Raw genomic sequence first — 127,701 nt, 5'->3', positions numbered from 1 at the left:
CTCTGCTCCCTCGACTGATTGCCAAGGTCAAGCAGGAGAGAGCATCTGTGATTTTGATAGTGCCTGCGTGGCCACGCAGGACCTAGTATGCAGATCTGGTGGACATGTCATCCTTTCCACCATGGAATCTGCCTCTGAGACAGGACCTTCTACTTTAGGGTCCTTTCAACCATCCAAATCTAATTTCTCTGAGACTGACTGCCTGGAGATTAAACGCTTGATTTTATCAAAGCGTGGCTTCTCCGAGTCAGTCATTGATACCTTAATACAGGCACGAAAGCCTGTCAACAGGAAAATTTACCATAAAATATGGCGTACATATCTTTATTGGTGTGAATCCAAGGGTTAGGATTCCTAGGATATTATCTTTTCTCCAAGATGGTTTGGAAAAAGGATTGTCAGCTAGTTCCTTAAAAGGACAGATTTCTGCTCTGTCTATTCTTTTGCACAAGCGTCTGGCAGATGTTCCAGATGTTCAGGCATTTTTTCAGGCTTTTGTTAGAATCAAGCCCGGGTTTAAACCTGTTACTCCCCCATGGAGCTTAAATTTGGTTCTTAAGGTTTTTCAAGGAGTTCCGTTTGAACCTCTTCATTCCATAGATATTAAACTTTTATCTTGGAAAGTTCTGTTTTTGGTAGCTATTTCCTCGGCTCGTAGAGTCTCCGAGTTATCTGCTTTACAATGTGTCCTAATCCTTCTTCAAAGAAGGAACGTCTATTACACAATCTGGACGTGGTTCGTGCTTTAAAGTTTTACTTACAAGCTACTAAAGATTTTCGTCAAACATCTGCTTTGTTTGTTGTCTACTCTGGACAGAGGAGAGGTCAAAAGGCTTCGGCAACCTCTCTTTCTTTTTGACTAAGAAGCATAATCCGCTTAGCCTATGAGACTGCTGGCCAGCAGCCTCCTGAAAGGATTACAGCTCATTCTACTAGAGCTGTGGCTTCCACTTGGGCCTTTAAAAATGAGGCTTCTGTTGAACAGATTTGCAAGGCGGCGACTTGGTCTTCGCTTCATACTTTTTCAAAATTCTACAAATTTGATACTTTTGCTTCTTCGGAGGCTATTTTTGGGAGAAAGGTTTTACAGGCAGTGGTAGCTGCCTTGTCCCTCCCTTCATCCGTGTACTTTAGCTTTGGTATTGGTATCCCACAAGTAATGGATGATCCGTGGACTGGATACACCTTACAAGAGAAAACACAATTTATGCTTACCTGATAAATTTATTTCTCTTGTGGTGTATCCAGTCCACGGCCTGCCCTGTCATTTTAAGGCAGGTAATTTTTTCATTTAAACTACAGTCACCACTGCACCCTATGGTTTCTCCTTTCTCTGCGTGTTTTCGGTCGAATGACTGGATATAGCAGTTAGGGGAGGAGCTATATAACAGCTCTGCTGTGGGTGTCCTCTTGCAACTTCCTGTTGGGAATGAGAATATCCCACAAGTAGTGGATGATCTGTGGACTGGATACACCACAAGAGAAATAAATTTATCAGGTAAGCATAAATTGTGTTTTTAAAACGATCACCTACAATTTACAGAACTTAAAAATCCATTTTTTTATTACTCACAAATTAACTGTTTTAAAATAATTACCTACAATTTACAGAACTTAAACATTTTTATACAAAAATAAACATTAAAAAAATCACAATTGTTTTATTACAAATTATTATTATTATTATTATTAACTGTCTCTAAACAATTACTTACAATTTACCTAATTACCATACACTGCTGGCAGAAGGAATATCCTACCAGACACATCAAAGTGTTTAAGATTGGTGGCTACATTTATCCACCAAACAGCAAGCGCTACTCAGGTGCTGAACCAAACAATGGGCTGGCTCCTAAGCTTACATTCCTACTTTTTTAAATAAAGCTACCAAGAGAATGAAGAAAAAATGATAATAGGAGTACATTAGAAAGTTGTTTAAAAGTGCTTCTTTTATGTTAATCATGAAAGAAAAAAACTGGGTTTCATATCCCTTTAAACATTTTTATACAAAAATAAACATGAAAATATGCAAATCATACAAAAGCCCTTTGGCATCAATTGCTACTAAAATGAATATGGACATAAAAACTTTAATGATTTATTGATAGACAACACTCTCTAAAATCAGTACTTTCTGTTTTCAGTTTAGTTTAGTTGAACTAAAGCTAGGATGTGAGGAGTCCCTAAGCCTTCTAGGGCATTTTAACCAAACGGCAAGTGAGAAGAAGTACCCAAATGGAAATATTCAACTGTAAGAGTATGGAAAAAATATATTTGTTTTTTTTTTCTAATCCAAATTTCTGACACTGCAAATAATACACAGCCATTCACTTTGCTGATATCTAGTGGACAGCGATTTTGTTTTTATATACAGTATACGTAAATAACGGCAGTCATGATAACTGATAAGCAACTGATAAGACGTGATGCGCTGTTTTGCTTTCAGCCTCGTGCAAACAATTAATGTATTATCAAGTGCTAAATGTTGTAGCTAGAATGTTTAAGCATACAATTTTAAAGCACCCAATACTTTCAGTGGGAAGCAGTAGTATAGTGCTTATTGTGTTTGCACTACAAGTCATAGATATTGAAAAAGGGAGTGCTAAAGTCCAATAATTAAAAAAAATGAAGTCTTAATTTCAAGTGCAACAATGAAACAGTCTTACTTGATGTTGATTGTAGAAATAATGGCGCAATACCGATGGTATATTAAAATACTGTGCAACTTGATGATCGTTTGTTCATGCTGTAGAACGAGGCTAGCTTGAAGATGCTGCTCTTTTAACCCCTTAAGGACCAGCGACGTACCCTGTATGTCGCTGGCCTTTTTTTGGGACTTGATTTTTTTATAGCGTGGTCTTTCCACCAGCATTGAGACTGCTCTATTCCACAAAGCCTGCTGGAGGGAGGGCATTAATAGCGTGTTCTTGCTAGACTTGTGCTATTATGTCCTGAAAGACCCTTTAACAACCAGTGACATACAGGGTACATTGTGGTCATTAAGGGGTTAAAAAGGCTGTTTGTCCTACAGCCAAAAGGAAGTGTGTCACAATTCTAGAGCGCAAGATTAAAGAGCCCAAAATAGTGTGATATCAAAACCACAAAGTTTAATATACACTACTGTGCAAAAGTCTTAGGCCACCATTAGATTTGTTGTTTTAGCTAAGTTTTAATGACCATCCATATTTAGTTTTCAGTCTCTTTATTAAGATACAAACAGGAAATATGAACACAATATATATATATATATATATATATATATATATATATATATATATATATATATATATATATATATATATATATAAAACACAATTTTCTGAACAAAATGGCTTCATCAGGCAAAAGTCAGTATTTAGTGTGACCTCCCTTGGCACTAAGCTCATCTTAACCTCTTTTGGGGAGACTGTCCTGAGGTAATCTTCTGGTATATTACACTAGGCTTCTATCACCACTTCCCACAGTTCTTCTTTACATTTAAGTTGTCTTTTATTTCTTTCTCTGTCCAGGTGATCCCATACTGTATCTATAATATTCAGGTCTCGACTCTGAAGGCCACTCCATGACTGTCAGTGTTTTATCAGCTGTTTTTCTCTCCAAATATAATTTCACTGCATTAGCAGTGTGCTTGGGATCATTATCATGCTGAAAAATAAAACCATTACCAATCAGGCACTTTCCAGAAGGAACGGCACAATGAATTAGCACCTATCTGTACTCTTCAGCATTCATGATCCCATCAATTTTGACAATATCGTCAACACCACTGGCAGAAATGCAGCCCCAAACCAGGACAGAACCTCCATGTTTCCCTGAAGGCCGCAAGCACTCATTCTTCCATCTTTATCCAACTCTTCTTCTCACATATTGTTGACGACTGGACTCACAAAATTCAAACTCATCACCCCATAATACTCTTTTCTACTGATCTTCATTCTAATCTTTGTGAGCTTTAGCATATATTAGCTTTTTCACCCTGTTCCCCTTCGAAAAAAAAGTGGTTTCTTGGCTTCTACCCTTCCATAAAGATCATTCCTAATTAAGCGTATTCAGACTGTAGAAAGATCAACTTGGCGTCCCGATGAACCTGCCAGATGCTGAGCCAGGTCCTTGCTGGACTTCTTCTGGTCTCTCAAGGAAGACATTTTGAGAAACTTCTCATCAGATTTTGAACATTTTCTTGGCCTTCCAATCCTTTTTTTTGTCCTTGACCTCTCCTGATTCGTCAAATTTCTTTATAACAACTTGAATACTACATCTTGAATATTCAGTTTTTTTGCTGATTTCCCTTTGAGAGTGGCCTTGCTGAAAAAAGTATGATTTTGTTTGTCAAATTAAGTGATATTTGGCACTTTGAATGGAATTATGTGATTGAAAGTTGGTCTTATTAGCAAGTTTCCAATGAATTAAACTCATACCACGTGTATATAATGCTCAAGCATGTCTTGCACAAATCTGGTGTAATAGACCTTTTTCACAGCAGTCATTTTGACATGAAATAGTAGGACAAATACATGTGTTAGCAATGACAATAATTAGGGTTACATTCCATTTAGGTTTATGAAAGCAAGGTTCCTACTATTGCTCAAGTGTAAGGGGAGGTGACACTAAATACTTGCAACTTTAGCATATAGAAGCATTCTGATTTTTTTCTATTTTTTAATACTGCATACAAATATAATATATTTTATTTTCTGGTTGCATTCTAATAAAGAGACTGATAAATAAAAATAATTATATATGGTAATTTATACAATTGCTAAAACAACTAATCTAATGGTGGCTTAAGACTTTTGCACAAAAGTTTGAGTTGTCAAACTACAAGTACTAAGTTAAATGTATAGAAAGGTTGAAATATGCATGGGTGCATTTTAGTTTTAAATGCAGGGGCGTAACTAACGTTGATGCGAAGGTCGCCATTGCGACCGGGCCCAGCAGGTCTCCCAAACAGGGGGGGCCCAACAAGACAGGTGGTTGTTTTTTTTTTTTTAATTTTTTTTATTATTATTTTTTTAGGGGGCACTGCCGCACTAGGGCAGCAAGCCATAGCAGCACATGTCAGTGATGCCACAATTGTCAGTTTATTTAATGACTGTCTAGTCTGGACGGCCGGGATGGGTGCTGTCACTGCGCAAACTTTCAATTTTGGCGCGCACTAATCTCTTCTCCCTCCTGACTGTCTGGCTGCACGCACGTGTAGGGAGTGTGTGACAGAAAATAATAGGGGAGACAGAATCGGATCAGCAGTGGGACAGAGGGGCCGGAAATAACTAGAATTTGTGTGAGAAGAGAAGGGGACCCACAGAAAGAGACTGCGGGACTGGGAGGAACTTAGCCTGACCATAGGCACTGGCAGTAAGTAGCTGAGGCATAAAACAAAATAATAAGTAAAGTGATGTCCTACATGAGACTGCCAGGGGCAATTAGTGACAGGGCACATGGGGGACAGGATACTCCATATTACAGCAGCCAGAGACAGTCATAGCACAACTGGATTAGAGGTAATAAGCAGCACCGGAGACTACGTATGCACTTAAAAACTTCACTTTATTCAGGCAATTGGATCCTTTAACAAAGCAATAGATGTGTGACAATCTGTGCCAAAAGAGTTGCACCCCATGAACCGTTGCTTACGCGTTTCAGCCCTTGTGGCCGTAATCGTAGCTGTGGTTCACAATCACCTGTACCTACTTATACACCTGTGCTTATACGTGATTGGATAAAAACAAACCTAAGGTGCAACCCTTTAAATGGCTGCATATACATTTTAGCCACATTGACTGTTAGAATTCTGTGCAATTGCTTTCTTTGATAAATATTTAAACAATGACCACACATGAAATAAGCTAACAACAAAATTAACAATGGCAATTTGGATGAATTTTTGTACATAGGAATAAACATGCACTGACTTTTATAATTTATTCACCCTTATAGTTACGCTACTGCTTACCTTAACATTCTAAAAGGCACTCTTTTACTGAACTAAGAGATGATTTATTCAAGTCAAATTGCAATTGTTGGTACAAGACTTTAATGTAATAATCTTAGTCTTGATCTCTCATAGTAATAACCCTCTTTAATCTAAAAAATTATTAGGGGGCCCACTTACGATAGTGTCTACAATCAACCTTTTTGCAATACTTATATTTTTTCCATAACTTGTACAACTACCTTTCTATCAACAAACTATATGCCACCTATTGAAGGGGTTTATTTTTACCTACAAATAAGTTGGAATATTATGATACACTGTTTTAATAACGGTTAGCCTAACCTAAATTATTATGCTTAGTTTAGATCAGGTTAATACTTACTATTCCCAATAATTGATGATGTCATATTCTGAATTTAGCCCTGTGGGAGTTCTGGTTTTTAGGCGGTGAATCCAGAAAACTTCCCTTTTGGCCAGGATACTTTCTCTGTCCCCTCCTCTCTTTTTATTCTTCACCTGCTCTATTATAGTCCATTCTAATGAGGCTGGGCTTTTGTTATGGTGGGTCTTAAAGTGTTGGACAAGGGGCGTAGTGATTTTTCCTGCTTTGATGTTTGTGATGTGCTCCCTTATCCTCTCACGTGCCTCTCTGGTAGTGAGACCTGTATATTGGACCCTGCATAGATTACATGTCAATAGGTATACTATGTATCTAATTCTACAATTAAGACATGAATAATGATTAAATTTCTCTCCAGTAATAATACTTGAAAAGCCCTCATTGTTAATTTGTAGGTGACTGCAGGCTATGCAAGATGAAAAACTGCATTTAAAAACCCCATTGTGTTTTAACCAAGAGGAGCTGGGAATCTGGATTGTAGGTAGTTGCGTTGGGGCTACCATATTGCCTATTGAGAGACCTTTCTTGAAGGCGTATCTGCACCCTTTTGTGACTATATTCATTAGTTCTTCATCCGCTTTCAACATGTGAAAGTGTTTGCGTATGATGTTGCAAATATCTTGATACTGAGAACTATAGCGCGTAACAAAGGTGACACCCTCAAAGGTTTTCTTTTGTTTATTTGTTTCATTGTGTACCAGAAGAGTCTTTCTATCACTTAATTTAACTTGGTTACTTATTCTTGCTATTTCTTTCTTATTGTAGCCCCTGTCAACTAGTCTAGTTTTTAAATCCTGAGCCTGTCTTTCATACTCCTCTTGTGTGGAGCTATTTCTTTTTAGCCTTACAAATTGTCCCTTCATCACTGAATAAAATACTCTCTTTGGGTGACTGCTCTTCGCATGTAACAGAGTATTTCTGGAAATGGGTTTCCTATACACCTGTATGGAAACTTTGTCTTGTTCTCCTGTTAGTGTTACATCCAAAAAATTAATTTTGGTATGTCCAAATTCAAAAGTGAACTTAATTCCTGCCGTATTATTATTCAAGTAATTAACAAAATCCTGAGCCTCAGATTCTTCTCCTCGCCAAATGATCAGAAGATCGTCTATGAATCTTCTGTAATATCTAATCTTCGCTTTCCAAGGGCCATCACATCCATAGATGTGGGACAGCTCAAACCAACCCATGAACAGGTTGGCGTATGAGGGCGCAAACTTCGCCCCCATAGCTGTCCCACATCTCTGGAGGTAATGCACCCCCTCAAAAGCGAAGAAATTGTGCGTTAGTAGAAATTCAGTGACTCTAAGGATATACTGACAGAACACGGGGGTATAATTCGTAAGTCTTTTTAAGAAAAAGGAGATCGCTTCTAGGCCTCTGGCATGAGGTATACTAGAATAAAGCGAGGTGACATCAATTGTCAACCATTTATTTCCTTCCTGCCAGTCTAGATTTTCCATTTCCATTAAAAGTTGTTTAGTGTCCCTAAGGTAACTCTGCAGGCTCTGTACCATGGGCTGTAGGATCGCGTCCAACCACTGTGACAAGGGCTCCAGAATGGAGCCTATGCCACTGATAATTGGACGTCCCTTCACATTGGACAGGGATTTGTGCACTTTCGGAAGAAAGTTGAATATAGGCATCACAGGAGATACTACAAAAAGAAAGCTACAGGTCTTTTCGTCTAAAATCCCTGCTTCCTTGCCATCATCAATAAGCTGGGAAAGTTCATACTTAAATTTGTCAGTAGGATCCCTAGTAAGACTAGTGTACTGGTATTGGTCTGAAAGTTGTCTTATTGCTTCTCCTAAGAAGAAATCTCGATCCATGACAACCACAGACCCTCCCTTGTCTGATGCTCTTATGACAATGTTGTGGTTCTCTTTAAGTCCCCTGAGGGCAAGAGATTCTGATTTGCTAAGGCTTTGATGTGATGTTTTATCCATAACATAAGCCAATCTCGTTAAATCGCTCTCAACTCTTTGTTGGAACTGTTCTAGCACCGCTCCTCTACTTTGAATGGGGTAGAATTTGGAATTCCCTGAGAGAGAAGGACCTGATTGTATAGTTGATGTATCAATTGAGTACTCATTTTCATTGTCCAATCTCTCTAACGATTCCAAATCACAAACCTCTTCAAAGGTCAACTGAGGGGTTGTGTCTGAGATGGCCATGTTTTTATTCCCTTGTGTAAAAAGGGTCACCTCCTCATTATTTTTAGCAAAGTGTTTTCTTAATGTCAGGTTCCTAATCAATCTATTGACGTCTACTATGGTTTGAAACAAATTGAAATTGTCAGCAGGTACAAAGCTCAAACCATAGTTTAAAACTCTTACTTCCAGATCACTTAGAGTATACGTCGATAGATTGATTATGGCATTTAAACATATTTCGTGCCCGATCTGCCCCTTCTCGGGGGTTGTGGGGTTTCTGGTTTCAGAATACCCCTGCCTCTTGTGCCTCTTCCCCCCCCCTTCTGGTGCGCTTGGGACCCTGGGAAAAACCTGTGCTACCTCTGTATTAACCTGCTCATTCACTGTCTCTGGTCTGATCTGATCTTCTGATGTGTTGCTAATAATTGGTGCTGGAGTCCCTCTATCTACATCTAACTCATCCTCCCCTGAGGTAGAACAGTCTCCTGATGATTCTGCCTCGCTTTCATTAAATGTAACTCTTTTTGATTTGTTTTTGTTACCTTTTTTACCTGATTTTTTCCCTTTAGGAAAACGCTGTTGATCATTTTCCCTTCTATAATTGGTTCTCAACTTCCTATTCCAGATATAAATTTTGTTGCTCTCGTAATCAGATAAATCCCTCATATATTTGTCATGTTTAATCTCCATAATGAGTTTTTTGGACTCAGCTAAAGAAACCTTAAGTATAGAATCAAACTTAGCAAAGGAAATATCCTTACATCTTACATTCAGTTCTATTTGTAATACATCAATATCTTTAGAAACAGAGGCTAGCATTTTGGTTTTATATTCTATTAGCATGCCCATAAGTTTTAAGGAACAGTCTGATAATACTCCATTCCACACTCTAACAAAATCCTCATCCTCTACTAGAAAGGTTGGGAATTTGTTAACCCTTAGACCCCTAGGGATCATGCCATTAGTGATGTACTTCTGTAAAGTCCATATGTCCCATTTTAATCTAATCTCTTTGTCCAGAAGGGATTCCATTAATTCAAACAGTTTGCTCAGAGTGAAGGTGGAATATTCCGAGGAAAAAACATTATCAATGTCCCTTGTTAATTGTGTGCGTTCAACAGCAGTCTGCAAAGAATAAAACTTTTCATATGGGCTAGTGTTGTCACTTTCAATGCTGTCCATATTTGCCAAGTGTGCTATGTAAACCTTGTGAACCTAGTGGTTGCTAGGGACTTGTGTAAATGTGCTCAACACTATCAGCAGGAAACCAACTGCGAAATACGAACACAAAAAGTCACTTGTGTGTTAGCACTAGATAACCACAGTCCACCTCATCAGATGCCAAAGTCAAATGGAATAGATCAATGTGTCAAACTGTTGTGGTTCAGTGATGAAATTTCAGAACAGCTTAGCATCTGGTGACTCACCCGGCTTCTTGTCGGTACCGTGTCGGCTTCAAACTAATGCGGTATTTGGGAGCGGCCCGTCCACGGGGGTACCCTCGATCAAAGGAGTGTCTCTCCACGAGTGAAGTATCCTTCTCTTCACAAGACTTTCTCCCTGCACTGGGTTGTCTCTCCCCTCCTAGGCCCGCTCCTCACTGCACCGCTCCGCACTCGGCGTCTGACGTCATCTGCTGGCTCGCGACAGCTGGCCGATTCCTTTCTGTGGGATACTCCCACTTGGCTAGTGGGTATGTGGTGATTGCGTGCACTAGGTTCCGTAGTGCCTTGGAATCTTCCGTGCTTGCTCGGTTTCAGAGTCAACTGGATTAGAGGTAATAAGCAGCACCGGAGACTACGTATGCACTTAAAAACTTCACTTTATTCAGGCAATTGGATCCTTTAACAAAGCAATAGATGTGTGACAATCTGTGCCAAAAGAGTTGCACCCCATGAACCGTTGCTTACGCGTTTCAGCCCTTGTGGCCATAATCGTAGCTGTGGTTCACAATCACCTGTACCTACTTATACACCTGTGCTTATACGTGATTGGATAAAAACAAACCTAAGGTGCAACCCTTTAAATGGCTGCATATACATTTTAGCCACATTGACTGTTAGAATTCTGTGCAATTACTTTCTTTGATAAATATTTAAACAATGACCACACATGAAATAAGCTAACAACAAAATTAACAATGGCAATTTGGATGAATTTTTGTACATAGGAATAAACATGCACTGACTTTTATAATTTATTCACCCTTATAGTTACGCTACTGCTTACCTTAACATTCTAAAAGGCACTCTTTTACTGAACTAAGAGATGATTTATTCAAGTCAAATTGCAATTGTTGGTACAAGACTTTAATGTAATAATCTTAGTCTTGATCTCTCATAGTAATAACCCTCTTTAATCTAAAAAATTATTAGGGGGCCCACTTACGATAGTGTCTACAATCAACCTTTTTGCAATACTTATATTTTTTCCATAACTTGTACAACTACCTTTCTATCAACAAACTATATGCCACCTATTGAAGGGGTTTATTTTTACCTACAAATAAGTTGGAATATTATGATACACTGTTTTAATAACGGTTAGCCTAACCTAAATTATTATGCTTAGTTTAGATCAGGTTAATACTTACTATTCCCAATAATTGATGATGTCATATTCTGAATTTAGCCCTGTGGGAGTTCTGGTTTTTAGGCGGTGAATCCAGAAAACTTCCCTTTTGGCCAGGATACTTTCTCTGTCCCCTCCTCTCTTTTTATTCTTCACCTGCTCTATTATAGTCCATTCTAATGAGGCTGGGCTTTTGTTATGGTGGGTCTTAAAGTGTTGGACAAGGGGCGTAGTGATTTTTCCTGCTTTGATGTTTGTGATGTGCTCCCTTATCCTCTCACGTGCCTCTCTGGTAGTGAGACCTGTATATTGGACCCTGCATAGATTACATGTCAATAGGTATACTATGTATCTACTTCTACAATTAAGACATGAATAATGATTAAATTTCTCTCCAGTAATAATACTTGAAAAGCCCTCATTGTTAATTTGTAGGTGACTGCAGGCTATGCAAGATGAAAAACTGCATTTAAAAACCCCATTGTGTTTTGACCAAGAGGAGCTGGGAATCTGGATTGTAGGTAGTTGCGTTGGGGCTACCATATTGCCTATTGAGAGACCTTTCTTGAAGGCGTATCTGCACCCTTTTGTGACTATATTCATTAGTTCTTCATCCGCTTTCAACATGTGAAAGTGTTTGCGTATGATGTTGCAAATATCTTGATACTGAGAACTATAGCGCGTAACAAAGGTGACACCCTCAAAGGTTTTCTTTTGTTTATTTGTTTCATTGTGTACCAGAAGAGTCTTTCTATCACTTAATTTAACTTGGTTACTTATTCTTGCTATTTCTTTCTTATTGTAGCCCCTGTCAACTAGTCTAGTTTTTAAATCCTGAGCCTGTCTTTCATACTCCTCTTGTGTGGAGCTATTTCTTTTTAGCCTTACAAATTGTCCCTTCATCACTGAATAAAATACTCTCTTTGGGTGACTGCTCTTCGCATGTAACAGAGTATTTCTGGAAATGGGTTTCCTATACACCTGTATGGAAACTTTGTCTTGTTCTCCTGTTAGTGTTACATCCAAAAAATTAATTTTGGTATGTCCAAATTCAAAAGTGAACTTAATTCCTGCCGTATTATTATTCAAGTAATTAACAAAATCCTGAGCCTCAGATTCTTCTCCTCGCCAAATGATCAGAAGATCGTCTATGAATCTTCTGTAATATCTAATCTTCGCTTTCCAAGGGCCATCACATCCATAGATGTGGGACAGCTCAAACCAACCCATGAACAGGTTGGCGTATGAGGGCGCAAACTTCGCCCCCATAGCTGTCCCACATCTCTGGAGGTAATGCACCCCCTCAAAAGCGAAGAAATTGTGCGTTAGTAGAAATTCAGTGACTCTAAGGATATACTGACAGAACACGGGGGTATAATTCGTAAGTCTTTTTAAGAAAAAGGAGATCGCTTCTAGGCCTCTAGCATGAGGTATACTAGAATAAAGCGAGGTGACATCAATTGTCAACCATTTATTTCCTTCCTGCCAGTCTAGATTTTCCATTTCCATTAAAAGTTGTTTAGTGTCCCTAAGGTAACTCTGCAGGCTCTGTACCATGGGCTGTAGGATCGCGTCCAACCACTGTGACAAGGGCTCCAGAATGGAGCCTATGCCACTGATAATTGGACGTCCCTTCACATTGGACAGGGATTTGTGCACTTTCGGAAGAAAGTTGAATATAGGCATCACAGGAGATACTACAAAAAGAAAGCTACAGGTCTTTTCGTCTAAAATCCCTGCTTCCTTGCCATCATCAATAAGCTGGGAAAGTTCATACTTAAATTTGTCAGTAGGATCCCTAGTAAGACTAGTGTACTGGTATTGGTCTGAAAGTTGTCTTATTGCTTCTCCTAAGAAGAAATCTCGATCCATGACAACCACAGACCCTCCCTTGTCTGATGCTCTTATGACAATGTTGTGGTTCTCTTTAAGTCCCCTGAGGGCAAGAGATTCTGATTTGCTAAGGTTTTGATGTGATGTTTTATCCATAACATAAGCCAATCTCGTTAAATCGCTCTCAACTCTTTGTTGGAACTGTTCTAGCACCGCTCCTCTACTTTGAATGGGGTAGAATTTGGAATTCCCTGAGAGAGAAGGACCTGATTGTAAACCTTTGAGGGTGTCACCTTTGTTACGCGCTATAGTTCTCAGTATCAAGATATTTGCAACATCATACGCAAACACTTTCACATGTTGAAAGCGGATGAAGAACTAATGAATATAGTCACAAAAGGGTGCAGATACGCCTTCAAGAAAGGTCTCTCAATAGGCAATATGGTAGCCCCAACACAACTACCTACAATCCAGATTCCCAGCTCCTCTTGGTTAAAACACAATGGGGTTTTTAAATGCAGTTTTTCATCTTGCATAGCCTGCAGTCACCTACAAATTAACAATGAGGGCTTTTCAAGTATTATTACTGGAGAGAAATTTAATCATTATTCATGTCTTAATTGTAGAAGTAGATACATAGTATACCTATTGACATGTAATCTATGCAGGGTCCAATATACAGGTCTCACTACCAGAGAGGCACGTGAGAGGATAAGGGAGCACATCACAAACATCAAAGCAGGAAAAATCACTACGCCCCTTGTCCAACACTTTAAGACCCACCATAACAAAAGCCCAGCCTCATTAGAATGGACTATAATAGAGCAGGTGAAGAATAAAAAGAGAGGAGGGGACAGAGAAAGTATCCTGGCCAAAAGGGAAGTTTTCTGGATTCACCGCCTAAAAACCAGAACTCCCACAGGGCTAAATTCAGAATATGACATCATCAATTATTGGGAATAGTAAGTATTAACCTGATCTAAACTAAGCATAATAATTTAGGTTAGGCTAACCCTTATTAAAACAGTGTATCATAATATTCCAACTTATTTGTAGGTAAAAATAAACCCCTTCAATAGGTGGCATATAGTTTGTTGATAGAAAGGTAGTTGTACAAGTTATGGAAAAAATATAAGTATTGCAAAAAGGTTGATTGTAGACACTATCGTAAGTGGGCCCCCTAATAAATTTTTAGATTAAAGAGGGTTATTACTATGAGAGATCAAGACTAAGATTATTACATTAAAGTCTTGTACCAACAATTGCAATTTGACTTGAATAAATCATCTCTTAGTTCAGTAAAAGAGTGCCTTTTAGAATGTTAAGGTAAGCAGTAGCGTAACTATAAGGGTGAATAAATTATAAAAGTCAGTGCATGTTTATTCCTATGTACAAAAATTCATCCAAATTGCCATTGTTAATTTTGTTGTTAGCTTATTTCATGTGTGGTCATTGTTTAAATATTTATCAAAGAAAGCAATTGCACAGAATTCAGTCAATGTGGCTAAAATGTATATGCAGCCATTTAAAGGGTTGCACCTTAGGTTTGTTTTTATCCAATCACGTATAAGCACAGGTGTATAAGTAGGTACAGGTGATTGTGAACCACAGCTACGATTACGGCCACAAGGGCTGAAACGCGTAAGCAACGGTTCATGGGGTGCAACTCTTTTGGCACAGATTGTCACACATCTATTGCTTTGTTAAAGGATCCAATTGCCTGAATAAAGTGAAGTTTTTAAGTGCATACGTAGTCTCCGGTGCTGCTTATTACCTCTAATCCAGTTGACTCTGAAACCGAGCAAGCACGGAAGATTCCAAGGCACTACGGAACCTAGTGCACGCAATCACCACATACCCACTAGCCAAGTGGGAGTATCCCACAGAAAGGGATCGGCCAGCTGTCGCGAGCCAGCAGATGACGTCAGACGCCGAGTGCGGAGCGGTGCAGTGAGGAGCGGGCCTAGGAGGGGAGACACAACCCAGTGCAGGGAGAAAGTCTTGTGAAGAGAAGGATACTTCACTCGTGGAGAGACACTCCTTTGATCGAGGGTACCCCCGTGGACGGGCCGCTCCCAAATACCGCATTAGTTTGAAGCCGACACGGTACCGACAAGAAGCCGGGTGAGTCACCAGATGCTAAGCTGTTCTGAAATTTCATCACTGAACCACAACAGTTTGACACATTGATCTATTCCATTTGACTTTGGCATCTGATGAGGTGGACTGTGGTTATCTAGTGCTAACACACAAGTGACTTTTTGTTTACAGTCATAGCACAGCCTAGGGAGTGAAAGCAGGAGACTCAGTAATCTTGGGAAGGACGGAAGGTTGGTACAAGGAGATAGTCCAGAGGCCGGTGAGTGGGAGGTAACTAGGTAAACAAACAGGTTGGCAGTCAGCACATAGACAAGAGCCAGACCTGCAAGTAATCCACGAAGTTCCCAGCCCCCCACCCACCCATCACAGCAACACTTTGATCCTGGTTAGTTCGAGTAACTTGATTCCTCATCCCCCACCCACTATCACTTTTTATCCATTTTGGCCACTGCCTGCCATCCTCTGCGTGAATGTGGTACGGACCTAAAATGATGCCAGTGTGAGTACAACTTATTTTGTGTGTGACTGTGTATATATATCTCATTGTTTTACTGCTCTAGAATAATCAATATTCGCTGTTTAGAATGTATTATATGTCAAATATATGATTAGCTAAAACCAGCAGCAGTTATTTTTTTCTTAGTGTGCACCGTTGTAATGTGTGTGGGTATATATATACTTTTTTGTGTGCAATATTGAAGTGGAAAATTATGGTTTTCCATTTTTTAAATCTCATAAGGTTCTCAGTCTGAAGCAGGGGGTAGGATCTGTAGTTTATAAAGTACTTCTTATCCTGTCATGCTGTAGTGAATTAGCAGCCTGTGAAGTGTCAGGTTTGCTTCTTTTTATTTTGCTGGCTGCTGCACAGAAAGTAAACAGTGTCCTTGCAGGTATTGTTTAGGGACTTGGATCTATTTTGTTACCTCAGATGTCCTGCAGTATGTGATCTAAATACTATTGTTAGAAATGATAAACATTTTACATTGATTTTCACACATTGTATTAAACTTAAATATACAACTGTTTAGAAACATAGGCTTTAAGGAAATATTAGCAGTTTAAAGGGACAGGCCCCTGAGGGTGGGGGCTTAGCTTAAAAAAAAAAATGTATTATTGTTTTTAAGCTGGGCACTGATATCATGTGAGTATGACATGATGCCTCACTAGTGTCTCTGACTACAGGAGTTAGTGTTTCTGTTTTACACATTGGTGTTTATGTGTGTGTATGTGTGTATGTGTGTATGTATGTGACTGTGTGTATGTATGTATGTGTGTGTGTGTATGTATGTGACTGTGTGTGTATGTATGTGACTGTGTGTGTATTTATGCATGTATGTGTGTATGTATGTGACTGTGTGTGTATTTATGCATGTATGTGTGTATGTATGTGACTGTGTGTGTATTTATGCATGTATGTGTATATGTATGTGACTGTGTGTGTATGTATGTGTGTGTGTGTGTATGTATGTGACTGTGTGTGTATTTATGCATGTATGTGACTGTGTGTGTATGTATGTATGTGACTGTGTGTGTATGTATGTGACTGTGTGTGTATTTATGCATGTATGTGTGTATGTATGTGACTGTGTGTGTATTTATGCATGTATGTGTATATGTATGTGACTGTGTGTGTATTTATGCATGTATGTGTATGTATGTATGTGACTGTGTGTATTTATGCATGTGTGTGTGTGTTTGTGTGTATGTATGTATGTGACTCTGTATTTATATATGTGTGTGTGTGTGTGTGTGACTGTGTGTGTATTTATGCATGTATGTCACTCTGTATGTATGTATGTGACTGTGTATTTATGCATGTATGTGACTCTGTGTATTTATGTATGTATGTGACTGTGTATGTATTTATGCATGTATGTGACTGTGTGTATTTATGCATGTGTGTGTGTGTGTGTGTGTGTTTGTGTGTATGTATGTATGTGACTCTGTGTATTTATATATGTGTGTGTGTGTGTGACTGTGTGTGTATTTATGCATGTATGTCACTCTGTATGTATGTATGTGACTGTGTATTTATGCATGTATGTGACTCTGTGTATTTATGTATGTATGTGACTGTGTATGTATTTATGCATGTATGTGTGTATGTATGTATGTGACTGTGTATGTATTTATGCATGTATGTGTGTGTATGTTTGTGGAACCAGCAAATTACAGACCTTGTTACTACAGCATGGGGGGGGCGAGCGGTAAACAGTGTCAGTCTATACAGTACCACTATATACAGTACGGGGGGCTGGACCATGTCACTGACTACGGTGGTCACTTTATAAAGTACTGGGGCGGGTAGGGTCAGGCCAGCCATCTCATCGGCAGATTACAGACTGTGTCACTAACTCACTATATACAGTACTGGTGGGTTAAACAGTGTCACTATATACAGTAATAGGGGGTCAGACCATCTCACAGACTGTGGGCACAGGGTACCTACTTTTGCAGACGTAATCTGTTTCACTTTTTTTTTTCCTGTGATAAAAAAAAGTATCAAATTCACCTTTTTTTTTTGGGGGGGGGGGGTAGGGGGGCCCTTCTTAGATTCTTGCACCTGGGCCCTGAGGTTTCTAGTTACGCCTCTGTTTAAATGGAAGCATTTTTGTAATATACTGTTTTTCAGTGGCATACGTACATATGCAGTGAGGGCCCTCAACCAGTATTGAAACACCACACCATCTTAGAAAGGCAGCAGTGGCTAGTATGGCACAAATCAAATCTTCACAGATGCAGTACACACCACTACCAGGTCTCTCAGAAGGTGTGGTGTTTGAATACTGGTGCAGAGCCCTCGTGGAATATGTATGTATGCCACTGAAAAACAGTAATGATTTTTACTAGAAGCAATGTTGCTAATGGATGTATATTGCAAAAATGCTTCTATTTGAAATTGAAATGTGTATAGGTGCATACTAATTTTGACCTTTCTATCCCTTATAAGTAAAATACTGGATACTTGTAACGATTTTAAGAACCAGGTACTTTATTACTTCCTATTGTGCTTTAAAAAACATGGAAATTGTATAGCAATAAAATCTAGTACAAATATCACTACTTGAGAGCAATTTTCGTGCTCTATCAGATTTGTACTCCAATATGAATTTTAGTCTCTGCCATCATATAAATCTATTATCTGAGTTAAATTACACACCTGGATAGTGTAGTGCACACAACAACTATTAACCATGGACTTTTAACACCAGCACAAACATACAAGCAGTACGGATTGTGATCCAGTGATGTTTATGAACAATACCCCTTGCATTGTTGCACTCAACTTGTAATCTGGTCCAAAGTGTTTAAAAGAAAAAAACAACAAATATTAAAGTGATCTAAAAGTGCAAAAAGGAAATGCTCTAATATGCTTTATTATTGCACTATTTCTTGTATATAACTGGGAGTTTAACCCCTGCAAATGTATTAGACACACAGTTAAAGTCAGCTCCAGAACAGCAATGCACTACTGTGAGCTAGCTGAACACATCTGGTAAGCCAATTGCAAGAGACAAATGTGTGTAGCCAACAATTAACAGCTAACTCCCAGTTGTGATAATTTAAGTAAATTTTAAAGTATCTCAAAATTACATGATCTATCTGAATCATGAAAATTAATTTTGACTTTCCTATCACTTTAAATTATTAGATTCCTCATGGACATAAATAGAAAATAACCATGGACATAAATGATTCAGTAGAATTTGCAGATTATACAGTACCTGGCAAAATATGAATAATCAGGGTTATTCCCCATGTGCTAAAATGTTTTAGATACAACTGAGCAGTCTTTGGATTCTTTGTTTTTTCTTAAATCTCACTCTGAATATGTGAAACTCCTGTGGGTGACTGCATATATAGCCTTTTGTATAGATGGTACCTACAGACCTGTATGATTCTTGTCCAGAATTGTAAGTATTCTAGTTACGTCATCTTAATCTGTCAAACTTTATTAACAACAAAACGTTATGAGGCATTTCTATTGCTTCCCCATGGTTTCTAACATATATATATAATATTAGGACCAGGAGTCTAAGAAGGTGTGGATTTGCAGCTGCGTAATGATATAAGGAAGGCAGTGCCGCAGGACAAGTGTCACTCAATGCAGTAGAATTGCATAATTCACAAGTGCATAATAAAAATACAATGATTTATCACCTAATCTAAATTTCAAATAATCAGTAGATTTGTTTCTGAAATATTTATTTTTTCTCCTATTTTCCGTCACCCTGTATCATGTGACAGACATCAGCCAATCACAGACTAGTATACGTATACTGGGTGAGCTTGTGCACATGCTCAGAAGGATTTTGTTCCCCAGAACATTTGTCTATAAAAAGACTGCAAAATTTGATAATGGAAGTAAATTGGAAAGTGTCTTAAAACTTCATGTTCTATTTGAATCATAAAAGTTTATTTTGGCTTGTGTCCCCTTAAACATTAGGGACCTCTGTTATCATGTAAGAAAAGTTTACAACTACAATAGTCTGGACCTAAATTTTTAACTTTTCTTGGTTAAAGGGACAGGTCACCCCAAAAAATTCTCCAATTTAAAGGGCCACTAAACCCAAAATCTTTCTTTCATGATTCAGATAGAGAATACAAATTTAAACAACATTACAATTTACTTCTATTATTTATTTTGCTTCATTTTTTAGATATGCTTAGTTGAAGAAAAAGCAATGCACATGGGTGAGCCAATCACACGAGGCTTCTATGTGCAGCAACCAATCAGCTACTGAGCATATCTAGATATGCTTTTCAGCAAAGAATATCAAGAGAATAAAACAAATTAGATAATAGAAGTAAATTAGAAAGATGTTTAAAATTGCATTCTCTTTCTAAATCATGAAAGAAAAAATTTGGGTTTCATGTCCCTTTAAATTGTTCCCAATGATCCATTTTATCTGCTGGAGTATATTAAATGGTTTACAAGTAGCTCCTTTACCCCTATTTTGGCCTTTGAAATAGCTGATTCAGCTTGTGGTTTCCCAACCTATACTGAAAGTTTTGATACTGGAGTCTCAGTTATTGAATAGCCTAAGTAAACACAGCCAGCAGAAGAAATTACACTCCCAGTGGGGGGGATAGTTAAGTAATAAAATGATAATTTTTCATTGTTCTCTCTATGTATTGAGCTTTAGTTTTCCAGACAAAACCAGTTACTTTATATTCCACAAATAAACCTAAAAATGCAATTTCTTATACATTTTATACTCTGCAGCTAGAGTGACCACGTGTCCCAGATTGCCCAGGACAGTCCCGCATTTTGTAGGTCTGTCCCGGGCACCTTCATTCCGGGACAATATAGTGTCCTGGAATAGTAACAGACAGCTGCAGAATGGATTGACTGGCGCCGACCGCAGCTGAGCCGCCTTGCACCATACAGTCGGCTAATAGTGAAGCAGCTTCCTCCCGCACTCCCACAGGGATGCACGCCAGCGTAACACTAAGTCTCAGAACAGAGTCACATGTCAGTGTGTTGTTGCTGATGAGTGATAACATGTTGTAGTCATAAATCCCCGCTGGCACCGCCCCCTATGGTTCTGCGCCCCGCCGTGGCTACTGTCCTGATCCTGAGGTCGTCAGAGAGGAGAAGCAGGAGGAGACAGTGACTGTGGCAGCAGACTAGCAGTGCAGCAGTGAGTCAGACTGTCAGAGACTAGTGTGACACTCTCAGTCAGTGACGGACTGGAGGAGCTTTAGTTTAGAATTGAGAAATAAAGTACAGTAAAGAACATAAGGACTCATACCCTGATGTTGAGACTGAGGGTCTGGGGCTGGGCAATTACATTTTTTTGTGAACTGATGTTTATTACAAAATGACATTTATAATATTAAACAAGAACCAATACATGTATATAGTCTGCTAATCTATTTATTAAACAGCTTTGGGGTTTCTTATGTTTATATATATAGTGTAAACAGATAAAAAAATGTTTCCCCTTCAAAAATTTGGCAAAAAAATAAAAGGTATCAAAATCATCTTTTTTTTTTTTGGGGGGTGGTGGTGGTGTCCCTGAATGGCAGTTTAGAAATGTGGTCACCCTATCTGCAGCTGATATAACAGGTCATTGAAAATACAGTAATAAAAAAACAATTTTACAGTGTACTCCTGACTTGACAGCTGTGTCACACTAATGGCATATTTCTGAATATCCTTACACATGTATTACACACAGTATTGATTTCTTAAAGGGTCATACGAGTGCAAAAGGGAAATGTTTTGGAGCATTATATTATACTGCATTATTGCTTACATATAATTATGTGTGTTTAACCCCTGCAATTATAGCATCCAAATTACAGCATTTCACTTTAATTTTCCCTTTCAAAAAACACTTAATATAAGTATTGCTGTTATAACCATTAAATGATTCACAAAAGCACTTCCTTATAAATGGCTTTATTCCAATTTACATTTTGAAATGCACATGAAAAACCTGTAAAAGAACATTAACCCCTTAATGACCACAATGTACCCTGTATGTCACTGGTCGTTAAGGGTTTTTTCAGGACATAATAGCACAAGTCTAGCAAGAACACACTATTAATGCCCTCCCTCCAGAAGGCTTTGTGGAATAGAGCAGTCTCAACGCTGGTGGCAAGACCGCGCTATAAAATAATCAAGTCCCAAAAAAAGGCCAGCGACATACAGGGTACGTCGCTGGTCCTTAAGGGGTTAACATTACATAATTAACTATAGCTGTGTGTCTGATCACAGTTATTACTGTAGAACTGTACACACACATACATTACATATATATATTTCCCCACAATGCCTAGTTTGGCTTGAAATATTTCAGCAAGTTATTGGGTTGCATTGAGGAGTGTGTCCTTTTACCTTTGGCAGTCTTTGCTTTTTCATTGTTTTTTACCTGAATTTTTGACGTGTGTTTTTGTTGTTTCCACTCAGTCAGCAGTTCTTTTTGCACCTCAATGGGTAATTCTGAAAATACGCTCACATCAACACTTTTAGGAAAAGAGACTCCAGTTTCTTTGCGATCTGATTCAGTAAAATCCATGGATGAACCAACGTCGTCTGAGTTAAGTTTCTGAGCACAAGTATTGTTCGTATGAGTGATGTCAGCAATTGCGTGAGCAGAAGTTTCTGAATCCACAGTCTCTTTGTTTGTTCTGTTAATGCTTTCAAAAGAATCGGTGTGGACCAACAGATTTACATTTGAAGAATCTAAATCGCTTACAATGGGAAATTGATTTTGTTCTTTTGACACAAAATCTCCACTACCTTCCTGTTGAACTGTATTTGATTGTCCTACTTTTGCTTTAGAAAAGAAATTGAGTATTCCTTTAGAGGGCTGTGATTGGCTGCTTTGATGCGCTCTCACTATTCCTGGACTGCACATGATCTCTTTCCTTATTTCCTCTGGAAGTTGCCTAAACACATCCATATCAACATCCTCAGGTAATGGAGCAGTCTGTAGAGTTTCCGTTCTCTTGCCAAAAATGTGACACATCTTCTCTCCATCAGGGGCTATTCCAGGTTCAGTTTTTGGATTGGTTGGTGTGTTGTTTTTATCTTGTAAACAATACTCCATATCTCTTCCAGTCTCCTTGAAAAGCAAACATTAAAAATTGTATGTTAAATCATTCTCATAAGCATTGTGTTATCTAAAAGAAAATTTATTTTCACCAAGACACATTTTTTTAAGATAAAAAAGGTAATATTGTGAATAAGTCAAAATGAGAGTACAGTGATTAGGTTATACACAGAATCAGAAACAGACAGACTCTGAGGAATCACACCCTGACAATAATATATAAATAATTAAATTACTTTAATTGTGTAATGTTGGGTGGACAAGAGACAGTTTATCCTAAAAATAGGTGACTCTATTTTAAAAAAACAGAGGCATTTAAAAAAAAACCTGTACTTATAATTGTATTTATTCTTATTGGGATATGAAACCCACCTTTTTTCTTTCATGATTAAGATAGAGCATGCAATTTTAAGCAACTTTGTCATTTACTCCTATTATCAATTTTTCTTCGTTCTCTTGGTAGCTTTATTTGAAAAAGCAGGAATGTAAGCTTAGGAGCCACCTTATTTTTGGTTCAGACCCTGGCTAGCGCTTGCTGATTGGTGACTACATTTAGGAGCTGGAGTCTTAGAAAGTGTCAATATAAAAAGACTGTGAACAATTTTGATAATGGAAATAAATTGGAAAGTCTCTTAAAAACCGCCTGTTCTATCTGAATCATGTTTAATTTTAACTTGTGTTTCTTTAAGACACATACATACGTATGCTCTTTAATAAAGGAGGCAATTTGTTTAAAAATAAAATACACTAAAAAAAAACATAATTTATGTAAGTACTTACCTGATAAATTAATTTCTTTCATATTGGCAAGAGTGCATGAGCTAGTGACGTATGGGATATACAATCCTACCAGGAGGGGCAAAGTTTCCCAAACCTCAAAATGCCTATAAATACACCCCCCACCACACCCACAATTCAGTTTAACGAATAGCCAAGTAGTGGGGTCATAAAGAAAGGAGTAAAAAGCAATTTGGAAATAATTGTGCTTTATACAAAAAATCATAACCACCATAAAAAGGGTGGGTCTCATGGACTCTTGCCAATTTGAAAGAAATGAATTTATTAGGTAAGTTCTTACATAAATTATGTTTTCTTTCATGTAATTGGCAAGAGTCCATGAGCTAGTGACGTATGGGATAGTAATACCCAAGATGTGGAACTCCACAGAAGAGTCACTAGAGAGGGAGGGCTAAAAATAATAACAGCCATTTTCCGCTGAAAAAAATAATCCACAACCCAAAATATAAGTTTACTCTCATAAATGAAAAGAAAAAACTTAAACATAAGCAGAGGAATCAAACTGAAACAGCTGCCTGAAAAACTTTTATACCAAAAACTGCTTCCGAAGAAGCAAATACATCAAAATGGTAGAATTTAGTAAATGTATGCAAAGAAGACCAAGTCGCTGCTTTGCAAATCTGATCAACTGAAGCTACATTCTTAAAAGCCCACGAAGTGGAGATTGATCTAGTAGAATGAACTGTGATTCTCTGAGGCGGGGCCTGACCCGGCTCCAAATAAGCCTTATCCTTATGAAAAATCAGAAAAGGAGATTAACAAGAAAGAGCAGATAATTTGTAAGCTCTTCTAGCACAAGAGATGGCCAAAAGGAACAACACTTTCCAAGAAAGTAGTTTAATGTCCAAAGAATGCATAGGCTCAAACGGAGGAGCCTGTGAAGCCTTCAAAACCAAATTAAGACTCCAAGGAGGAGAGATTGATTTAATGACAGGCTTGATACGGACCAAAGCATGTACAAAACAGTGAATATCAGGAAGCTTAGCAATCTTTCTGTGAAATAAAACAGAAAGAGCAGAGATTTGTCCCTTCAAGGAACTTGCAGACAAACCTTTATCCAAACCATCCTGAAGAAACTGTAAAATTCTAGTAATTCTAAAAGAATGCCAGGAGAATTTATGAGAAGAACACCATGAAATATAAGTCTTCCAAACTCTTCCTAGAAACAGATTTACGAGCCTGTAACATAGTATTATTCACTGAGTCAGAGAAACCTCTATAACTAAGCACTAGGCGTTCAATTTCCATACCTTCAAATTTAATGATTTGAGATCCTGATGGAAAAACGGACCTTGAGACAGGTCTGGTCTTAAAGCAAGTGGCCAAGGTTGGCAACTGGACATCCGAACAAGATCCGCATACCAAAACCTGTGAGGCCATGCAGGAGCTACCAGCAACACAAACAATTGTTCCATGATGATCTTGGAGATCACTCTTGGAAGAAGAACTAGAAGCGGGAAGATATAAGCAGGTTGATAACACCAAGGAACTGCTAACGCATCCACCGCCTCCGCCTGAGGATTCCTGGACCTGGACAGGTACCTGGGAAGTTTCTTGTTTAGATGGGAAGCCATCAGATCTATTTCTGGAAAACCCCACATCTGAACAATCTGAGAAAACACATCTGGATGGAGCGACCACTCCCCCGTATGTGAAGTCTGACGGCTGAGATAATCCGCTTTCCAATTGTCTGCACTTGGGATATGAACAACAGAAATTAGACAGGAGCTGGATTCCGCCCAAGCAAGTATCCGAGATACTTCTTTCATAGTTTGGGGACTGTGAGTCTCACCTTGATGATTGACATATGCCACAGTTGTGATATTGCCTGTCTGAAAACAAATGAACGGTTCTCTCTTCAACAGAGGCCAAACCTGAAGAGCCCTGAAAATAGCACGGAGTTCTAACATATTGATAAGTAACCTCGCCTCTTGAGATTTCCAAACCCCTTGTGCTGTCAGAGATCCCCAGACAGCTCCCCAACCTAAAAGATTGCATATGTTGTGATCACAGTCCAGGTTGGACGAACAAAAGAAGCCCCTTGAACTATACAATGGCGATCTAACCACCAAGTCAGAGAGAGTCGAACATTGGGATATCTTTGTATAATCCCTGCACCATTGATTCAGCATACAAAGATGGAGAGGTCTCATATGAAAACGAGCAAAGGGGATCACGTCCGATGCTGTAGTAAGGAGACCTAAAACTTCCATGCACATAGCTACTGAAGGGAATGATTGAGACTGAAGCTGAAACCAATTTTAATCGTCTCTTGTCTGTTAGAGACAGAGTCATGGACACAATCTATTTGGAAACCTAAAAAGGTGACCCTTGTCTGAGGAATCAAGGAACTTTTTGGTAAATTGATCCTCCAACCATGTCTTTGAAGAAACAACACTAGTTGATTTGTATGAGATTCTGCAGAATGTAAAGACTGAGCTAGTACCAAGATATTGTCCAAATAAGGAAACACCGCAATACCCCGTTCTCTGATTACAGAGTAGGGCACCGAGAACCTTTGAAAAGATTCTTGGAGCTGTCGCTAGGCCAAATGGAAGAGCGACAACTTGGTAATGCTTGTCTAGAAAAGAGAATCTCAGAAAATTATAGTGGTCTGGATGAATCGGAATATGAAGATATGCATCCAATAAGTCTATTGTGGACATATAATGCCCTTGCTGAACAAAAAGTCAGAATAGTCATTTTTTTGTCTTTGGGACAATGAATAGATTTGAATAAAACCCCAGACCCTGTTCCTGAAACGGAACTGGTATGATTACCCCTGAAAACTCCAGAAAAGCCTAAGCATTTACTGGATTTGCTGGGATGCGTGAGAGAATTTTTTTTTCTCACAGGAGGTCTTACTCTGAATCCTATTCTGTACCCTTGAGAGACAATACTATGAATCCATTGATTTTGGACAGAATCTGCCTAAATGCTTTGGAAGAATCTTAATCTGCCCCCTACCAGCTGAGCTGGAATGAGGGCCGCACCTTCATGCAGACTTGGGGCCTGGCTTTGGTTTCTTAAACGGCTTGGATTTATTCCAACTTGAAGAAGGTTTCCAATTGAAACCAGATTCTTTGGGGGAAGGATTGGGTTTCTGTTCCTTATTTTGTTGAAAGGAACGAAAACGGTTAGAAGCTTGAGATTTACCCTTAGGTCTTTTATCCTGAGGCAAAAAAAATCCCTTCCCCCAGTGACAGTTGAAATAATCGAATCCAACTGAGAACCAAATAAATTATTACCTTGGAAAGAAAGAGATAGTAATCTAGACTTAAATACCATGTCAGCATTCCAATATTTGAGCCACAAAGCTCTTCTAGCTAAAATAGCTAAAGACATAGATTTAACATCAATTTTGATGATATCAAAAATGGCATCACAGACAAAATGATTAGCATATTGAAGCAAGTGAATAATGCTAGACAAATCAGGATCTGTTTTCCTGTTGCACTAAACTTTCCAACCAAAAAGTTGATGCAGCTGCAGCATTAGCCATAGAAATGGCAGGCCTGAGAAGATAGCCAGAATATAAATAAGCTTTCCTTAGAGAAGATTCAAGTTTCCTATCTAAAGGGTCCTTAAAGGAAGTTCTATCTTCTATAGGAATAGTAGTATGTTTGGCAAGAGTAGAAATAGCCCCATCAACACTGGGGATCTTAATAGAACAAGTAGGTAGCAGCCTAATCATAGCAGGTGATTTTAACTTAATTGCACAATATCCTTTTATATCGCCTGCATAGAGTTAAAGGAAAAACCAAAATGAGGAGCTACAAAGTTGAAATAAATACTCTAAAAAAAATTTAAATTTTTTTTAACCTTAAAAGATATATGGAGGCTCCAAAATCCAGATTTAAAAGAATACACATGCGAATCCAAAACGCATAAAACTTTTTCAAGAATCGACTATTTTTTAATAGATGAAAAATAAGTTGGTAAAGTTAGTAAGGCATCTATTTAGTCAATTATTATCTCTGATCACGCTCCAATCTCATTACAATTGCAGGTCGATCAGGTCAAAAGGTCTTGTGCTTCCTTTAGTTTCCCAAAATATTTGTTTAATAATATGAAATTTAAGAATTGGTTAAATGAAAAATGGAATGAGTATTATTTTCATAATAAGGACTCAGTATGGAATCCTGATACGTAGCTCTCAACTTACTAACCAATTGGCCAATGCATATAACACTTATCTAAGAGAACTAACAAATGAAAGGTGGAGTGCATACCTTCAGGCCAAAAAGGAGAGGGAGATTTTCTTACAAAAGAATGCTGCTGGTGAAATTTTAAAGGACAAACTCCAAATTTTATAGGTACGGGGGCAAAATGGGCAAATGTTTGTCCGGACTGGTAAAACAAACTAATGGTCCTAAAACTATCCTGGCGATAAAAGGGAGGACGAAATGATCAACCCAAACTAGTGAAATCTGTTTGGAATTTTTAAACTATTATAAGCATATCTCCCCCCCCCCCCCCCAGAAATTAATGAGGATAACAAAAGAATATTTTGGGAAACCTGTGAATTACCACATTTATCACCTATAGAACTATTAGATTTAAATAGACCAATAACGGAGGATGAAATTTTGTTGGTCATTAAACATTTAGCTTGTAATAAGGCTCCTGGCCCGGATGCACTACCGAACAAGTATTATAAAATTTTGCAGAATAATATAGTACAAAGCCTTGCTGTCCTATTTAATTACTATTATGTGGAAGGGTCAAGCCCTTCTCGTGAATTTACGAAATCCATTATCACCTTAATCCCTAAAAAAGGTAAAGACCCCGAAGCTTTGGATGCATATCGTCCTATCTCACTGCTTAACTCAGACTATAAAATACTAACGTCAATAGTTGCGACAAGGCTTCAGAAGTTGTTACCAAAGTTAATTCACCCAGATCAAACAGGATTTATTAAAGGGAGATCTTCTTTCTCTAATTTAAGGAAGTTGTTGTTAACGGTAGACTATTACAATACACAGAAGAATGACATTAAGTGCATAGATAAGGATAAGGCAATTGTTGCTATAGATGCCAAAAAAGCATTTGATGCAATTGATTGGAAGCATCTTTTTAATGTTCTAAAACGATTTGAACTGAAGGGGAATTATATGATATTTATAATGTTGTATAATAAACCCTTTTCGGCTTTGTTGGTTAACGGGACTATCTCCCTTGCTTTTTAATTTGAGCACTGAGCCACTGGAAGTGGTTTTGAGAGATAGTATCTTAGGTATAAAAGTCAGCTCCAGAGAATTAAAAATATCGCTGTATGCCGACGATCTACTGGTATTTATTAGTAACACTAGAGAAAATTTCTCGAAACTTATGAAGATTTTTGAAATGTTTGGCACCTTTTGCAGGTTACAAGGTTAATTCTCAAAAATCTGAAATTTTATGGATTCAAAAGAATGAATACTCAAGAGGAGATATCCCATTTAAGGAAGTTAAGAGCCTAAAATATTTAGACATCATACCATTTTTCTGGGGTTATATTTACATTGAAGAAAATTTGTCTGGGCTAATTGACAAAGTACAGAAAGATCTTCAGAGATGGTCGCTTTTTCCATTTTCCTTAGCAGGGAAAATAAATCTGATTAAAATTATCATACTTCCTAAACTCATATATTTTACAGAACATACCTCTGTTTCTCAAATTCACTGACTGGGGGAAAAAGAAATCTAAATGGTCCCTATTCAGATTATCCCAAGAGAAAGAAAGTGCAGGCTATAATTTTCCCTGTATCCAAAAATAGAACTGGGCCTGCTTAATAAAAATCATCCCAGATGGGCTGTTGGAGGTTGGATATTTTTGAGCAGGAACTTTTTGTTCCACTTTAGAACTTTCTTTTTTGCCGGAGCTAATGAAGAAAATGGTTACTTTTAAGAATCCTATTCTAGCTTGGCAAAAAGTTTGTAAAGTACTACAGGTTGATTTCCGGTATTCCAAATATTTACCCATCATAGGTAACCCTCTGTTCTCAGAGGTAACCAACTGTAAAGTGTTAAGAATTTGGAAATCGAAATGATTAGAATATTTTCAGCAATGTATAGACCTAACTACTCATAATGTCCGCTCATTTAATGATATTAAAGCCCAATTTAAGGTGGTTAATAAATATTTGTTTGGCTATTTGCAGGTTAGACATTTTTTAAATACAAAGAAAGATTTATCTTTTGTAAAAAATTGGGATGGCTTGCTGTCAGGGATCGCCCTCTTCCAGGCTGGTGTGCATTCCATCTCATATTGGTACAGTATAGGTTATTGTTGTCAGGCGAGGGGGAAGCTAACCTTGACTCTTTGGTGCGTAGGTGGGTGATAGATATTCCAGGGATCGAAAAGGACGCCATAAGGCAGAGCATTGCGAGGGCTTGGCGTGCTACTCCGTTGCTTTCCTGGAGAGAAGCGCAACTACAACTGATTAATCGAACATATATAACACCAAAAATCAAAGTTTCTATTGCTATAGATGTAATTTCCCTAGAGCAAATCTTGATCACTGTATTTGGAGATGTCCTAAGGTGTTCAGCTTCTGGGCAAAATCTCATAATAGGACATCAGCTGACCTTAAAAAAAGAGGATATTATTTTGCTCTATGAAAAGACACCTCCACCACTAAATTCTAAGTCTATTTTTATAAACTTTACGATACTATGTGCAAAGAATACTATCTTCTCTTCATGGAAATCAAGGAGAACACCAAGTTTTTCGCAATTTGTTAATAGTATGCACACAAAACTGGTATTGGAACAATACGATACATCTATTGATTCAGAGCATGAGATATGCAGGTTCTTTAAAAAATGGGGTAACTTCATTCAAAACTTGCCGTTTAATCTACAGAAACAGTATATACACCCATTTTGGAATTCTATCTATGTGCAGGAAGGGGGTGAATTTCTCACCCAACATGTGGAATCTTAGTCTAGGGGGGTGAGCGGGGGTGGGGGGGGGTGGAGCGAGGACTGTGGATGCTCCTTGATCTGTTTACAATAACCCCCCTTTTTTTATCCTCTTCCCTGTTTTATTTAGTTTTTTCCCTCATGTTAAACCAATCTGGCTTAGTTTTTATTTAGTGTTTAGTTTTTAGTTTTTCTTAAAAAAAAATAGGAAAATACTTGCAATAGAGGAAAAATACATTATACTGTGCTACAGAATGTCTGGTTATGTGGTCAGCGGAGCTGCTGATCTAGCTGATGACACCTTTAAATACTAAGTGGTTGATATTGTATAACTGTTTATTTCTAATGGTAGTTCACTTGTTAGAAGCTATTGTGCCATAGCTAAGTGTCTTCATTTGAACGCTTTAATTTGATGCTTTATGGATGTTTCTCTGTTTCAATGATAAATAAAGAATTAAAAAAAAAAAGCTCTGGGGATCTTTTCCCAAAACTCCAAACTAACTGCTGGCAAAGGATACAATTTTTAAACCTTGAAGAAGGGATAAAAGAAGTACCAGGCCTATTCCTTTCCTTAGAAATCATATCAGAAATAGCATCAGGAACTGGAAAAACCTCTGGAGTAACCACAGGAGGTTTATAAACAGAATTTAAATGTTTACTAGTTTTAGTATCAAGAGGACTAGTTTCCTCAATATCCAACGTAATCAACACCTCTTTTAACAAGGAACGAATATACTCCAATTTAAATAAATAAGTAGATTTGTCAGTGTCAATATCTGAGGTAGGATCTTCTGAATCAGATAGATCCTCATCCGAGAAGGATAATTCAGTATGTTATCGGTCATTTGAACTTTCATCAACTTTATGAGAAGTTTTAAAAGACCTTTTACATTTACTAGAATGCGGGATAGCAGACAAAGCCTTCTGAATCGCATCAGCAATAAAATATTTTATATTCACAGGGATATCATGTGCATTAGATTTTGAAGGAACAACAGGCATTGTACTATTACTGATGGATACATTCTCTGCATGTAAAAGCTTATCATGACAACTATTACATACCGAAGCTGGAGATATAATTGCCACAAATTTACAACAGATACACTTAGCTTTGGTAGAACTGTTATCAAGCAGAAGGGTTCCAACAGTGGTTTCTGAGACAGGATCAGATTGAGACATCTTGCAAATTTAAGAGAAAAAACAACATATAAAGCAAAATGATCAATTTCCTTATATGGCAGTTTCGGGAATGGGAAAAAAATGCAAACAACATAGCCCTCTGACATAGATAAAAGGCAAGAGGCACATAGGAATGGGGTTTTAAATAATGAAATTATTTGGCGCCAAGTATGACGCACAACGCAAAATGGTGCTAACAACATCCAGAAATTACACACTCGCGTCATTGCAGATGCAACCTTGTGCAAGTAAACTCGGCGTCAATTAGGACGCCGGAAATTACGAATTTGCGTCACTGGGCGTACCTTCACGCCAAAAAAATTCTCATGCCAAGAATGACTTAATAAGCATCACCATTTTGCACCTCGCAAGCCTAATTTTGCCAGTGAAAATCTAATGAATAAGCAGTCAATTTGAAAAAAGGCTATACCCCAGGTAAGAAAAATATTTTCCTAAATATGTTTTTTCCCAAATATGAAACTGATAGTCTGCAAAAGGAAATATACATAAACCTGACTCATGGCAAATATAAGTACAATACATATATTTAGAACTTTATATTAATACATAAAGTGCCAAACCATAGCTGAGAGTGTCTTAAGGAATGAAAACCTACTTGCCGAAAGACACCTATCCACATATAGCAGATAGCCAAACCAGTACTGAAACAGTTATCAGTAGAGGTAATGGAATATGAGAGTATATCGTCGATCTGAAAAGGGAGGTAGGAGATGAATCTCTACGACCGATAACAGAGAACCTATAAAAAAAGATTTCCTGCGAGGAAAACCATAGAATTCAATAGGTGATACTCCCTTCACATCCCTCTGACATTCACTGTACTCTGAGAGGAATCAGGCTTCAAAATGCTGAGAAGCGCATATCAACGTAGAAAATCAAGCACAAACTTACTTCACCACCTTCATAGGAGGAAAAGTTTGTAAAACTGAACTGTGGGTGTGGTGAGGGGTGTATTTATAGGCATTTTGAGGTTTTGTATATCCCATACGTCACTAGCTCATGGACTCTTGACAATTACATGAAAGAAACAGAAGATTTTAGTTTTACACTACAAGGTCTCTGTAATATGTATGTATTATAGTGTAAGTTAAAGGGATATACCATTTATAAAAAGGTGCGAACACAAAGTAATTACAATAATCACCTTGTTGGGTCAAATTAATGGATAATAAGAGACCTAATAGTGACAAAAGTTTACACTGTATTTATACTCATCCAATAAACCTATTATTAAAACTCACATTAATTATCTACATATACAATAGAATTGTTTGCTACTAATGTCCCCTTACAGTGATATGAAACCCAAATTTTTTCTTTAAGCTTAGGAACCGGCCTATTTTTGGTTCAGCGCTTGGGTAGTGCTTACTGATCAGCAAGCACTACCCAGGGTGCTGCACCAAAAATCAACCGTCTCCTAAGCTTACATTTTCAAATAAAGATACCAAGAGAATGAAGAAAATGTTATAAAAGGATTAAATTAGAAAGTTGCTTATAATTGCATGCTCTATCTGAATCATGAAAGAAAAAATGTGGGTTTCATATACCTTTAATTAGCCCATAGAATTATTAACACGTAACTTTTTAAATCCCTAATTAACGGTAAAAGGATCTTAAGTTTAGGAACTGCTAGTATTGGATTACCTGGAAGCGCTGACTTGCTTTACTTGGTAACTGTGAATTCTGGGTTAAATAAAATCCAATTGATTTTCTGACACACTGAGGACTCTTTAAGTTGGAAAAACAAACATTCAGCAGCGTGATGTGAAAAGGCAGCTTCACGTTAATCATCTTTTCAAACAGTTTCATAAGTAATTCCAGGAGTGGCTCTGTAACTTCAGCACTTCCTAGATGAGGAACAACAAAGTGACAAAACACAATTTAATAAAGTTTAGCAAGACGCAGGGCTATATACAAATCTGATACTTTTATTTCCATTTAAAGCTGATAACCTAAAGGCGCTACTAGGATAGCTGAGAAAAGTTTATGCTAAGGAATCATACAAATAAAGACTAGCTGTGCACAGAATTGTGAGCAATTCTGATTGTGTAGAAAGTGAACATAAGTAGCAGTGCTTAGGAGGGAGACAGGTGCTACACCTATTTCACAAAAGAATCTTACTGTCTCAATGCTGTAGAGTTGTATAGGTATCAAGTGCATAATAAAAAGACAATGATTTAACACATACTCTGAATTTTAAAATAAGCAGTAGATTTTTTTCTGACAAATTTATTTTTTCATCCATTTTCCGGACCCTTGTACCATGTGACAGACATCAGCCAAACACAGACTAGTACAGTATACCTATACCCTGTGAGCTTGTGCACATGCTCAGTAGGATTTTGTTCCCCAGAAAGTGTGATTATTAAAAGACTGTGCAAAAAAAAAATAAAAAAATAAAAAAAATTGTTTTTCAAATATAAACATTACAAAACCTGAAATATTTCGATGTACAGATAGTAATAAACATATTTTTTTTCAATATACAACAGTCTTAGAAAACTTAGAAATGTCTGTATATACAGATTAACAGACATAGTTATCAACATAGATTCAAGTTGCTGAACATAAAATATGTTGACAGAACCTATCACATGACATAAGCCCCACAAGTGACATAAGTTTAGTAACCAGTTTCTAGTTAGTGTCGGGCATTAGCAGTCTTATATTTCTGTTATAGTGTACATATTAGGGGAAAAGGGGCGGGAGGAGGTCAGGGGAAGGACTAGGAAGGGAGGGGAGGAAAAGAAAAAGGGGGGTGAGGAACCAGAGAGTAAGAAAGGGGGGGGGAGAAAAGGCAGCCCACTGTAATTTAGATTCCAGGAGTATAGAGGTTCATTAACAATGTAACCATGTGTCCCAGATAGACCAATACGTTTCCATTTTGTCAATTGAATTATAAAAATACTTTTCCATTGTGGCCATATATTCTACTGTTACAAGTATTTTGGATAGTCATAGAGGGTCTGTTTTTTCCAAGCCCAGGCAATGCAAAGTTTAGTGGCAAGTAAGATAAAGATAGTCTCTTTGACGTGTTGGGGATATTATTTAATGAGAATTGATCATATAGGTTCGATACAACTATCAAATGCTTTGCCTTTGAGCCGTCAGTATGTATGTTAGTAAGGTCCCAGAAAAGACCTTGTAAATTATGTGCTGGGGATGGGTGGGGGCAATCATGGAGCAGTCTCGGAGAGTGTGCCAGATTGAAATATTGTGTTTAACAATAATCTTATTGATTTGGAGAGATAATTTCCGGTGGTTAGGGAACCAAATAACATCACTCAGTTCTAGTTCTATTGGGATTGCCGCTTCCACTAAACAAAACCAACCTGGCTTGTCGGTTTTAAGGTTCAATTCAGAGATATGTGACAATCTAGCTGCTTCATAGAAGGTGAAGATGTTAGGGAGCGTTATACCACCTCTAGAGTAAGTGTATTGTATGCCACCCTGGATTTTTTATTTTGCCAGATATAGTCAGAGAATAACTTATGGATTTGATGTAAAATAGAATGTGGGATGTTAAGTGGGATGCACTGAAATAAGTATAAAGCCTTAGGTAATAATTACATTTTAATTATCGAGGCTACTCTCCCTAACCAAGAAAATTCTGTGATGAGGGTTTCAAAGTTATTATGAATAATGCAATCTGAATCTGCACTAAAGAAGATCCCTAAGTGTTTGAGTTGTTGTGTAGACCAGGTAAAGGGGTATCTAACTGCTTGGGCAAAGGCTTCCATAACTATCGCAAAAATGAGTGTAGAGAATGGGCATCCTTGACGGGTCCCATTGCGAATTGGAAATTCTGGAGAGCAAAGTCCTAAGCCTCGCACTTTTGCAAACTGAGCAGAGTATAATGTCTTAAAAGCCAAAATAAAGGGTTCCGGGAAGCCGAAGAGCAAAGAACATCCCATAGATATTACCACCTGACCCTGTTGAAGGACTTTTAGGCATCTAGGGACAGGGCCAGCATAGGGATTCCCTTCGCCTGGGCTTCAGTGAATACAGTGATTAATCTTCTCATGTTATCAGGGCCTTGACGTCCTGCCGTAAAACCTACTTAATCACATTAGATCAGAGAAGGCATAAGATGAACAATTCTATTAGCTACAAGCTTAGAATATAGTTTTATATCAAGATTAATAAGAAAGATTGGTCTGAAATTTCCACATTCAGTGGGGTCATTGCCTGGCTTGGGAATTGGTATAATAGAGGCCTCTAGAAATTCTCGGAGAATATGGCCTCCGTCTGGTATTTAATTGAAAAGGTTTCTTAAGGGCGTTGCGAGTATTTGGTTTATTTTTTTGCAAAAGGTGCCGTGAAGCCATCCGGTCCTGGGGCTTTGTTGCTTTGTACTGGTTTCAGAACTATAGCAACTTCTTATGGGGTGAAAGGCTGAATTAGGGCAGTCTTAGCTTCCTCGGGTAGGGTACTAGGCAGGTTTAGTCGGCTAAGAAAGTCAGCTATTTCTAGTTGGGATGTTTCTGCCGTTTTTTTTCACGATTTGCAATGTCGTATAGGTTTGCGTAATATGAGACAAAGAGTTTTCCTATATCAGCTGGTGTATAGGCCGTTTTCCCTCTATGGTTAGGGACGGAATTCTCGCTACTGCTGCTCTTTGTCTAAGCTTTTTTGCCAAAATAGTGTCTGCTTTGTTACTTTTAGAATACATTAACTGCCTAAATCGTAGCGTAGCCTCCTGTATTCTCTGCAATTCCTGTACTCTAATGAGGTTTTTAAGGCGGGTTATCTCTGCCAATAGAGCCTGGGTCTGATTGACTTTGTTGAGCGTATCGGCTAATCTCAGATCACAGGCTAGTTTACCAAGAGGTGCTCCCTGTTCCTCCTTCCTTCACGAACACAAGATTTTAGAGCTGCCCATCTAATTTGGAGGGATTTCGCGTCTGTTGGATTGTTTTGGAGGTAATCTATGACCATCTCCTGAATAGAGCCTGTAAACAGTGGATCTGACCACAGATATTGGGGAAATTTCCACATTGGCTTAGCCGATAATGTCATACGCCCCGGGATAGACATAGAAACTGCGTCATGGTCTGACCAAACGCACAAAGTGATTTTTGCCTCCCGTACCTCATTTAAGGTCCAAGAGTCTACAAAAAAGTTATCCAAGCAAGAATATGAAGGGTGAGTTAGATAGAAGTAAGAGTTGTCTTTCTCTACAGGATGGAAGGACCGCCACATGTCAAAGAACTAATATTGGTAAGTTAGTTCCCTAAATTTAGGGGCTGAAGTAGTGGACAATGAGTCATTCCCTCTAGGAGTTGATGTGTGTTTATCTAGGGATGGGTCCCAAATTAGATTGAAGTCACCCCCCAGAATCAGTGTGCCCTGTTTAATTGTATCTATTAAAGAGTATATAGTTCTAAGGAATTTAAGTTTGCCTTGATTTGGGACATACACATTAGCTAGGGTGAAGAGACTATTGTTAAGTTTGCAAATTAGGATGAGATATCTCCCTGCTGAATCTTGTTCTACATGGAGAGGTTGGAACAGGATGTTTTTATGGATCAAAATGGCTACTCCTCTGCTTTTCCCACTATAGGAAGAATTATATAGCGTAGGGAAGAGGGAGGATTTTAGTCTAACTGGATCTCCATTTACCTAGTGGGTCTCCTGTAAGAACACTATGTCTGTTTAGAGGTATTTAAGATAATTAAGGAGTAGACTACGCTTTGTTGGAGATTTTAATCCCGTAGTATTAAAGGGAGGTAAAGGTTATATTTGGGACATAAGCCATCGTAAAAATTGTGTTATGGAGCAGAAAAAGTGAGCAAAAGGTGAGTACTGAGCAAGAGAAGGAAGATAAAAAGTAAGGGATTAAAAGGGGGGGGGGGGGGCGGGCTAATAATGTTTCCAAAGGGTAGAGAGTCAAAAAAGTGAGTGAGTAATGTGATTAATGGGTGGGAGGCAATCCTCTCGGGAGACCATACAGAAAAAAAGGGGTAAAGATAACATTCTCAAAAGGTAGCTGGTCGGAGCTGAGGAGAGAGAAAAAAAGAGATAAGAGACGGGACCAGTCTCCATCTCAAGGTCTGTTCTCCATCCAATCTATTAAGTCATAGGAGAGCAAGGACGTCTACATATTGTGAAAATTATCCATGTATAGGTCTCCAAGTTTTATCTTTACATACATATGAGCTTAACAGAATATTGGACATAACAGAATTATAAACATTTCCTGAAAAAAATATATTCCGATCTGCCGCAGCTTGAGGCAGTGCTCCAAGACCAGTCCACAGAGGTAGAAAAATGGATCTCAAAAAACAAACTCTTCCTAAACACTGACAAAACTATCACAATGATCTTTGGAACAGTACCTAAATTGCACGCTGACAGCAGTCCACTTTTTCAAATACTTGGGTATGTTGTTAGACCCCAATCTATCTTTTGGCCTCCACATAGAAAAACTTGCATTTAAACTATCAAAAACTAGGTGCCCTGTACAGAAACAAATCCTGTCTAAGCCCTACAGTAAAGGAAAATATTGTACAGCAAATGCTGATGCCGATCATGGATTATGGGGATGTAGTATATGCACCTGCACCACGAACTCACCGTAATAAACTTAATACATTTTATAACTCGTTCTGCCGCTTTGTGCTACAATGTAACTACAGGACCCACCATTGTGACATGCTAAAAGAACTAAACTGGCTGTCGATGGAATCCATACGCACCCTTCATCTTTCCAGCCTTGTGTTTAAGAGCTTTTCTGGGAACCTCCCACCCTACCTGAGCAGAATGCTTTCCCCGGCTGTTCCCACCTCCTATAACCTCCGATCCAGTAGCAGCATACTTTCAAACCTTCCCCAAGCCTAAAATCCTTTAAGAGATCCCTCTCTACATATCTCAAAACAGAATGTACCTGTCATGGTTGATTATATATTTCCTACCTGTTCTATGTTAAATTTTGCATATATTATGTATTAATATTGTTTCTGTATTTTATTGTACCCTATTGTAACAATGCAATGTTTTAAGGACCCAGGACATACTTTAATTGAAAAGGTTTCTTAAGGGCGTTGCGAGTATTTGGTTTATTTTTTTGCAAAAGGTGCCGTGAAGCCATCCGGTCCTGGGGCTTTGTTGCTTTGTACTGGTTTCAGAACTATAGCAACTTCTTATGGGGTGAAAGGCTGAATTAGGGCAGTCTTAGCTTCCTCGGGTAGGGTACTAGGCAGGTTTAGTCGGCTAAGAAAGTCAGCTATTTCTAGTTGGGATGTTTCTGCCGTTTTTTTTCACGATTTGCAATGTCGTATAGGTTTGCGTAATATGAGACAAAGAGTTTTCCTATATCAGCTGGTGTATAGGCCGTTTGCCCTCTATGGTTAGGGACGGAATTCTCGCTACTGCTGCTCTTTGTCTAAGCTTTTTTGCCAAAATAGTGTCTGCTTTGTTACTTTTAGAATACATTAACTGCCTAAATCGTAGCGTAGCCTCCTGTATTCTCTGCAATTCCTGTACTCTAATGAGGTTTTTAAGGCGGGTTATCTCTGCCAATAGAGCCTGGGTCTGATTGACTTTGTTGAGCGTATCGGCTAATCTCAGATCACAGGCTAGTTTACCAAGAGGTGCTCCCTGTTCCTCCTTCCTTCACGAACACAAGATTTTAGAGCTGCCCATCTAATTTGGAGGGATTTCGCGTCTGTTGGATTGTTTTGGAGGTAATCTATGACCATCTCCTGAATAGAGCCTGTAAACAGTGGATCTGACCACAGATATTGGGGAAATTTCCACATTGGCTTAGCCGATAATGTCATACGCCCCGGGATAGACATAGAAACTGCGTCATGGTCTGACCAAACGCACAAAGTGATTTTTGCCTCCCGTACCTCATTTAAGGTCCAAGAGTCTACAAAAAAGTTATCCAAGCAAGAATATGAAGGGTGAGTTAGATAGAAGTAAGAGTTGTCTTTCTCTACAGGATGGAAGGACCGCCACATGTCAAAGAACTAATATTGGTAAGTTAGTTCCCTAAATTTAGGGGCTGAAGTAGAGGACAATGAGTCATTCCCTCTAGGAGTTGATGTGTGTTTATCTAGGGATGGGTCCCAAATTAGATTGAAGTCACCCCCCAGAATCAGTGTGCCCTGTTTAATTGTATCTATTAAAGAGTATATAGTTCTAAGGAATTTAAGTTTGCCTTGATTTGGGACATACACATTAGCTAGGGTGAAGAGACTATTGTTAAGTTTGCAAATTAGGATGAGATATCTCCCTGCTGAATCTTGTTCTACATGGAGAGGTTGGAACAGGATGTTTTTATGGATCAAAATGGCTACTCCTCTGCTTTTCCCACTATAGGAAGAATTATATAGCGTAGGGAAGAGGGAGGATTTTAGTCTAACTGGATCTCCATTTACCTAGTGGGTCTCCTGTAAGAACACTATGTCTGTTTAGAGGTATTTAAGATAATTAAGGAGTAGACTACGCTTTGTTGGAGATTTTAATCCCGTAGTATTAAAGGGAGGTAAAGGTTATATTTGGGACATAAGCCATCGTAAAAATTGTGTTATGGAGCAGAAAAAGTGAGCAAAAGGTGAGTACTGAGCAAGAGAAGGAAGATAAAAAGTAAGGGATTAAAAGGGGGGGGGGGGGCGGGCTAATAATGTTTCCAAAGGGTAGAGAGTCAAAAAAGTGAGTGAGTAATGTGATTAATGGGTGGGAGGCAATCCTCTCGGGAGACCATACAGAAAAAAAGGGGTAAAGATAACATTCTCAAAAGGTAGCTGGTCGGAGCTGAGGAGAGAGAAAAAAAGAGATAAGAGACGGGACCAGTCTCCATCTCAAGGTCTGTTCTCCATCCAATCTATTAAGTCATAGGAGAGCAAGGACGTCTACATATTGTGAAAATTATCCATGTATAGGTCTCCAAGTTTTATCTTTACATACATATGAGCTTAACAGAATATTGGACATAACAGAATTATAAACATTTCCTGAAAAAAATATATTCCGATCTGCCGCAGCTTGAGGCAGTGCTCCAAGACCAGTCCACAGAGGTAGAAAAATGGATCTCAAAAAACAAACTCTTCCTAAACACTGACAAAACTATCACAATGATCTTTGGAACAGTACCTAAATTGCACGCTGACAGCAGTCCACTTTTTCAAATACTTGGGTATGTTGTTAGACCCCAATCTATCTTTTGGCCTCCACATAGAAAAACTTGCATTTAAACTATCAAAAACTAGGTGCCCTGTACAGAAACAAATCCTGTCTAAGCCCTACAGTAAAGGAAAATATTGTACAGCAAATGCTGATGCCGATCATGGATTATGGGGATGTAGTATATGCACCTGCACCACGAACTCACCGTAATAAACTTAATACATTTTATAACTCGTTCTGCCGCTTTGTGCTACAATGTAACTACAGGACCCACCATTGTGACATGCTAAAAGAACTAAACTGGCTGTCGATGGAATCCATACGCACCCTTCATCTTTCCAGCCTTGTGTTTAAGAGCTTTTCTGGGAACCTCCCACCCTACCTGAGCAGAATGCTTTCCCCGGCTGTTCCCACCTCCTATAACCTCCGATCCAGTAGCAGCATACTTTCAAACCTTCCCCAAGCCTAAAATCCTTTAAGAGATCCCTCTCTACATATCTCAAAACAGAATGTACCTGTCATGGTTGATTATATATTTCCTACCTGTTCTATGTTAAATTTTGCATATATTATGTATTAATATTGTTTCTGTATTTTATTGTACCCTATTGTAACAATGCAATGTTTTAAGGACCCAGGACATACTTGAAAACGAGAGAAATCTCAAAGTATCCTTCATGGTAAAATATTTTATAAATAATATATACAGTATATAAATATATATATATATATATATATATATATATATATATATATATATATATATATATATATACACGTTGATTGGAGTAGCCGTGTTAGTCCAGAGATTTAGATATCAAAATAACAAGAGTATTGCATTGAGCAATGATACTTTTTTTTATTGGACTAACTATACATTTATAAGTTGACAAGCTTTCGGAAGAGTTCCTTCCTTTATCAACTCTAAAGCAATATTGACCAAAAAAAAAAAAAAAGTATCATTGCTCAATGCAAATAACAAATATAGTGCAACTTACCCCCTTAAATATCCTCCACAATGTACTGTGAATGTTAAACACCTGCAGCTTCTCATCTGCGCAACTGAGCATGCTCAGAGATAACTACAGTGGCTGCATTGGTACAAACAACTAAAAGCAAAGTTAAAAATGGAAACTGCCTGAAATTACAATGTAACAATATTCATATAAACAAAAATGTAACCTAAGTAGCCCTGATATGTGATGACTAACTCGTCTTCACAATATGTAACAAAACTAGCAAAAACAAAAATTGTCTACAAATAAATATTACATCTTAACTAATGAGGGGAATAAGTAAGATGTTACTTACAAAAAAACAGGCAAGTAATGAATATCAAGTGTAATTATGAAATCCAAACCCTGTAACAGGACATAATTAATTTGACCAGGGAGACAAATTAAACCTACCTACCGCAAAAATTGCTTTAACTAGGTGAGAATATGTCAAAAAGACATAAAAATTATGAGTACAATCTTAATCATCACTGTATAATCTAATAACTGACAGAGTATGACTATCAGATTAGTATCAATCTAGCTGTACTACACAATAAACTATTATGTGTAAAATATGTACAAACAGGATCATTACAAGAAACATTGCATATCAAAATGGGTATTAAGGCCCCTAGGTATTAAAGTAACCAAGTACATGTGACTCTGTCCTTAATGGCATAGCGTTTGTTGTGCTATGGGTGGACAAAATGGGTGGTTTGTACCAACCCATTACAGGTAGTGCATCCCATACACTTAAAACAACCAAATCTTGTTGGTATAACTTTGGACATTGTCAGGACGCATCAAGTAGTCCCTCAAAGATCTTGAACGTTTATAACAACCTTCGGACGGATGGTATTCTTAAAGGGTAAGCGTTCATCTGTGTTGATGATGTGCCAATTCTCCTGTAGAATACCGGGTGTTTGCCATTTGTCAGGAGAATATGTGGTCACGAACGTCATCCTTGAAGCCATGTCAGGTGTGTCTTCGCTGGTTCTCTTTATCAATGCTTCAGCTTGTGTCAATGTGGACATAGTAGATGAGGAGGAATTTCAGAGGTCTAATGTTTTCAAATTCTCTGATGATGATGCTGTTAGAATAAGGTTTGATGCAGTAGCTATTAAAGAGAAAAGAGAACAACCGGCATATCTATTTACGCATCTAGTTAAACTGAAAAAGCCTTGTATTGATTTAAAATTGCACGGAGGGTATCTTTCAGAGTACCACTGTAAACGTTTTATTTCAAGAAGGTTTCGCATTAAAAATATTCCCACAGTTGGTAGAAATAAACATCAGTTTCTGTAACAAGTGGTGCGGAATACTAAACAAGTGTTCCTTGGATTTAATACTGTTAGTCATTGAAGAGACCAAATGCCAACTTACTCTATGTGAAGTAGAAATATCCCAATTCGAACAACAGAATTTACTGATTCTAGAATCAAATAAGGGTGAGGACTGGCTGGGCAAATTGAAAACCCAGCTAGTTGAATATGAGAAGGAATTAGTAATGTTTAAAGAATGTAAGTGGGAGGCGGTCATCTCTGACTACAGGGAGAAAAGGTTATATAAGTGGTCCTTGGGGCCTGAAGAGAGAAGATACAGTAGACCTAGACGACAACAGGTATTTAAACCTAAAACCCTATTAAATGTTAACAGCTCTGATACAGGATCATCATTCGTTTTGCCAACGTAATATCTGCCACAGCAACAGTGCAGCATGTACACTATAAACTTGGTAGTACATGTGACTCTGTGCTTAACGGCATAGCATTTGTTGTGCCATGGGTGGACAAAATGGGTGGTTTGTACCAACCCATTACAGGTAGTGCAACCCATACACTTAAAACAACCATGTTTAGGCTTTCCTAACCAAATCTTGTTGGTATAACTTTGGACATTGGATGGATGGTATTCTTAAAGGTTAAGCATTCATTTGTGTTGATGATGTGCCAATTCTTCTGTAAAATACTGGGTGTTTGCCACTTGTCAGGAGAATATGTGGTCACGAACGTCATCCTTGAAGCCACGCAGTACTGAAAGTAAAAAGTTTGTACATATTTTACACGTAATAGTTTATTGTGTAGTACAGCTAGCCATAGATTCATACTCTGAGTCTGTCAAGACGAGTTATTCATCACATATATCAGGGCTACTTAGGTTACATTTTTGTTTATATGAATATTGTTACATTGTAATTTCATGCATTTTCCATTTTTAACTTTGCTTTTAGTTGTTTGTCCCAATACAGCCACCGTAGTTATCTCTGAGCATGCTCAGTTGCGCAGATGAGAAGCTGCAGGTGTTTAGCATTCACAGTACATTGTGGAGGGTATTTAAGGGGAGTTGCACTATATTTGTTATCTGTCTGAGGAAGGGGCTAACTACCCCGAAATATCACAGTTCAATTAAAGAAGATTGTGTTTTGACAGCGGAGAGTGCGGGACCTGTTTATTTCAAATATATATATATATATATATATATACATACATACACAAGCGCACCTGTTCATGGCTCTAGAAAATAAGGGTATAAGGGTGGGTTATGGGGCTATAAACTTTCTTGTAAATATTATATTATTTTGTAAAGCACTAATGTAAATATAGATTAGATGGTAAAGTTAACAACTAACAATGCCTGAAACGGATATGTCCATACCTGGCCCTCGAGACTATGGATATAGTAGATTATATACTGTAGTACATTTTAAAATGCTGTTTATAAAACAAAAGCTGATGACTTTACCTGTGCTTAAATGCTGGTTTATGTGAGATGGAATAGAACACTGTCGACTTTCCCGATTGAACCACTTATTAGTTGCAGAGAACTGGCGTATAGTTAATCGCAGGGTATGAGGGGTTCTTCCATCCTTGGATAGCCTAGATGTAGAAAGTTCATATTCTTTACGGGTATAAATCTGGAAGACTTTTGAAGGATTAAAGAATTCTAAATTATATGAAATATGGGTGAAAATTTCATCAAATTATACAACGTTGCATTAACAGAGTGATAAATCAGAGATAATATATCTTAAGTTCCATTGAATAATCCTTTTCACCACTACTGGGAGATAAACTGAAACCTCTAAATGGAGAGCTTGTCCATTGGCGCCTTATTTTCATTTGTAATTTGATGTTTCTTCCACAGGCACTTAACTAAACTATAAATAATGTGGAATATAACTTACCCTTGTAACTTACCCTTGAACGCTTATTTTTAACTTGACCTCACAATTATAGGATGTCAAAAAAGTTCTAGGTTATCTATACATTATGTGATTGGCTGCACATCTTATATTCACAGAGCAAGGTCCAAAAAGTTAATTATTCTCAACAATATTTATTATATTTGACAAAAAGATTTAGAGAAGTTAAAACCCTGCTCTCATAAAGCTGCATAGCCTGGTTAATTAGCTATGCAATGTGCTTGCAACTGACAAATTAATTAAAAAAAAATACTTTAGATTATCCCAGTAAAATACACAGTCAGCAAACCCAGTATTGTACAGTAATGAGCAGTTTAGAGAGCAGAAGAAAGAATCAGACAATTTAAAGGGACACTGAGCCCAAATTTTTTCTTTCGTGATTCAGATAGAGCATGACATTTTAAGCAACTTTCTAATTTACTCCTATTATCAAATTTTCTTAATTCTCTTGGTATCTTTATTTGAAATGCAAGAATGTAAGTTTAGATGCCGGCCCATTTTTGGTGAACAACCTGGGTTGTTCTTGCTGATTGGTGGATAAATTCATCCACCAATAAAAAAGTGCTGTCCAGAGTCTGAACCAAAAAAAAACAAACTAGATGCCTTATTTTTTAAATAAAGATAGCAAGAGAACAAAGAAAAATTGATAATAGGAGAAAGTTGCTTAAAATGGCATGCTCTATCTGAACCACAAAAGAAAAAATTTGGGTTCAGTGTCCCTTTAATGTAAACTCAGGTAGATTTTTATGTTTTAAAATGTATGTTTCAAAATTATTTGCAGATTTAAAGCATGTTAAGTTTGACTGTGATTTCTGTGTTTAACAATATTTGTTTGTGCTAAACCCTTGTGATGACTGGTTAGAAACATCTGTATTGTGTTAGTGACAAAACTAACTTACCTGAGCAATAGGTTGTTCAGCAGTTCTTTCAATTTCATTTTAACTTCAGTTACTGTAGAAATGTTTTTAAATGAGTCTTCATCACTCAGAGACTAGAGGATGAAAATTAAGCAAAAAACATAATTTATGTAAGAACTTACCTGATAAATTCATTTCTTTCATATTGGCAAGAGTCCATGAGCTAGTGACGTATGGGATATACAATCCTACCAGGAGGGGCAAAGTTTCCCAAACCTCAAAATTCCTATAAATACACCCCTCACCACACCCACAATTCAGTTTAACGAATAGCCAAGTAGTGGGGTGATAAAGAAAGGAGTAAAAAGCATCAACAAAAGGAATTTGGAAATAATTGTGTTTTATACAAAAAATCATAACCACCATAAAAAGGGTGGGCCTCATGGACTCTTGCCAATATGAAAGAAATGAATTTATCAGGTAAGTTCTTACATAAATTATGTTTTCTTTCATGTAATTGGCAAGAGTCCATGAGCTAGTGACGTATGGAATATCAATACCCAAGCTGTTGAACTCCACGCAAGAGTTACTAGAGAGGGAGGGATAAAATAAAAAACAGCTATTTTTCGCTGAAAAAAATAATCCACAACCCAAATTATAAGTTTATTCTTTGATGACAAGAAAAACTTAAAACATCAGCAGAAGAATCAAATTGAAACAGCTGCCTGAAGAACTTTTCTACCAAAAACTGCTTCTGAAGAAGCAAATACATCAAAACGGTAGAATTTAGTAAATGTATGCAAAGAGGACCAAGTTGCTGCTTTGCAAATCTGATCAACTGAAGCTTCATTCTTAAAAGCCCACGAAGTGGAGACTGATCTAGTAGAATGAGCTGTAATTCTCTGAGGCGGGGTCTTACCTGACTCCAAATAAGCTGAATGAATCAAAAGCTTTAACCAAGAAGCCAAGGAAATCGCAGAAGCCTTCTGACCTTTCCTAGGACCCGAAAATATAACAAAGAGACTAGAAGTCTTCCTGAAATCTTTAGTAGCTTCAACATAATATTTCAAAGCTCTTACCACATCCAAAGAATGTAAGGATCTTTCCAAAGAATTCTTAGGATTAGGACACAAGGAAGGGACAACAATTTATCTACTAATGTTGTTAGAATTCACAACCTTAGGTAAAAATTGAAATGAAGTCAGCAAAACCGCCTTATCCTGATGAAAAATCAGAAAAGGAGATTCACAAGAAAGAGCAAAAAGCTTAGAAACTCTTCTAGCAGAAGAGATAGCCAAAAGGAACAACACTTTCCAAGAAAGTAGTTTAATGTCCAAAGAATGCATAGGCTCAAATGGAGGAGCCTGTAACGCCTTCAAAACCAAATTAAGACTCCAAGGAGGAGAAACTGATTTAATGACAGGCTTAATACGAACTAAAGCCTGTACAAAACTGTGAATATCAGGAAGTTTAGCAATCTTTAATCTTTCTGAGAAATAAAACAGAAAGAGCAGAGATTTGTCCCTTCAAGGAACTTGCTGACAAACCTTTATCCAAACCATCCTGAAGAAACTGTAAAATTCTAGGAATTCTGAAAGAATGCCAAGAGAATTTATGAGAAGAACACCATGAAATGTAAGTCTTCCAAACTCGATAATAAATCTTTCTAGAAACAGATTTACGAGCTTGTAACATAGTATTAATCACTGAGTCAGAAAAACCTCTATGACTTAGCACTAAGCCTTCAATTTCCATACCTTCAAATTTAATGATTTGAGATCCTGATGGAAAAATGGACCTCGAGACAGTAGGTCCGGCCTTAACGGAAGTGGCCAAGGTTGGCAATTGGACATCCAAACAAGATCCGCATACCAAAACCTGTGTGGCCATGCTGGAGCCACCAGCAACACAAACGATTGTTCCATGATGATTTTGAAGATCACTCTTGGAAGAAGAACTAGAGGCGGAAAGATGTAAACAGGTTGATAACAGCATGGAAGTGTCAGCGCATCCACCGCCTGAACATCCCTGGACCTGGACAGGTATCTGGGAAGTTTCTTGTTTAGATGAGAGGCCATCAGATCTATCTCTAGAAGACCCAACATCTGAACAATCTGAAAAAACACATCTGGATGGAGAGACCACTCCCCCGGATGTAAAGTCTGACGGCTGAGATAATCCGCCTCCCAATTGTCTACACCTGGGATATGCACTGCAGAGATTAGACAGGAGCTGGATTCCGCCAAAGCAAGTATTCGAGATACCTCTTTCATGGCTTGGGGACTGTGAGTCCCACCCTGATGATTGACATATGCCACAGTTGTGATATTGTCTGTCTGAAAGCAAATGAACGGTTCTCTCTTCAACAGAGGCTAAAACTGAAGAGCTCTGAAATTTGCACAGTTCTAAAATATTGATTGGTAATCTCGCCTCTTGAGATTTCCAAACCCCTTGTGCTGTCAGAGATTCCCAAACAGCTCCCCAACCTGAAAGACTTGCATCTGTAGTTATCACAGTCCAGGTTGGCCAAACAAAAACAGCCTCTTGAACTAAACGCTGGTGATTTAACCACCACATCAGAGTGTCGAACATTGGGATTTAAGGATATTAATTGTGATATCTTTGTATAATCCCTGCACCATTGATTCAGCATACAAAGATGGAGAGGTCTCATGAGAAAATGAGCAAAAGGAATAGCGTCCGATGCTGCAGTCATGAGGCCTAAAACTTCCATGCACATAGCCACTGAAGGGAATGATTGAGACTGAAGGTGCCGACAGGCTGCAACCAATTTCAAACGTCTCTTGTCTGTTAGAGATAGAGTCATGGACACTGAATCTATCTGGAAACCTAAAAAGGTGACCCTTGTCTGAGGAATCAAGAAACTTTTTGGTAAATTGATCCTCCAACCATGTTTTCGAAGAAACAACACTAGTTGATTTGTGTGAGATTCTGCAGAATGTAAAGACTGAGCTAGTACCAAGATATTGTCCAAATAAGGAAACACTGCAATACCCTGTTCTCTGATTACAGAGAGTAGGGCACCTAGAACCTTTGAAAAGATTCTTGGAGCTGTTGCTAGGCCAAATGAAAGAGCAACAAATTGGTAATGCTTGTCTAGAAAAGAGAATCTCAGGAACTGATAATGTTCTGGATGAATCGGAATATGAAGGTATGCATCCTGCAGAATAGTCCTTATAGTCACCATTTTGAAAGTTGGTACTCTTACATAACGATTCAAAATTTTCAGATCCAGAACTGGTCTGAATGAATTTTCCTTCTTTGGGACAATGAATAGATTTGAATAAAACCCCAGACCTTGTTCCTGAAAAGGAACCGGCATGATTACCCCTGACAACTCCAGGTCTAAAACACACTTCAGGAAAGCCTGAGCTTATACTGGATTTGCTGAGATGCGTGAGAGAAAAAACCTTCTCACAGGAGGTCTTACTCTGAATTCTATTCGATACCCTTGAGAGACAATGCTCTAAATCCATTGATTTTGGACAGAATTTATCCAACTATCTTTGAAAAACCTTAATCTGCCCCCTACCAGCTGAGCTGAAATGAGGGCCGCACCTTCATGCGGACTTAGGGGCAGACTTTGGTTTCTTAAATGACTTGGATTTATTCCAATTTGAGGAAGGCTTCCAATTGGAAACAGATTCCTTGGGGGAAGGATTAGATTAGGAACGAAAACAGTTAGAAGCCTTAGATTTACCCTTAGGTTTTTTATCCTGAGGCAGAAAAACATATTTTATGCTTACCTGATAAATTTATTTCTCTTGTAGTGTATTCAGTCCACGGGTCATCCATTACTTATGGGATTATATCTCCTTCCCAACAGGAAGTTGCAAGAGGATCACCCAAGCAGAGCTGCTATATAGCTCCTCCCCTCACATGTCATATCCAGTCATTCGACCGAAACAAGACAAGAAAGGAGAAACCATAGGGTGCAGTGGTGACTGGAGTTTTAATAAAAATTTAAATCTGCCTTAAAAGACAGGGCGGGCCGTGGACTGAATACACTACAAGAGAAATAAATTTATCAGGTAAGCATAAATTATGTTTTCTCTTGTTAAGTGTATTCAGTCCACGGGTCATCCATTACTTATGGGATACCAATACCAAAGCTAAAGTACACGGATGATGGGAGGGACAAGGCAGGAACTTTAAACGGAAGGAACCACTGCCTGTAGAACCTTTCTCCCAAAAACAGCCTCCGAAGAAGCAAAAGTGTCAAATTTGTAAAATTTTGAAAAAGTGTGAAGTGAAGACCAAGTTGCAGCCTTGCAAATCTGTTCAACAGAGGCCTCATTCTTAAAGGCCCAGGTGGAAGCCACAGCTCTAGTGGAATGAGCTGTAATTCTTTCAGGAGGCTGCTGTCCAGCAGTCTCATAGGCTAAACGTATTATGCTACGAAGCCAAAAGGAGAGAGAGGTAGCCGAAGCTTTTTGACCTCTCCTCTGTCCAGAGTAAACGACAAACAGGGAAGAAGTTTGACGAAAATATTTAGTTGCCTGCAAATAGAACTTCAGGGCACGGACTACGTCCAGATTATGCAAAAGTCGTTCCTTCTTTGAAGAAGGGTTAGGACACAATGATGGAACAACAATCTCTTGATTGATATTCCTGTTAGAAACTACCTTAGGTAAGAACCCAGGTTTAGTACGCAGAACTACCTTGTCTGAATGGAAAATCAGATAAGGAGAATCAAAATGTAAGGCCGATAACTCAGAGACTCTTCGAGCCGAGGAAATAGCCATCAAAAACAGAACTTTCCAAGATAAAAGCTTAATATCAATGGAATGAAGGGGTTCAAACGGAACCCCTTGAAGAACTTTAAGAACCAAATTTAAACTCCACGGAGGAGCAACAGTCTTAAACACAGGCTTAATCCTAGCCAAAGCCTGACAAAAAGCCTGGACGTCTGGAACTTCTGCGAGACGTTTGTGTAAGAGAATAGACAGAGCAGAAATCTGTCCCTTTAACGAACTAGCAGATAAACCCTTTTCTAAACCTTCTTGTAGAAAAGACAATATCCTAGGAATCCTAACCTTACTCCATGAGTAACCCTTGGATTCGCACCAATATAAATATTTACGCCATATCTTATGGTAAATTTTCCTGGTAACAGGCTTCCGTGCCTGTATTAAGGTATCAATAACTGACTCCGAGAAGCCACGCTTTGATAGAATCAAGCGTTCAATCTCCATGCAGTCAGCCTCAGAAAAATTAGATTTGGATGTTTGAAAGGGCCTTGTATTAGAAGGTCCTGCCTCAGTGGTAGAAACCACGGTGGACAAGACGACATGTCCACTAGGTATGCATACCAGGTCCTGCGTGGCCACGCAGGCGCTATCAGAATCACCGATGCTCTCTCCTGTTTGATCTTGGCAATCAGTTGAGGAAGCATCGGAAATGGTGGAAACACATAAGCCATGTTGAAGACCCAAGGGGCTGTCAGAGCATCTATCAGCGCTGCTCCCGGGTCCCTGGACCTGGATCCGTAACAAGGAAGCTTGGCGTTCTGGCGAGACGCCATGAGATCCAGATCTGGTTTGCCCCAACGATGAGTCAGTTGAGCGAAGACCTCCGGATGAAGTTCCCACTCCCCCGGATGAAAAGTCTGGCGACTTAGAAAATCCGCCTCCCAGTTCTCCACGCCTGGGATGTAGATCGCTGACAGGTGGCAAAAGTGAGACTCTGCCCAGCGAATTATCTTTGAGACTTCCAACATCGCTAGGGAACTCCTGGTTCCCACTTGATGGTTGATGTAAGCCACAGTCGTGATGTTGTCCGACTGAAATCTGATAAACCTCAGTGTTGCTAACTGAGGCCAAGCTAGAAGAGCATTAAGTATTGCTCTCAACTCCAGAATATTTATTGGGAGGAGTTTCTCCTCCTGAGTCCATAATCCCTGAGCCTTCAGGGAGTTCCAGACTGCGCCCCAACCTAGAAGGCTGGCATCTGTTGTTACAATCGTCCAATCTGGCCTGCGAAAGGTCATACCCTTGGACAGATGGACCCAAGAAAGCCACCAGAGAAGAGAATCTCTGGTCTCTTGGTCCAGATTTAGCAGAGGGGACAAATCTGAGTAATCCCCATTCCACTGATTTAGCATGCATAATTGCAGCGGTCTGAGATGCAGGCGCGCAAATGGCACTATGTCCATTGCCGCTACCATTAAGCCGATTACTTCCATGCACTGAGCCACTGACGGGCGTGGAATGGAATGAAGGACACGGCAAGCATTTAGAAGCTTTGATAACCTGGACTCCGTCAGGTAAATTTTCATCTCTACAGAATCTATAAGAGTCCCTAGAAAGGAGACTCTTGTGAGTGGTGATAGAGAACTCTTTTCCACGTTCACTTTCCACCCATGCGACCTCAGAAATGCCAGAACTATCTCTGTATGAGACTTGGCCATTTGAAAGCTTGACGCCTGTATCAGGATGTCGTCTAGATACGGAGCCACCGCTATGCCTCGCGGTCTTAGAACCGCCAGAAGTGAGCCCAGAACCTTTGTAAAGATTCTCGGGGCCGTAGCCAACCCGAAGGGAAGAGCTACAAACTGGTAATGCCTGTCTAGAAAGGCAAATCTTAGGTACCGATAATGATCTTTGTGAATCGGTATATGAAGGTAGGCATCCTTTAAGTCTACCGTGGTCATGTATTGACCCTCTTGGATCATGGGTAGGATGGTTCGAATAGTTTCCATTTTGAATGATGGAACTCTTAGGAATTTGTTTAAGATTTTTAGGTCCAAGATTGGTCTGAAGGTTCCCTCTTTCTTGGGAACCACAAACAGATTTGAGTAAAACCCTTGCCCTTGTTCCGTCCGCGGAACTGGGTGGATCACCCCCATTACTAAGAGGTCTTGCACACAGCGTAGAAATGCCTCTTTCTTTATTTGGTTTGCTGATAACCTTGAAAGATGAAATCTCCCTTGTGGAGGAGATGCTTTGAAGTCCAGAAGATATCCCTGAGATATGATCTCTAACACCCAGGGATCCTGGACATCTCTTGCCCAAGCCTGGGCGAAGAGAGATAGTCTGCCCCCCACTAGATCCGTTTCCGGATAGGGGGCCCTCTCTTCATGCTGTCTTAGGGGCAGAAGTAGGCTTTCTGGCCTGCTTGCCCTTGTTCCAAGGCTGGTTAGCTTTCCAGCCCTGTCTGTAACGAGCAACAGGTCCTTCCTGTTTTGGAGCGGAGGAAGTTGATGCTGCTCCTGCCTTGAAGTTACGAAAGGCACGAAAATTAGACTGTTTGGCCTTTGATTTGGCCCTGTCCTGAGGAAGAGTATGACCCTTACCTCCAGTAATGTCAGCAATAATTTCTTTCAAGCCGGGCCCGAATAAGGTCTGCCCTTTGAAAGGAATATTAAGCAATTTAGATTTAAAAGTCACGTCAGCTGACCAGGATTTAAGCCATAACGCTCTGCGCGCCTGGATGGTGAATCCGGAGTTCTTAGCCGTTAGTTTGGTTAAATGTACAACGGCATCAGAAACAAATGCATTAGCTAGCTTAAGTGCTTTAAGCTTGGCCATAATCTCATCCAATGGAGCTGTGCGAATGGCCTCTTCCAGAGACTCAAACCAGAATGCCGTAGCAGCAGTGACAGGCGCAATGCATGCAAGGGGCTGTAAGATAAAACCTTGTTGAACAAACATTTTCTTAAGGTAACCTTCTAATTTTTTATCCATTGGATCCGAAAAAGCACAACTATCCTCCACCGGGATAGTGGTACGTTTAGCTAAAGTAGAAACTGCTCCCTCCACCTTAGGGACCTTAGGTGGGGAAAAGGGCACACCGGGTCTATCCCACTCCTTGCTAATAATTTCTGTAAGCCTTTTAGGTATAAGAAAAACGTCAGTACACACCGGTACCGCAAAATATCTATCCAACCTACATACTTTCTCTGGAATTGCAACAGTGTTACAATCATTCAGAGCCGCTAATACCTCCCCTAGCAATACGCGGAGGTTCTCAAGCTTAAATTTAAAATTAGAAATCTCTGAATCCGGTCTCCCTGGATCAGATCCGTCACCCACAGAATGAAGATCTCCGTCCTCATGTTCTGCAAATTGTGACGCAGTATCAGACATGGCTCTCACATCATCAGCGCGCTCTGTCCTTAACCCAGAGCTATCGCGCTTGCCTCTTAATTCAGGTAATTTAGATAATACCTCTGTCATAACAGCAGCCATGTCTTGCAAAGTGATTTGTATGGGCCTCTCTGATGTACTTGGCGCCACAATATCACGCGCCTCCTGAGCGGGAGGCGAAGGTACTGACACGTGAGGAGAGTTAGCCGGCATAACTTCCCCCTCGTTGTCTGGTGATAATTTCTTTACAGATATAGATTGACTTTTATTCAAAGTGACATCAATACATTTAGTACACATATTTCTATGGGGCTCCACATTGGCCTTTAAACATAGTGAACAAACAGATTCATCTGTGTCAGACATGTTTAAACAGACTCGCAATGAGACTAGCAAGCTTGGAAAATCCTTTCAAATAAATTTACAAGCAATATAAAAAAACGCTACTGCGCCTTTAAGAAGCACAAAAAATCGTCACAGTTGAAATAACAGTGAACCAAATCAGTTATAGCAACCAAATTTTCACAGTAAATGTATTAAGTTAGCAAAGTATTGCACCCACTAGCAAATGGATGATTAACCCCTTAATACCCAAAAACGGATAATCAATTTAACAATTAACATTTTTATCACAGTCAAACACACTGTCACAGGTCTGCTGTGACTGATTACCTCCCTCAAAATGACTTTTGAAGACCCCTGAGCTCTCTAGAGACGTCCTGGATCAAGGAGGAAGAAGCAGGAAGACTGAAACTGAATTTTTACTGCGCAAAAAAGCGCTAAAATAGGCTCCTCCCACTCCTATTACAACAGTGGGAAACCTCAGTTAACTGTTTCTATGTAGAAATAATCAACAGCCATGTGGAAAATCATGCCCCAAAAGATTTATCACCAAAGTACCTCACAAAAAACGAATAACATGCCAGTAAACGTTTTAAACATACACTTTAAAAGTTAGGTAGTGTTATTAATAAGCCTGCTACCAGTCGCTTCTACTGCAGTTAAGGCTTATACAATACTTCAGTATTAACAGTATTTTCTTAGTCAAATTCCATTCCTTAGAAAATTACTTATTATACATACATTCATCAGCCTGATACCAGTCGCTGCTGCATTTAAGGCTGTACTTACATTACATCGGTATCAGCAGTATTTTCTTAGTCAATTCCATTCCTTAGAAAAATAATTTACTGCACATACCTTGTTTGCAGGATTCCCCACACGCTATTCCCTTTCTGAAAGTTACCCCACTCCTCAGAATGTGCGAGAACAGCCAGTGGATCTTAGTTACTTCTGCTAAGATCACAGAAAACGCAGGCAGATTCTTCTTCCAAATACTGCCTGAGAACAAACAGCACACTCCGGTGCCATTTAAAATAACAAACTTTTGATTGAAGAAATAAACTAAGTATAAAAAACACCACAGACCTCTCACAACGTCCTATCTAGTCGAGTTGCAAGAGAATGACTGGATATGACATGTGAGGGGAGGAGCTATATAGCAGCTCTGCTTGGGTGATCCTCTTGCAACTTCCTGTTGGGAAGGAGATATAATCCCATAAGTAATGGATGACCCGTGTACTGAATACACTTAACAAGAGAAAACTCCCTTTCCCCCAGTAACAGTTGAAATAATAGAATCCAACTGAGAACCAAATAAATTATTACCTTGGAATGAAAGAGATAGTAATCTAGACTTAGATGTCATATCAGCATTCCAAGATTTAAGCCACAAAACTCTTCTAGCTAAAATAGCTAAAGACATGGATCTAACATCAATTTTGATAATATCAAAAATGGCATCAGAAATAAAATGATTAGTATATTGCAGTAAGCGAATAATGCTAGATATGTCAGAATCCAATTCTTGTTGCGCTAAATTTTCCAACCAAAAAGTTGATGCAGCCGCAACATCAGCCAAAGAAATTGTAGGTCTGAGAAGAAGACCTGAATATAAATAGGCTTTCCTTAGATAAGATTCAAGCTTTCTATCTAAGGGATCCTTAAAGGAAGTACTATCTTCCATAGGAATAGTGGTACGTTTAGCAAGAGTAGAAATAGCCCCATCAACCTTGGGGACTTTTTCCCAAAACTCTATAGAAATTGCTGGTAAAGGATACAATTTTTTAAACCTTGAAGAAGGAATAAAAGAAGTACCTGGCTTATTCCATTCCTTAGAAATCATATAAGAAATAGCATCAGGAATAGGAAAAACCTCTGGAGTAACCACAGGAGGTTTAAAAACAGCATTTAAACGTTTACTAGACTTAACGTCAAGAGGACTGGTTTCCTCAATATCCAAAGTATATAACACTTCTTTTAATAAAGAACGAATATACTCCATTTTAAATAAATAAGTAGATTTGTCAGTGTCAATATCTGAGGAAGGATCTTCTGAATCAGATAGATCCTCATCAGAGGAGGATAAATTATTATGTTGTCGGTCATTTGAAATTTCATCAACTGAATCAGAAGTTTTAAAAGACCTTTTACGTTTATTAGAAGGCGGAAATGCAGACAAAGCCTTCTGAATAGAATCAGTAACAAATTCTTTAAAATTCATAGGTATATCATGTACATTAGAAGTTGAAGGAACTGCAACTGGCAATGTACTATTACTGATGGATACATTATCTGCATGTAAAAGTTTATCATGACAACTATTACAAATGACATTTGGAGATATAATTTCCACAATCTTACAACAAATGCACTTAGCTTTGGTAGAACCGATGTCAGGTAGCAAAGTTCCAACAAATACTTCTGAGGCAGGATCAGATTGAGACATCTTGCAAAATGTAAAAGAAAAAACAACATATAAAGCAAAATTATCAATTTCCTTATATGACAGTTTCAGGAATGGGAAAAAATGCAAATAGCATAGCCCTCTGACATAGAAAAAGGCAAGAGGCAAACAGCAATGGGGTAATAAATTCATGAAAAATTTGTTCGTAACTGAACATTTTTTGGCGCCAACAATATCTGGAAATGACACACTTGCGTCACTAACGATGCAACCGTGTGTAAGGCTTCGGCGTCAACTACGACTTGCATCAACGGACGTACTTTTCGCGCCAAAAAATTCTCGCACCAAAAATGACACAATAAAGTCTAGCATTTGGCACACCCGCAGGCCTAGTACTGCCCGCAAGTTGCAAGAAAAAAAGTAGTCAATTTGAAAAAAAGACTAAACCCCAGGTAAGAAAAATATTTCTTAATATGTTCATTTTCCCTAAATATGAAACTGACAGTCTGCACAAGGAAATACATGAACCTGACTCATGGCAAATATAAGTACAATACATATATTTAGAACTTTATATAAATGCATAGTGCCAAACCATAGCTGGGGTGTCTTAAAAGTAACAAAAAACATACTTACGGAAAGACACCCATCCACATATAGCAGATAGCCAAACCAGTACTGAAACAGTTATCAGTAGAGGTAATGGTATATGAGAGTATATCATTGATCTGAAAAGGGAGGTAGGAGCTGAATCTCTACGACCGATAACAGAGAACCTATGAAATAGATCCCCGTTAGGAAGACCATTGCATTCAATAGGTGATACTCCCTTCACATCCCTCTGACATTCACTGTACTCTGAAAGGAGTCAGGCTTCAAAATGCTGAGAAGTGCATATCAACGTAGAAATCTTAGCACAAACTTACTTCACCACCTCCATAGGAGGCAAAGTTTGTAAAACTGAATTGTGGGTGTGGTGAGGGGTGTATTAATAGGCATTTTGAGGTTTGGGAAACTTTGCCCCTCCTGGTAGGATTGTATATCCCATATATCACTAGCTCATGGACTCTTGCCAATTACATGAAAGAAATGCATTTTTATATATGATTTACTACTATATGCACTAATTTAATACAATATAATGAGTTTCTTTTTCTTTGAGAGACACTAAAGGCACCATGTATTAAATGGCGGGTGGACAAGCTTCTCAACTTGTGAAGTTGTCTGCCCGCCTTTGCGGCATACGGGTAGCGGATCTCTTCATCCACTGGCCCGTATGCATCATTACACACTCCAATAAGTGTGTAATGCCAACCCCTTCACTTGCCTCAGAGAAGGGACAGCTCATTCTCTGCGATTTCTCTTCGCCAGATAAGAAAATTTAACCTAAGATAAATTAGCTACAAAATGCATAAGTACATATATATATATATATATATATATATATATATATATACACACACAATTCACCGAAACAGGCAATGAAAGAACTATTTTAAACACATCTTCTGTTTTACATTAAAACATTTGCAATATAGTTGTGACACTGTAATAGACACCATTTCCCTTTTGTTTATAGCTCATCCCCACATCATTTTAAACTAAGCATCAAAATACACAGGAATTGGAAAATTCATATTTTTCAGATGTAAATTACAGGAATAAGATGATAAATAATGAAAGTATGTACATTTTGTAGGGATCTGATAATCCAAATCTGAACAGTAGTTTTAAGGGTCAGAGATTTGTAAAGTCCTGATGGAGGAGTTAGATTTGGTACGTCAAGTAGAAAAAACTAAATTTCTTTCCCCCTTGTAGTCCCTTAAAGGGACACTGAACCCAATTTTTTTCTTTTGTGATTCAGATAGAGCATGGAATTTTAAGCAACTTTCTAATTTACTCCTATTATCAAATTTTCTTCATTCTCTTGGTATCTTTATTTGAAATGCAAGAATGTAAGTTTAGATGCCAGCCCATTTTTGGTGAACAACCTGGGTTGTCATTGCTGATTGGTGGATAAATTCATCCACCAATAAAAAAGTGCTGTCCAGAGTCTAAACCAAGAAAAAAGCTTAGATGCCTTATTTTTCAAATAAAAATAGCAACAGAATGAAGAAAAAATGATAATAGGAGTAAATTAGAAAGTTGCTTAAAATTGCATGCTCTATCTGAATCACAAAAGAAAAAAAATTTAAGCTTGTGAGCCCACCTCTTATGTACACCACCTTTATGTCAGAGGATAACTCACAAGCAGGGTGGCTGCCCCTTCACCATGTATGCAAATGTATTTTCAGCTTTTGACATATCATCATGTACATAATGTTCACAGCGCTGCAGAACATCTTGCCGCTTTTCCATTAAACACTCCTGTCTACCCCAAAAAATATATATTGATACAGACTTTTGCAGCACTATACAAATAAATGATAATAATAATTTTAAAGCTGTATAAACAGGAATTCTAATTACAGAGCTACCTGGGGTGGTCCAGATGGTGTCACAGGGGAATCGTCCTCTCCTCGACTCAGCATCTGGATACGTTGAGCCACTGAGGCACCTATCTCTTTCTCCAATACTTTAAAGGGGCAGTTCTGCAGATCAAGTACTGTACTCAGGCCTAGAGATTCCAGGCGCTTAGTGGTTTTGTATCCAATACCTATACAATACGAGTGAGGATCAGGAAATTGAGCATTTTTTTTTTAAACGTCATTGTTTTTGATCATTGCACATAAACAATTCACACATTTTAAAGTACTTCCTGTTTAAAATGAATCAATTTATTACTTAAAGGGACATAAATGTTAGCTGTATATTTATGCTTTAATGTTAATAAGCTGCTACAAAGCAGAATTGAATTTTTTTTTTTACCGTTTTCTTTTTAATGCCAAACTTGGTACCGTAAACGCATGTGCAATGCCAATCTTAATCCAGCACTTATCAGCAACATTTTATGAATGTACACAGAATGTAGCTACTAATTAGTCCTAGCATACTATTGTTATCTACGTCCCTTTCTAACATTTTCATGACAGGTAGAAATGTATACAATCTTTTCTTTGTAAAATTAATAAAAAAAAGAAAAATAATATTTAAGTTATCCACTTAATGTTAAAGGGACAGCCTAATCCAAAAAAATATTTTTAAAAAAAGATAGATTATCCCTTTATTACCCATTCCCCAGTTTTCCATAACCAACACAGTTATATTAATATACTTTTTACCTCTGTGATCACCTTCTAGCTAAGCTTCTGCAGACTGAATCAGTGCCCTCTCATAAATAAGTCCATGGGATCAGCACAATGTTATCTATGTGGCCCACATGAACTAGCGCTGTCTAGCTGTGAAAAACTGTCAAAATGCACTAAGATAAAAGGCGGCCTTCAAGGGCTTAGAAATTAGCATATGAGCCTACCTAGGTTTAGCTTTCAACAAAGAATACCTAGAGAACAAAGCAAATTTCATGATAAAAGTAAATTGTTGAACGGTTTGTTTTATTTTACAGACATTTAAAGACTAATAAAAGGGGTTAAACACATAGATAAAGTCCATCTTTATGGCTCACGAGCACAACCCATCCAACAAGCTAATCCAGAACAACATTCACATGTAGAGGCCAATCAGCAGCCATGTCCTGCTCTGGAGCTGCAATGCTAGGGACTCGTGAGCAGAGCTTTACCTATGTGTTTATCACCTTTGCATGTAATATTTACTGTAGAATCTTCCTGTAATATTTATGAATTGCTATTTTACAACAGTTCGCTAATAATGCTACATGATTTACATACCCGGAATCTTGTTTAGATGATTAAGACTGTTAATAAGATGGCTGTGACTTTCAGGCAAAAGAACTGTTTGCTGGTTGGGTTTGAAAGTTCCAGAAACCAACTTGGATAATAGCTTACTGGATGCAACGCCGGCACAACCTGTGAGGCCCAATCGGCTGTACACTGCTGTGCGGATCTCTGCCGCAATATGGGAACCGGCTGCTATGCGAACATGATTCCAATCGTTAACATTAATAACTATTAAAAGAAAACAGATGTATGGAAAATACTAGGTCAGATGTCAATGGTATAAAGTATGTGAAACACAGTGCTTAAACCTCTAACTTTTTAGATCTCTGTGTATAAAGATTGGCTACCTATATATCAAATTTCCCAGCACTCTCAGACTTGCCTTCCTCAGATAAGTTACAGGTCATTTACAAACACAGAGCTGTTGTTATATCACTTCTTTTTTCCTCTCGGAACTTGTTCAATACCTTAGTGTACCGGCAAGTTTGTATACCCTCTCTCTTAAAGGGACAGTTAAAGTGAAACGTTCATGATTTAGACAGAGCATGTAATTAAAAAAAAGAAACTTCCCAAATTACTTCTATTACCTAATTTGCTTTGTTCTCTTGGTATCCTTTGTTGAAAAGCATATCTAGGTAGGCTCAGGAGCAAAAATATACTACTGGTTGTTAGCTGATGAATGGTGGCTGCACATATATGATTCTTGGCATTGACTCACCTTGTGTGTTCAGTTATCTTACAGGAGTCAGATTATCGCCCTTTCTACAAAGGATACCAAACGAATGAAGCAATTTTTACAATAGAAATAAATTAAAAATGTGTTTAAAAGTGTATGCTCTATCTGAATCATGAAGAAAATGTTTGAGTAACTTTCATGCTTTTTAAAGGCTTCAGTTACAGGACACTAATATAACTTCCAATAAGCAATCTAATTTTATAAATGAACAGTTCAGATCAGATTTTATACATGTTAAAGGGACAGAAAACCTCAAAAATGTATTTCATGATTTGGATAGGACATACAATTTTAAACAACTTTCCAATTTACTTCTATTATCAAATTTGCTTCATTCTCTTGTTATCCTTTGCTGAAGGAACAGCATTGCACCACTGGCAGCTAGATGAACACATCTAGTCAGCCAATCACACGTGACAAATTTGTGCGGGCAACAATCAGCAGTTAGCTCACACTAGTGTAGGATATGTGCGTATTGTTTTTCAAAAAGGGTTTCCAAGAGAACAAAGCACATTTGAAAATAAAAGTTAATTTAAAAGTGTCTTAAAATTTCATTCTCTGTCTGAATCGTGCAAGTTTAATTGTGACTTTTCTTTCCCTTTATTGCAGACCAGTGTAATTGGAAGCCTGGGTCAGGACTCAGCACTGAGTAATGTCTCTCACTCCTCTTTAGCAGCACAGTCCCCTCTGTTCTACACAAATGCTGAATGATTACTCACTGACATTCATTAGTACAGATGTTATAATTCACTATTTTGAATGTGACATTCCATTTTTAGAACTATGTAACTGTAATATTCTAATATTTAAAGTCTATAAAATCAACATTAGAATATTTCATTTTGTTATGTTGTACTAGTCCTAAAGCCTGTGTACACGGGCCAATTTTTTAAGTACCGCGGTTCCAACCCTTGCTCCCTCTCTCTCCCCACTCTCTTTTGCTCTCTCTCTCCCCCCTCTCTTTTGAGCTCTCTCTCTCCTCTTGTGCTCTCTCTCCCCCTCTTTTGCTCTCTCTCTCCCTTTTGCTCTCTCCCCCTCTTTTGCTCTCCCTCCCTCTCTTTTGCTCTCTCTCTCTCTTTTGCTCTCTCCCCCCCCCCTATTTTGCTCTCCCTCCCCCCTCTTTTGCACTCTCTCTCTCCGCCCCCTCTCTTTTGCTCTCTCCCCCTCTCTTTTGCTCTCTCTCCCCCTCTCTATTGTGCTCTCTCCCCCTCTCTTTTGCGCTCTCTACCCCTCTCTTTTGCGCTCTCTCCCCCTCTCTTTTGCGCTCTCTCTTCCTCTTTTGCACTCTCTCTCCCCCTTCTCTTTTGCGCTCTCTCTCTCCCCCTCTTTTGCTCTCTCTCTCTTCCCCTCTTTTGCTCTCTCTCCCCCCTCTTTTGCTCTCTCTCTCCCTCTATCTTTTGCTCTCTCTCTCTCCCCCTCTCTTTTGCTCTCTCTCTCTCCCCCCTCTTTTCCTCTCTCTCTCTCCCCCCCTCTTTTGCTCACTCTCTTTCCCCCCCCCCCGCTTTTGCTCTCTCTCCCTCCTCTGGTTTGCTCTCTCTCCCTCCTCTCGTTTGCTCTCTCTCTCCTCTTTTGCTCTCTCTCCCCTCTCTTTTGCTCTCTCTCTCTCTCCCCTCTCTTTTGCTCTCTCTCTCTCTTCCCCCCTCTTTTGCTTGCTTTCTCTCTTTCCCTCCTCTCTTTTGGTCTCTCCCACCTCTTTTGCTCTCCCGTCAGCCACGCCACGCCCTTAACACACACTCCCGTGAGGCCACGCCCTTCGCCACGCCCGTCGTCCACGCCCCCTTATCACGCCCGGTCACGTCCCCATCATGGCACGCCCGGCCACGCCCCCATCACAGCACGCCTGGCCACGCCCCCACCAGGCAGCTTCCGCAGTGCACACTCCTCTGCTGTTCAAGGCCAGGTATGTTTGTCCTCTGCAGTCTCTATTGCGCATGACTGCATCTGACAAACACACCTGGCCTTTTATTATATAGGATATTTTACTTGAATCAAATGTTACAGTCGGAATAGGAAACATTAGGAGACAAACATACATGAATACACGCACTATAATCAAGGAGAACATTCATTTTATCATTACAATGTTAACAAAAACAGTTTGGGCATGCGGCTTTCTAGAGTTGCTGGGGATTATTATTATTATACTTTATTTATGTAGCGCCAACATATTCCGCAGCGCTGTCCATAAGCACAATTCATTTAAATAAAACAATTATATAAAACTTGTAAGAGACAGGACAAATTTTGACGAACACTTACTGGAGGGATTGAGGATATGCTTTTGGATCAGAGATCATATTTGATTACATACAATAAAAATTAAACTTTCAAGATTAAGATATTCTGTTATCAAAAATATTAATAAATTAACATTCTATCTCCAAAGACTAGTTCAGTAATGCTCCCCAGGCTGCCCACCAGCTGTCTTTTTTATTTTCTGCCACACTTGACGCTTCAACCTATAAACATCGGGCTTGTCTATCATTACTGTCACTGGAGCCGGGAAGTCAGGAACATGCTTAGTGGGAGAGGAAAGGGGCGGACAGCAGGCTTATTATTGGCTATACTCATCTCTCAATCAAAGAAGGCAAAATATAACAAAAAACAAAAAGGCCCATCAAGTCTACCTATATTACCTTTACTTTTTTCTTAGGATTGCCTTATGCTTGCCTCAGGCATTTTTGAATTCCTCTACAGTCCCTGTGTTTACCACCACAATTAGAAGTTTATTCCATGAATCCACCACCCTTTCTGCAAAAAAAAATACTTCCTTATATTTCTCCTGAATCGGTTACACTCTAACTTAAAGGGACACTGAACCCAATTTTTTTCTTTAATTATTCAGATAGAGCATGAAATTTTAAGCAACTTTCTAATTTACTCCTATTATCAATTTTTCTTCGTTCTCTTGCTATCCTTATTTTAAAAGCAGGAATGTAAATCTTAGCAGTCAGGCCATTTAAGGTTCAGCACCATGGATAGCGCTTGCTTATTGGAGGCTTACATTTACCCATCATTAAAGGGACACTGAACACAAAATTTTTCTTTTGTGATTCAGATAGAGCATGCAATTTTAAGCAACTTTCTAATTTACTCCTATTATCAATTTTTCTTCGTTCTCTTGCTATCCTTATTTGAAAAATAAGGCATCTAAGCTTTTTTCCTTGGTTCAGAACTCTGGACAGCACTTTTTTATTGGTGGATGAATTTATTCACCAATAAGCAAGGACAACCTAGGTTGTTCACCAAAAATGGTCCGGCATCTAAACTTACATTCTTGCATTTCAAATAAAGATACCAAGAGAATAAAGAAAATTTGATAATAGGAGTAAATTAGAAAGTTGCTTATATTTTCATGCTCAATTTGAATTACGAAAAAAAAAAAAAGGGTTCAGTGTCCCTTTAACCCCTTAATGACAACTGACGTACCAGGTACGTCCTGCAAAAACTTGCAGTTAGTGACAATGGACGTACCTGGTACATCAGTTGTCTTAGAGAGTGCTGGAAGCGATCGCAATCGCTTCCAGCAGCTCTCAGGGTATTGCACTGATGCCTCGATATTGAGGCATCCTGCAATACCCTTTAGAAAGCATCCGATGCAGAGAGAGCCACTCTGTGGCCCTCTCTGCACCGGTAGCGATGCGGCCGTTCGTTGGTGGGTGGGAGCTTACAGGGAGGAGGGTGGGCGGCCCATCGCTACCCGGCATCCGGTTCCTTTAAGTGCATTGTGCACGCCGGATGCCGGGAGCGTGCGGGGGGGCTGCGTGCACGCGCGCAGCAATCACTGGCACTGCCACCAATGAATTTTGGTAAGAGGGAGGGGGGCAGAATTTTTTAGATAAAGGATCAAAGGATCAGGATCTGGATCTGGTGGGGGGGGGTGTTGGGGCAGCTACACTACAGAAAAAATAAAAATAAAACATGCAAAAACACTTTACTTTTTGGGGAAAACTGGGTACTGGCAGACAGCTGCCAGTACCCAAGATGGTGGCAATTAGGTAGGTGGGGAGGGTTAGAGAGGTGTTTGGGGGGGATCAGGGAGGTTGGGGGTTAAGGCAGGGGTCCATCACAGCTGAATAATTTAAAAAAAAAAAAAAAAAAAAAAACACCTTTTATTTTAGTACTGGCAGACTTTCTGCCAGTACTTAAGATGGCGGAGACAATTGTGGGGTGGGGGAGGGAAGAGAGCTGTCTGGGAGGAATCAGGGGGTGGGATGTGTCAGGTGGGAGGCTAATCTCTACACTAAAGCTAAAATTAACCCTGCAAGCTCTCTACAAGCTACCTAATTAACCCCTTCACTGCTGGGCTTAATACAAGTGTGGTGCGCAGCAGCATTTAGCGGCCTCCTAATTGCCAAAAAGCAACGCCAAAGCCATATATGTCTGCTATTTATGAACAAAGGAGATCCCAGAGAAGCATTTACAACCATTTGTGCCATAATTGCACAAGCTGTTTGTAAATAATTTAAGTGAGAAACCTAAAATTGTGAAAAATGTCACTTTTTTTTTTATTTGCTCGCATTTGGCGGTGAAATGGTGGCATGAAATATACCAAAATGGGCCTAGATCAATACTTTGGGTTGTCTACTACACTACACTAAAGCTAAAATTAACACTACAAGCTCCCTACAAGCTCCCTAATTAACCCCTTCACTGCTGGGCATAATACACGTGTGGTGCGCAGCTGCATTTAGCGGCCTTCTAATTACCAAAAAGCAACGCCAAAGCCATATATGTCTGCTATTTCTGAACAAAGGGGATCCCAGAGAAGCATTTACAACCATTTGTGCCATAATTGCACAAACTGTTTGTAAATAATTTCAGTGAGAAACCTAAAGTTTGTGACAACATTTGTGAAAAAGTGAACAATTTTTTTTATTTGCTCGCATTTGGCAGTGAAATGGTGGCATGAAATATACCAAAATGGGCATAAATCAATACTTTGGGTTGTCTTCTAAAAAAAAATATATACATGTCAAGGGATATTCAGGGATTCCGGACAGATATCAGTGTTCCAATGTAACTAGCGCTAATTTTGAAAAAAAGTGGTTTGGAAATAGCAAAGTTCTACTTGTACTTATTGCCCTATAACTTGCAAAAAAAGCAAACAACATGTAACCATTGGGTATTTCTAAACTCAGGACAAAATTTAGAAACTATTTAGCATGGGTGTTTTTTGGTGGTTGTAGATGTGTAACAGATTTTGGAGGTCAAAGTTAGAAAAAGTGTTATATATATTTTTTATATTAAATTATAAGATGTGATGAAAAAAATGGTATCTTTAGAAAGTCCATTTAATGGCGAGAAAAACGGTATATAATATGTGTGGGTACAGTAAATGAGTAAGAGGAAAATTACAGCTAAACACAAACACTGCAGAAATGTAAAAATAGCCATTGTCATTAAGGGTAAGAAAACTGAAAAATGGTCCGGTCATTAAGGGGTTAAGCAAGCATAACCCCGGTTCTCAACCAAAAATGGGCCGGCTCCTATGCATCACATTCCTGTTTTTTTAAATAAAGATAGCAAGAGAACAAAGAAAATTTGATAATAGGAGTAAATTTGAAAGTTGCTTAAAATTGCATGCTTTATCTGAATCATGAAAGAAAAAATGTGGGTTTAGTGTCCCTTTAAGATTGTGACCCCTTGTTTTTTTTTTGTGGAAAATGCTTTTCGCTTCCACTTTATTAAGTCCCTTCATATATTTGAAGGTTTCTATCATTTCAGCTATTTCCCTTCTCTTCTCTAAACCAGTGTTTCTCAACCGTGGTCCTTAAGTACCCCCAACAGGCCAGGTTTTCATTATAACTGAACCAGTGCACAGGTGAAGTATTCAGTTGATCAGTAATACCATGGTTACTAACTTGCTCTCACCCATTAGCTGATTATTTCACCTGTGCACTAGTATAGCTATAATGAAAACCTGACCTGTTGGGGATACTTGAGGGTTGAGAAACACTGCTCTAAACTTTACATATTTAGGTCAGAGTCTTTCTTTGTACTTTTTATATTTTAGACCGTGTACCATTTTAGTAGCCCTCCTTTGGACAGTTTCTAGTTTATTTATACTGTTCTAAAGATATGGACTCTAAAGAAAAAAAAGCACTAGACTAGTGGCGACCAGGCAATACGTTACCACAGGTATGTAAACATTGGTTTGTTATATGACATTCTGTACGATGAAGGGGAAGATATTACAGGTTACTAAAGGTAAAATCAGCAGAACTTACTTTGATTGTTATACACATGACCAGACACAGTAATCTCTGAATTTAGGTTATTCTGTTGTAATTTCTTATCAACCAAATCTGTGATATCAATGAAATTTTCATCAAACCCAAGCCTCTCCACTTTCGGGCTGAACTCCTCAAGAAGTTCTAAAGAAAAATGAAACCATTAGTAATCGACAGGGTCTGACCCCCTGATATTATCTGCTATATCAACGAGGACTCTATGGAAACTAACCACTCAGTTCAAATTACTAAATGCATAAATAGCAGAACTGCTAAAGGGCTATTATAGAGCAATTGCATGTTTTAATGTGTTTAGCTCTAGCGAACCTACAAGTCTATGTGTTTAACCCCTGCAAAAGGGGTTAAACACACAGTTAAAGTGCTGGTGTGGAGCTCCAGAGTAGACATGGCAGGCAAGCCAATCAGAAGTGTTAGCTGTCCGTCTGGTGCTCCTGACTAACTCACCAATCATGTCCACTTGGGACCAGCAGTAATGTGTGTGTAAACCCTTTGTGGAGGTTAAACACATAGACTTGAAGGGTCGCTAGCGCTAAAATGACATGCTCTAATGAATTACAGCATTTAATTATTGCACAATAAAGGCCCTTTAATGAACAATGTAAACAGAATTATGATGTGGTTTTAATTTAATAATACAAGTGAATGCAGAGAAACGCAAAATATATTGTGGTCCTTACGTGTAGTCCTGAAAAAAAAATACTCTAATCTATTTATTTATTAAGCTCTCAGTATACTTTGTTAAAACTCATCTACTTTCCTTTAGAGAATAGTGATGTAAGTTCAGGAGAGTACATGTGTCATGATATATACAGTATATATATATATGTGTGTGTATGTATATATATATATATATATATATATATATATATATATAATGACACATGTACTCCCCTGAACTTATAAATATACACATTAGGGCTGTGTGATATGGGGGAAAACAAATATCACATTTTTTTTAATTAAATATTGCAATTTTTATTGTAATTTATTGGAGAAATGATCAGTGCTGTTGCTGGGCTAGACTGGAGCGTTTGTGTGACTGATATGTCAAGTTAAGGAAGTCATTTCTGACTTTTTCTTGTTTCTTTGTTTTGCTAAAAAAATTGCAGCCTTGTGCGATTTAGATATCTGCGTAGCCTCATATCACCATATCGCCATTAACTGCATCACGCGATTAATTGCAGAGGAGAGGGGTTGTACCAAAGACGCATGCACGTAACTGAGCCTCCCTCAATATGCACTCACGGAAATTAGGTAAATTTGATAATAGAAGTATATTCCAATATCTTTACACATTGGGACACTCTGTTTTTATCGTGTAAGTTTCATTTTGCCTTCCATGTCCCATTGAATATGATCTACAATAAAGGCTACTAAACCCTGGTATCATTTAGCTCATAAAATTATATTCCTTGGCACTAAGAATACATAAAGGGTCATGAAAGTCAAAATTACACTTTCATAGTTCAGACAGAACATGCAATTTTAAGAGACATTTCAATTTACTTCTATTATCAATGTTTTTATGCTATCCTTGGATGAAATGCATGCCTAGGAAGGTTTAGTAGCAGCAATGCACTACTGGGAGCTAGCTTCTGATTGGTGGCTCTATACGTCTCTTGTCATTGATTCACCAGATGTGTTCAGGTATGCAGTCATCTTCTTGTATATTACTTCTGAAATTTTAAGACTAAGCATAAAAATAGGGTTGCAAAGGTATGTGGTACCATGGCACTGGATATTGGGGAAAAAAGTTTGAAGAAGCTTTCTTTAAATGGACACATATCTTGGAACAGTCTAAAACATACTACCATGTACTATTAATTTCCAACCAAGGGCTGGTTTCCATTGAGTCTGAAAAATAGAGCTGTAAGCTACCGAAATTGGCGACAGCTGAATGTCATATATAGCTCCATTTTACAACCAGGTTTCTAGTGAAAGATTTTGCGCAATGTGTGCCGTCAGTCTTTCCGTGTATGTGTAAGTTAACGTTGTGTTAATGCTTACATCCAACGTCGGATACCTCAAAAATCATGCCAAAACAAGTTTGTTGCTATGGTAACTCGACCTTAATAAAAATGTATGTTAGTGCCTGCACTCTTTACCTGTGATAGGCTAGAGAGGGAAAGACACGGTAGTAAGTTGCAGTGTTAGGAGTCTGGTATTTTTTGAGCTTGGTAGATTTGGTCACCTAATAAATAATCAAAGAATTTATTTTAAATTAATATCAGCCATTTTTTATTTTAACTTCTTTTTAAATGTATTTTATAGGTAATATTGCCTAGTTGGAGTTATGTGCTTGAATTTATTTTTATATGTAAGTACATATTTAAATATAATTAGGAACATAACTCCAACCTGCTTGGGGCAGCACCAAATATCACATACAAAAAGAGAAAAGCTTGCATTGTTTGCAAACATTAAGATCTCAATGGAAAAGATGCCTCAAAAAGCTTATTTGTCCTCTTTCACACCTTGTTGAGCATGCCGTAATGTTTGAGACTTTAAAGTGAATTTAATGCACACTATATACAATTACTGTTTAAAACAAGAGCACCGTTCCTCCGCCCCCATTTCATACTTCAATTAGCTGACCCTTGATCAATCCAGCTTCATCCAATTGTTGCTTGCCCCACATGACGTCCAGCTCATGGGGCACACAACAATTGGATGAAGCCGGATTGGTCAACAGTCAGCTAAATGAAGTATGAGATGGGGCGGAGGAACAGTCCAAAATAGTAAATATTTGATAAGTAAAGCGTCAAATGTAATCATTGAAAGTGTCCCTGTTTTGAAGAGTAATTGTATATACTGTGCATTAAATTCATTAATGAATGCCTCAACAGTGTTTAACTTGTTTGCACCTTGAATGGAAACCGGCTGTAAAAATTTGGTTTTCGGCTTCTGTTATTTTCTACCGGACACAATAGGAAAGCTGGACCCCTGCTGCCAGTAATGAGGGAAAACAAGACTTTGGCAAATGTCGGTAAGTGTAATGCCTTTCTACAGCGTTTTTTTGTGGTTTTGCAAGCTCATGCAAACCCAATTAAGCCCCAAGACTGTAAACCACTTGGAGGAACTTCTCAGTTTAAAATGAACTTTACTACATATTATATTACACGCAAACATCCCACCCACTAATAATAAATACATATACCTGTGACTTTGTAAGAAAATTCTCGATAGTGAGTCAGATCTTCCCCACTAACTAGTATAAGCTGTGGACATTTTTCTTTTGCCTCCTTTATATACATTAGTTTGTTTACCCCTAGACTTCTGGCTTCATAATTGCAGGTTACCACAATATGTTTCTGTTGAACACCTTAAAATAATAAAACAAATAATATGTTAGAGTTGGTGGAAAAAAAGAGCAGTCACTTGGTAAATAAAACCCAGTATATTAAAGGGATACTTTAAAAAGCAGGAATGTAAAGCTTAGGAGCCAGCCATTTTAGGTTCAGCACTTTGGATAGCACTTGCTTATTGGTGGCTACATTTAGCCACCAATACGCAAGCATAACCCTTTACATTCATGCTTTTTAAATTAAGATAGCAAGAGAACTAAGAAAATTTGATAATAGGAGTAAATTAGAAAGTTGCTTAAAATTGCGGCTCTATCTGAATCATTAAATTAAAAATTGGGTTTAGTATTCCTGTAAAGGGATATGAAACCCAATTTTTTTCTTTCATGATTCAGATATAGTATGCCTCTAGTTTACTCCTGTTATCAATTTTTCTTTGTTCTCTTGGTATCTTTATTTGAAAAGCAGGAATGTAAGCTTAGGAGCCGACCCATTTACCAAAAATGGGCCCGCTCTTAAAGGGACACTGTACCAAAAAAAATTCTTTCGTGATTCAGATTGAGCATGAAATTTTAAGCAACTTTCTAATTTACTCCTATTATCAAATTTTCTGCATTCTCTTGGTATCTTTATTTGAAATGCAAGAATGTAAGTTTAGATGCCGGCCCATTTTTGGTGAACAACCTGGGTTGTCCTTGCTGATTGGTGGATAAATTCATCCACCAATAAAAAGTGCTGTCCAGAGTACTGAAACAAAAAAAAAAGCTTAGATGCCTTCTTTTTCAAATAATGATAGCAAGAGAACGAAGAAAATTTCATAATAGGAGTAAATTAGAAAGTTGCTTAAAATTGTATGCTCTGTCTGAATTACAACAGAAAAAAATTGGGTTCAGTGTCCCTTTAAGCTTACATTCCATGTCTAAATATATATATATTTACAGACATATATACACATATAAACATATACGTATACATATATAGACATATACAGTATAAGTGCATTGGAGCCCTTTGCAGTCAAGTAGCTGAAAATATGTAAAATCATATTTATGGAATATTCATATTTAATAAAGTGTTTAACTATGTTTTACTGTAAATATTTCATGTTCTTCACATTGGGGAAAATGTTCTAAGTATTTGTAAATAGATATTCCTATATATATATATATATATATATATATATATATATATATATATATAAACATGAAGAACATTGGAATGCGAAATATTAATATTTCATGTCGGCATAGCTTTCTTGAGAAAATGCAATCGGGTTTGTGCAACTTGTTGGGTGTTAGTTTTTTTCCACTTTTCACGCTCCATTGAAGAATACCTTAACACGGTCTAAATTAGTGAGCGAGTGAAAACTTTTTAATATCAGCTTGTAATATGCACGCACAGTTAGTGTGTAAGCGGGAGCAATAAATAGCCCCCCTCTCGTACGCAAGCCCTTAAATGGGCTGAGCCTGCAGGAAGAGCGGACCTAATAATTCTATTGTATTTCTCCATACACAAAAGCCAATACTGGAGAGGGCAATTGAAAATGTTAGTTTTCTACACACCACTGGGAGGTTGATTTCCACTTGATGCCTTTTGTTTACATAACTTTTCTATAGTGAATACTGGAGTATTCATATATTCAGTATACATAGTGGTTTCAACAGGCAAAGCCAGCTATTTCAAATGAGAAAATACAGGTAAATTAACTACATTTAAACAATTTAATACACTACACAGTGATATGCACACAAAAATTAGCCAGCTAGGTGGGGAAAATGCAATATTATAATATTGTCTGCTATTTATAAACTTTACTTAAACTATCCAAAGCACATATTAATTGCATATTTTAATATGAATCGATTTGTGCAAACAAATTACTTTTAGCTTAAAATTGGCATAATTTTCAGCCAGGTGATCAGTAAAATCAGCCAGGTGTTGTGCCCATTAAAGGGACAGTCTAGTCAAAATTAAACTTTTATGATTCAGATAGAGCATGTGATTTTAAGCAACTTCCTAATTTACTCCTATTATCATTTTTTCTTTGTTCTTTTTATATCTTTATATGAAGACACTACAATGTAAGCTTAGGAGCTGGCCGATTTTTGGTTCAGACCTTGGGTAGCGCTTGTTGATTGGTGGCTACATTTAGACACCAATCAGTAAGCGCTAACCAAGTGCTGAACCAAAAATGGGCCGGCTCCTAAGCTTACATTCTGGCTTTTTCAAATAAAGATACTAAGAGAACGAAGAAAAATTGATAATAGGAGTAAATTAGAAAGTTGCTTAAAATTGCATGCTCTATCTGAATCATAACAGTTTATTTTGACTAGACTATCCCTTTAAATAGCTCCTGGGGAGAGTACAGCTACACTAAGTAAAATAGATCATTGGGAACACATTAAAAGGGGGGGGGGGGTATAGTACAATTACCCTTTAAGAATTCATTGAGAAGGCTTATTCTAAAAAGGATATAGTGATAAAACCATGGCAATGAGTAATACCTAGAGGTTTATTCCTCAGGTCTGGGTTTCTGATCATTTCCACCTGTGCATAGAAGCAGTCCATATCAAGGTGCATAATAATCCTGTTTAAAGTAGTCCCTGGTCTTTCCAAGTTCCTAGAGGCTGAGCAAATAAGAGAAAAGGAGAAAAGCACAATAAAAAGGGGCATTCAACACCTAGATATTTGTATATAAAATGTTTAGTTGTGTGTGATGAATATACTTTCGTTATATATTTTGTTCTCTTTTCATGTAATTTAGCTAACTTGATTAGGCCTGTGCATTACTTTCGTTACAAATGCAGATTTCTTAACAAAACACAGATATTTGTTTCATTTTCTCAAAACGAATATCAACACGAATGCACCACGAAATTTTAAGAAAATGAATAAAATACAGACGAAATTAATCAGCATTCACTAATTTCCTTTAAATTATATGAGGGGTTAAAAATACCGACCTATAGCGCTGGAGAGCCCCACTAGTCTGACACTTCTTCACAGAGACCTGGGATGTGCTGCCAATAGGAGGCGTAGAGCGCACTAACCTGCCTATTAGTGCGTTCTGGGGCTATGTGAAGAAGGGTCGAGATTAGCGCGGCTCTACCGTGTGTTAAAGGTAAGTATTTAACGCTACAGAACTTTTTCACCTGTAGCTTAAAGGGACAAAAAAAAATTCTTTCATGATTCGGATAGAGCATAACATAGTAAATAATGTTCCAGTTTATTTCAAGTATCTAATTTGTTTTGTTCTCATTGTATCCTTTGTTGAAAAGTATAGGGTAAAAAGCTGCTGATTGTTGGCTGCAAAATATATATATATATATATCGTATTGTTCAGAGTATAGGCCGCACTTTTTCCCCCTGATGTAAGTCTTTAAATTAAGGATGCGGCCTATACTCGGGATGTAGCTGTGAGTGGTTGGGGCGGGGTTAAGCAGGAGCGCGGTTCTTGCTAGGGGGAGGAATTTTGGCACAAACACTGGGCTTCCTGGAGATTCTGTCAGCTACAGCCGACAACCTAAGCTCCCGCACACAACACCCCCTGATAGGATGGGCATTAGGGACGATCTCCTACTCAAAGTTGTTTTCTTAATTGGCCACCGCACCGTGCCACAGAAGCAGATGTCCGGCACAGTATATCCCCCAGCAACACCGTGGCCCACATCGATGTGCTCAGGATAGGAGTGGGATGGGCTTAACAAGAGAGCAGGAGCTGCTGTGAGTTACCGGTATCAGCTGTGACACAGACAGCAGCGTGACAGGATTGAGGTACTATAAAATTGATCTCAAAGTCATCTAACAGTACTGTACTTGATTTACTGGTACCTACTACTAGTGTAACCCCTTTGAGAATACAAGTAAATATCTATAGCACAAAGGATGGGAGTGAGATGGAGCCAGGGTGGGAGCCACCTTATGTGTGTGTGCTGAGGGTGAGTCGGGATTGGGGATGTAAGATAAGTGGTGAGGAGGGGGTTGTGTGAGGAAGAAGGGGGCTAAGAGGGTGAGGAGGGCTGAGGGGAGGCTTGTAGGTAGGTAGTTAATAGGGTGAGTACTGGGCACTGTGTGAGGGAAGGAGGCTGAGTGGGTTAAGAGAAGGCAGTAATGTGTATATTTATTTTAAGTTAAAATTAAAATTTCTTTAAAATGGCACCAAACTTTAAAGGTGCGGCTTATAATCAGGAGCGGCCTATACTCAGAACAATAGGTATATATATATATATATATATATATATATATATATATCTTTAAAGGTGCGGCTTATAATCAGGAGCGGCCTATACTCAGAACAATAGGTATATATATATATATATATATATATATATATATATATATATATATATCTTTAAAGGTGCGGCTTATAATCAGGAGCGGCCTATACTCAGAACAATACGGTGTATATATATATATATATATATATATATATATAACATTGTAGCTACCTTAACATTTTTATTTCTACTTATTTGTTTTTTTTGAGTTTTAAATCAACTTTATTAAAAAATTAGAATCGTACAAACCAATGGTGTAATTAAACAGTATGTGGTGTCACATAGAAGAGATTGTTGCTAAGTACATATGAGTTAAATGTCTTGTAATTTCAAGGTGTTTACTGTCCCTTTAATGCATAAAATTACTATTAACCGTGTAAACAATTTTGGATCATCTGAAGTTTATCAGGTGATAACATTTTAGGTTTGTATGTTCCTGTGGGGTTTAATCATTTACTATGTAAATTGGGTTTTACAACATCTACATCCATATTTAAAGGCAAAATGTATTTGTTGCATCTAAAAAAACACTTCCTGTTTCCAAAAAAATCCTTTTTCTTACCAAAATCTTTTAAACATTTTTAAATTCTGCTCTTTCATAATGCACAATGTATTTTATCATTCTAAAAAGCAGCTAGCAAGCAGCAGTGGGCTATGACATCATCTCATTACACATGGTCTCTAGGTATGGATTATCCAATCAGTGGCCTTACAATGCATTTTATCCTACTCTTCAACAAGTTGTATCCTTACTGAGATTCATCATCTGAAATATATTGTAGTATTTTGATATAAACATAGAAAAATTCTTAATCAAGGAGCAAATGTGTACTGGGGTGCAACACACATTCATTGCAGATACTGTACACCCTGTAACTTGCTCAACCCAAAGCAAATACATATATCTAAATCACTGCTCATCTGAAGAGGTGTTGCTAACAAGTTCAGTATACAGGTGGCCCTCGTTTTTCAACGGTTCAATTTACACTGTTTCAGAATAACAACCTTTTTTTCCAGTCATGTGACTGCTATTGAAAAGCATTGAGAAGCAGTGCATTTATTAAAATAGCCAGTAGGTGGAGCTGTCCGCTTGTGTTGCAGCAAAGCCAATCAAGCTGAAATTAATCAGTTTAACCAGACCTGAGCTATCGAGCAGATTTCAAAGGAACAAGATCTTCCTGTCTATAAATCAGTCCAGATTGGAATGCATAGAAAGAACTGTTTGCAGAAAAATGCAAGTGAAGTCTGTGTTGTGTGATTATTTTATTAGGTTTATAATGCTGTTTAGCAAATGTTTTTGTTCATTTAACTTAGTTTAATTATATACTCTGTGTTGTGTGATTATTTTATTAGGTTTATAATGCTGTTTAGCAAATGTTTTTGTTCATTTAACTTAGTTTAATTATATACTCTGTGTTGTGTGATTATTTTATTAGGTTTATAATGCTGTTTAGCATTTAAAGTCTTCATTTCAAAGCTTTAAAAATAATGTATTAGATGTTACTTATAACAATTTTGAGAGGGAACTGGAACCTCTCCCTCACTTCCTATTGACTTACATTATAAACTGGGTTTCAATTTACAACAGTTTTGATTTACAAATATTCCTTCTGGAACCTAACCCCGGCGTAAACTGAGGGCTACCTGTATTTTCTATCTTTAAAGTTATAGAGATTCTAAAAAATGCTCATTAGCCCTCTAAGTAGGGTTGCCACCTCAGCCATGTTTTCCTGGACAATTGTGAGTTACACATGCTGCAGGGTGTGCAGGGAGGAACATGTATTGTGTTTCTGGACAGCACTATTCATATTCCTCCCTGCAGCATGTGTAACTTATAAGTGTTCTGTATTTTAAGGGACAGGTGGCAACCCTACCTCTAAGTGAAAAGTTCTAGTCTGCCCCATAAAGTATGAAGATAGGATACCCCAGCTCTAGGGTGACACGTAAGCAACAGTGTGTTGTCTTAAAGGGACACTAAACCCAAATGTTTTATTTTATGATTCGGATAGAGCATGCAATTTTAAGCAACTTTCTAATGTACTCCTATTATCAAATTGTCTTCATTTTCTTTGTATCTTTATTTGAAAAAGCAGGAATGGAAGTTTAGGCGCCTGACCATTTTTTGTCAGCACCCTGGATGGCGCTTGCTGATTGGTGACTAAATTAAGCAACCAATCAGCAAGCAGTACCAAGGTGCTAAACCTAAAATGGCCCGTCTCCTAAGCGTTCATTCCTGCTTTTCAAATAAAGATACAAAAGAGAACGAAGACAAATTGATAACAAGAGTAAATTAGAAAGTTGCTTAAAATTGATTGCTCTATCCGAATCATGAAAGAAAACGTTTGGGTTTAGTATTTAGTACTTTAAGAGTGACAGGTAAGAGGCACCATTATCTATCTAGGGCACAAGTTTTCAAACCTGTCTTTCCCAACAGGCCAGATTTTTAGGATTAAGATTTTCAGGATGAGAGCAGGTAAAATAACCATGTTTTCTAATCAGTTTATTATTTCTTCTGTGCTCCAGCTCAGATATCCTCAAAATCTGACTTGTTAAGGAGGCGAGGACAGTGCTCTAGGGTGACAGGTTAGGTGAGCTACCATGTGATTTCTCTAGAATGACAGGTGTGTGGCACTGTAAATTCTCTAGGGTGACAGGTGAGCCTCACAGTTATAGTTATTTAAGATGACAGGCGAGACTAACAGAAACTTCTCTAGGATGGCAGGTAAGTAGAACTATGATCTCTATAGGGCACTGGTTTTCAAACCTGTCCGCAGGCATCCATAACAGGCCAGATTTTGAGTATATCTCAACGGGAGCACAGGTGGAAAAAAAAATGGACTGTTGGGGAGGCCTGAGGACAGGTTTGAAACCCAGTGCTATAGGATGATAGGTCAGTGTGATAGGTGAGCAGCATAGTGATCACTGACTCTAGAGAGCCAGGCTGAGTGACACATTAAACTTGCAGAGATGGCTAACCGTGGTACCCGTTTCAGAACTACATTTCCCATGATGCTCAACTTGACTGACGAGTGCCTTAGCATCGTGGAAAATGTAGTTTTAAAACATGTTGTGCGGTGCCAAGGTTAGCCATCACTGCCTTAAATTAAGTGGCACCATGAACTCTCTAAGGTGACAAATCAGTGGCACCAGAATATGTGTAGGGAGACAAGTCAGTGGCACTACGGTATCTGTAGGGTGAGAGGCAAACAACAGTCTAGACGCTTTTAAAGTTGGCAGCACCTTAGGTTCTTTATAATCACTAGGGAACCAGTAAATATGTAACATTAGTACCAAGAACACATCTCACACACACTGCTGAACTTCTACTGCTAATCTACTAGCTTGATATTCTGTAACTAGCCAAGCCTGTGGGGTATTTACATCGAGCTGCTGGTTGCCCGTGCGTGACCTTGACCCTGTCGTGATCAGGTTCCCCAACACCAGCCAGCCAGTCAGTCTCATCCTCATCGTCTCTTAACCAGATTGGTGAGTCCATGTCGCTGGGTCCGTGACCCAGCTGTCAATCTGAGCAGGATACCCAAGACAGTCACACGGATGGGCGGGACCAATTGCAAGGGGCGGGACACCCACTCAGCAAAGCACACATTTAGTGCAACTGAGTCTGAAGCCCTAATAGACTGATGTCAGCGGCTAGTTCCCATGCCTCTAAAGGACCCTCTGACTTCACAGAAGTCACGTGACTGGCTGCAGTGCTCACATGGTACAAGTAGTTGAGGAGGGCGGAAGACTCAAATCACTAGAACACTTTTGTTTGGCTTCTGCAGTTGAACTTGTGAGGTTGGTCAGGAGTTGCTTTCTGGGCTAATGCTGGATATGGAAGAAACATTAATGCGACAAAGGAGTGAGAAGAACAGGTGTTTTCATTAATCAAGAAGCTGGAATCCTGATTAGAGGCTGCTTTATAGCAGACAGTTGGAATTTGTACTAGAAACATGAAGAGCCGGCTGTGGGAAAAGACTGCTCATGGAGCAAAACATTTGTTTTTATTGTTTTATTATTTATTTTGTAGAAGAGAAGCTTTTATCTAGGCCTGCAGATCAGAAATGGGAAATCACTAATATAAATAAAACTGAACTTGCTATTTATACACAAATTGTTGTCTTTTGTGGGGGTATCAGTCATTACATTATAAGTGAATTTCAGCTAGAATTGTTTAGCTGTATATTTTAAACTTGCATTTAAAATGGAAATGAAAGCATAAGAACAGGGAAGAGTTATTTTGCTCATATTGTCACTATATATCTTAACAATCTTCATATGTACTGGTAATGTTACTCACTACGCTATGATTGACACTAAGGGGTTAATGGGGTAGATTTAACAAGCAGCGGATGCTATCTACCCCGTAGTTTCCAGCTCGCCGGAAACATAAGACCGCTGCTCCTGAACTTGTCCGCCACCTTTTAGGTGGCAGACTGCATTCATCCTGATCGGGTTGATTGACAACCCCTGATAGCGGCCGATTGGCCTCGAATGTGCAGGGGGCGGCATTGCACCAGCTTTTTTTGTGAAATGCTTGTGCAATTCTAAATGTTGATAGCGTATGCTGTCGCCATTTAGCGATGTCGGGCAGACATGATTCGCTACAGCGAATCATGTCACCCCGCCATATGATAAATCGTCCCTAAAAGCTGTTCTGTGTATGACTGATGGAGAAGAGTTAAAGTGATAGTAAACTTTACTGAATTAAAGGCCAATATTAAATAATACTCTTAAAAAAGGGGCACTTTAATTAATTAAAGTTTACAATTAAAAGGACAGTAACCACCACTAACATCACTAATCTAAAAATCCATAACCATTCAATCATTATTCATATTCCCCCAATAGTGAACAAGAGCAGCAACCATAAATATCCCCAATGTAATCATCGATTTCTATGTCTCCAAAATGGCCCCCAAACTCCTCCTCCCTCTACCTTCCTGCTCAACATTCAATATTTTTTTTCAATTTGTCGGCTCCTTCCCGAGGCTTTCAACTGTGTCATCACGCAGTGCAGATGACGTAACGCTACTCGCACAGTGATGCGCTTCGCAAAGTATTTCCCTGTCTTCATTACCGGATGAGCAGAGGGAACACTTTCAGTAGCAGACTCTGTCTCAAGTGTTTCACTTCCTGCTCAACCAGTTGCACTTCTGCAAAATTTTAGAAGTTTTTACTGTATATAGATATATAAGAAATACTTCCAGCCAGGCTTTTAAGGATATGTATTTGTATAACACGCAATATTTTTGTAATGTTTGCACACTATATACCCCAGTCCAACATACACTGTCTAAACCTATTGAATATCATTTTAAATCATTATGATGATTTTCCTTTGTATTTATGTTCTTTACATTCTATATACCATTATATAGTTATACAATAAACGCTACTTCAGTAACTTGTGTACATTTCTGCACTGTCCGTCAAACACAGAAAAGTTGTTATAGGAAGGTTCCGAATGTTTAATTCCCCCTAGATGTTGTGCAAGCGCAAATTCGGCGAGCCTCGTGGCAGACAATCCGATCACGCAAGTGCAACAGTCCGTGCACGCACAGAAAAAGTTATTTACAAGTCACTTACTAGAGGGGCATATGGAATCAAGGTACAAAAGTATATCCATAGGGGCTGAGTTTGGGGGCCATTTTTAACGGTCTGGATGCTCTGTTTAAACATAGATTGCAACACAATACGATGTGCAGTAGTATATTTGACAGGTTGCAGACATATCAGGATTAAATCTTTTGACTAAGGTAAGTATATATATATATATATATATGTGTATATATATATATATATATATATATATATATATATATATATATATATGTGTAAACCAATCACAAAAAACAAAAATGTGAAAATTAAATGTGATAGCGGATGTCAAAAAGACAATGAGTATAATAAAGATTTCAATAAACGATCCAAGGATCTATAAGGTATAAAAGATATAAAGGATATGTGCTGTGAATATTGTGATCAAATCCGATGGTCTTGAAAGAAATCCTCAAAGTAAAAAAAGAAAAAACAATATAAAGTGTAACTCTGTGATATACCCAATGGTAAAAAGAATGTGTTTTGACGGTATCCTACTCACATGCAGGGGCGGACTGAGACCAACCAGGGCCCCTGGGCAAAAGTGTGGCAGGGCCCCCCACCCCCTTTTTGCTCCACCTACCACACATGCCCCTCCTCCACCCTACTGCCCCCCCACCTCTTGCGCCCCTCCCCCAACATGTTTTTAATTGCCATATAAAGAGAGAGAATTTTTCTACACAGTTATTTGAGATGTTAACATTGATGGCATGGAAATATGGCATGCATTGAGGGGCTGTGATTCTACTACTTCAATACACAACTGCTAGAAACATAGTTTTTCAAAATCGTAAACCAAGCATGGCAATATGGTGCGTCATTTTTGTGATCTATTATTGCCATTTTTGCACCCATGCAGATGGAGGGTGATTCTGTTTAATGGACTGAGATATATATATATATATATATAAAACATAATACATTCAGCACTAGATTTCACTCTTGAGCTGAGTAAAAAGCAACAGGTAGTCAAAGTCAGGTAATTCTCTTTCTTCCAAGCTTATATACATGTACAGGGTTGTAAGGTATCCGGTACAGTATTTTAGCAGGTTGTGACTGACTGTCTAGTAAAATCTTTAAAAAACTTGACATTTATGTGTCAGTATTTTTGTTGTCTCTGTGTGTTAGATAATCGGTATCCCATGCCTATATGCACTATAATATGAAGCAGAAAGTAGTGAGGGGCAGACAGGACTACTGTCCACTAAGGGCACAGGCACATTTACTAACAGTGGAAAATCTTATTCATTAGCACTAGCAGCATTACTTTCTAAACACTGTGGGTCAATTTCTAAACTGTAATAATTGTAATGGAAATTCAAAGTGCCTGATATAACATTGGAAACAGATGACCCCCTGCTTGAAGCTTCTAAGCTGTCACATACCCCCAAGGCATCTAGATCTCTCACCAGCTTAGGTGAGAGATCCGCCTTGGGGGTATAGACAGCTTTAGGTGCTCTAAGCAGCTAGCTCCCACTAGTGTAGGATATGTGCATATTCTTTTTAAACAAGGGATACCAGGAGAACAAAGCACATTTAAAAAATAAGTGAAATTAAGTGTCTTAAAATTACATGCTCTATCTGAATTAAGCAAGTTTAAATTTGACCTTTCCTATCCCTTTAAGACTGCAGAAGAACTCTGTTCTGTCCTGCCCCCTGCTCTTTGGCAACCAATTGCGTGAGAGCAGGGTCTGTCAATCAGCCTGAATAAGCGAGTTTAAAGTGATTTATTTCTGCCGCCTAAGATCAGAAACTGCTTTATTTATTTGTGTTGCAGACTCACTCTTGCAAGTCTGAACTGTAAGTTTTCAGAAGTTATTATTATTATCATTTATTTGTATAGCGCCGCCAAATTCCGTAGCGCTGGAGTTGAGAATGCATCTTGACAAATGTAACCAGTATAACATTTTCAAGCCCTACAATAGATCACATTAACTTTCAGTGGATTACTGGCAAGTTTTGGTCAGGGGTACAACTGATACTTATATAGAACTCAGATTTAAATTGACTGCAGCACATGTCTGAATTATGTTAGCATATTTGTGTTTTTTATCTTTATTTTTTTAAATAGTGCACTTAACCTGCTGTTGTTATGGAGGTACAATGTGTACAGGTTTGGGAAATATGCATGCACATAAGTGGTTAAGCATTATAACATTAATTACATACACACGCAGATTTACACATATTTACACACACATACATGGATATACTGTGTGTATATATATATATATATATATATATATATATATATATATATAATCTACACACACATAAAGACACAAACACACAGATATACAGATATTTACACACACATACATGGATATAGTGTGTGTGTGTGTGTATGTATATATATATATATATATATATATATATATATATATATACACACACACACACATAAATACACAAACACAGATATACAGATATTTACACACACATACAGGCACAAACACATGGATATATACACACATATACAGTAAATCTACATATATAAAAATACTAACAAACACAAACTTTCACATATTCATATACACACACACACACACACACACGTGCATTCATACATATACATTCACACAGATAGAAGGGTCTGACTGTTCCTTTCATTGTGCTTTGCTGTTGTGCACATATTATTGTTTCTATTAATAGTAAAGACATACAGTAAAACTCAGATCTTAATGGACTGCAGCACATTTCTGATTAATGTTTGCATATTTATTTGTGGGTTTTTTTTGTTTGTTTTTTAATGGTGCACATAACCTGCTGCAATTTTGGAGGTACAATGTGTACAGGTTTGATAAATATGCATTCACATAAAGGGTAAATGATAACGTATTACACATATTTATACACACATACAGCCACATACACACACATGGGTAATAGTAAATATATTGATTGACTAGGATTATGGGGTAAAATTAGAGAGGGTTTAGTCTTTTAGATACAAAAAGTGAAATATGTGTAATATCACTGAGACACAAGAAATGATACTGCTATTCTGTTAGAAGTCATTCCTGAAGCTTTTGGAATTAGCATTATGGCAGTGGAAGGGTCAACATGTCAAGATTACAGAGTTGATAGGTTGCGTCAGATAACAGATGTGTCCCTGAGGAGATACAAGATCGCTAATTTGTTTAAACAAACTTTTCACTATTCAGCATGTACATTTTCCTGGCTGGCAGACAGCTTCTTTCGTAGTAATAAATATCAACTAAAATGCAGCCCTACCTTGGTCCTCTGCTTTGCTACAAGGAATGTTAGGTCCGTGCATACGGATTGTGACAGTGTAACAGTTAAAGCACAGGCTTGTTTAATAAACAGACGGGCCCCAGCTTTAAATCAAAGTAGCCGTCCAGCTCGGACAACAATAAACCTCCATCCTCTACGGAATCCCGTGCGCAGGTTTTAAAGGGACACTAAACCCAATTTTTTTTTCTTTCATGATTCAGATAGAGCAGTGATTTTTAACCTTTTTTTTGCCGTGGCACACTTTTTTACATTAAAAAATCCTGTGGCACACCACCATCCCAAAATTTTAAAGAAATCACACATTGTAGCCTAATATAGCATATATATATACACATACACACAAACACACACACACACATACTGTATGTATTGTGCTGTTATGCCATGCCTCCTACAAACTACCCCTGCACTGGGAGTAAAAAACAAGCAAAGTTTAAAAAATATGTCACACTGTTGTCAGTCTGCCGTGGCACACCTGAGGATCTCTCACGGCACACTAGTGTGCCACGGCACACTGGTTGAAAAACACTGAGATAGAGCATGCAATTTTAAGCAAATTTCTAATTTACTCCTATTATTATTTACTCCTATTATTAATTTTTCTTCATTCTCATGCTATCTTTATTTGAAGAAGCAGGAATGTAAGCTTAAGAGCCGGCCCATTTTTATTTCAGCACCTAGGTAGAGCTTGCTGATTGGTTACTAAATGTAGCAAACCAATCAGCAAGCTCTACCAAGGTGCTGAACCAAAAATGGGCTTAACCTTCCATTCCTGCTTTTTCAAATAAAGATAGCAAGAGAACGAAGAAAAATAGATAATAGGAATAAATTAGAAAGTTGCTTAAAATTGCTTGCTCTATCTGAATAATGAAAGAAAACAATTGGGTTTTGTATCCCTTTAACTACTTCCTGTGTGCCACACTTCACTGATATCACTGAGCCATGAGCCAACAGAGAGCTTACACCCCCCACCCCAGAAAGTTAACACATAAAAATAAATTTTGATATAAAAAAAATAAAAAATATATTTTTTTAAAACGTCTCCCTCATTAATTAGTGCTGCATCTGCAGTGGCAGTGGGAGGGCCCTCGGGCAAGGGCCGAATTGCCCAACTTGTCAGTCTGCCCCTGCTCACATGAGATGGAGCTATAGTAAGCTCATTCACTTCGCACACCTGCTTTTATACTGGCAGGCAAACAGTCTCCCAAAGGTTTTAAGATAAACAATTTATTAAAATATGCGTATAAAATACAGGAAATATCCAATACACCAACATACATATGCGTGATCAGAGTCCTTTCTAGGAACAGTCAATATTAACTGTGAGTGAGTAACCCCTTAATGAGGATGGATGTGGATACAGGGCAGCGTTCACAACGCTCTTGATCACCGCTTCCAATAACTGCAGGGTTTACACTCCTTTTCTGATGTAGTTGGGTATAGCTGGATGAGTCACTGGAGGGAGATAAAATCCGACGTACATACTTTTTTCAAGGAAGATAGTACGCATATGGAACCAGAGGAAATTTAAACCCATGCAGAACCGGAAATGATGATCAATGTAAACTCCATGATAGTTATGGGTAATGCCATTGAGGTTTCCAATTAAATGAACTAAGAAGTCTCTGACTAACATTTTGGTTAAGGGCATTAATCTCATATTAGACAGTATACAAAACATATACAGTCATATGCAAAGGTTTTGGCACCCCTGACAATTTCCATGATTTTTATTTATAAACAATTGGGTGTTTGGATCAGCAGTTTCATGTTGATCTATCAAATAACTGAAGGACACAGTAATATTTCAGTAGTGAAATGAGGTTTATTGGATTAACAGAAAATGTGCAATATGCATCAAAACGAAATTAGACAGGTGCATAAATTTGGGCACCCCAACAGAAATATCACAGTAATATTTAGTAGATCCTCCTTAAGCAGAAATAACAGCCTCTAGACGCTTCCTATAGCCTGTAATGAGTGTCTGGATTCTGGATGAAGGTATTTTGGACCAATCCTCGCAAAACATCTCCAGTTCAGTTACGTTTGATGGTTTCGTGCATGGACAGCACACTTCAAATCACCCCACAGATTTTCAATGATATTCAGGTCTGGGGACTGGGATTGCCATTCCAGAACATTGTACTTGTTCCGCTGCATAAATGCCAGAGTAGATTTTGAGCAGTGTTTTGGGTCGTTGTTGAAATATCCAGCTCTGGCGTAACTTCAACTTTGTGACTGATTCCTCAACATTATTCTCAAGTATTATATTATTATTAATAAAAAGTTGTTACAAATAAAATTACACACAGCAAACAGTTTTTAAAATAAAAAAGGAGAAAAACAGATTGAATACTTTACTAGTCTTTGGAATCTGTTACCAGAGAGAAGCAATTGGGTCCTTACTCTGTGTTGTCACAGCCTCCCTTGTAAGAATGACCATCTTATAGTTAAAAAAGAAATTCTTATACCTATTTTCCAGAGATCAAGTTGCCTGACCACACCCTCCTGGGCGGGCTAAGAAACACCCCTGTCTTTATGACCTTCACTAAACTAAGTCTTTGCCTGAAATTATAGAGCCCATTATAATTTCTGCTAGGTAAATCTATTTTCATATATACTGACCGGCAATTTCTTAGTTTCATTGGGAGAATCAATCTGATACCAAGTATGACAGGGTTGTCATATTTCCCTTCATTTAATGTCCTAATCTGCTTTAAACACATATATACATTAGACCAATGTCCTTTTATTGACCTCATCAGGATATGGGGAAAAAGCACGGTGGTGTATCTCTGGAGCTGACAGGTTGACTGGTTTTATGACTCAATGCATACACAATAACATGTGGTGGAAGGGGCTTTAGAAACTATTTGAGGCTACTGGAACTTCAAAGAAAACACAAACAGACAGTTCTTCTTGAAAAACAAATCTTTATTAGCTCACAGGCTAAACAGAATTAACCCCTTAGCAGCTAAATACTGAGGTATTCGTGACACCTCCCCCAATAAGAGACGCAAAAGGTTGTGGCTACAAGCCACTCCCGATGCGTATCAAAGGGAGCTTCCCCTTGCAGTGATAACGCCATTGCCAGACAAATTGCACATAGCAGTTTTGCCATCAGGATGCCCTCCATTTAAAAATGACATACTATTCGCTCTACCCAGCTGATTTAATATATTGCATGGTTCTGCTTCATGGGTGTTAGTACCAGAACATTTTGCCCCATCTCATATACTTCCTCTCTGGCAGTAAAATCCTGCAACTGTTTTTGTAGGACTATGGCATTGGCATCTCTGGTTTTCCAGGTACCTTCCCCAATAAAGCTTGCATCTTATCCCTGAATAACACATCATCCCCTGTTACAGAGGTGTCTGTGGAGCCTAGGGTCTTGCTACATATTGTGTGCTCTCTGAACATATTGTGTGCTGTCAGTTGCTGCTTAACTACCCAGGGCTCTTGCCCTCCCACTGGAGTAGAATTCCTGTACTCCTGCACTCTGTTAGGGTTGGTAGGAGGTTAACTAACGGCCCCCCTCTATTCCACTGTGGGACCTAGCTGCTGGCCCTGCTGGGGACTCTGATTCTGCACACCAGTGTATCTGTTGAATGGCACTGTGGGGCTATGTAAATACACTTCTCTGTACTCCTCCCCCCTGTGTCTGCAGTCTGTGTCAGTCCCTGTCCCCTAGTCTGTGCAGTCTGTTTATAGGTCACATCTGAGGTTACTGGGGTCTCTGTCACCCACAATCTTTCACCTTCACTCTGGGGGTCCCTCAAAGAATATCATGTACCCTCCTCCCCCACACACTCTGAAATCTGTGGCTCTGCTGCTTCTATCATAGAGTGGGCTAACTTTTCCCCCTGCTCTCTCTCACAGTCAGTCTGCCACTTCACACAGAATTTGGGATCCTTCTGACACTGGTGCAGACAAGCACATATCTTCCTGCCATTTATCCCATATATCCTGTCTTTCCACAGGGGACTCAATTGGTCCTGGCCCAGACTGGCACACATCAGCCAGCGGCCCAGTCACCCAGTCATTCTCGCCCCCGTCAGTCTCACCTCCTTCTATAGAATCTACTGATTCAATCACAGACAGACACTAACCACTCATCTGCCTCCTCTCACAGACAGTTTCTCCCTGTACAGTTAAACTTGGTTCAGGCACAGACAGACTCACACAGTCTATCTGCCTTTTTCCCCAGTCAGTCTCACCCTGTACAGTTAACTGTAATTCTGCAGGTACTGATGGTTCAATAACAGGAAGACACACACCGTCTATCCGTCTTTCTCCCCAGTCAGTCTCTCCTCTTACAGGTTCACATCTCAGCACAGACACAGCACTTTGCACACATGCACTCTGTCTTCCCTCCTGGTCATAATGTCTCTGAGCATTTTCACACACAGCCCTTTTCACATAAGGGTCTACAACTAATGTCCCTAGGTCACATGTAGCATTGTCAGGCACATAAAGAGATAACAATCTACCCAGATCAATACCCAGTAAAACATCATTAGAAATATTTTGAGATACCCCCACATTTCTTAAACCTCTCCCCGCTCCCCAATCTAGATATGCTGGTGCCATAGGCACTGCAAGTTTCATTCCCCCAATCTCTTTAACTTCTACAGTCCTGCCAGGAATAATGTCCTTAGAGCGCACCAGCCCTGGACGCACAAGAGTCACTGCTGCGCCTGTGTCCCGAAGCCCAAGTGTTACCTTAGTTCCGATGAACACAGGTTGCAAGTTCTCCTGGTTGCTTTCCTCTGGACATGTAACAAATAAAACAGATTCGGGTACTTCTGAGGGATTACCCCCTCCAGCTAATTGCTCCAGGTTAATCTTCTCTGGGCAAGTGGAGCTGATGTGGCCCACTTTGTTGCAAGCAAAACACCTGCGGGTATCCCCCTGCCCAGGTGCAGCACTCGCCCCTCCTTTCCCAGAGAGAGCAAACACACTAGACAAAGGCACAGCAGGTTTGTTAAGGGGGGTCGTGCAGCAGCTCCTTTCCAGGTGGATCCCCCATTAGCAAAGGATTTTCTCCCAATCCCTGGTGACCTGTTGGCTTTGTAAAAATCAGCCAGCTCACCAGCTTCCAATGCTGTTATGGGTTTACGATCCAAAACCCATTCTTCAACTTCTGCTGGGCACAGCTGCAAAAATTGCTCCTTCACAATCAGCTCCTCCATAGTGGCAACCTTTAGCCCTCTGACCCACTGTTTAAAGGCTGTCATCAGGTTTCCAACAGCTGCAGTATAGCTCTTTGATGAACCTTTCTGCAGAGAACGGAATTTCTTCCTGTACACCTCAGGAGTAAGATTATATCTCCACTGCAGTGCAGCTTTGATGGAATCATAGTCCTGATCAAATTCTGGGGGTAGTTCAGCAAAAGCCTCCAGTGCAGGACCTTTCAGGCCAGGGGTAAGGTACTTGGCCCACTGCTCCCTTGGCAGCTGGAACTGTCTGCAAACTTTCTCAACGCTACGCAGGAATACATCCACATCTATAAGAGAAAGAAGCGAAAGAGAAAGAGAAAGTTCTACATCCACATCGCCATCTTTCTCCAGAGTGGGAAAATTCTCTGCACGCACTCTGGGAACAGGTGGGTCTCTAAGTTCACTAACAACAGGTGAGACCATCCCTCTCTCCAACCGTACAAGCTGTAGCTGATACTCTCTCTTAGCCTGTCGTTCAGCAGCCTGTCTCTCATCTGCTTCCGCAGCCGCCTGTCTCTCAGCTGCTTCCACAGCCGCCTGTCTCTCATAAAATTTTGTAATCAGTTCCATGCGCAAATTTGCATCCACTGAGCCCATATGTTTCAGAACAGTTTGCAAATAACAGTCCAATGAATCCCCAGATCGTGATGAATTGCTGCCCCCAGTTGCAGACACCTCTCCTGAGACTTCAGCTGGGGTAGTTTGGCTGTTATCATATTCAATAAGAAGTTGTATTAGTCCATCTTTGTTCTTTCCATGGAATGGGATATCTCGCTCCTGGCATAACAGTGCCAACATTTCCTTACGGCTAGATTTGGAGTTCGTCGGTAGATGGGTTGCTAACGCCACGCGTGTTTTATGTCTAACGCACGGCATTGTTTGACTCCGGTATTTAGAGTTCAAAACAGACCATCTAACGATGCTCCTAACGCGTGTATGTCACACGCGTAATACTGCCCGTGTAAGACAGTCTCCCATAGAGATCAATGGGAAAGCAAAAAAATTGCTTTTTTCACCTAACACTCGATCTCGCGAGAATACGCACAGCTCGGTCATATGACGCATACCACATCATGCACAACAATAACACGCAGCAAATGTCACAACAACAATCAATCAACAAAGCACACAAGCATTACACATTCACAAACGGGGGAATTTGAAATAAAATTTAATACGGGGAATACGCATATACTTTAAGATGCGGAAAATCGCAAAATAACAACAAGGAATAAAAAATATATACATACACTAGAAAAATAATCGCATTCAATATAACTATATATTAGGACAAACATACATATACAACACTTCACTAAGAACACACCATCGCAAATTCACATTTAAAAAGAATACTATTGGACAATGTTAGAGAAAACGACCACTATGACATCATCGCATTCTACACATTCCACAAATACTAACTCAAAATGAGCATGCGCAAATTCACACACCTAATACACATTGCACTAATATTAATTGCTAATAAAGCACACATGAACACAATTTACAACGCAAATAGGTACATCATTAAACATTTACACAGGGTATATAAGCACCACACAAGCAGGGCTTCTTTGACTGTGTTGCTGTTGGGTCTTTGGAGATTGGAGGTTTAATATTAGAGAGTTGGTGCATTATTGTGAGTGAGTTAGTGTTAGCGTGAGAGAGTCAGTTGTTATTGTTATCGTGAGTGAGTTAGTGGGAGTTAGTGAGAGTGGGAGAGAGTCTGTTAGTGGGAGCGTGAGTGAGTTAGTGGGAGTTGTTAGTGAGAGTTGTTAGTGGGAGCGTAAGTTACTGGTAGTTAGTGAGAGTTAGTGGGAGTGTTTGTTAGTGAGAATTAGTAGTAGTGTGTTAGTGAGAATTAGTAGTAGTGTGAGTTAGTGAGCGAGTGATTTTTCTGTACACTTAACACATTTACACGCAAACACATTCAATACATACATACACTTATCAATAACACTACATACACTCCATACCCCCTAACCCCTCATACTACACTCCATACCCCATTCCCTGTAGTCCCATTCCCTTTCATCCCATTTACTCTTATCCCATACCCCATACCCATCCCATACCCATCCCCTAGTTACATTTAGTTTACATATCCTCCTTTTAGTCTTCTTCTTCTTTTGGTTTATTTAAATACTCCTTACCCTCTTTGTTTTTTTACATCCCTCTCACACTTTCAGCACTTTTTTTGTCTTTTTAGTTCTTTATTTTGACCCCCTTTCATTTCATCACACTCACTTTTTGTTTGATTATTTGGGGTTTAGTTTAGGGAACAGATGGAGGCCAGGCAGGGGAGAGGTAGAGGGGGGAGGAGAGGGAGGGGGAGAAGAACAGGGCAGGAAGGGGGGCAGGAAGGGGGGCAGGAAGCGGGGGGTGGAAGCGGTGGGTGGACCCAGCCACTTGGTTCAAGATGAACAAGTGGCTGGGCCCAGTGGCGGACAGAGTAGGGCTTCACAGTCCGGGAAACAGAGGGCATCGTCACAGGGGAAGGCCAAGGCGACTAGGGAGGCGAGGTTTTTGATGGAGGAGAAGGAGGCCCTCATAGAGGCCTATATGGCCAGGTATAGGAGGCTGCAGCACCAGAAGACTACCCCGACTGACAAGAGGAGGCTCTGGAATGAGATAAGAAATGCAGTCAATGCAGTGGGTGGCCGGAACAGAGATCTTGATTCGATAAAACATCGCTACCGGGACTGTAAGATGGATCTCAAGAAAAAGTTAAGTCTGGAGGCCCGACATGCCGCAGGAACCGGTGGTGGACCTGCCCTGGAAATAGAGTACTGCCGATGGGAGGAAATGTTGCGGCCCAGCATCTCCGAGGTGGAAATAGTCGGTATCGGAGGAATTGATACCGGGAACCTGCCACTCTCATCTGACGGTAAGCTCATTGAACAATAATTTCACATACGAATGTATTTCAAGGGACACTATACGCAAACATTTACTTTCATGATTGAGGTAGCGAATACAATTTGACAAAACATTCAAATGTACTTATATTACCTAATTTGAATCATTCTTGAGATATATTTTAATTAAGAAATAGCCATGCACACGGTGAAACAATCACAGGAGGCAGCTATATTCAGCTAACAATCAGCATCTTATAAGCATATTTAGATATGCTTTTCAGCAAAGAATATCCAGAGAATGAAGCTAATTAGATACGAAAAGAACATTAGAAAGTTGATAATAAATGTATGCTTCTAAATCATGAAAGATAAAACATTGGGTTTCATGTCCCTTTAAGGATCAGATTAATGCTATAACGTTGTTTACACGCATTCAATTACTTTGCGGTTACATCAGTATCTAGGCTATAGGTTAGGTGTGCATTTAAACAGACTGAAAACAAACGCGAAAAAAATCAGATTGACCAGAGATCACAAACACGGTTTTGAAAAAGCGGAAATCGTATTGATTGTTTGTTAGATTTCAAAGTGGATTAATGATTCTGCATTTGCAATTGTATCGTAAGCTAAGTCATTTAAAGCTTGATTTGCAAATATGCTAATATATACATTTTTTTTTTTTTTTTTTTTTTTTTTTAATATACAGAGTCTGGGGAGGAGGCAGCACAAGAAACACAGCCTCATCTATCTCCCCGGGATGAGAGTGGTGGGGAGGAATTTCCACTTCGGAGGGAAGAGGCCCCCCGTGACGAAGAGCGCACGGAAGCTGATGAAGAGGCCCCGGAAGCAGAGGAGGAGCACGCGGAACCAGAGGACCATCAAGGACCCGCATACCACCGTGCACGGGCACCCCGCCGTGCACGCGTACCCCGCCAAGCACAACAAGAGGAAATAGCGGAGGTGCGGGTTCTACTGGACTACATAGACCAGATGCGTAACTCCCGGATACAAAATATTGAAGGCCGCACTAGAATACTTGATGGCCAAAATCAAATAATTGAAGGACAAAACCAAATAATAAACATACTCAATAGAATCGAACAAGGCCAAAACAGAATCTTTCATCTGCACCAAGAGATGTTCAATTTTTTCCGGGAGGCGCATGCTTGTCTACCTCCTGGTCCGCCTCCTGCTGCTGGGCCTCCTGCTGCTGGGCCTCCTGCTGCTGGGCCTCCTCCTGCCGGCCCATCTCCTCCTGCCGGGCCATCTACTCCTGCCGGGCCATCTACTCCTGCCGGGCCATCTACTCCTCTTCAGCCATCTCATCCTCTTCAGCCATCTCCTCCTCTTCAGCCAGCTTCTCCTCTTCAGCCAGCTTCTCCTCCTCAGCCATCTTCTCCTCCTCAGCCATCTTCTCCTCCTCACCTTGGTCGTCCCAGTACTCTTCCTTCCACTCTTCCCACAACCTCTCCAAGGAGAACTCTTCGGAGTCGGCAGTTGCCCCTCCCAGAGCCTCAGCCCCGTGGGAAGAGGGGAAGGAAGAGGAAGTAAGTATTTATTTTCATCTTTAATTTTTGTTTTATTTAATGTGTAATGGATAGGTATGTGATGATGTGGTTTTCATACACTTGTGGACCACACTCTGTATATAATCTACTTCTATGGGACCGGGTCCATGGAGGCAGATTATTTGCAGAGTGTGGGTTATAAGTGTGTGTGAAAACCACATCATGCAAAAGTAAATGTGAAAGATACTAACACTCTCAGGCTCTGTAGCTGACCCAGAACATTAGCGAATCTCCAAAATGCTAATGTGAGAAAACATGGAAAAGAGGTGCAGGGTAGCGCTAATGAAAGCACAGAGCTCAATTTGTATATGGTATATCTATACTAATATGGTGATGTATAAAAAATATATGTCTAAAAAAGATAATAACTATGTGAATCTTTAAAAATTTATTATACAATAATCGTATAATCATATAATCGTATAATCATATAACAATAGTGCCGGCACTGATTAAAACAGTATAATAAAAGGACATAAACATAAAATACATAAACAATGGGTGTTGATTTCAAGTAATATTGGCAAAAGATAAAAATGGCAAGAGAAAAAAAGTTAGCTTGCTAAGTATTTTGGCAGCCTAAACTTCAAATGTGTCCGTATTGGATAATTCACAAATGTTCTCATATAGGGCACATTAAATTACCGTCTCTGCTATGTGTGGAGTTGTCCGTTGTTTTTATTAAGTCCCGTGACTTTGTGCAGAGTGATTCTCCTGGTGTAAGTAGAGCAAGTATTAATGTAGAGAGCACGCTGGTAATTGTAATCCTTCAGTGCTTGCTGTGAGTAATTCTGTGATGTGATGTCCAAACTGTTTCCCGAATCGCAAACAAAATTACCATTACAATTATCCATGATGGCATATTACTGTTTGAATGCCAATAACACAGCTTAAAGGGACAGTCAGAAAATTATTGATTACAAAGAAAACACTGTATTACGCATTATCAAGTTGCAAACAACAAAACATGGAGAAATACGTGTGACTTATGTGCTTAACCTTGTATCTATGCCTAGGAAAAATGACCACTTATTTGTTGTTCTGACATAACAACCTTTTAGATATCAATGATCAATACATGGTAAATAATATGCTGTATGAGCACAAGGTTTTACATATACAAATGCTATCCAAATGCCCTCTAGTGGTCAAATTGTATAATGATTACATGCACTCTTCAAGCTCGAAGAAATGAGCACACGAACCTCATAGGTTTAGCTAGCAAATTTAAATAAACAAGGACAAATGATTAATTGGTGAGAAACCTTTGATATCATTGATATTACAAAATTGACTTTTAGAATAATGCAAAACATTATTTGTTTTCTAAACTGTCCCTTTAACAAAATTACATATGCTAACACATATTTGAAGCTTGTTGGTATATCTACATGTACTTGGTCAAAAATTAAATATTGAAATCAGATTTATATTGACGTGTTAAATAAAGTATATTTTCTTAAAGAGACATTATTGTGTTAATTTTTTTTAAGAAAGACATTTGTTTGAACAATGAATATGGTTTAAAGTCCTTTTAGGAGTGGGGGGTGAAAATATGCTAACAATAATATATTTGAAGATTAAACAATGTGGAACTCATACATGATACAAAAATCAACATTTGCATTAAAGGGACAGTATACTATATTTTTAACAGAACTGTATGTAATAGACACTACTACAAACAACAAGATTAACATATACTGATATCAATATTACAAAGCTTCAAACACTTTCAAAGAAAATCGGGTTAGCTCTATTGAAAATATAGATGAACCCCCATTACAACCGTAAAACCAGACAATACCCCATCATTAACATATGAAAAGACCCTTTACACAAATAGGAGAAAGCTGGAGATGGTACTCACATGAAACTTAGAGGCTTGGCGAGGAGTCTGATAATTAATTACATTTTCTTTGAACAGAAGCAAAATGAAACGTGTATTAGTTAAACAATGGACTATCTAACTAGAGACAAAATAAAAAAATTTGATTTATAATGTGAGTGTCTAATGAACCTTTAATAAAATTTACAACGAAATTACATTTAGAAGAAGTCGGCATCATATATTTAGCATATGATAAAGCTAAATGCATATTGATTACTTTATTCTAACACAATAGCGCATATTTATTAATTAGATATTTTCAACATTCAAAACAACAGTCATTTTTATGAAAAAGGAACATATTGTTGACAAACATATTAAACAACATGGACTATAGAGATTTGCACTTGCCTCGAAATATCATATGCATGAAAACATTTTGCTTTCGTTCGTTTATTCAACCAGACATCCATTCAAAGAGAATGTGGTGGTCTTTATCAGCTACGGGTCAACAATGTAACATGATGCAAATAATACATATTCTCAAGGTTTTTAAAATTGCCTGCAGTCACAAACGTGTTTAACGTGCACAAACAAATATTGCGGGACTACGTAATCCAATCATACGTTTTTTTACCTTTGCATGTGACGTCTTAACATGGCGCTTCCTTGATCACGTAAGAACGCCATCCAATAAAAGGCACATTCTTGATCACGTAAGAACGCCAAAAAAAAGGCGCATCCTTGATCGCGTAAAAACGCCATCCAATAAAAGGCACATTCTTGATCACGTAAGAACGCCAAAAAAAAAGGCGCATCCTTGATCGCGTAAAAACGCCATCCAATAAAAGGAACATTCTTGATCACGTAACAACGGCCAAAAAAAAAGGCGCATCCTTGATCGCGTAAAAACGCCATCCAATAAAAGGAACATTCTTGATCACGTAAGAACGTCAGTCAATACAAGGAATCGTTGGACAACCTGGCAGGTGACGTTTTGAGCAACATGGCGCATCCGAGATAGCTGAAAAACCGCAGCCAATACAAGGACTCAGTTGACAGCTTGGCATATCACTAAAAAACGTATTTATATTTTAGGAACTAGTATGTGTCTAGATTGCTATCTAGGAATGTCACCAAATCATGAATCATCTTTTCGGACTTGACTGTCCCTTGAACTATAGCTATGGTGTATATCTTTAACATTTAAAAGATACACATGAGAAATACATATGCCATTGATGTTTTAAGATATGTTTTGATTGTTTTGGAATAACAATAATGATACATGGATTGATTAAACGTGTCATTTATTCAAGTTTAAATATGGTCAGCCTACCTATAGCCATATATGGGAGGAGAAGTATTTTGTTAACATATTTGTTAAAAAATATTCATCATCTAAAATATTTGCATTACACACAGAGATTTATTTGGTTACACTTTTACAATAAGATAGAATTGAAAATGAAATACATGTGCTGTCAACATTACAATAAGATTGTTTATTAATAAGATTATATGTCCTTGTTCATGTAAAAAGGACAAAAACGCTTTAGAAATGGAAATACATTCATTAACAATTGTGCTCACCATCACTTAAAGGGACATGTTTTTTTTTATAAAAAGAGGATACACATAGACAATACTATTTCAATGAAATGAACACTTTACAGGGATTATATCATTGTATCAATACTCAGATCATTTGTTAAAGGTGCATTAATTCATGCAGAGTTTCTAAATACACACATGGATCTGAAAATTGAAATATACATATATACACAAATAACAATCTATATATACATATATAAAACAATTACTATGCTAATCATAATCATGCAATGATAAAGCTAAGAGAAAAATATATAAAGACAAATAATAAGATTACATTGGAGATGTTAATCTTAAAGTCATTTACAATTGTCTTACATATATGATTTTTTATAATAAATTATTTTTGGTAGGTCCCTTTAAGGATCAACAAGATAAACTAGAGATTTCAAAAAATAACATGAAGAATGAGGACAAAGATTGGTGCAATGACATGTCTTTTATTAGTATGTAAGAAAACATCAACAACGTTTAGAAATAATCTTGTAAAAATAAGGAATATTTGAGCCATATGCCATGGTAAAAGAGTGCATCACAGTCCATGAAGAGAGTTGCCAAGGGCCACCATAGCCCCATTGGAGACATATGACAAGGTAAAAGAGTGCATCACAGTCCATGAAGAGAGTTGCCAAGGGCCACCATAGCCCCATTGGAGACATATGACAAGGTAAAAGAGTGCATCACAGTCCATGAAGAGAGTTGCCAAGGGCCACCATAGCCCCATTGGAGACATATGACAAGGTAACACAGTGCATCACAGTCCATGAAGAGAGTTGCCAAGGGCCACCATAGCCCCATTGGAGACATATGCCAAGGTAAAAGAGTGCATCACAGTCCATGAAGAGAGTTGCCAAGGGCCACCATAGCCCCATTGGAGACATATTCCAAGGTAAAAGAGTGCATCACAGTCCATGAAGAGAGTTGCCAAGGGCCACCATAGCCCCATTGGAGACATATGACAAGGTAAAAGAGTGCATCACAGTCCATGAAGAGAGTTGCCAAGGGCCACCATAGCCCCATTGGAGACATATGCCAAGGTAACAGAGTGCATCACAGTCCATGAAGAGAGTTGCCAAGGGCCACCATAGCCCCATTGGAGACATATGCCAAGGTAAAAGAGTGCATCACAGTCCATGAAGAGAGTTGCCAAGGGCCACCATAGCCCCATTGGAGACATATGCCAAGGTAACAGAGTGCATCACAGTCCATGAAGAGAGTTGCCAAGGGCCACCATAGCCCCATTGGAGACATATGCCAAGGTAACAGAGTGCATCACAGTCCATGAAGAGAGTTGCCAAGGGCCACCATAGCTCCATTGGAGACATATGACAAGGTAAAAGAGTGCAACAGGCACAACAATAAACTTTGAAAAAGGCCAAATGGCAACAATAAAACAAAACATCAACATGTGGACAGAGGATTCTTATCTGCGACCTTGGAGCATCTCCAGATCCTCCACTTACTGGTCATCCTCTTCATTGTCCTGTGCATGTCCAGCTCCAGATTCAGGCCTTGAACTTAATCGCATTATTTCACGCAGAGTCAATTCCTGAATCCGGAGCAGGGCCTGCATGGTGTCGTTCATCCCTCTCTGGCCAGCTGCGTTCCTCAGCACGGCCTGCTCTACTCGTGCTAGACCTTCTAGCATGAGCCATGCTGAGTCACAGCCTAAAATAAAGAATAAATTAAATATTAAGGATAATTACACAACAGACGAAAAAATAAGCAAAGATACATTGTCATCATAAAGACAAATCATTCTTTACATCAATTAGTTTTCATTGATTCTTTACACATGAAATATGTTATTCAGACAGACCGAAATCATTAAAGGGACAGTTTACTCAAACATGTTGTCCCCTTTAATTGGTTTTCGATGATCCACTTATACAGCTTGAGTGTATACAATCTTGTTAAAGGATTTACATTGTACTTACATTAGCAATTTAAATATTTTAATTATACTGTGGTAGGCACACCTATCCTTAAACATTTTGTCGTTGAGGACAAGCTGTGTAAACATAGCAACCTGAAGAAATTACATTCCCACTGGGTTAGACAAGAGATAATGTATCAACATTTGTACATAAATTGTTGGATCCAAGTAGTGGTGATTGGTATATGTAGTGATATCAAATTAAAGGGACACTGAACCTAAATATTTAATTGACTGATTCAGATAGAGCATGACATTACAAATATGAAAAAAATACACATATTCTTTAAATGTTAGAATTCTCTAGCTAGATTTTGAATGCAAGAATGTCGGTTTTTAGGGCAGGCCATATTTGTTTATCAACTTTGTTTGTCCCTGCTGGTTGATGGATACATTCATCCAACAATAAAGAAATGATGTCCACAATTATTTTCTATTTAAAAATAATTCTAGGCATTTCTTTGTTTCAATAAAGATAGCAAGAGAATGAAGAATAATTCATAAGAGTAGTAAATTATAAATTTGATTAACATTGCATGCTCTATTTGAATCACAATATAAAATATTTACCTTCAGTGTACCTTTAAGTATCTTATAATGTTGATTTTGAATGATACTTACAGCTGTGCCTGGGAAGGACAATCCGACACCCAGGACAATGAAGGTTGAGACAGGGGGGAGGGATGGGATTGGGTTGTGGAGGGATGGTATTGGCTTGGGGAGGGATGGGATTGGCTTGGGGAGGGATGAGCTGCTGCTCCAGGGTAGGCCGTACAGCTGGGGAGTGGTGAGTTTGGGTCTGGGCAGCTGTACGGCCCATAATACGGGGAGAGCGGCGAAGGGGGGTGTAGGGGCGTGTTTTTGGAGGGACAGGAAATGACGAATGGGAAGGGCCGGCAGGGGTCTGGGCATGGTCAGGAGTCTGGGCAGGGGTCTGGGCATGGTCAGGAGTCTGGGCCTGGGCAGGGGTCTGGGCATGGTCAGGGGACTGGGCAGGGGCGGAAACCAGATGACCAGAAGTAGCGGATCCATCTGAAAAAAAAAATATATTAACATCTCATACATCATGAAATCAAATCAACGCATTTCAAATTGATTATGTTTTCAATATACTTCGAAGTGTGTTTGAATTTGTAAACAATTATGAAATGAGGATATGGTATGCATATAGGCACTCAGATGAATATCAATTACTGTCTGTACAATTATAACATTATTATTGTGTTTTGGCCTGGAATATGCATGTGACATAATGATGGCATGAATTATACATTTTTAAAAAGAAAAATATTTTCATGCTGCCTGATATAGAAAGGGGGCAGTAGTGTATTTGAACAGACAAATAATATTCCTTTTTAAAGTGCAAAAGCTGTAGACTTTGAATGTCTTCAATAAAATGATTTCAAATAAAGCAACATGTTGGAAACATGATAGATATATTTCACATACCATCAGACTCCAAGGCAGCCTCTTCCTCCTCCGTCACACATGTTACATCAAGCTCTGTAAAACATAACATGTTGTGTACACGTTAAGATCAGATATTATAACATATGTTACTGTTGTTCAAAGACACACATCAATGTTGCATTAAAGATATACACACCCAAAGTTATGATTTACATCATTTTGATGGAGCATACAAATTACATTAGATTTGTTATTCTCAATGATTCAGATTTTCAATGTATTGTTTGTATTAATTTCTAAATCAGAAAAGCATAGTACATAGAACATTTAAGATTTCTCATGTGTGTATCACTTGATGACTGTTGTCAAAAATGAATATGGAAACAAACATATGCTATACATCTTCTGAATAACAAAGGTGTAGACTAATAAAGTTGTAATTATTAATCTTTCAATATTCAAAGAAAATTAATATATAATCAGAAGAGAAAATTATATGTTTGTTTCAAATGTTATGCTTCATCAGAATCATGCTCATAATATTGATTACCAATACACCTTCAATGACATATAAATGAGTCAATGGACTTACCAGGGGACCGCAAAGGCAGCTCTGTGTCACTGCTGGATTCCTGTGGGCTCCCCACACCAACTCTCTCTATGAATGATATAGATATATATTAGGAAACACATTTGGGATATGACTAAATCACATCTGTATCGAATTTTATGATTAATCAACTTTAAAATGTGAAGAATAGAGCAGTCATTAAACAAAAAAATGCTTGATTGAATCAAGGGGATTCTGTTAAAAATGATGTATTGAACATATGTTTAATTTCTGACTATATTAGACATCAAACTCATCTCATACGATGCTATTGCATATCTAAATATACCCATTGATCAATGTTCTTCAAACAATACACACAAACCACATTTTGAAGAACAACTGTTGACAAATATAAACAAAGACATGTGGCACATCGAGGCATTTGTGCAATGTACAGTAATCTTGTTTAGGACACAACACATATTGATCACAATACAAAACAAAATTGATTAGTACAAATATGTAATCATGGTGCTGTGAGAGTATGCTGATATCTATAAAGTAACTCCAACAGTGAATATGTGAATTATATATCAATATTGTTTAATCCAAAGAATGTAAAGATGAATGAATCTATTGTTTATTAAAGGGACACTGACATGATTTTTTTCAATCATTGATTTCACTGTTCAAACTGTTCAAAATGATTGAACATTGACTCCTATTATAATTTTAATGTTGCTACATTTTAATATTAAAGGCAGATATGCAATATTGGATTCCATAAATATTGTTTGTTGAAGGTATCCACCAATCATCAATAAAAACCAAGGTTGGTCAACCAAAACTGAGCTGCAGATAAACGTACATTCTTGATTTTAAAATACATTTAGCAATAGAATATTTCACATATGATTATAGTATTATATTTAAATGTTTATTAATATTGCATACTCTATCTGAATGACAACATTAATAATTTTAGCTCAGTATCCCTTTAATATCAAATTTTATTGATTTGACAATGTTGGTGTTAATGAATTCTCTACTCCATATGTTGATGTAATGAATGGGATTGAGCATGCAATTCAAATCTAATATGTTATTTAAGGATATCCGAAGAATTATTTAATTTTCATCTATTAAAGGGACATTACATATAAATATTGAACAATGTGGATTTAGTATGTAATGTTCTGTCCATGTTTCTAAGACAAATGTCAATTAAAATGAGACATACCATACTGTGACAAGCCCTGCCTTAAGGATCCAGCAGCAACATCCATATCTGTAATATATTAAATGAGGATTGCATATCATTAATACAAATCATGTCATGTTTAAAATCTTTACATTATTAGCAAATCAATTTAAAACTATTAATCCTTTGGTAGTCCCATGAGTTAATTGTTTCCTCAATTTAATTCATGATAAATATATCATGTACTCTTATTTTCAATCAGTTCTGTTGTTTACTGTAGCTTTAATTATTTTTTGTTGTTATTTCATTCTCATCAATTGATGGGCATATGTTATAATTTATTTGTATTCTTCTTTTTTTATTATGTATAATATTGAAAATAAGAATACTGTATTCTTCACATATATAATAATTCACATTTCATTTTGACCAACATGTGTAAAGCAATGCCACTTACAGCAAAGCCATGTTAACGTGGATGCGCAATTCCATTTTCGCGATCATTGCGCAATGATTCCAAGCGGAATTACGCATCCGTCATTTGACCAACATGTGTAAAGCAATGCCACTTACAGCAAAGCCATGTTAACGTGGATGCACAATTCAATTTTCGCAATCATTGCGCAATGATTCCAAGCGGAATTACGCATCCGTCATTTGACCAACATGTGTAAAGCAATGCCACTTACAGCAAAGCCATGTTAACGTGGATGCGCAATTCCATTTTCGCGATCATTGCGCAATGATTCAAAGCGGAATTACACATCCGTCATTTGACCAACATGTAGAAAGCAATGCCACTTACAGCAGAGCCATGTTAACGTGGATGCGAAATTCTATTTTCACTCTGTGACGCATATTCTGTAGAGCGCAAGACACATCATTCCTATTTCATGTATCACTAATGTAAAATCAGATATCTAAACATCATATGTAGTGTATGTTGTGAGATCTGTATAGGTTTAGTATCTGACTATATACACATTTTTGGATAAAAATAACAAATATTAAGTTATTATATGAAGTTGGATAATTACCTTGTTCAGATTCTCCATCTCCTCCCAGGCCACCGGACGGAGAAGCAGCTGCCCTGGCCCCCGCGTCAGGACTTTCAGATCCCGCAGCTGGGAGGGAAGAAGAGGAGGCCGAGGATGGCGAGGATCGAAATCTTTTGGGGACCCAGAGATTGAGGAGCTCGCATAAAGTCACCTCATAAGGGAGTAGGTACAGTTTCCGCGGGGCCTCTCTTTTGCCACCTCTTTTACGGGCTTGTACCCAGTCCCTTATGAGGTTGACTTTTTTTGTTAACCGCAACCTCATATCTCCGAATCTCCTCATGATCTGATCCTGGGTCCTCTGGACGTCACAAACCAATCTAACCGCATTGGTGATAGACTCCCAGAGGGCCTTCTTAACGTGCGCATCTGTCAACCTCCTCTTGTTCCCAAACAGCTGGGGATAAAAGTCCTTGACGGCGTGGACCAGTGCAGCGCTCTCCTCCTTGGTGAACCTGGGAGCTGACATGCCTGCTGGGTTGTCTTCTAAAATATATATATATAAAAATATATCGAGTACGCCTGCAGGCATTAGAGAACTGACAAAGATGGCAACGTGTAATGGACTTTTATATGGTGAAGTAAACATGAGATGCACCATGGGACAAGTTATCTGTACATCTGATTGGATAAAAGTTTGAAATATTGTTAGAATGTCTGTGAGACCATCCTGACTCAAGTTGTGTTTGTGTGATGAACTCGGATTGGCATTTCATTAATGTTTCATATCTTATTAACTTCCTTACACATACCTCATGGTGGTGCTGTTACTTTATTTTTCATGTAGAATTATTAGTAACTCATGGGCCTGTCATGCGGATATGTGTGACGCAGATTTAATATCCGTGATCCGTTAAATATTAATGATTAAATTCTCTTTAAAATCTAATATTGTCACATTATTAAATGTTGGAGACATTTCTCGGTTTAATAACGGTCTTTTTCTTTAATACAAATACACATTTAATATTGTATGTCTTTATTGTTCATAAAATAAATTTGTTGACTTATTGTGAAGTATTGACATTGCTCTATTAAATGTATTTCATAATGCACATTGATTGTGTGCTATTGCGTGACATTAGACTAATGTTTAAAGATGCTAATCTGGTGTTTCAAGATGCTTTTCCCACGCAATATTTCTTAATGATCAAATTCAGGTTATAAGGTCAGTAACTTGGATAATCTGTTTATAAATGTTAAACTACAGGTTTGTTTGTTATTAGCAAATAAACCTCGAGCTTGTATTTGTCGGAAGTGCTCATATATGTTATTTTGCAATGGCGTCTTTAGTTTTAAATAGACATTACAAACAAACAATTGTATCAAATGATCTGTAGAGATAGCAGATTGTTTAGACTTTAAAATGTAAATCAATTTATCTTAGTATTTATATATCCTCAACAGAAGAAATTTAAATGCACATGGTTGAGCCAATCACATAAGGCAGCTCTGTGCATCCACCAATCTTCATCTACTGAGCCTATCTCGATATGCTTTTCAAGCAAAGTATGTCAAGATAGGAAGAGAAGTAAATACACTATTTAAATTTCTTAAAGGGACACTGTCCAAACAAATTTAGCGTTGGTGATTCAGATTGAGCATGAAATGTTAAGCAACTTTATAATTTAATCCGATTCGCAAATGTTAACAGTTATCTTGTTATCTTTCTTTGCAAATCAATAATGATATTTTAGATTACGGACAATTGTTTCCAAAAAACCGGGGTTGTCCTTGATGATTGTTGGATAATTTAATCCAACCAAAAAAACCAAGTTCTGTCCAGAGTACTGAAGCAAATAAATTATCTATTTAATGCCTTTTTTTTTAAAGTAATGATAGCAACATCACAAGGAGCATTCATAATACGAGACAATTTTTAAAGTTGCTTAAAATAGAATACTCATTCATAATGTATAAATCATTAATTTTTAAACTGTCTCCCTTTAAGTATATTTTGATTTCATGTCCCTTTAAAGAAACATTTCACAATAATGCTTAAAATATCAGAAACCTAGGCACATTCCTTTTGATAAATTAGTATAACATATGAGTAAAGCAAATTTAGATTAACTTCTGGATTGTTTTACACACTGACTGAAATATATTTTGTAAAGGAGGTATTTTGGAGCCTTCAGCTTAGAGGGACATTAAGCTATATGTTATGTATGCATTTTGTATAAGATTATAATATTTGAACAACTTAATATGTTTTGTTATTCAATCATTAGATTGTAATTATATATATTCTTGGATTAAATACATATCTACATAGTCTATTTTGATGCTGATTGTTGGTTGCACATAGATGCCTTATGTAATTGACTAAGATATGTGCATTGATGTATTTTTTTCTAAGTATATTTAAAGACTGAATGTAATTCTATATTACTTTCTAAATATGTTTAAATTATTTTATGATTTTTAAAAAAATCTATACACAATATACTTTGTGAATGTCCCTTTAAGGACCAAAACATTTGGAATGTTGATTTAACATTGACAAAATAAACTAAAGGGGAATTAAAATTAAATATAGATATTTGATGTCTAACCCAAGAGGTAAGATTTTAAAAACTACATAATATTAATAACTATAGTTAAATGACTCCACTAGAAAATTACATCGATTAACCTGGCATCCAATAACTAGCTTGTGAAAAATATCAAGTTAAATGACCTACCATTTATAAAAGTAACAATTTAAATAATTTCGAAAATAATGTTTTAAGATACCTAAGGAAGATACAAGATCTTATAAAATTAATTTTACATTCAACAACACTGTCACTTTAATGTAATTGAACCACTTCCCCTTCTTAAAAGTGAAAACAAATAATTTTTGAGAAATTTTGACTACATATCCGAAATTAATTTAACATCTAAGAATTTCAAAAGAAAAGCATTGATGGATCTCACTCCCCAATTAATGTTAAAAAAGATAGTTTTATGTAATATTCTCGGAATCAGTAGATTTTCTAAAATTAATGCATTATTTGATCTTATGCATGTGCTTGTCAAATAGCCAACTACCAGTTATGGGAGTCAAACTTTTTTTTATTGACAGATTATATGGATATTTATTATAATCTGTTGAAAAGAATGTATTTAATAATAAAATGTTTATTATTAACATTTAATAATAAAAAAAGTTTATGAAAAAATAAAAAATTCCTGGAAGTCATCAGATGCCAATCTGAAATAAAAAAAAAATTTGAACAAAGTTAATACACACGTTGTCAAATATTCATAAAATACATTTACAATCATCTTGTGTCTATGCTCTAACTTTGTTCAACATTTTTTAAAGATATTTATTAAATTTATTTTAAAATAAAATTAAAACATACACCATTATATTGTGGACTAAAAATTAAATTTAAATATCCAAATTTCTAATTATACATAATAATGTATATCACATTTCAACAATATATGTATGCTGAACATAAATGTAATATTTCATGTCCATTCAAATACCTCTATATCAACTATAATATGTATTCCTTTTTCTGATTGTGATCCCTAAATATCTAATGATGAAATAAGTATGACTAATGTATGTAAGCTAACAATAATCAACATTCTTCCTGTGATTCTTAACTAGCATGCACCAACCTGGATAATGCATGGTCTTTAAAAGTCAATTCAGGGGTAAACAGTTGATCTTCAATAGGTGTCTTATTCATCAGTTCATTAAATAGAGGACTGGGAAATACCATCTAAAAAAGTAAAACCATCTAAGTGTGTGATTGTGATCCCTAAATATCTAATTAAGAACTAAATATGACTAATGTATGTAAGCTACTAATATTCAACAGTCTTCACTAGCATGCATTGGTACACCAACCTGGATAATGCATGGTCTTTAAAAGTCAATTCAGGGGTAAACAGTTGATCTTCAATAGGTGTCTTATTCATCATTTCATTAAATAGAGGACTGGGAAATACCATCTAAAAAAGTAAAACCATCTAAGTGTCTGATTGTGATCCCTAAATATCTAATTAAGAACTAAATATGACTAATGTATGTAAGCTACTAATATTCAACAGTCTTAACTAGCATGCATTGGTACACCAACCTGGATAATGCATGGTCTTTAAAAGTCAATTCAGGGGTAAACAGTTGATCTTCAATAGGTGTCTTATTCATCAGTTCATTAAATAGAGGACTGGGAAATACCATCTAAAAATTAGAAAATCATCTAAGTGTCTCCAATAGGATGCCTCCACAGCCTTATTCTATCAAATAGTTGGCACTTACCATGTGAACATGTCTTTGTATGGTTTTCAAGGTCAGCAGATTTGAAAGATAATGCCAGACATGATCCCATTGGTATACTTCAATTTCAATCTTGGCTTTTTCCACTGTCAGTCTGGGCAATCTTCTCTGTCAGGCTTCTAATTCTTCCCTTTCAGTCTTTAGATTAAGTCAGCTCCCTAATGGCATAAAGAGTTTATTCAAAATTACTACAAGTGTGTGAATCATTTCTGTAGCCCTCTCCCACCCCCCATTTCATAAGAAATTTCTGTCACTAGCTTACTAAGCATGTGTAGCATGTTGTGTTATGTTCTATCAAGTGTGAAGATGAGTCATATTGAGCAGAACAAACCTCTAATGTGTGACATTGAACCATAGTCATGCTAGAGGATCCCTTTCTGAATATTTACATTTTAAGTAATGTGTAAACTAAATACTAGTTTATAAAATGTATGCCATATGATGTATTTGTGTACAATTCATGCCAGCAACAGTCAAGACATTTATACTTACCAGCTGATGTCCTCTTTAAAAACCAGGTGGCAAAGACTCAATACAGGACCCAATGCCCAGAGCATCACCTATATTAATAAATGAAACACATTTTTAGCATTGGATGAACAATCCTAACATGTTTTCACAATTCTCTACTTGTCATTTCCCTAGAGTTCACATCTATTGATAATACTCCAGTCTAACTTCTATTCTTTACCGTCTAAAGTTGCGGTTGATGATGTCTGCTCTGACATTGAGCCCCTCGTCCTGGAATGGCCCCTCTAGAACAGGATCATCCTCCTCATCTCTGAGGAGGTTTCTGTCCGGCCGGACGCCCTGCAGCATCCCAGCCCGCTGTGCAATATTATGCAGGACGCTACAGGCTACAACGATCTTAGCCACCTTCTTTGGGTTGTACTGGAGGGCTCCTCCCGACCTGTCCAGGCACCTGAACCTCATCTTCAGGAGCCCGAACATCCGTTCAACCACCGCCCTGGTTCTCTTATGAGCCCTATTGTAGCGCTCCTCAGAAACATCAGTCAGGCTACGCAAGGTGGTAATGAGCCAAGTCCGGCTCATGTACCCAGAATCACCTATAAATTATGAACAGAACATAATTCTAACAGAATCCTCAAAATAGTATTTGTAGTACAATAAAAAGGGTTTTACACGATAATCCATTAACAAATGTTTATTTTAAGTTTAAAATATCTAGTTCAATATAATTCTCTATCTTCCCATTTCAGCTAAGACATGCTACATATGCGTATTTCTCCTAAATCAAGGCTTGTGTAAAATGCTAACTACATGGTTACATTACATTCTCTATCTGAGCATTTAAGGTAAGACATGCTACATATCTGCATTGAACTAAAAGACATTTGCGGAAAGAGACAATGACATGGTTAAATTGCATTAGCTAATATGTTCCCATTTCAGCTAAGACATGCTACATATGCGTATTTCTCCTAAATCAAGGCTTGTGTAAAATGCTAACTACATAGTTACATTACATTCTCTGAGCATTTAAGGTAAGACATGCTACATATCTGCATTGAACTAAAAGACATTTGCGGACAGAGACAATGACATGGTTAAATTGCATTAGCTAATATGTTCCCATTTCAGCTAAGACATGCTACATATGCGTATTTCTCCTAAATCAAGGCTTGTGTAAAATGCTAACTACATGGTTACATTACATTCTCTGAGCATTTAAGGTAAGACATGCTACATATCTGCATTGAACTAAAAGACATTTGCGGAAAGAGACAATGACATGGTTAAATTGCATTAGCTAATATCTTCCCATTTCAGCTAAGACATGCTACATATGCGTATTTCTCCTAAATCAAGCCTTGTGTAAAATGCTAACTACATGGTTACATTACATTCTCTATCTGAGCATTTAAGGTAAGACATGCTACATATCTGCATTGAACTAAAAGTAGACATTAGCGGGGGGAAAATATATGGTTAAATTGCATCCTATAGCTGAACATTACGCTAACATTTTAAAACTACAGTGGCAATTGTCAAACTAATTAACCATGTTGTGCACAAATACTCACCAACGAGATAACCAGGGGGCATTTGTCTTTCCTCAAACTGTCTCCACAGGGACGACAGAGAGAGGATGCGGGCATCATGACAAGCCCCTCCAAAATTCGCACACACATGCATAATCCTCATCTGTGCGTCACAAACATACAGCACGTTAAGGCTATGAAAATATGCGTATTTCTCCTAAATCAAGGCTTGTGTAAAATGCTAACTACATGGTTACATTACATTCTCTATCTGAGCATTTAAGGTAAGACATGCTACATATCTGCATTGAACTAAAAGACATTTGCGGAAAGAGACAATGACATGGTTAAATTGCATTAGCTAATATGTTCCCATTTCAGCTAAGACATGCTACATATGCGTATTTCTCCTAAATCAAGGCTTGTGTAAAATGCTAACTACATAGTTACATTACATTCTCTGAGCATTTAAGGTAAGACATGCTACATATCTGCATTGAACTAAAAGACATTTGCGGACAGAGACAATGACATGGTTAAATTGCATTAGCTAATATGTTCCCATTTCAGCTAAGACATGCTACATATGCGTATTTCTCCTAAATCAAGGCTTGTGTAAAATGCTAACTACATGGTTACATTACATTCTCTGAGCATTTAAGGTAAGACATGCTACATATCTGCATTGAACTAAAAGTAGACATTAGCGGGGGGAAAATATATGGTTAAATTGCATCCTATAGCTGAACATTACGCTAACATTTTAAAACTACAGTGGCAATTGTCAAACTAATTAACCATGTTGTGCACAAATACTCACCAACGAGATAACCAGGGGGCATTTGTCTTTCCTCAAACTGTCTCCACAGGGACGACAGAGAGAGGATGCGGGCATCATGACAAGCCCCTCCAAAATTCGCACACACATGCATAATCCTCATCTGTGCGTCACAAACATACAGCACGTTAAGGCTATGAAAATGTTTGCGATTTCTGAAGGGCGAGTCATCAATTGGAGCACGCAGCGCAATGTGGGTACAATCTATGGCTCCCAAGACATTGGGCATTTGAGCAATATCAAAGAATTCCCGCTTCAGGCGCCTCCAATCACCATCATTCTGTGGGAATCCTATGTATTGCTTACTGATATGTACCATGGCGTCCAGAAAGTTATCAAACACCACAGAGAATGTACCTTGAGCCAGGCCATGCATGTACAGTTGTCCGGATTGAAAACTCCCGGAGGCCAGGACGTATAGACAGCTTAGCATCCTACTCATGGCGGGAACAGCAGTCCTTATTCTTATACGTGGCTCCAAATGAGGTTTAAGAAGATCGTAAAGGCCAATGAGCTGTTCGCGATCGAGCCGATACTTATCAAAAACCTCAAAGTCACTCATGTTTTCCAAGGTGGGTCTCACCCTGTAGACACGAGGACCTCGAACCAGATGACCCCTTCGTCTCAGTCTGAGCCGCCGAGGCTGCCTGATTCGACCAACAGCTAGTTCGCCAATAGCAGCACCAGCAGCGTCTACCATGTCATCGTCATCCATCTTTCAAAACAGCGTAACAAGGTAAGCACTTGATCTGATGTGGATCACAAGTGATGCATTGGCCATGTTGTTTGGGGGATTTATAGTACAATTAGTCCAATGGTAGTGAGTTTGTAATGATTGCTAATTGTATTCACTTGTTTGTATGTGAGCGGCGCGAATGCTTTCACAGTGGGCGTTTATTTGTTGTTTGCTGAAATGTTAGTTTCAAACAATGATTCTCAATGTGAAAGTGTCAAATATCACACATACAGTGCATGTTTGTAATGTTTGTTCATATGCGTAATCAATATTTCTTAAACGCGATCTTATAGTAACAAGCACACGTCCAGGCTAACATGAATGAAAGTGCATAGTTGTGTATAATGTGCATCGAATGTGATCGATCAATGTTGCTGCAATATTGTTTGTAAACGATAAAGTAACATCTGCCATCTGTAATATTGTATATATAAGTGATTGCCGAGCAGTCAATATTGTATGCGTCCCTTTAAAATCGCACTAATACTGAATAACTTCCGGCTGTCATCTGTAGTATTGTATATATAAGTGATTTCCGAGCTGTCAATATTGTATGCGTCCCTTTAAAATCGCAATAATAATTCCGAACTTCCCGTCTGCCATCTGTAGTATTGTATATATAAGTGATTTCCGAGCTGTCAATATTGTATGCGTCCCATTCAAATCGCACTAATACTGAATAACTTCCGGCTGTCATCTGTAGTATTATATATATAAGTGAATGCCGAGCTGTCAATATTGTATGCGTCCCTTTCAAATCGCACTAATACTGAATAACTTCCGGCTGTCATCTGTAGTATTGTATATATAAGTGATTGCCGAGCTGTCAATATTGTATGCGTCCCTTTAAAATCGCAATAATAATTCCGAACTTCCCGTCTGTCATCTGTAGTATTGTATATATAAGTGATTGCCGAGCTGTCAATATTGTATGCGTCCCATTCAAATGGCACTAATACTGAAGAACTTCCGGCTGTCATCTGTAGTATTATATATATATAAGTGATTTGCGATCTGACAATATTTATTAATTGTCCCATTGAAATCGCCTTAATAATGCTGTTCCAAACTGTTGTTTACGTATATGTTGTATTGTAGTATTGAGTGTTAAAGTTCCGAAAGGGGCGGTACAGTGGTGAATCTGTGATGTGTATGGTTGAATCTTCTAATGACGTCATGATATTATTACCCTGCCTATGTAGTTCATAAATCCTCATTGTGTTGTTGTATTTGACTACATTGTTATTGTGTGCTGAATAAAATCTAAATGTGTGCTTTGTGGTTGCGTGATGGGTGATGCGTGTTATGTACATGTACGTATATATTGTGATTGTGTCCCACATATGCTGACTTCTATATAGCGGTCTGGCATTGTTGTTCCTTCCCATAAAGTGACATCTGTAATCTGGTGTACTGATGTTCTTGTTGTACGTAATTCCTAATGGTTTCTGGTGATGGAATCATGATGTTAAAAGTACAGTAAAATCCATATGTTGTGTTTTGTGATTCCTAGAGAGAATGTAATGTGTTTGTCCCCCATCATTTGAATGCACATGTATGAGTGAATGTTAAAAGTAATGTATGTGCATCCATGAGTGATCATGTGTTAAGCCTATGTAGATATGCTGTTGCTGCAAGCATATGAGTTGAATAACTGAAATGCAATAATAAAGGTAAATGAGAATTGTTTCCCATTGTGTATTGTTTGTGAATCCTGAAAAGTTGACATTATTTTTGTGTCCGTTTAAATGTAATATTTTTAAAACTAAAATTTTGTTAATAGTGATGTTGAATTGTAGTTGATGTAATATAAAATTCTGAAAGAATGTAATGGTGTTGTGAATATTCAAACAGTAAAATCCATAAATCCACCAAAGGGAAATAGTCATTTCCTGATCTATTTATCATAGCTGTGTCTAACGCATGAAATCATGTCTTTTCTAGCGCTGGTATTTGGAGTTTTTCTGTCTACGCTATTTGCGTGCGTTAGGGAAATGAGGGTTTCGCGTGCACGAGCACGTCTTCCCAATAGAAGTCAATGGAGGCTCTAAAAATTTCTAAAAGTGAGTGACGTCATGAGCTTGTGTGAAAAAGTAACTAAATCGTGTTCTTTTTGTAATAAATAAATATTTTGTGTATGTCATGTGGTGTATATTGTTTGTATGCATCGATGAGTGTATGTTTGTGATAATGTTATTAGTTAGATGTAGGTATTTGAGGGTCTTTTCCCGTGTGTCAATGTAAGTCAATGGGAAAATGGATTTGTGTTTTTTTTTTTCAAACACCCGAGATCTCGCAACTTTAATCCTTTGTATTTTGCTGAAAAATTATTAAATATGAAAAATAAACATAGTGTAGTGTTTGTATGAGTGTAAGTGTAGTTTGTGTAATATTTTTTATTTGATTCGTGGATGTTTTTTTTGTCGGTATATGTTTACTACTGGGTCAGAGGTGGCGGTAGAAATGTGAGCGTTAGGTTTTTTTTGAGTGTCGGTAACTGAACTCTAAATACCGGAGTACGTAAGAAACCCGCGTTAGGAGCCTCTAACGCTGGTTTTCACGGCTAACGCCGAACTCCAAATCTAGGCCTTAGTTTGTTGATGATATAACTCCATAGTAAAAATAAAATAGAAAAGAAAAACAGGGAATAGGGAAGGGGACTGTTTGCAATGTGTGACTATATAATGCACTGAGTTTTAGCCTTTGGAAATTGTGAGTTACAATTTCTTTTTAGCACTAAAATCTAATAACAAAAATTATCTACACCGCTGCCCACCAATTTGTGACAACCAGAGTTATCCAACCCTGCGCCAGTCACTTATTTGGCACAGAAAGGGTTATCAGACCCCTTCTACTGTCACTAATATATCACAATCTAGCCACACCAGGCAATCTTGTGATTTAGTTCAGTGGGTGCAAGGGTTAACAACATTCTCTAGTCTATACTAGACTTAAAAGAAATGCCCAAAACTACCCTTTAATGCCACCCACACTAAACTAACTAAAATATCTAAGCTGCCACCACTTATAATTTATTAAAGGGAAAATCCTAAGAAAAAACCCAGACTTACACATTAACTTTCAGAATACAATTTAGCAGAAAATAACCTAAAATATACAGTTCTAATACTCCAGTTCTTTCAGTAATGTGGTTCAATTATTAGACAAAGGCCAACACTTAATAAAGGAATTATTTATTATGCCAAAAATATTATGCACAATGTATTATTAATAAAAAGTTGTTACGAATAAAATTACACACAGCAAACAGTTTTTAAAATAAAAAAGCTGAAAAACAGATTGAATACTTTACTAGTCTTTGGAATCTGTTACCAGAGAGATGGCATGAATCAATTGGGTCCTTACTCTGTGTTGTCACAGCCTCCCTTGTAAGAATGACCATCTTATAGTTAATAACAAAATTCTTATACCTATTTTCCAGAGATCAAGTTGCCAGACCACACCCTCCTGGGCGGGCTAAGAAACCCCCCTGTCTTTATGACCTTCAATAAACTAAGTCTGTGCCTGAAATTAAAGAACCCATTATAATTTCTGCTAGGTAAATCTATTTTCATATATACTGACTGGCAATTTCTTAGTTTCATTGGAAGAATCAATCTGATACCAAGTATGACAGGGTTGTCATATTTCCCTTCATTTAATGTCCTAATCTGCTTTAAACACATATATATACATTAGATCAATGTCCTTTTATTGACCTCATCAGAATATGGGGAAAAAGCACGGTGGTGTATCTCTGGAGCTGACAGGTTGACTGGTTTTATGACTAAAAATAACAATAACATGTGGTGGAAGGGGCTTTAGAAACTATTTATGAGGCTCCTGGCACTTCAACCAAATCACAAACAGACAGTTCTTCTTGAAAAACAAATCTTTTTTAGTTCACAGGCTAAACAGAATTAACCCCTTAGCAGCTAAATCCTCAGGTATTTGTGACAGTATATAATGAGTGTTTACTGTCCCTTTAAGCTTTTTTTAAAAAATACTTACCTTTGCGTTATGGTAAACATAATGCCGATCCTCTGCCCACATCTGCTGCTTTCTTTAGCAGATTGATGACGAGATCGACTTCCTCCAACCATTGCGTTGCCGCATGAGCTGGACGCCAAAAAGGGCACACAACGATTGGAAGAAGCCGGATTCGTCATCAAATGCGGATGGAGGATCACATTATGTATACCATAACGCAAAGGTCAGTATTTTAAAAAATAAGCATCTTTGTAAACGTATGTTTACCATAACGCAAAGGTCAGTATTTAAAAAATAAGCATCTTTGTAAACTTTAATTAAAGTGCCCCTGTTTTAAAGACTGGCCTTTAATTCAGTAAAGTTTTCAATCACTTTAACAATAGTCTTCTGTGTTACTGTTATGAATGGGCATTATTCTCTCTCTCTGTGTGTACATGCCTTTGTGTATGTGCCTTTCTCTGAGTCAGAGACACAGAAAGACAGACAGACACACAGTCTACCTGTCTTTCTGTGTCTCTCCCTCTCTGTCACCTTTCTCACTCTCTGTCACTCTTTTCTTGCTCTTTCACACTCTCCCTGTCTCTTTGTCACACTTTGTTTTTTCTGTCTCACTTTCTCTGTCTGTGTCACTCTTTCTCTATAACTTTTTCTCTGTCTCTTTTTCTGTCCATCACTCTCACACTGCCTCTCACTACGTCACTCTCTCACACTGTCACCCTTGACTCTTGCTGTCTCTTTCTCTCTCACTCTCTTCTATCTTTCTATTTCTCTCTGTCTCTATTTTTCTGACTCTCTCTGTCTCTATCATCTCTTGCTGTCACACTTTGTCACTCTTCCTCTTTTGCTTTCTCTGTCACTATCTCTCTTGCTGTCTTTCACTTTTCCAGTCTTTCTCTCTGTCACATTTGTCCACTTTCTGTCATACTTTTTCCCTTTTTCTCTCATCCCCTCTGTCTTTCTCTCATGCTTTTTTTCTTTTTTTCTGTCTCTGTCTTGCTGTCACTCTCTCAGGCTTTTTCTCTTTTCTATTTTGCTGTCACTCTCTCACGATTTTTCTCTTTTGCTGTCGCTTTCTCCTGCTGTCACACTCGCTGTGGCTCTCTCTCCTAGGCTTTTTCTCTTTTGCTGTCACTTTCTTTCTCTCTCGTTGTCACACTCTCTCACGGTATGTGTGTGTGTAGCAAAATACTAGTTTTTTTCACAGATTTAAAGAACATGTTCAAGTTTTTGTCTGTGCAGCAGAAATTGCAATTCTATAACAGTAAAATAAACTGTGTGGAGAGGGGGCGTGTCTAACCACCGACTGAGATGGCTGCTTACTAACTAGGGCTCAACAGAGGAATATTTAATACCGCTGTGTTTCATTCCTTCTACCATTTATTAAGCTTAATTTCTGATTATTAATGTTTGGAGAGCAGTTTTGGCTATTATTTGCTGTTCAATCTCAGCGCAGTAGCCCAGAATTTATGAGGTACGCAGGGGAGGCCTGTTGACGGCTTGGAACCTCATCCACCGCTCCATAGATCAGACGTTATCAGATAATAGTATACCAGCCAGTTGTGCTGCAGTGGTTCATACTCTATACAATAACTTATCACAGGGGTAAGAAGATAATTGGAGTCCGGATTGAAACTACTACATGTTGTTTGTAAAAGTACATCTATAAGCTTTGCGAAGCACAGCCCTAATACAGCCACTATAGAAGTGATGATGGTGAGAACCTATTTGAGAATAAGATGGCGGAGGTACAGAATTGGCAAGAGGCGATGATCCAGCTATTTGACAGACGCTTTGCAGACCTGGAGCAAACCTTAGTCATTGTCCTGTCATCAGTTCAGATCAATCATTACCTGTGGGGACACAGAGGAGTTTACAGGTGCAGGATATCTCTATAGACGCATCGCCCAATATGGCAGATATCGAAAGTAAGGAGCTACAGACGGTTGCTGAATTTACATGTGTCCAACCGGAACCTCATGTCTCCGCACATAATAAGAATTCCCTTTACTTTCCTGAGGTCACTTGGGCGAGGCAATGGCCGGGTTTTTTGGACACAGGTGGAGGTGATGTGGCTAGCCTCGTGCGGGGGAGTCTCTGTCTGTATGTAAGGGGTACCTTACTTAAGGAGCGGCAAGACAATCGATCTTTCAGCATGCTAATTTTCTGTCTACAGATGCGATATGCTGTACTGTGAGATATTGGAGGCACTTATTGCGGCTGTCAGTTGGCTCATTTAATAGTTCAGGAGTGGGCTATCGATATCTAGCCTCAGGAGACAAACTAAAGACTGGCATAGGATAGACTCTTATGATTCTGGACATGCCTGGATATGAAAGCCAGCTGCTTTAGTCACTCAGAGTTGGGACAAAAATATCATTTGGTATCTATACTAACGATCCTGAACCATTTCATGCTTTACTAGGATAGTTCAGTTTAATATAGAAATCGTTAGCAGTTATAGTGGAATTCTCAATAGCTATTCTATACGCCATGCTTCATAGCTGCAGCGAGGTCACCATTGTTTTTCTTGTGCATATTGTGTTAATACCTCTTTTATTGCTAGCTCTTCTAAGGTCTCCTAACAAAGTAGTTGGGGACAATTGGTGCTTTTTATATATGTATATATACTTTGAGAGTTTCAGTATTAAAGTGAACCTACAGCTACAGTCATATACTAGACCTTATTGGGAATTACATATGAGAATAATCCTATGTATGATTTCACCCTCGGGACTAATATAGATAGTATACCCAGATTATAGTTAATTGCACAACAGCTCCTATATATGTCAAGCTTAAAGTTTATTCAGTGTTAACCAATGTGTATTTTTTTTTTGTTTTGTTTGTTTTTGTTGTTGTGCAAATTGGGTTGTTCTGGTTATTTTACTATCTGCAAACGTATTCAGAGACAGCTAGTGCTATGTATTTATTTAGATTACACATGATCCAGTGTTCTATTAAACTTAGGGATATAGACATATGTTAGACCCTCACTCTAGTCATATCCATCTATAAGACTATGGGGGTTATATTGGCTTTGATGCATAGTAGAGCTAAGTAGACGAGTATCTCATATTCTACTGCCCCACTTGTGCCATGACACATTATCTCTTATATATTTCTATATGAACAGAGCAGGTGAGGCTCTTGAATATTTAAGTAGAGTCTACATAATTGATAATGAAATTCTTTACTAATTAGAATATGCACTTCATTATTCTGTCCTTTAGAACATAACAGTATGTAGTTAGGCTTCATAATGATTAGACCACACCATACCCTAATTCTTTTTTATCTCCATCCTTCTGGCTGTTCTGGAATATCAACATAACTTATACATATTCTGTTATACATATTACTTTGATAATTTTATTTTTATTTTTCTGACGGGATCCAAAAGCGGTCCCTTATATTCAGTTGCCTTTCCTACAGTTATTTTGGAAAAGATAGGGCCCAAAAGTGACCCAGCGTATTAGTTGAAAGGCTTTGCTGCAGACTATATGTTATAAAACCAAAAATCTGAGGTTTCTGCTGTTCTGAAGTTTCTAATAGATGCAGATCTAACATTTCTTTTCTGTATTGTTTAGTGGTCACACATCTAATCCCTTCTGTATAGCCAAATGATTATACATGCGTTATCATTACACCACGTTGCTTTTGTTTTTGTTTGTATGTTTAGATAATAGTCTGCAAACTGCCTTTATTGCTGTATCAATGAAAATCCTCAATAAAAATTATAAAATGAAAAAAGAAAAAAAAAGATGAGGCTTCATTGTTATAATGTAATATAAGTGTTGAAATACCAGTTTATGTAATGTCTTTGATTCACATTAGTTTTTTGTAACTTACTGAAGTATTGCCATGTTTCTTTGACATCTGTTGTTGGACAATAACTGTAAGTGTCATTGCTCTTTTATTTTATATTGTATGTTCAAATTCCTCAATAAAACAATTATTATATAAAAAAAAATAAACTGTGTGTTACATGTATCAGCAATTAAAGTGATGGTAAACGCAAGTGTATAACAAACACTAGAATTTACCATCACTAAAATAAATGTCAGGGATACCAGGCTGCAAGGGTTGTCAGGGTATCTGTAAATAGCATTAAATAAACTACATATGTATCAAATAAGTTTTGGTACTTCAGATCAGCTAATGTCTCCTCTGACATGAATTGTGTGGGTTGTAGCCATAACAGACAAACCCCCCTTTTTCTTGGTTACACAGGAAAGAACAGAAGATTTAGACCTTTATACAGATAAGACCAATGGGCCACTTCAATGTAAATATTAGCATTATGGAGCCCTCAGAGGTGTGGGTACATATATGGGTTTCCTGCCCAAGATGGGTAATAAAATTAATGACCTCATGTGGAGATATGCAGACGTGATGTCTGAGATGGGTCTTTGAGGCTTAAGTGTATGCGGAGAAGAACCTAATTTTACAGAAATGACTGTTTACACTGAGGTGTAAATTGCCCCTGAACCTCAGATACACAAAGACTCTGAACTCAAGTTACCTACAGATATATGGGAATGCTGTGACTTAATCTTCATATGAGATCATATTAACAACATGTATGTATATATATATATATATATATATATATGTAGTATATATGTGTGTATATATGTGTATATGTATTGATCTGAAACTTACTGTATTGGATAGATGTCTGCTGTATTGAAGGGCTGCATTGGTGAATTTTTAATGTGTTGTAGAGTCTCAGAATAACAACATTGTTTCTTTCATTTCAGACCCGTGGAGAAAGCAGTGAATTGTCCCATAGATTATATGTGTGTTGTGTTTTTCATGCACTCAAGATGACACTGTCAAGAGATGTACAATGATGTTGGCTATATTTATATTGAAAAGGAATAGTTTAACATAGAATTGATAATATACTCGTGTTTGATCTCAAATTGTACATTTTCAATTATATTAAATGGGATATATATGCTCCAGATAAGTTTATTAATACTGAAAATTAAAGTATATTTAATAAACATTTTAAAGGTTAGATATTAAACTGTAGCAGTATTGATAGTGAGACTGCATTTCTGGTTATCTGCTGCCCCCTCATGGATTAAAACTGGTATGACAGCCAAACGAGTTGACTGTTTAAAATATATGCCAAACCAAACAGCCTATGAGATCTTCAGATCCCAGAGCGAATCAGAGAAGAGTGCGTATTCAAATCTATCGAATGATTAAGAAATGGGGAGGAGTTTTGTCTCAGACAAAAACTCCCTGCACAGCACACAGAGAAAAAGGAGCTTGGCTGAATTTTTTTTCTTGGTAACTGTTGCAATCCTGCTGGCTGCCAGTTTTGCTTATAGAGTGACCAGTATGCGAGCACAGTTTTCTGTAAGACAAATACGTTGGGACACTCTTTGTGGATAAGAGACTATCAAGATTAATTCTCTTACAAATGTGCAAAATTCTCCTATAACATGTGACGATAGTCATATTTGGATATTAACTGAATTCTCAAACTGGTGATCTGTTAAAGTATAAGCAACTGTATATTTAATATTTTAAATCAAATATATTCTAAAGCTTTAGTTAGATTGTAGTAAGTATATTGGTATTACATATTAATGTTTAGAAAGAATTTTGTATTTTTATATCATAAATTAATTACAGTTATTGACATATATATATATATATATATATATATATTTATATATTAGAATTTGCCTTATTGTAGCTAAAGAGGTTATTTCAGTCCAAATAAATTAGCATACCAATTGGATGTTAAAGTATTTTGTTATATTGTCTAACTAAGTATTGTTAACTTAACGGTCCATATTCTGGTATTTCATTGTGGTATTTTAATGTGATTCATTGTGAGTAAGGTTAATTTTAAAGGTATATTTTTTTATGATCTGCTGTATAGAATATTGTAACAGAATAAGCTTGTATAATTTGATTCATAATCTAGTCTCTACATAAATATATTGCAATGTGTATATAAATATTAACTAATCTAAAGAAGTTAGGAATATATATTAATTTAAATTGTTTCGTATATACATTTTTATTGGAGGTTTGTTTTAAAGAATAATAATAAATACATTGTATTATAACCCTGCTATATACTGACAGGGTTAAACCTCCACCCCCTATTACCTAGCCCCCTCTTGTTTCTCAGCGGCTTTGGGTTTTCTAGAGCAACCGCAATCTCCCAGACCTTTGATTTGCTTTGTTGTATGGTTTACACATTATCATGAAAGAGCTGATCCCTGACCCCCTAGTCCCTCTCCGGCTGGCCGGGCCCCTGGAACTGCCGGACAGCCAGCCACATCTTCCCGCATCCCCGGTGTCCTTTACCTCAGGTCGCTCCAGCGGCCCCTTGTACCAGAGTTCCGCTCTTTTGTGGATTGGTACCCCTTGGGGAGGGCAAGAGGTGGGGTGATTGCCGGAAGGGAGCTTCCTTGGAAACCGGGGGTTCTGGACCCCCCCTCTACAACCCCCACTCCCCAGTGGCCTTTCTGGTGTACATTTAATTACCCATAGCTCCGTCCCCCAGCCATGGATCATGTCGCTTTTTGGACTCAAGCAGCTGGGGACCGAGAGCTTTCCAACAACATGCTGGAAGTCCCGCCGCTCCCCCGGGATCACCCCAGAACCACCATCACTATACCGCTGGACACTATGGGACAATGGACTCTATGGAAGGTGCCAGCCTGTCTGGAGAGGCGGGAGATTTGGGGGACTGATAAGGCTCTTATCTTGATGAGATTGTGTATAAAAACTGTGTGTTTTCCCAATAAAGATGTATTTTGTGTTTTCTCCTGAATGCTAGTCTGTCTAATTATTTCGGTGGGATTGCCTAAAATCACTTTCTCCGCTACATAGCGGCAGGTTCCAGGTACAGGAAGGATCCTTTGGCGGAGCTACCCAGTCGGGTTAGCCGGAGACCGTCACAATAAACATTAGCTTCTCTCATAATTTCGTAAAAAAAAAAAAAACTCATGTTTAATTTTAGTGATAGTAAATCCTAGGGTTTCTAATACACTTGGATTTACCATCTCTTTAAGCCTAAGATATGTACAATTTTTACAGGACCTTGACACTGCAGAGCAGCCCGAGAATACACCCGCTGAAAAATCCTGATGCAATTTGTATTCCTGTTCTACCTTGTTTGTTCTACCTTGTTAAAGCTAATTAATGTCTAATCTCAAGTGTCATTTGAGACTCACTGTAGCGCTCTCTCGGGATAACTGCAGAATGCACTGAGTGGTGACGTAATTCTGGTCTTTCGCTCCTACTGGGTGGTTGCTCATGTGAGACTCACTGTAGCAGAATCACATGATAACTTCAGTATTGAGATTAGGTGACATGTGAGACTTATTGTAGAATTGTTGTATTTACAATTTCATGATAACTACAGTATTGAGAGAGGTGACATGAGACTTATTGTAGCATTCTTGTATACACAGACAGTTTTAGGATAACTGCAGTATTAAGAAAGGTGACGTGATTTATTGTATAATTGATACATTATTTCTACAGACTCCTACTAACCCCTGCTCCTAAGGCTTTAAAATAATGATGGAGTTAATAATTATGCACGTTTATTTTGGAAAGACAGCTTGGTGTTGCAGTGTCACACGTATCCCTTTTATCAGTGGTATAATTTGGATTATTATAGACTATGGTGACTAAATAATCTTGATTTTATTAAAGACAGGAGGCGAATATTTTGCATCAAATCTTAACTTATTCCAAACAGCAGCAAAGAAAACATACAGAGAAAAAATAAATAACATAATAACAAGACTGCACCAATCAGCACACAACAGACAGATTCATACAGGAATGCAATTTTAACAACTTCCTAATTTACAAGAATCATCAAATTAGCTACTCTCTAGGAATCTAGAGGAAGGCTAAAAAGCTAATTTCTAAGCCATTGAACCGCCTCTTATCTCAGTGCATTTTGACAGATTAAGATTGAATCCTAGAACAAACTCAGGACCAAGGGTAAAGGAACCCTACTTAAATCCACATGCTATAATTTCGTCCTTCTGTCAAAAGCACTGAGGCACGGGGAAAGCCTGCAGAGAATGAGATACAAGAAAATCACAGAGAAAAAGTGAAATAACAGCGTTGGATATGCAAAACTGCATGAGGGAAACAAAGGGAATATCTATCTCTAAAACAGCAATCTAAAGAAGACAGGCCCTATAAGTTTTAAGAATAGAGAGAAAACAATAGGAAATAGAAATTTCAAAAGTAGCTCAATATTTCCGACCCGTTAAGAAAAAAAGCATAAATAAATCTCAGTCAAAATCAAAGAGGGCCTAACAGATGGCCTAAAAGCAAATCCAAAGTGAAAAATAGCACAGAAAGGAAGGGGATTCACATGACTTAATTCCTTATAGGACACAGTGATCCATAAAAAAGGAAACTGCTTAAGTTAAAAAATAATGCCACATAGAGAACCAGTGTCATGCTGAGCAGTGGCTCGCGTGACCGACCGGAGCTAGTCACTGGTCAGGCACGCGTCCACGTGGACCCTCAGCACAGCACCAGAGGAGATAGACAAAATACATTCAGATGAGGCATGTCATTTAAACAACTTTTGAATTTACTTTATCATCAAATTTGCTTTGTTCTCTAGTTATACTAGATGAAAGCTAAACATAGGAAGGTTCATATGCTAATTCTAAGACCTTAAAGGCAGCTCTAGTTGAATGCATTTGACAGATTTGTTTTTTGCTAGATGGCGTTAGATCATAAGTTACATATAGATAGCATTGTGCACCTGCACAAGAAGATATTAAGAGTCAGTACTAATTGCCCGAAAAGAAAGTCTGTCAAATGATCTGAGATAAGGAAGCAGACAGCAGAAGCTAGATACAAGGTAATAACAGAGGGAAAAAGAATATTTCTATAACAGAGTAGTTTATGCAAACTGGGGAATGGGAAAATAAATAAAGGAATTTCTATCTTTTAAACAATAACATTTTGGTGAATACTATGCCTTTAAAGGGACATTAAACACTAAATACATGCTAGATAGAATGATGCATTCAACGAAAAGATTAGTCCATGACTAACATGTAGATGTATTTTTTAAAGTTTCATTAGTTGTTTAAAAAGTGACAAAATAAGTGTAAAGTTTTAGTGTCTATAAAACACTGGGAGCTGCCATGTTGTAACTTGTGTTACCTTCTCTGCTGTGGCCAATTAGGGACAGTTATAAATAGGTCACTAGAGTGTGCAGCCAATGGTTATGCTGGATTTAACAGTGTTCTGCACTTCCATTTCTAACAGGAACTGAAAAGCTCACAATTTCAGAATGGAATTACAGGCAAAGAGAACAAAATAAATAATGAAAGTATATTGCAGAGTTGTTTTATATATACAATTTATCATTTTATATTACCATCTCAAAGTGTTTAATGTCCCTTTAATGAAAGCATATAATTCTACCCTAGATTGAGGGTAATCTAAAGGAGTAGGGAGAGGATAGGGAAATTCATAACCGGCAGGTTCCATTGAAAAAATATTTAAAATGTGGCCTTATAACATTCCACTATGTGTCTAATAAAAATGTTTTTAATCCCATTCAGTTATGCTATATAGTTTGAAAAATGATTTAATGATAAAAACTATAACCTAATGCTAAGGGAAAGCATTGGCAGAAAAATATATAGTAAAAAAGATGAGGGCTATAAATAATTATAAAACCTGGAAAATGATAAATGTCACAAAATTATTAATAAAATAAAATTCACAATTGCATATAAATTGATATTATTTAGGAATGACTCCTAAATATTGTTATCCTTTTAAATCCAGGAAAAAAGTATGAAACTTAAGGCCGCATGCATCCGGAAAAAAATCTACTGCCACACCGCAATCCAGTACCGTTCTGACCGGAGTGTAAATCGCTAGTCAGGCGTGTTTCTGCGATTGCTCCGAACGGCACCGGACTGGAAGAAGAAGACCGCAATGCGGTTACGTGGAGGCCAAGATGTGGTCATGTGGAGGCCAAAATCCGCTCCGTAGAGGGGAAAAAGACTGATGAGAGGGGCGGTCAAAAGGATTTAACTTCAGCGACAAAACATCCACTGACCCCAATGTAGAAAGTAAAATTAATTATAAAAAATAAAGTTAAAATAAATATTACAAATCTACTTTAGGTAAAAAAAAAAAAAAAGAGCTAAACTAAGTACATAGTACTATAAGCTAGAAAGAAAATAAAACATTATTATCAAAGACCAAGTTCTAGATTTTGAGAAATACAAGGAGAGAAATAATACATGACCTGCTGTCTGGAAGCAGCAAAGAAAAGAGGAAGTGCTGGACTTGTTCATTACAGTTTATTAGGCAGCTGTGTGCTGATTGGTGCAGTCTTGTTCATTACAATTTATTAGGCTGCTGTGTGCTGATTGGTGCAGACTTGTTCATTACAGTTTATTAGGCTGCTGTGTGCTGATTGGTGCAGTCTTGTTCATTACAGTTTATTAGGCTGCTGTGTGCTGATTGGTGCAGTCTTGTTCATTACAGTTTATTAGGCTGCTGTGTGCTGATTGGTGCAGTCGTGTTCATTACAGTTTATTAGGCTGCTGTGTGCTGATTGGTGGTCTTGTTACTATGTTATTTATTTTTTCTCCGTATCTTTTCTTTGCTGCTGTTTGGAATCAGTAAAGATTTGATGCAAAATATGAAGCCTCCTGTCTTGTCATAAAATTTAAAAGCTACATTAAAAACTTTCGTTTTCTGATATAAAATGTTGAATTATGTGCAGTAAAACAACTTTGCAATATACTGTCACTATTTATGTTGTCCCATTTTTTCTGTCAAATTCTGAAATTTGTGGGCTTTTCAATGCCTGATAAAAGTGCAGACTATTCCACAGTCACTGGTTGCTACTCTAGTGAACCATTTATAACTGCTCCTATGTGGTTTCAGTAGAGAAGGAAATCTAAGTTACAACATGGCAGCACCATTGCTTTAAGGACATAAAAACTTTACTCTTACATTAGTTGCTTTAACATTGAAAATATACAGTTGTGCTCAAAAGTTTATATACCCTGGCAGAATTTATGATTTCTTGGCCATTTTTCAGAGAATATGAATGATAACACAAAACTTTTCTTTCACTCATTATTAGTGTTTGGCTGAAGCCATTTATTATCAATTAAAGGGACACTGAACCCAATTTTTTTTTCTTTTGTGATTCAGATAGAGCATGCAATTTTAAGCAACTTTCTAATTTACTCCTATTATCAATTTTTCTTCGTTCTCTTGCTATATTTGAATTTGAAAAAGAAGGCATCTAAGCTTTTTTTGTTGGTTCAGTACTCTGGACAGCACTTTTTTATTGGTGGATACATTTATCCACCAATCAGCAAGAACAAATGAAGAAAATTTGATAATAGGAGTAAATGAGAAAGTTGCTTAAAATGTCATGCTCTATCTGAATCACGAAAGAAAAAATTTGGGTTCAGTGTGCCTTTAACTGTGTTTACTCTTTTTAAATCATAATGACAACAGAAACTACCCAAATGACCCTGATCAAAAGTTTACATACACCAGTTCTTAATACCGTGTATTGCCCCCTTTAACATCAGTCATTTATTATTATCGGTTATTTGTAGAGCTTTATCTTCTCAGATGTTAAACCTGCCCATTCTTCCTGGCAAAAGCCCTCCAGTTCCTGTAAATTCTTGAGCTGCCTTGCATGAACTGCACGTTTGAGATCTCCCCAGAGTGGCTCAATGATATTGAGGTCAGGAGACTGAGATGGCCACTCCAGAACCTTCATTTTATTCTGCTGTAGCCAATGACAGGTCGACTTGGACTTGTGTTTAGGATCATTGTCATGTTGGAATGTCCAAGTACGTCCCATGCGCAGCTTCCGGGCTGATGAATGCAAATTTTCCTCCAGTATTTTTTGATAACATACTGCATTCATCTTGCCACATAACATACTGCATTCATCAGCGATCCACCTCCATGTTACACAGTAGGAATGGTGTACCTTTCATCATAGGCCTTGTTGACTCCTCTCCAAAATGTAGCGTTTATATTTGTGGCCAAAAAGCAAAATTTTGGTCTCATCACTCTAAATGACTTTGTGCCAGAAGGTTTGAAGCTTGTATCTGTGCTGTTTGGCGTATTGTAAGCGGAATACTTTGTGGCATTTGCATAGTAATGACTTTCTTCTGGCGACTCGACCATGCAGCCCATCTTTCTTTAAGTGCCTCCTTTATTGTGCATCTTGAAACAGCTACACCACATGTTTTACAGAGTCCTGTATTTCACCTGAAGTTATTTATGGGTTTTTTCTTTGCATCCCGAACAATTTTCCTGGCAGTTGTGGTGGAAATTTTAGTTGGTCTACCGGACCATGGTTTGGATTCAGCAGAACCCCTCATTTTCCACTTCTTGATTAGAGTTGGAACACTGCTGATTGGCATTCTCAATTCCTTTGATATCTTTTTATATCCCTTTCCTGTTTTATACAGTTCAACTACCTTTTCCCGCAGATCCTTTGACAATTCTTTTGCTTTCCCCATGGCTCAGAATCCAGAGACGTCAGTGCAGCACTGGATGAAAGATGCAAGGGTCTGTCAGGAGTCCAGAAACTCATTGACCTTTGACTCATTGACCTACACACACACTAATTACAAGAAAACAGATCACAGGTGAGGATGGTTACCTTTAATAGCCATTCAAACCCCTTTGTGTCAACTTGTGTGAATGTTATCAGGCCAAAATCACCAGGGTATGTAAACTTTTGATCAGGGTCATTTGGGTAGTTACTGTTGTCATTATGATTTAAAAAGAGTAAACACAGTTGATTGATAATAAATGGCTTCAGCCAAACACTTACCATGAGTGAAAGA

General features: G+C 38.0%; 1 protein-coding gene and 1 long non-coding RNA gene across 3 annotated transcripts; both read right to left on the bottom strand.

Annotated features, from left to right (window-relative positions):
• Positions 1–21,661: 21,661 nt before the first annotated feature.
• POLI (DNA polymerase iota) lies at positions 21,662–78,471 on the bottom strand. Of its 2 annotated transcripts, none has more exons than XM_053701118.1 (10): positions 78,255–78,471; positions 73,101–73,223; positions 70,452–70,616; positions 67,271–67,417; positions 60,296–60,532; positions 58,988–59,166; positions 45,699–45,790; positions 44,340–44,473; positions 33,112–33,314; positions 21,662–22,572 (listed from the first exon to the last, which is right to left on the bottom strand). In XM_053701118.1, exons 1-10 carry the CDS (start codon positions 78,367–78,369, stop codon positions 21,781–21,783), a joined length of 2,187 nt encoding a protein of 728 aa, XP_053557093.1. In that variant the 5' UTR covers positions 78,370–78,471; the 3' UTR covers positions 21,662–21,780. The 2 variants fall into 2 exon arrangements, with proteins under 2 accessions (XP_053557093.1, XP_053557094.1); XM_053701119.1 differs by having other exon boundaries at positions 33,130–33,314; positions 78,255–78,470.
• Positions 78,472–107,379: 28,908 nt separating this feature from the next.
• Positions 107,380–107,994, bottom strand: LOC128647657 (uncharacterized). Its single transcript, XR_008400374.1, has 3 exons — positions 107,954–107,994; positions 107,755–107,822; positions 107,380–107,420 (listed from the first exon to the last, which is right to left on the bottom strand). It is a non-coding gene; the product is annotated as an uncharacterized LOC128647657 (long non-coding RNA).
• Between the last annotated feature and the right edge of the window lie 19,707 nt (positions 107,995–127,701).

Source organism: Bombina bombina, chromosome 2 (genome assembly GCF_027579735.1).
Source record: "Bombina bombina isolate aBomBom1 chromosome 2, aBomBom1.pri, whole genome shotgun sequence".
NCBI lineage: Eukaryota > Metazoa > Chordata > Amphibia > Anura > Bombinatoridae > Bombina > Bombina bombina.
The sequence above is the reverse complement of the archived record's forward strand: the minus strand, read 5'-3'. Positions and strand labels throughout refer to the sequence as shown.

What these genes read in the sequence shown, in the direction of transcription:
- POLI (XM_053701118.1), bottom strand. Translation starts at nt 78,369, where the DNA reads ATGGACTCACCAATCTGGTTAAGAGACGATGAGGATGAGACTGACTGG. An exon ending in CGGGCAACCAGCAGCTCGAT is followed by an intron (nt 73,224 to 78,254) that starts GTAAATACCCCA and finishes TTATTTGCTCAG; the next exon opens with CCTCTAGGAACTTGGAAAGA. An exon ending in ATTTTCTTACAAAGTCACAG is followed by an intron (nt 67,418 to 70,451) that starts GTATATGTATTT and finishes ATTTTTCTTTAG; the next exon opens with AACTTCTTGAGGAGTTCAGC.